The sequence below is a fragment of the Lygodium microphyllum genome, chromosome 21, assembly GCF_053477565.2.
Source record: "Lygodium microphyllum isolate KBCC chromosome 21, Lygodium_microphyllum_v1.1.10, whole genome shotgun sequence".
Classification (NCBI taxonomy): domain Eukaryota; kingdom Viridiplantae; phylum Streptophyta; class Polypodiopsida; order Schizaeales; family Lygodiaceae; genus Lygodium; species Lygodium microphyllum.
In genome coordinates, this window is record NC_141155.1 from 61635913 (window position 1) to 61780091 (window position 144179).

At 41.8% G+C, this 144179-nt stretch overlaps 2 protein-coding genes and 1 pseudogene across 2 annotated transcripts; 2 read left to right on the plus strand and 1 right to left on the minus strand.

Moving 5' to 3' along the window:
• Positions 1-53930: 53930 nt before the first annotated feature.
• Positions 53931-100948, plus strand: LOC148018064 (peptidyl-prolyl cis-trans isomerase ppi1-like). Its single transcript, XM_087661777.1, has 6 exons — positions 53931-54251; positions 97583-97627; positions 97714-97799; positions 97922-98059; positions 100233-100383; positions 100472-100948. Exons 1-6 carry the CDS (start codon positions 54096-54098, stop codon positions 100556-100558), a joined length of 663 nt encoding a protein of 220 aa, XP_087517903.1. The 5' UTR covers positions 53931-54095; the 3' UTR covers positions 100559-100948.
• On the plus strand, positions 54260-66804 carry LOC148018065 (uncharacterized). Its single transcript, XM_087661776.1, has 2 exons — positions 54260-57082; positions 63690-66804. The coding sequence occupies exon 2, from the start codon at positions 64596-64598 to the stop codon at positions 65472-65474; it is 879 nt and encodes a 292-aa protein (XP_087517902.1). The 5' UTR covers positions 54260-57082; positions 63690-64595; the 3' UTR covers positions 65475-66804.
• On the minus strand, positions 58349-60140 carry LOC148018066 (uncharacterized; annotated as a pseudogene).
• Positions 100949-144179: the final 43231 nt, after the last annotated feature.

A 144179-nucleotide genomic window follows, 5' to 3' on the forward strand; every position in this document is an offset into this window, starting at 1 on the left:
ATTGAAGCTTGCAAGATCATGAACACAAAGGCTTTGACAAACTATAACCAACTGCATAACAACTACTTGTGTCATAATGCCCATTGCTCTATCCTATGGCCATCCCAAAATCCATATTTTGTGCAAGCATGCAATTGCCAACTACACCAAATGGAAGAAATATCCTCAAGTGCATTTGAAAAAGCATTGCAATGGTCCATGAGTGAAAATACCTCATATGACAAAAGTGTCACATCACATCCACATAATAGTGCCTTGCATCTCTTATTTGTTCTTTAAGAACCAAAGAGGAAACCATGCATGAATCCACATGCCACATTCCAATGCTTTCACAAACAGTATTCTCCAATAGATGCCTCAATCACCCAGAATGACTACTTTACAAGACTTATGCCCATATCCATGACTGCTTCTTAAGACTTATGCCCATAGCCATCCCTAGAGATCCATATTGCTTTGCAATACTTACGATTATGGCCTTCCCAAGAGATCCACACTGGTGACACATCTTAAGCATAAGAGCATTCCATTCAAGGTAAAAAACATGCATTTAGTGCCTTGCACTTTGCATCCCAAAGAAATACACTAACTTATGACACAAATGACCTAAAGCAACATGTGCACTATTGTTGCCATAAATTTGTCTACGAGTGTAATCCAAATCACAGTTGTCCAAAAAGTATGATACTCAGTGCCATGGCAAGCATCCATTCACAATTGCATAACAACGCACATAGTGTCTAGAACACTAATCATGGAAAGTTCCAAAGTAGTTATATTGTCAACATACAATACCTAGGGTAAACATAAATTACACTAAGAACCATCGGATATCTAAGCGTATCTAACCAAGAGTGTAAGTGCTACCCCCTCTTGAGCATCAGGAAATGCTCCAGATATGTGCTCTACTAAGCCTAATGGAGCTACAATTAAGGTTGGCTCCAACTAAAATTCCTCAAGTCACCTTCTTCCACATCCACTTCACATCCAATGGTGCATAGCTTTTAAACTTCACGATACAATGATGGGAAACATTGACTTTAACCTTATTGTGATCTTTAGTATTTTCCCTAGGCATTAGGTTATTCATAAACTAGTGGCCACAAATATGAAGGCACATGACTTACCACTATTGCATTTGCATTAGCCACACCCATGCTTGGGTTGTTAGGACTAACCCCTAAACTTCTCATTCCATTATTACACTACGGGGCCTCCGACATGTCCATATAAGCCTTATTGCAACCTTGATTGCATGCCAATATTTCAATATGTATATTGAATTATTGGTTGTGGACTCCTACATGTCCTAGAGATAGCTAGAGCTAAATATGCTATCCATTCACTAAGACATGTTACCTCACAACACATGTTGCTAAATATGTTATCCCTTCATCAATCATTTCACCTTAAACACTACTCCAAGTGTACTTTTCCTACATGAGAACATATTATGCATGATTAAAATCTCACATTTTTCTATCTTCAAGCATATCATTTCTATGCCTAGGGACCTAGGCCGAGCGAGGTTACTATTGGCCTTGAAGGGCCTATTGCAAGTTGTTAGCACCCCGATGGAGGAAATACAAGAGGATATTTCGGAGTATGAGTAGCTCCTTGATAAGGAGTTGGAGGTGACTATCCATAGAACACAAGATACATTGAGGCTTGTATACCTAGATCAGGGATCTTCACGAGATCCACATGCAGGACTATGAGCACACAAGGTTTAATCTCAATTTATGTAAAGAATATACTATTTGTATGTATGTGTATAAAAGCATATCATTTCCTAAATCTTAACTTGTGGATCTAATAGGACTTATATTCTGGAGTCACACAACACGATATAGCAGGATCCTCCTTTATGCAATGTCACACACAACAGGACCTTCCTACACATTAGAACTTTATCTATAACTATAAATGTATAATGTTCTAAAAAATGTTTTTCTAATTATCTTTTTATTTATCCATGTGCATAGTGAGCCTCTCCAATAATGACAATAAACCTCAATGATTGCATCTATATCTATGACCCCAACACCCTCTTCATCGACTCCCCACACATTTGACACAACCTCACGAGGGACCTTTGCTAAGGTCTAGGCACCATTTCATAACTATATTGGCTCATATGGAGTCACATGTGACATCAATGCAGATGGAGTACATGTTGTACCGCCTCAAAGGCAAATGTATCTTGGTCGAAGGATCTAAATCAAAGTCTGAGGAAGGGGATGGCTCGACGAAGGAGTCCATATCCTACTTCTTCTTCTCCTTCTTCTTCCTTGAAGCTTCTAACTCTTTGCAATCTTTGCATGCTCAACAAGTATCAAGGACATATGTAGGAAACTTATAGGTGGTGATCACATTTGAGCTTGCAAAGCATTGGCCACTCCATCAAACTCTATAGGGACCATTTAGAGTGCATTCCCAACAAGATGACCCTCTAAAAGCATAGACTACATATGCGTTGAAGCTCATCCTATACCTATGTGACACAAAGTGAGAATCACTTATGGTGCTCTCTTTTGACTCGAACTATGGTCGTAGGAGCCTCGTGCAACATTTTAAGCTACACCAATATCACAAAAGATGTCCTACAAAAGGTGGCTGCCACAATAGGACTTCTTTAAAAGCACAGTGAAGAAGAGCAAAACAAGCACAAGCGTCATCTGAATCCCATGTGAGCATAGCTTATTCATGGTTGATCTTGTCAAAATCATCTCGAAGAGGAATAGGATGCTAAGGATGCTTAATAGCTTCAAAAACAACATATCGCAATTGCTTTTTCACAAACTATGCTTTTGTAATAGCACTCCATGTTAAATAGTTGGGGCCATGAAATTTTTCATCACTAGAAGTTCAAGGTGGAGCCATCTGGAGAGGATAGGAAGAGAAGATAGAGGAAAGAATAGAGCTAGAGAGAGAGTACACCCAAATCAATAGCACAGACTACACGACACATATTGTGCACAAGCTAATCACAAAAATACAATGTTGAAATCACCAAAATCTATAAGAAACCAGCCAAAAGATATTGCCTAGCACTGTAACAACAACAAATGCTAAAAATGCAGGTGTATTGACGCAAAGACATCAGTCACCAGCAATTCAATAGTCTCTAGGGGTAGCAGGAGGGTAACAAACTATAAACATAGATGCAAAAGGTCAAAACATAGATTGGCACTACATTTAATGTAGTAAACACAGATTGAGAAGGCAACAAATAACACAATTTCCAAAAAGAAGCAGTTGCCTAATCAAAAAATGAAGAGTAAGACCTAATATCAGTAGAAAAGTGCAACAAGACTATAGATCCTAAAATATGATACCATGTTAGAACTGGATGCAACAATGGAAGCATGAATGAATGCTAAACATAATAAAAAAGAGAGAAAGAACAAACACAGAAGAAGCATTGCATAGAAGAGAACTTAGAGATATGCTCAAGAAATGTAATCCATATACCTAATGAGTCACTAGAGCTACATGGGCATTGGAACTAGCTCCCTTTCTCCAACATAACCTCTAGGTGATGAATGACTGAGACTAAGGAGGAAGCCCAGAATATATAGGCAACATAAATGCCAGGTTGACCATCATCTAGGCCATAATGAGATATTCATCCACTCCCATATCAACTATGTATCATCCTTAAAGCTTACACCAATGATCAGTAGATCAAGTGTATAAAACAACCAACCAACATATGCAAAAGCCCTCAATAAAAGTCCATGATTGAAGCTTGCAAGATCATGAACACAAAGGCTTTGACAAACTATAACCAATTGTATAGTGATAGTTCATGTCATAATGCCCGTTGCTCTATCATGTGGCCATCCCAAAGCCATGATTTATGGAAATATATAGTTGCCAACAAGCTTATAAAAAATAACAAGAGCCACAGCTTGGTGCATGATTCCTAGAACTATTCCTGTGAGCACATCCTCTCCAAACCTATTTCAAAAGACAAAATCAAGTCTATGGGGGATTGAACCTTGACTAGCCATACACGACAAGCTAAACACAAGACTCCTTGCCCAACCCACCGATTATTAGTAAGGTTCAAAAAAGCTTGATGAGAAATTTTAAATCAAGGGAGTTCATGCTTACTACCAATGGATTCAAGTACTCATTCTTATCAATAGATCAAAATGCTCACTATCATTCCTACAATTCAGTAGAACCCTCCTAAAATCTAAAGTGGCAGTTCTCGTTCCAGGTGCATTCTTGATACAATACCTTGGACTTTAGGGTTCAATCAAGCTTGAAAAGAGATTTATGATCATTTTGATCTCTTCATTGTCCTTCAATTCTTCTTGAAGAACCTCAGTTTTTCAACTCTATGTCAACTTTGAGAGTGGATGGCAAATCAATCAATGGTTGAGACTCTACTAACTAATAAAGGCTTGATGTCCAACTCTAATGCAAGATCCTCCATCTCATCATCCATTGCTGTTGGGGGTAAAGGCGCCTCCGCCGTGCCGCCCCGTGTATTACTACACTGACAGTACCCGCCACTGCACACTGCAGGTGGCGGGCGCCCGTCACGTCACTTTATTCTTTATTCTTTTAGTGACAGTTTGAATAAAGGAAGGCCCGGTCACACATTGTGACTGTTGGAGTTCCCATTTCTTGTCTCTCTCTTTCTTGCTCTTGCTCTCCCGCCATAGCTCGCGTGCAAGCTTCGATCCTTCTCACCTTTCAACTGGTATCAGAGCTTGGCATTCTCTTGCTCGAGCTCGACTCGGTGCTTCCCGACCTTCGCATCGACTCGCTTCACGCATTGGATCTCCATCCCGGCAGCCATATCCGATCTCCCCGAGCTCCCGTCACTCCCCGGCTTCCCGAGGAGCTTCCCAGCCTATTGAGGCACCTTCAAGGCATTGATACTGAGGTATTTGATCATTCTTTCGGGGTTTTATTTCAGTCTACAGGTTGCAAACAGCAAGGGTAGCCATGGCTTCAAACCCTTGAAGCTTATTCCCCTCATATTGTGCCTTACACCTATCAAGGCTCAAAGAGGCTTGTCATAGGCCTTTGATAGGCCCTTCTTGAGCCCCCCATTACCCCCTTTTCAGCCCATGTGGAGCAGCAGCAAGTTCAGCACCAACAGGGCAGATTGCATCATTTTTTTCCAGGCTGTGAGCACTCATCTACTTCAGCTCCACACTTGGCCATTTCTTCTTGCTCTCTACCTTGATCAAGAGGGCTATAGACTTCATGTTTGATGTCATTCAAGCTTTGGGCATTGGTCTTGATCATTCGGGGCTGATTTCTTCAGATTTGGGACTGTCATAAACTGTCATAACAGGCTGAAAACAGGGCAGCACCATTGGCATTAGCATTTGTTGCTTATACTCCATTTCGGTTGTGCTATTTGATGCCCGTATGTGGTCTACATGATGCCTAGTGCCTTGGGAATGTATGCACATGATTATGCCATGATTTTGGCTTGAAATATTGGCTGATTTGGGACTGTTATACAGTGCTGGAAATAGGGCAGCCACACTTGGCATTGGCATTTGATGCTTATACTCTACTCCGGTTACCTTATTTGATGCCCGTATGCGGTCTACTTCCTACCCGGATGTATTGGGGATGTATGCATTTGGTTTGACCATGATTTTGGCTTGAATTTGGGGCTGAAATCTACTGTTTAGAACAGTAAATACATGCTGGAATAATAGTGGGCTGAAGGTACTTTACATGCTTTGGCACTTACCTACCGATACCGGATGTATGCTTTGAGCTTTGGCATGATGTCTCTGACATTTGGGGACGACTTGGAGCATATGTATGAGATTATGGGATACTTTTGAGCTTCGCATTAGCTCCGTCTTCACTGGCATTTGGACCAACTTGGCATGCTCGTGGATCGCCTATGCCTCATGTCTCTGCTTGACAATTAGGCTTTTGCATTACATGCTTTGGTTCGTGACATATGCTATTTGGTTCGTGTATGCCATACCGATATTTGGATCTTGGATTTGGATGTATTTGAGCATTCCCGGCTTACTTGATCACTAATCTTGGTTGCTATTTGGATGTCATTGAGTTGATCGAGAGCTTATTTGGGCTTATGTATTGCTTCATAGTTAATACGACCGGTGCTTCATGTATGTCATGCTCTCTTGGATGCGCTTGATGCATTGACAGGGTCACTTATCACTGGTGCTTTCTCTTGGTTGTTTGAGCTTCTGAGCTCGCTTTGTACGCCTTTTGTGCCAGTGGGAGCATTTTACATGCTTGCTTGACCTTTGACAGTTGCATGTTATTGGAGCACTTACATGTATTTGGAGCAGTTTATGTCTTGAGCAGCTACATACGCATTGAGACTTTGGGATCATACTCCGATCTTTATGGATATGCATTGATGTACTCTTGGTTCACAGGATGCTTATGAGCTGAGTCTCATATTTGGATCTTTCTCTTTGAGCAGACACCTATTTGTGTCAGGTTTTGGCAGTTACAGGAACACTTTGCCCAGAGTGTCTGGGGGTGTGCCTTTCACTGGCAGATGTTATTTTGACATGCTTCGGTGTTGAGCTCATGTTCTTTTCACTATCATTGGCCTTGCTTATATCCGTTTCATGCCGGCTTTGGACCTAGCATTGTTTGCTTGACATTGGATCCTATTTTGGGACAGTTTGCTCTCTAGACTGCATACCTGCAATTTATTACAGCAAGCAGTTATTGGTGGACTGAGGTGTACTTTTCATGCTGAAATATCCTAATTTGGTGTACCGCACCTAGTACTAAGTGGGTAGCAACTTTTGGCACACTTTGCTCGCCCTTTGGACCCCGTTTTGGTCATTTTTGGGCAGTTTCTGCAGTAAAACAGCAAGCAGTTTTGGACTGTTTGGGCATTTCCAGCCTGCATAATGGCATCATCTTCGCATGATAGTGCCATCTTTAACATTACAAAGTTGGATGGTACCAACTACTCTTACTGGAAGAGTCAAATATGGCAGGTTTTGGTGCAGAAATCTCAGATTAAGCCACTTCGGTTGAGTGGGGAGCAGCCTGAAACTATGGACAATGACGACTGGCTTGAACTTGATGAGCTATGCAAGTCCACGATTGTATTGTCTCTCACTGAACAGGTACATTATAATGTATTTGAGGAAGCACAGAGTGCATGGGATCTATGGAATAAGATCAAGAATCTTTATGATAAGAAAAGTCCGGCGAGTCAGATGTACTGGTTGAAGCAGCTTATGGATCTGCGCATGAAGGATAATGCGACTATGTCTGCTCACTTGAGCCAGTTCCATGCTATACTGAAGAACCTGACTTCGCAGGATATCACCTTTGGAGAGGAAGTACCTCCTCTTTTCTTGCTTGGGACTCTGAATGAGTCATGGGATGTTTTTCGTACTGCTCTTTGTGCCTCTAGTGCTACTCTAAAATTGGCAGATGTTGAGAGTGCTCTTCTTCAGGAAGAGGTGAATCGCAAAAACTTGGATGCCTCTCGTGGTAGTCATGCTTTGACAGTTAGAGGCAGGAATGACATGAATGATCGTGGTAATAACTGTGGTCGTGACTCACAGAAGGGTCGGCGGTCTAAATCTCGTGGCAAGTCGCGTAGTAAGTCGCGTGGGCGCAATGCAAATGTCACTTGTCATCATTGTGGGAAAAAGGGCCATATTAGACCACAGTGTCATGCGTTGCGCAATGAGAAGCACAAGGATAAGGGGAAAGATAAACTGCAGGAGAAGTCCTCTGATCGCAGCATAGTACCTGCGAAGTCCAGCGTCAAGATTGAGGAAATTAATGTCACGCAGACTGAGGAGTCCGATGGTGGTGATGAGTTTATACTTGCAGCTAGTTCTTCTAATGCTTCACACTTGACTGAGACATCTAGTATGTATGCACAGTCCAGGTTATTGGATTCAGGTGCGTCCTTCCATGTGACGCCTTACCGTGAGTGGTTCCACTCTTACCGCACTATATCTGGTTCAGTCAGACTTGGAGACGACAGGTCTCTTGACATTGTGGGCATGGGTGCTATTCAGTTGCAGTTTTCCACTGGCAGTTCATTTTTGCTTAGGGATGTACGTCATGTACCTGCGCTTACGCGCAGTCTTATGTCTGCAGGACAGCTGGATGATGCAGGATTTCATGTATGTTTTGGGGATTCTGCCTAGAAGATTACTCGTGGCAGACTTGTGCTTGCTAGAGGCGCCAAGGCTGGTGGCCTCTATCCTCTTGTTGTATCTGGGTCCTCAGTTGACCATGTTTTGGCAGTGGGTTCTATCCCACATGTATCACTTTGGCATGCTCGTTTAGGGCACATATCTTTGAAGGGAATGAAAATGTTATCTGGTTTGCAGTATCTTTCGCCTTTGGACTATGCACGTTTTGACTCGTGTGATCATTGTCTTTATGGTAAGCAGAATAGGTCTACGCATAAGAAATCGGGTAGGCCACGCATGAGTGAGCCCTTGGCATTGGTGCATTTCAATGTTTGTGGGCCTATGCCTTGCATGTCTATGGGTGGCGCGAAGTACTTTGTTACCTTCATTGATGATTTTTCTAGGAAAGTGTGGGCTTATCCCATAAAGCAAAAGTCCGATGTCTTGGCAGTCTTTCAGCGTTGGCTTGCTCTTGTTGAGAACCAGACTGGGTATAGGCTGAAATGCCTTAGGGCAGATAATGGGGGAGAATATGTCTCGCATGCTTTTGAGCAGTTTTGTGATGACAGGGGTATTAAGCGTCAGTTGACCGCCCCTTACACCCCACCCTAGAATGGTTTGGTTGAGCGTATGAACAGGACTATTCAGGAGCGTGTGCGCTCTATGCTTAGCCATGCATGCCTACCCCAGAGTTTTTGGGCTGAGGCAGTCAGTACGGTAGTGCATGTCATAAACCGATCACCTTCCAGTGGATTGGATTTCCAGGTTGCAGAGGAAGTTTGGGCTGGTAAGCCACCCTCTTATGCGCATCTCCGTGTCTTTGGATGTGAGGCATTCTGCCATGTGCCCAAGGACAAGAGGAGCAAATTGGATCCAAAGAGCATTAAATGCATATTCCTTGGCTATGGTGAGTCAGGAGAGATGGGCTATCGCTTATGGGATCCGCACGCGCGGAAAATAGTCCGCAGCCATGATGTCGTCTTCCATGAAGACAAGATGCACAGGCAGCCTGAGAAGGTGGTTGAGATCCGCAGAGTGATCTTTCAGGAGGAGCCTAGAGCTCCAGCACAGCTAGTAGTACAGCCTGCAGCAGTTCCTCCACAGGGCCAGGGTGTTGGACAGGCAGTTAGACAGGCAGTAGAGCCTGCGGTGAGACGATCTGCTAGAGATAGACGCCCACCTGACATATTTCAGCCCTCTATGCATTATGTTTTGGTTACAGATGCAGGAGAGCCTTTCACTTATGATGAGGCTATGCGTAGGGGTGACAGTCACTCCTGGGAGAGGGCTATGCAGTCTGAGATAGACTCCCTGCATAAGAATGAGACTTGGGATTTGGTTGCCTTGCCTAAGGGCAAGAAGGCTTTGCCATGCAAGTGGGTGTACAAGCTGAAAAGTACCCTTGGACACCCCAAGCCGGCATACAAGGCTAGATTGGTAGCAAAGGGTTTTAAGCAGGAACATGGTGTGGACTTTGATGAGGTCTTCTCTCCTGTGGTTAAGATGACCACCCTGCGCTTAGTCTTGGCTTTGGTTGCACAGCTTGACTTAGATCTATATCAGATGGATGTCAAGACGGCTTTTCTACATGGGGACTTGCATGATGAGATCTATATGGATCAGCCTAAGGGCTTTGCAGAACCTGGCAGGGAGCACCTAGTGTGTAAGTTGAAGAAGAGCTTGTATGGCTTGAAGCAGGCACCTAGGGAATGGTATCATAAGTTTGATGCCTTTATGCAGTCACAGGGCTACAGCAGGAGTGCTATGGATCCGTGTCTTTACACGAAGAAAGGCCATGATGGCAGTTTGCTTATCTTGGTACTCTATGTTGATGATATGCTGATAGCAGGGAAAGCTCATGATGGGCTAGATGCTCTTAAATCTCAGCTGAAGAAGAGCTTTGAGATGAAGGATTTGGGACAGGCCTCACATATACTTGGGATGCGCATTAAGCGCGATAGGCATCAGGGGCTTTTGTATCTCTCACAGCGGGAGTACATTCATAAACTCCTTGAGCGCTTCCGCATGCAGGACGTAAAGCCTATTGGCTGTCCATTACCTTCTTATGTGAAGGTATCACAGGCCGATTGTCTGCAGACAGATGAGCAGAGGGCCGAGATGGCCAAGATCCCTTATGCTTCAGCCGTGGGCAGTTTGATGTATGCCATGATAGCCACTCGTCCAGATATTGCGCATGCAGTTGGTGTTGTGGCACGCTATATGGCTACACCTGGCAGCAGGCATTGGGATGCCGTGAAGGGTATCATGAGGTACCTGAAGGGCACAACAGATATGTGTATTTGCTATGGCAGCCAGGATACAGGGGTCGTGGGGTACACTGACTCCAATTATGTAGGACATGCAGATAGTAGGAAGTCCACTTCTGGCTATGTATTCACCTATGCTGGAGGGGCTGTCTCTTGGATGTCCAGGGTTCAGAAGTGTACGGCTTTGTCTACCACTGAGGCCGAGTATGTTGCAGCCACTGAGGCTTGCAAGGAGGCCATATGGCTAGGCCATCTAGTTGCTGACCTTGGGATTGATGCTATACCTACACTGCATTCGGATTCTATGAGTGCCATTTAGTTGGCTAAGAATCCGGTCTTCCATGCGAAGACGAAACACATTGAGATGAGGTATCACTTCATACGTGGTGTCATGGAGGATAGGTCTGTTGACCTTGTCAAGATCTCCACTGACGAGAATCCTGCAGATCTACTCACGAAGAGCCTCAACTGAGCGCTTTGCCTTCCTCAGGAGGTTGATGGGCATTGGATGAGATGTCGCCTTTCCTCATCCCTTGTACCAATATACATTTGTACTGTCTTTTCTTTTCTCTCTCACTAGGGCAGATTCCCTTTAAGTGGGAGGTTGTTGGGGGTAAAGGCGCCTCCGCCGTGCCGCCCCGTGTATTACTACACTGACAGTACCCGCCACTGCACACTGCAGGTGGCGGGCGCCCGTCACGTCACTTTATTCTTTATTCTTTTAGTGACAGTTTGAATAAAGGAAGGCCCGATCACACATTGTGACTGTTGGAGTTTCCATTTCTTGTCTCTCTCTTTCTTGCTCTTGCTCTCCCGCCATAGCTCGCGTGCAAGCTTCGATCCTTCTCACCTTTCAATTGCATCATTGTCACTCTCCTCCTAGTTAGAGTAATCATCATGTCCTAATACTATGAGGGAATGGGATTGTGTGGAAGTTAGATCACCCTCAAGGTAATTGTCTTGGATTGACTCTTCTAATATCCTAGCTTGATTAGTGGTATCATATACTTTTTGTCATCAAGGATTGACAATCATAACTTGCCTCCATGGATCAAGATAATATGGGGGAGTGTAGAATAAAGCATGGTCATAATGTCCGGTAGAATTTATGGTTCTCATGTTTTTCATAATGGCTTTGAAGAATCAATTGACCAAAAACCACATGGCTCTTGTCTCATAGTGGCTCCAGTCCCCCCCCCCCCCCCTTTGTATTCAGCATGAAACCAATAATCAACCTTCAATACAATCTATCACATAAAAGATTCACAATATCTTCGAAGAAACATTTAAGCCATAAGTGTCAAACGTTTTTGTATATCTAAAAGTTCATATTAACTTCTTGCAAGCACGGTAGTACAATTCATAAATATTAACTAAGGTTTCCACATACCCAAGATCTTCATCAATAGGATTTGCGTCTCTTGCACTTACATGTGATTGCTTTCTAAAAGACGAAACAATGCAAGAATCTTGAGTATGACACCATTTATAAATTCTATCAACCCAAAGATATTTCCCATAGGCCCACATGTTGTTATACACACATTAATAAATATACATGAATACGAGAAATGTCATCTCTCTATCACAGCCAAATCCAATTAGTGATCATCTTAGAATAATGTAGTGTTGTGATAAGAAAAGTTTGGGTTACCTTGATGAAATTATTCCAATCATGTGTATTTGAGTTTAAAAGACTCATGTCATTCATAGTGAATACATTCTGTAATGAGGCATTGTATCTTATGAATGTGTGGATAGATCAATTTTGTGATTGATTGTATTAGTCTCCTTTGATATTCAACCCAAAACATCTAATGAGTGCTAAAAACACTTACAATCTCTATCTCATCCACCAGATGGATGAGTACATGGACTTGAATATCAAAAAAAAGTTTGACAGCTCCTTCTCTACCAAGCAAAGAAGCTCAATGCACTCCTTTTTCTTTTGCAATACTGACTACATATCAATCTCCTTAAACATGATCCATCTAGAAAAAAAGAAGTGAAAAGTGTGAAACATTGATTAAAAGCACATACATAAACATGTATGAGCAACATATATACCTTGTTAGCTTCACCAAATGATAAATAATGTCTTGAACACCACCACTCATTGAGCAACCATCAATAACAAGAGAAAGAACATGCTATGTCTACCAATCTAAAATCAAATTAGTAATCATCTTAGAATAATGTAGTGTTATGATAAGAAAAGTTCGGGTTACCTTGATGAAATTAAGCCAATCATATGCTTTTGAGTTTAAAAGACTCATGTCATTCATAGTAAATATGTCTATTAAAGATGCATGATATCATGCATCATCCAACTATCTACTAAAGAGTAGACTTTTGGTTAAATCCGATACATAAGTGTTGCTTGAAGCAAATTGCAGTTTAACATCGCCAATGCCAATAATATCCAATGCTAAGTTATTTCCTAGTCTCACAAAACCTATCATACTGCAATAGGAATGAAATCAATTTTTATGTGGGGTAATATGAAAAGAATCCTCTGAATCAAGCAACATTGATAAAAAGTGGAAGCCAACTAACTAGCATCAAGAAAAGAAGTTGTCCAAATGAACATGTGACTCAAGCTCCAAGGCATTTATCTCCTTAATAATTATATTGGACTTGCTAGGAACAATGCTATGATCATCAGATTTATCTTGGGAATTATTGTGAGAATATTGCTTGCTAGACTGAGACCTTTGTGAGTCTCTACCATAGTGTGGCATTATCGCTCTTACCATCATGTATGTCCCTAATAGTCAATGCATGAGAAGTATGGGCTATATCCACATTCTTTATGTTTATCTCCTCTATGAGTAAGATACCCTCAACATCCTAGAGTTTCAAACCATCCTTAGGTATATTAGCACACATGGTAGTACAGAAAGTGTTCGATGACTCAAGAAGTGTCACACACAAGAATAAGGGAGGAACATTATCCTTAAACACAATGCCCTACAAAGTCAACTAGCTGAAAATTGAATGAAACTCATCAAATGCATGGATACATTCCTTCATGTGAAGGTCCGTGGGTTGTTTCAACCAATACATCTATGAAGTAGAACTTCGCTTATCATAAAGATTATATATCTTCTCTCATAACTGCCAAGCATTATCCTCAAGTGCCACAACATTGAAATAAACCCATTTTGACAATGATGTTATAATAGTAGATTTACATAGCTCATCCAAGTATCCTTATCAATTCCTTCAGACTTTACACTCTTGGTTTTCAAAGGCCTAACCTGCTTCTTTTGAACTAGTATCTGCCATATCTATATCTTTTAATACATGAAGCTTGTGCCATCAAGCTGCTTTACAATATTAAATTGTAGAACTAGCCATAATGATAGTATACCAATGTAAAATTCTAGAGAATAGGCTATTGTAAATTATTACAAACCAGCCCCCAAAACTCAACCAAAATAAAGGCAAAATAGGAGGGAATAACAAAGTATGGAGATGTCCACTAACTACAAGCAACAGTCTACCAAAGTACAATGTCTGCTCAAGATAATGCTAAAAACTATAATTACAATAATGCTGAAATAAAGACAAATGTATATGTCAATCCAATTGTGGAAAAATAGCCAAGAAAGAAAGCTCCCACTACCATGGATATCCGATTAGCAACCAAGATATAAATAATAAAACTAGCACTAACTAAGCATAGGCTATCGGTACCAAAGACTCTCCTCACGAACCCAAATTGTCAGTAAGTCATACATCCCATAAGCATATTCATCACTAACAAACTATTGACAAAGGTAAATACCAAAAACCCAAAGCATACAAAATCAAATCATCTCACAAGCGGAGGTAATTGCATCCAATAGCATAAAACAGAGCATACACATAAATGAAGAGTCCCACTATCTCAAAGAACCAAGCTCTAGCAAGTAAGTACAAGTATCTTCCATGAATTTGGAATGCAAAGTAAGCAAGTAAATCTCAAGACACATACATCAAAGCATCTAGGAAGCCCAAGCATATCACAAATATATCCAAGAGCATAAGTGTCAAATGAAGCTTCAATACTTTTAAGTAAGCATAAAAGTTCAAAGCAATTGCCCACCCAACTACATCAAATGTAGCTCAAATCCAAGCTCCAAAGCATTTCACAACCATATCTGGTCTCATACATCAATGTTGGGGTAAAAGGCCCTTGGGTCTGCCCGTGTACAGTGACCGCCCATATTCTTTATTCATATATATATATATATATATATATATATATATATATATATATATATATATATATATATATATATATATGAAAGTGCAATAAGGCTGTCATAATATTGTTGATAGCACCTACATTGTGTATGCTCTTCTCTCTCACGTCTCCTACATCCCTTTCAATTGGTATCAGAGCACGTCCTTCGCGAGCGCTTCCCGGCCTTCCCCGGCATCTACACGATGTATGAGAGCTTGCTTCTCACTCAATTCTCAGCCATTCTTTGACATAAACAGCAGGGTTTCATGAAGAGGTAGCCATAGCTTCCATCATTGAAGCTTGTTCTCTTCACCTCTTGCCTGGACTTGTCCTAGGCTTGTGTAGGCCTATTGTAAGCCTTCATTGGGCTCTTGCTTATCCCCTACCCACCTTGATTTGGCCCCTCAAGTATAGCATCATGCTCATGTTTTATTTGCGCCTGTTTGCAAAAATGGCTCAAAAATCACTCTTTTTGTCATATCTCGGGCATTCGAAACCCGATTCAGGCAAGGTAAGAGTCTAAATTGGGATTTTAGCATGCTCCGGATGAGATGGTGATGTCAGATTTGCCAAATCATGATGAAAAAATATTCCTCCCGGCTACTTGGTATGATGTCAATATGTATTTGGACTATGCCACATGTCTTGTTTATGCTCTAGAATCCTTTTGAGCTGAGATTAGAGCTCGATATGGGTTTGACTGTCACTTCTTTGCAGCTGGCATTTCATCTATGACATGGTTTATGCCTAGGCTACCTAGTACCGTGTTATGATGTCTTGGTGAATGCTTTATGCTTTGGCTATGGATGGCAGTTGTTTGAGCTCGTCTCGACATTCATTTGAGTATTCCCTTGAGCAGTTGGTGGCTTTTCTAGCTACGACTTGGCTTTTTCCATTACGACCTTGGATGCTATATGGGATTTGATGCTCTGATTATGGATCTTGGCTATTACTTGGATGCACTTACAGATATTGAGCAGTGAACTGCTCCCTTGTTTTGGAAGTTGCCTATTGAGCTATGATTGCTCGTTTGCATTTGATATGCGGGATACTTACTGATCAGTGGACTTGAATAGTGCTTGGGATTTACAGTTATGGCCATCCTGCTTCTCTGTTGTATGGCATCTATGCTATTTGGGCTACTATTGCCCATGTATGTCAAGGAGCAGTTGATCTTTATGGCCACTTGTGTATGCACATGGCCTGCTCCTATGTATTTTACAGAGCCTCTTACCTGGATGCTTTTACACAAATATTTGGGCTTTTATTGGAGCTTGATTCTTGCAAGTTTATTTGTCGCCTGTAGTTCTTGGCTGGACATGTATGTCAATACATGGTATGAGACACTGCAAAGTTATGTATACTCCTATGTTTCGGGGATGCTTATGCATTTAGGGCTCTGAGACATGCTTATGCTTTTATGGCTACGAGCTATAGTGGTTGGATATGTCATGCTTTTGTCTGCTAGGCTTGTCCGTGTGGGAGCTTTTGCATCCGTGGTTGATGCCTTTGTCTTCTCCCCTTCTGGTTTGGATGAGTCCCCTTTGCAGTATGCTATGATGACTTCCAACTCTTCTAGTCATGCAAACAGTCCTCTTGATGAGCATGTTCTCTCTAATGAGAGTTCCCCTTATTCTTTGAGCTCCTTGGATGTATTGGACAGCCCTACTCATGCTATTACAGAGCAATTATCCTCTTCTACATGTTTTACAGGTTCTGTTTGCTTTCATTGTGGAAAGGCAGGGCATGTGAAGCGTAAATGCTTCGAGTGGATTAGAGAGCAAAAAAGATTGTGGCACACTAGACATGAGAGCAGAGTCAGTGATACAGTAGGTGAGATCATTGTTGATAGTGGTATGGTGCATGTAGTTACCCTTGATGATGCAGCTGAGCCTAGACTCATGGCATCATGTTACCCTACAGATTACTTGCTCAGTGATACAATCTATACCTTTAATTGGCTTTTAGACAGTATGGCATCTTGTCATGTTACTCCGCATAGAGCTTGGTTCTCTTCTTACAGGGAGGTTGACGGATGTATTTCTTTGGGCCTTGAGCAGGATTGTCACGTTATTGGTACAGGGGATATACACTTGGCTTTGCCAAATGGGTCTTCTCTTATGCTCCACGATGTCTTGCATATACCTACACTTAGTAAGAGCTTGTGATCTTTATCAGTCAGTTGCATGGTGCACGATATTATGTCTCTCTTGGGGATACTTCATGGAAAATCTGTCGTGGTTGCTTGGTATTGTCTAGAGGTGCTAGATATGGTAGTGATTATTTAGTGCATGTCTCTCATGTGGGAGATTCTATGGTTGAAGTTACGCAGATATCACACGCATTGTTATGGCATTGTCGCCTAGGCCATGTACAACACACTGAGATGGATGCTTTATGTGATATGGGCTTATTGCCTGCTCTTCCCCATACTACTTGCCCTCATTGTACTCATGGTCCGTGCAAAGCCTCTTTGGCTTATGGCAATTGTGTGAGGCATGCTCCTCTAGATCTAGTCCATCTTGCAGTATATGGATCTATGCCTTCCCAATCACTTGGTGGAGCGTCGTATTTTGTGACCTTCATGGATCATGCTACCCACCGTGTTTGGGCTTACTCTTTGGTAGGGATTGAGGATGTTGTTACTATGCTTGACAGGTTTATGGATTTTGCTAGTAGCAGGCCTAGATGTTTGCAGATGGATTATGAGAGTCATGCTATCTCTCCCAGCTTACGGATCTCTTGTCAACAATATGGAATTGATTTCTTATGCCCACGGTATTATGGGATTGCTCATGGCATGTGCTTGACTTTACAGGCAAATGTTGGTTCTATGTTTACCACAGCTAGGTTGTCTTATGGCGTTTGGGCTGAGGCCCTTATGACGGTAGTCTACTTGGTTAATCGGATGTCGTGTTTCTCTTTGGATGTTATTACTCTGCATGAGACATGGAGTGGCATGAGACCCTCCTATGATCACTTGAGGATGTTTAGTTGCTAGGCATCTATCAGTATGCCACATGAGCCTATGTCACACAAATGCATACTCCTTGCTTATGGAGATGGTGACTTTACGGCTTATAGGTTTTGGGATTTAGATGCCCAACAAGTTCTACGCAGTCGTCATGTTGTCTTTTATGAGACCCAGACACCTCTCAAGCCTCTTGATGTGCATTTAGTGCGCTTTATGGCTGATTCTACAGTCCTATGTCAGCCTTCTGCTTTACTGAGGCCACATACTATCTTGAGACCCCGTTTAACTTGTGTCCAGGATGCTGGCCCTCTTTCGATGATTGACCTTGGAGAGTCTGTATGCTCTTCACTAGCTTTTATGCGCTGCAATGATGCTATGAGCCACTCTGATGCTTTACAGCTATGCACTTACGAGTGGTGTTGCTTGCTTCATGGGAAGCAGTCATGGATTGCTCTAGTGTCTAGAGCTATGGGATCAGTTATCTCGTGGATGCCATGGACTCAGGGATGCTTGACTCTTCTTGTGAGGAGGTTCCCGCCACTTATTGCATAGCTCGCTTTCCGATTGGGCATTGGGTGAGATGTCATGATTCCTCACCCTGTCTCTTTTCTTTTCTTTTGTTTTTTCACTCCCTAGCCCATTGGCCTTTTAGTGGGAGGTTGTTGGGGTAAAAGGCCCTTGGGCCTGCCCGTGTACAGTGACCAACCATATTCTTTATTCATATATATATATATATATATATATATGAAAGTGTAATAAGGCTTTCATAACATTGTTGACAGCACCTACATTGTGTGTGCTCTTCTCTCCTGCGTCTCATGCATCCCTTTCAGTCAATGCGAGTCATCACCATAGACATGTAGCATACCCAAAATACCATGTAGGTACAATATGCATTCAAAGTATGTGAAGCTCACTATTATATGCTTGCTACCCAAAGTATTATGACTACAATAAACCTCTACAAAACTGAGCTAATCAAGCTCTAAGCAATCCAAGTATCATCCCAAAAGCATAACCATGTCATTTCAGCACCAAAATAGCATCCCCAAAGCATTAGACATGCATTATGGAATTTATTATTTATTATCCAAATCAGAATTGTTCTAATTTTTTTAAAATAGAGAACATACAATTGCACAAAATCAAGTATATGACATTTGTAGTTCTTGTTGTACTCTTTCTTTCTAGCTATAGAAGGCTTGAATCCGATACCGTATGCAAAAGTTATGGCCAAAATATGACAATGCTATCAAGCTACCATAGTCATCCATGACTTCTATAGGATGCTCTATATCCACTCAAAATGGATAGAATGGTTGCTCGTTAGCTCAATAAGGACTCAACAAGGCTCAGCAAAGCCCTTAAAAGCTCTTCAACAAGGAAAGAGCAAGCTGGAATAAGCCGAGAGAAGGGAATTCTCAATGCATACCTCAGCAAAGGAAGAAATAATGGTTGCCATGAAACCTTGAGTTGATAAAATGGCTGCTCTTCAACTCAATAAGCACTCAACAAGGCTCATCAAAGCCCTCAAAATCTCCTCAACAAGCAAAAGGCAAAAGCTAGAATAAGCCAAGAGAAGGAAAGACTCAATGCATACGTTAAGAGGAAGAAATAATGGTTGCCATGAAACCTTGAGCTGAGGCTTTGAATTCAGGCTAAAGCAATGGATGAAGAAGCTCCTTGAATGGTTGCCTTTGATACCAATTGAAAGGTAGAGCCCAAGTGGAAGCACACAAGTAGAAGCCAGAGTAAAGCAAGAGTTATGAAGATGGAGCAAGAGAGCAAGAGAGAGAGACAACATATGTGGGAACTACAATAGTCACAATGTGTGACCAACCTTCCCTTATTCAAATATCAATGAAAGAATAAAAATGAAGTCATAGTGATGGGTGTCCATGACCTGCAACATAAAGGTATGCGAGTATTGTCCGTTAAATGAATACATGGGTGGTTAGGTATAGGTGCCTTTATCCCCAACAAAGGTAACTCTCAAGTCTCTAAGTTAAATCTTTCCTCATGTATCCTGGTTCATGGCCATTTTCATACAAAAACATATATTGGGGCGTAATGATAATGTATCTTGGTTTTATACAAGTTTCCTATAACATTAGAACTGAGTTTCATTCAAGAAGGAAGAAAACTATCATGAGACTTTATATGTTTGTCAATTTGTCGAATGAATTCATAAAATTTTTTGCTTACAAAAATTCAAATGGATTTTTTGAGGTAGAGTTCTTTTGGAAATTTAAAATAGGTGTTTCTTAGGTTTCTTAAATGTCCAAGTATGAAATGAGTTTCCTAGCCTTATGAAACGCGTTTCGTGGCATCTATGGATTAGAAGTCTAAAATTTTGGAAATTTTCAAAAATTTCAAACATTAACAACCATTAAACTCTTGAACTATTGAGAAACAAATTCTTGCCCTTTAGTATTGGCTTCAAAATGTGGTCTAAACTATTTACGAAAATTGAAAATCTATTTATAGAGATGGACACCCAAAAAAATAAGACCACCATGAGAGAGAAAAACCATCTTAATTTCAATCCAAAGGTGGAGGTGCTCTTTTAGGCCTACGAAATCCATAGTTTACTAATAGTTCATCACCCACACCTAATGATCTAACTATATTTACAAGAATATATCTTGGAACATATCTACTCATGTATCCTAGTTCATGGCCATTTTTGCATTCCACAAATGTATAATTGTTTCTTGTGCTCCTTCCTTGACTACTATTAATTAGACTTGCTATGTTTCCTTATGTATATGCCCTACCATCTACATAAATCTCTAGTTCTTTGCATGAGTAATGCCTCTATCTGAAAGAGAGGCTTCATTGAGACACAAACCATGAGTGCATATGCTATGCATGTAGCACATCAACTAATGCCAAGGACCCCATCTATATATAGATCACAAAAGCACATTAGGATCACCTCTAAATGTGGTGGAACTTGGAGATCCCTTGCAATGAATAGGCCACATTTGCTATTTGGAATGCTAAAAGAAGCTATCATCTAACAAGCTCCCCAGAGGCTAAAAATCTCTCCATATCTAAAAAGCGATCATCCTTCCCATCCTCTGTAGTGTCTGTGAGATTATATGTATGTATTAGAGATCGTAGACGATTGAGCAATACAAAATCGCCATGAGTCTTGCTCTCAAGGCTAGGAAGCAAAGGCTATTTCAAGACATCTATTTGCAATTATTCGATTGCCAAACCATGTCGTGTGTGAGAATAATGAGCATCTTAACCATATGTAATATCCCTGTAGGGCATAGGAACCCCCCCTTTTTATTAAGGTTAATTCAATTTTTTTAACATTTCCCCTCTGTCATCATCGAACAGGTGGCGAGGGGAAAGAAGGAAAACGACACCAACAAGGAAGAGGGAGTGATGATGACGATGATGGGAGGGAAGAAGATGATGCCAAGGGGGGAAGGAGGATGATGATGACGCTGAGGAGGGAAGAAAGGAAGCCACCAATGATGACGTGGAGGGAGAAGAAGGAGATGACAATGACATGGAGGAGGAAGACAATGACACTAACGAAGCTGAAGTGGAAGAAGAAGTTGACGATGATGGTGATGGAGGGGGAGACCACGCAGCCAACCCCCGACTCCCCGCCACCATGCAATGCCATGTGATAAACTCATAAACAACATATAGGGCTTCAAGCATTGTTGTCTTCCTGTCCTCGCAATAGTAAGCATGTTTCCACCACAGCAAAGGTATGTTGTAGCTTGCACCCTTGATGGATGGCATGGTAAGTGATTTAGCCTAAGGAAATTCATTTTTTAAGCTTTAGACATTTTCCCAAGCTCTTGCTAATAACATGAATTGGTAACTCATATTTAATAAATTGGGATCTTGAGGATGTGCGTAGTTAGCACAAGCAACAATCGTGAGGATTAAAACTAAGATGCCTTAAGTTCCGTCTGATGACTACTACTATGTTTATCAGTCCTATTCGTGGATTAGGCTAGATACAAACAACAACCCCATGCCTCAAAGGCAAGTAGAGAGCTCAAGGATTGGGAAAACCCTAAAAGTAAATATCAATATTGTATACTTGTGGAATAAGGTTGGATTATTGATCAATGTAAGTGATCAATAGAATTTACATCTTGCATAGTTGTATGAGACCTTAACATATGTCTTATCGAAGTGTTAAGTAAAGTTTTGCATGGCATCACTCTTAGATCCCAAGGGGGAGAGCAAATATACGGATGGAAATGTTATCACGTCTACTCTTGCAATGTTTGGAAAAGAATACCATTGTTTTTGTTGGTTGATCAAACAATGTCCTACATATATTTTGTTGGATTGTGGTTTGGATGATTATTCCAAGTGCTTGTGATTGATGGAAAATGCATGGCAGGGTTTTGTGATTGTAAGTTACCATGGGAATAAAGGAATGTTTTTTTAAAGATGATATTAGGCCTAAATGCCTTATTTGTGCTTGATTTCTAACTGGTCTAATTAAGGAATGATATTTTGCATGGGTGGATCATCTCCAAGATTGCACCGCGGATCAACCTGAGAAGGGCACTCCTTGATTCATGGGCCGAAGGTCGAGTGGTGGAAAGGCCAACCACGGAAATGGTGTTTTACTCCTAGGCAGCTTGTGGGTCAGGTGGAGCTCTGGACACCCCTTGCCAAGTCCGGAATGGAGTTGAGGACTGTTGTGGCCCCAATGTCTGTGTCATTGGAAGATCCTATTCTAGATAGACGGAAATTGTGGTGCCATGTGATTTGGACCAATTATTTCTACAAGGCAAAAGGGATATATAATTTCTCTTGTATGGGTAGGAGACAAAGATTAACTGGAAGATAAGTTAAGGAACTTGTTTGAACATGTTTGTCAAAGGACTACTTGCTCTATAAATTAAGCAAACTAACCCTATTCCCTAAAAGGCTTAATTAAGGAAGTTGATTTTGAATGTCACACATAAACGTGGTAGGACCTAATTAAATAACTAAAGAATGCCTATCGAGGGAAGCGGGTGGGTGAAACCCCCCGATGGATCCAGGGTGGTCCTAAAGATCTGGGAGGCTTCTCACAAGGTTCTACCAACGTCCGCCGATCCTTAGGAATTATTAGGTTAGAACCCCGATTCATGTCGTTTTAGGCGACTGAAATGGAACTATGCCCTACAGGTAGAGAGGTTGAGCGATGCATCCCTCTCGTGTGCCATTCTCTTTGAACCAAAAGCGGCATGGGTCTGCTTCAGCTTGGGTATCTCTATGTAAAGTAGGATATCTAAGACATAATACTAGAATGTTTTCAAGATACCTTGACCACTAGGAACCCAGATTCAAGTCAATCCCAATGGGTTCGATCGCGAACGTTTCATTACGAGGCGGACTCAAGAAACCCTAGGCAACAAACCTCATAACATTCCATGGGAGTGCCGGGAGGCATCGTTTAGATTCGTCTCTACATGCATGGACAGTTGATAGGCGAGCACGTTACACCATAGATGACATCCTCATCATTAACTAGAGATGTGTATCTCTACATATGAAATGTTATTTGTATTATTGATATATCTAGCTATAAGAATCCAAAATAATAAAGATACAAATAAAGAACGCTAGCCATAGGCTGATTTTGATTTACATGTGTTGTGCATGAGCATAAACACACCAAGAAGACTCATGTGAGCAACACTAACATCACAATCTTCAACATAAGCCTTGTCTGACATGGAATCTATTCCTCCTTATAATAAGATGAACCTATAAGTGGCTCTTCTCAATATCTCATCATAGTAGTGTGACCTCGATTGTTGTAATATGGAGGCAATGGTAGTGTACGAGAGGAATCCAAATCTATACAAACAAAGAGGTTAAAATTCAATACACTTTTCTTAAGTTTACTTTTAAGATGCTTTTAACTCTCATCACATTGAGTCGAATTTGATTCTGACTATTAGTATAATCGAACGTACAAATGTGATTAATAAAAAACTAACATACTACATTGTTTCTTATTGTATGAATTTAAATTGCAAGTATATCATGGTCCCTGAAAATAAGAGACCTGTGGGATTCTATGAGGAGTCTTGGACCTTCTTTCGACAAGAGATGCAACTACGAGTGTCCTCTCCATAGTAGAGAGTATGTTTTTTCTAGCTACAATAAGTTACTTAGCAATCTAAATCTCGTATCAAATTACAATTATATGTATTCACATCTAATATAACTTTCATGCCATTTTGTTTTTTTTTTTACAAATTTAGGAGGTAGCACATTCTAGGGTGGCAAGCGGTCACACATGCCAATTGGGTCGCATGGGGAGACGTGGCTTGATAGCCACTTTTGTAACTATATGCTTACAAGTTCTCGTAGTATAGATATACTAGCTACATAATGGATAAGATGGCAAAAAATATACAACTTTGGATCTATTCTTATATAGAGCAAAGGCTATGCTCATGCCTCCACTCCAACAGAGATCGAGATAGCCACATATGAGGGATATAAAGCCCTGCAGTGAACAACACTAGACATTTCCACCAACATGCCCTTTGTGAGTATTGTTTATAATGCTTGGATATCTTTTCAAGTTAAATTGATATTTTAAGTACTTTTTAATCATTGACTAATCTAATTTCACTCTTATTAATGCAAGAGATTCACGACAAGAGAGATCTCAAGGTGGTCACTAGAGAGGAGTAAGGTAGGTGGATAGGAGCTCACACTGCATCCTCATAGTGACCACCTTATGATGATCACATAGGACACAACGTTGATGACAAAGATGACAATAGTGGTGACAACAACTAGCTTTCATCAACTTTTGTTGATATTATATACATACATCTTACTTTTAGATGATATATATCTTATTTTGTATATGTTGATATTGTATACATACATATTTATATTCACATATTCACTCTACTTTAGCTATTCTTATCTATTCATTTTTGTGAATTTATCACCCTTTTTTTTTATAGAACAAGAGCATTGTATAAGTGGTGGCTAAATGTTTAGGTATCACTTATAGGATACTTATTTAAAAATAGTTTATGCATTGCATAAGCAACACTTGTCATCACTTAAGCAATGCAATAAATGCTGCTTAAGTGATGCCTGAAATGTCGCTTATATGATGTGAGCATAGCAATGCCCACAATGTGTTTACTAGGTTTGTGAAAGAGAGCCAAAGACAAAGGGGGATTACTTATCTTGATGTATGATATATTATGATGTTTGAGGTAGATACCACTATTTTTTTCGAGAGGGTTTTGGTTCTATATGGTAGGTGATGCAGTTTGAGGACCAAGGGTGCTTGGGATTATTTCTCTTAGAGCTTCAGAGGCATAGAGCAGCTATTCTACAAGATAGGAGTCCCCCACAACCAACTCGACCCAAAAAGAGGGTACCACACAATCCAATACAAGATCGGCCACCATTATTGATAGACAACCAGCAAGGACACATCTCAGGGCAGCTTCATCTTTACTTGATATCTCCCTAAATAAAGCAATGGCGCTTAGTCAAGCGAGAGGCCCACGTCCACATGGGAGGACACCCAAACACCCTTACCATAGATAGATTACATCAGCCATCATTGAGCACCTTAAGAGATAGATGTCAAGGCATCTTAACCACATAGAACTACATCTCCACTTGAGAGAGATAATTGAATGACAAAAAAAGCATCTCTATCATTCCCATTTTCTTCCTTTCTTTCCTATTTCAATATTATTTTACGTGTGTACTATGGGCATATTCTTACATAGAATACTACCTAGTTTCTAGTCTTATAGGCATATCTATCTCATTGAGCACCATAAAAGATAGATGCTAAGGCATTGTATATGTATACATACATACATATATATATATATATATATATATATATATATATATATATATATATATATATATATGTATGTATGTATGTATGTATGTATGTATGTATGTATGTATGTATGTATGTATGTATGTATGTATGTATGTATGTGTATATGTATATGTATACACACACACATGTGTGTGTGTGCGTGTGTGCATGTGTGCGTGTGTGTGTGTAGCTAAATAATGCAAGCATTGAAACTGAACCAAAAGAAGAAAGCCTAGGGTTTACAAGCACAATGTGGATATACACATATGCACAATGGACACAATCTATTGACTCCCATAACTACTTAAGACCCTAAGGATCGTACCAAGTACAATGGAGAGAGTTGAAATAATGCAAGGAGCCTCAAACAATTTCTAAGCTATCATCAACTTCTTCCAATAACTGCTGACTTTGACATTTTGACCATGAACCCCAAAGCTATGGAACTCCAGGGGCAAGGAATTGACACTCTAAACCAATTGCTTAACATCAACAATGACACTAAGGAGCAGCTTGCAACATACAACCAAAAATGGATAGCATTTGAAGAATGATGTTGAATACAAGGTTTTGTGCTATATAAGCCAAATAATTGAACTTTGGATACTCTCTTATTTGAGGTTCAACCCACAAAGCACAATGGTTATCTCTCACCTAGTCTCTTGCATGTGTTATGAATATCAAGATCCACTCATAGTAAGCTTAGATGGCCTTCCTTCAAGCACGAAGGATGCTCCTGAAAAGCTCCAAAATCCATGAATATGTTCCTTTCATTCTCAACCCTTTGTAGCCTTGACATGCAAGGAAGAAGCATGAGTATAAACATGAGAGAGTACTCAAAAGGAAGAAGAGTCTTCACCTTCATGGTCCCACATCCTCACTCTCTCTCTTCCTCTCAACTCTCTGGAACTCTCACTCCTTGCCTCTTGCTCAATGAAAAGCAAGAAGGCAAGGACACAAAATTTGCACACATGTGAATAACCTTTTTCATGCACTTTTATCCTTTTTGTACAAAAAAATATGGGTCTTCCATCTTCATTCTATGAACATTTACCCCCCTCTTGGACAAGTGACAGCCCCATGGAAATCATAGCCAAAATGTCTATGTGTGTTTGAAAGATGTGCTAGGATGATCAATGAGGAGGCCTTGGTAAAGGAGGGACATTGGTTGGTGGTGAAAGATACGATAAAAGGGGTGGAGTTTGTAGGTTATGATGAAGGGCAAGATGGTGGTTATCATCAATGATGGATGAAGCTACATTAATGGTGGGCCACAGATGTTGATGGCTCTTCAAGAGTCCAATCTACCTATCAATATTGTTGTGGTCTCCCTAAGGGTTGTATCTACCTATCTAGTGTAGTGAATAGTACATATGTTGTACAACTAGGAAATAGGTAGAGTTCCAAGTATATTTAGAACATTATCCCACATTGAGGACCCAGCTGGGTGAGAAGTTAAGGTAATGTGCTAATTGCAAGGTGACAGGTCTAGCAATCTTGCTCAAATTATCCTACCCTTAATGTGCCTTGAGATTGTGATATGGACATGTGGGGTTTAGTCCCCCAACATTACTTGTGACTCTAGATAGAAAGGATGTGAGCACATGGTGAACCTATTATCCACCATACCTTCTAGTAGTTTTACATAATAAGTGGATAGTAAAACGACTCAGAGATGTAGTCAAACCATAGCCACTCAATTAATCCCTATATTTACATCAAAGAAGAATGGAGGGAATCTATGTTCATATGGCATGAAAGGCTACCATAGCAATAATATAAGAAGTCTAATATAATTACATGTAGTAATGAAGGAGGGGGTCTAGGTAATTGGCAAATTGTTGTACAAAGTGAGCAAAGGAAGGTATTAAATATAATTGTTGGAGTAGGTAGGATTTATTTACATGTGTAACTCTGATGTTTGGGATCCTAGGAAAGTTGTACCTACCTTGTTCACCTTCCATAAACTCTTTGCCATACTGTCAAGGGTATGGACAATGGAGCAATTTTGATTTGTCGCCTTCACTTGAATAAATGAAGTCCTCCCATGCCCTCTTATCATGTTAAAGGATGGGATACCTCCACCCTAGTTATTCTGGCTAGGATTCCCTCACCTTTTAGTCCAAATATCCACTTTTATTCCCTTGGCTCGACATGCTTGGTCACTAGGTCTAATTGGATGGCCCATTTTTCAAGTATGCTCTTGTCTACTTGAATGATTACCCACACTATCCATAAAGGGAGCGATTTCTTGGATTTCCTTTCTCCATTTATTTTGAAATTGAATAGCACCATCTCTTTGGATTCTTCTTTTTATTGGTATCTTTCCATCCTCTCTTCTAGATTATCCTCTTCTTCATGCTGCAGAAGCTCATGAAGGATAGATCGATTACTTTTTGTGTGACTAAGCTCTTGAATTTTGCATCATGACTTCAAACACCTATTTCTTTTGTGGCTCTTCGTCAATCAACTACTCTTTTGGTTCTCTAGAGTCAAATTCTAGTAGGTCTACTAGTGGTGTCATGACTATTGGTGGCTCTAAGGCAATAGGGATACTCGAGAGGGTGAGTCAGGTTGCATGATTACTTGCAATTTATGATCCTCATGCCCCTTCTATTGTAAGTGATGGATGAGATTCTACTTGGTTGGTTCTAAGATCATTAGATTAACCTTCTTGATTTGTTTCATGTCTTCTTCCAAAAGGCCTATACCCATTCCAAGTTGAGCCTTGAGCTCTTGTGGATCTTCTATCTATGGAATGCAAGATAATAGCATTGTCTTTCTGAATAGCTCTTGTTACTTGCAATAGGGATCCTCGAGAGGGTGAATCAGGTTGCATGATTTCTTGTAATTTATGGTCCTCATACCCCTTCTATTGTAAGTGATGGATGAGATTCTACTTGGTTGGTTCTAAGGTCATTAGATTAACCTTCCTGATTTGTTTCATGTCTTCCAAAAGGCCTATAACCATTCCAAGTTGAGCCTTGAGCTCTTGTGGATCTTCTATCTATGGAATGCATGATAATAGCATTGTCTTTCTGAATAGCTCTTACTACTTGTTCATGACAAACTTATAAGCATCCAACTAAACCTTGTGATAAAGTTCTTCAAACAATGTGGTTCCTAGGTCAATGGAAAGCTTCACAAGTGTCATTTCATGTTATTGTTATGTTTCTCCTTCCATCGATTCAATTTCCTAAGTCAAGCTAGTAGCTATTGTTTTTTGTAGGCCTACATAGGCAGTTTTTCAATGTTCTTCACCCTACATGTGCTTTTGGTTTTGCCTTTCTTGTGATGCTAATTTTTCCTTCTCTTGGAAGAGTTGGAGCCTAAGTTCTATCAGTTGAGAGTTTATTTCAAACACTTTCTTGCATAGCTTATCCACTTTCATTTCCCTAGCCTTTAATGCGACCTCCTTTTTGTCGAGTTCCACAACCCTCTCTTGAAGAGTGGATTCAAATTCCTTTTCTTGCAATTACTTTTGAAATTCTTGTACTTATTTTTCCAATTATATAATAAATTTCTTGTAATATCTTTTAGCAATTTCTTCCAATTTATATTTTGAAACTCTTGTACCTATTTTTCTAATTATATGATAAATTTCTTATAACATCCTTCAGCAATTTCTCCCAATTTATCCTAAATCTCCTATTTCTCCTTAAGGTCTTCTACTCTGTCTTCCCTAACTTTGTCACATTTTTGCTCCAAGCCTTCAAATCCACCTACTCTACCTTGTTCTTTAGGATGTTCATGCAAACTTTTGGTGGATTCAACTGGATGTTATTTTTCCTATGGTTTTACCTTGGCTAGCTCTCATATTTGTGCTTGCATTTGCTCCATATGTTTCTTTAAGTTGTGAAGAGAGCAATGCCATATGGTTGAAATTCTTTGATTGCTTTTTCCTTCCCTTTTTTGAAGTTACTTTCCCCTCTCTATACTATGATCTTACCCACTTGCTTACACATTGGCTCCTCAATAGATTCACCTATGGTTGCTTGATACTCCTTTCATTCTTTCCCATAAGGTTTTCCCTCCTATCAAACTTATCCTTGGACTACTTAAGGGCTTTTTCAAGTAAACATTCTTTTGTTATCTTCTCTATGTCTTCTACAGTGCTTTGAGTGCTCTTCTAACTCTTTCTCCTTTTGTCTTCCTTTAGGTGGTGGATGTGGCACCATATTGGACCCCTTGATGATCCCAATGTGGATGGCTATTAATTGAGAAAGAGCATTTCCCTAATTGATTATGTTATTTTTCACTTCAATCTGGTTGAGTTGGGTGTTTATTTCTCGATAGAAGACTTCTGAGCTTTGGAGAGAGACTCGATGATGCAATCTAATAATAGATAATTAAGATCTTACATTTTCATATTTCTTATTTAGGATATCTTTCATAGGCCACCTAGGTACTCTAGATTTACCTGTGGAGAGCTTGTTGTAAGTGAGCAAGTGGTGAATCACTTGTGTCGTGACTTGCAACTCTTCTTTATTACACACTTGCCAGTAGTACCCCATCACTCTCAGCAAAACAAGATCCTTCCATCGTTGGGGCATTTGTACCAATTCCTTGGTTCCATATTTTCTTGACTTTGCCTTCATGTCCAAAGTCTTCTCCACTGCCTATAGGTTGAGTTCAATCATGGTTTCATGGCTCTTGCAATGTTTCCCTTTTTGGGAGTGTCTAAACTTGAATAGGACATGAGTGGCTAGTAGGCATATTTCAATCAAGCACCCAAGCTCTTCTAAGTGATGTTGCCATGCTTTAGCACCTCCCCCACCATTCTTGGATAGCAATGTGCAGACTAGGAGGATTAAGAACTCAATGGACATAATGGCATATGTGCCATAAGTGAGTCAAAATGGGGTTTGTCTCATGTGGTAGTCTTGTAAGATATCCAATAGGCCCATAGTGTTGCCACGAGCTTTTGGTCCCAGTTTGAATGTGATGCTAATATAATTTTTGAGAAGATAGCGACAAGAACTTTGTTCTTGCCTTCTATTTGCCCATTCGCCTAGGGATAGCAAGGACTATACTTCATGTGGATGACCAAGCACATAGATAATGAATGCTCAATCACTTCAAAAGGAAGTATATCCCTTGGTCATTGATGATTTCAATGGGGCAACCAAAATGTGAGAACTTTCTTCTATAGAAATCGTAGAGTGATTCATGCATCGTTTTTATGGGTTGCCCTAGCCTTTGTCCCTTTAGTCATGTAATCCATAGCTATGATCATGTATCAAGCCTATGAGTATTGTGTGGCCAGGCTAATGGGTCCCATGAGGTCTTCATCCCACTTTTGAGATGGTTGGCACAAATCACTAGTGTGAGTTCCATCTTATCCTTTCAGAAGGGTAACTTTGGTCGTTAGCACATATCGCAATGCTCAGCAAATTTGGCCACATCCTTAAAGAGAGTGGGCCATTGCAATTGAAATTGAAGTAGTTTCCTTACTATGGTATTCACATCGAACTGTCCCCCAGTAGTATCACTGTTTGCCTCTTGTTAGCAACCCCAAATGAGGGGATAATCATGTGTGAACATAGATTAGATATATAATCAAGGTGGATTAAAGTGCACCCAAAAAGACATGGTGACAAAATGAGATTACACACTCAAGAATTGATATTCCACTTTTCACAATGCTATAATATTAAGGCTACTTTAATAGATAGCCTTTTGCCCTTTCACTCATACAAGTAGCCATCTTAGGTGGCATCCTTATCTTGACTTTTCATAGTCAATACTCATCCACTCACCTTACATCTTTAGGGTGCTATCTCAACGCACACATACACATACACCAAAATTTACATTCTTAACATCCCCACTTAAGTGAGGTGTTTTCTTGACATTTTTAGTTGCCCAATGTAGCAAGGAGAGGACAAGAAGCAAGTTTTTTTAGCGGGTTTTTTTTTTTTTTTTGCAATCCCTCTATTCTTATTCCACACAGTTTACTTATTACAGCCTTAAATGTATATTATAGAACTAAAGACATAGCTTTAAATATTATTGCTCATACAAACTCTAATCCACTTGGACTAAGTAATTCATCAATGGTTTGCCTAGTCTTTAAAATCAAAAATATATTATAGATACTTTGAATGTAAGGAATTTCAATTGGAAGGGTATTATGATTCAATGGAGAAGAGAGGGAGGAGAGAGAGAGAAAAATAACATTTGGATTAGAGAGAGATAGGAGATAAAAACAATTATTGATGAGAGACAAGAAAGAGGTGTCTTTATAAAAATCATTGATAAGAGAGAAGAGAAAGAAATGTGGAAAGTACTTTGGATAGAGAGGTACCTTTTTCAAATTAATGTAGGAGAGGCCCAAGAGTAGTATTGTAGTATTATAAGAGAGAGTGCTAGAAAATTTTGAAGTTTCTTTGGCTTCAAAATTTTCTAGCACTCTCTCTTATAATACTACCTTAGACCCCCTCCTATATTAATAGCTTTGGACCTTTATCAAAACACACACACACATACATGTTCTCTATGTGTGTATGTGTGTGGCTTTAAAAATTTCTTTTAACCTTCTCTTACATTTGGGTTTTTCCTACACATTAATAGCTTTGGATCTTTATCAACACACACACACACACATATAAATACAATTAGACTAAAAATTCACATTTTGATTATAATTTCAATAGTATAAAACTTATTTAAATCTTTGATAAGTCTTTACTTTTCCACATACACAATGCAAAAGACAATAGCCATTATATGTTATGTTAATTATTAGTTTTCTATGTTAGGAGAAAAAAAGTTCTAAAAGAGAGAACTACTTTTTGTTCATAAGGTCTAAGCATTTCAAAAAGTCTCAATCTACTATGTCTCATATTAAAACATATCATAAATATACACATAATTTGATCTTCCTAACTAGTAATTATTTTTATATCTTCTCTCTCATCAAATATTATTTTGAAACTTCCCTCTTATCTTCTCTCTTCATCAAAAAATTATTAAGATATATATCTCTCTCTTTTTTCTTTCTCTATTGACTCTACTGAGTCCTGATGACGAGAGAGAGAGAGAGAGAGTTGCAAGAGATACATAGAATGAGAAATGAAGATAAGGGCCATGCATAAATACATACATATACACACATAAAGAGAGAGATGCATACATACATGAACTACTTAATTTATTATTTAGTTATTCATTTAACTACTAACTATTTTTAATTAATTACTAAATAAAAATATAAAGAGAGGGGAGACAAAGATGAATGAGATAAGGAGAAAGTGAGATAAACGAGAGAGAGAGAGAGAGAGAGAGAGAGAGAGATTATATGACTTGCTTTAAACTTTTTTTTTTTGTCAAGAAGGGGGTTGCTAGCAACTCATCAAGAAAAGGGTTTCTTGCAGCCCCTTCTCGAGATGAATTTTTTTTTCACAATTCTCCTCCATCGTTTCTTTGAGGGGACTTGTGAAAAAAAAACCGTCAAAAAGGGGGTTGCTGGCAATCCCTTCTCAGTGAAATTTTTTTTCACAAGTCCTCACTAAACATGGATAAGCCCCCTTAGAGAGATGGAGGCATTTTGTCAAATTTTTTTGCAAAGAAGGGTTTGCTAGCAACCTGGCAACCCTTGTTTGTGACAAAAAAAATCACCTCTCTTTAAAGAGATAATGGAGGGAAGTTGTGATTCAAAGCTCTCTCTCTCTCTCTCTCTCTCTCTCTCTCTCTCTCTCTCTCTCTCTCTCTCTCTCTCTCTCTCTCTCTCTCTCTCTCTCTCTCTCTCTCTCTCTCTCTCTCTCTCTCGCTCGCTGAGAAGGGGTTGCCGAAAACCCCTGTTCGGCAAAAAACATTCATGTCCCTTAGAGAGATGATCATAAAGTCACACAATCTCTCTCTCTCTCTCTTTCTCTTTCTCTCTCTCTCTCTCTCTCTCTCTCTCTCTCGCCAAGAAGACAACCCCTGTTCGACAAAAAAAATTCATGTCCCCTTAGAGAGATGATTATAAAGTCACATGATCTCTCTCTCTCTCTCTCTCTCTCTCTCTCTCTCTCTCTCTCTCTCTCTCTCTCTCTCTCTCTCTCTCTCTCTCTCTCTCACACACACACACACACACACACACACACACACACACACACAATGAGGAAACTACTACAATATTCAAGTGAACAAAGATTTGTTCTTCTAGTTCACATAGGAGATGAAGAGAATTTCAAACCGGATGATGATATTAAGTCTCAAAATTTATGTAAGTTAGCAACATGAAGACTTTTGTATAGGCATAACTTGGTATCTTCTATAGAAGTATATTTGCAATGGTATCTTATCAATATGCTCTCTATATGTAATAGAACTATGAATGATAGATTCATGTGTGGGTGTGGGATCTTTCACTCAACCACCAAGACCCACGGATCGCTTATTGCTTCAAGCGTTTCAAGCGAGCTCTAATGGCTATCTCTTACCTAGCCGACGCGCTGTCGATCCTACGAGTGTAGTGAGCTTACCTTGATGCTTGATCGAGTACCCTCCTCTCCCTTGCACTCCGGTAGCTCCACGATTCTTGATGCTAGCTCAAGCATCCTCAAGCCTCCTCCATCTCCAAGCTCCATCCTCCATAGCCACGCGCGCAAGAGAAGAAAAGAGAAGAGAAGAGAAGAAGAGACGAGGAGATAGTGAAGAGCTTCACCCTCTTGATCCCTCACTCTCACACACACTCACTCCCTCACACTCTCACACTCCCTCTCTCAAGAGCACACACAAGCAAGAAGGAGAGAAGAAGAGAGGAAGAAGAAGACTCTTTTTGCCACACACCAAAGAATGAGCTTCTCATTCACTTTTCAACTTTATAAAGAAAGCCCTAAATCCTTCTTGGGCGGTCATCCCCTTTTCCCTCTTTTACATGGCCGACCGTAGCCTAGGCCCTTTTTCCCATTTCCCACCATTCTAATTTATCATATTCCTAGCTAATGCGTATACTTTGCACAGGAGCGAGCCTGGCACTCTTTTATAAAGATTCGGGGGCGCTTCCGCATTTTAATTCTTTTGTTGCCTCGGGCCGACACCGAAGCTTTCTGAGGGTCGTGCCCGAACATTTGAATTTTTCAGGGACTGGCTACCAGTCAAGGCGCCTTTTTCTGCTTTTATCCTGTGCCTTTTTTGCTATTTCTATTTTTTTCCATTTTTCGCTCCTCTGTGCTATGGGAACACGGTAACATTATCCCCCTCCTAGCCAAGTGTGGAGGGTGGCATCAAAATCTACCCCTACCCTTCGAGGGTATGCCATGTAGGTAGGGTCGTTCCGCTCGAATGGCAGGGTATTACAAAACGCCATCTAGGCGAGCATGCTTATGTTGCATACTCGCCTCCTCCACAGGGGTTGGCTCTTGTAGTTTTGTACAATGTGGGGGATTTCAAAAACCTTATCTTGCAAGTAGTCGCCTGCTTCTATGCCCCAAGAGGTTGGGGTCTTTTCACGCTCTTCTAGCCATTTTTTTTCCAACCGGCCACCGACTGCGATTACCTCGTCCATCACTTTGAGCGGCAGGACCCTCCGGAATCAAGCGGGAAGATCATCAGGGCACGGAGGGAGAGGTGCAGACGATAGCACTGCTGGCTTGGCTCTCAGTTTTTGTCTGGCTTCCTCCACCAGCTTTTTGCGTCTTTCTTTAGAGATGGCTTTTCTTTCCGCAGCTGGGTCCCCTTGTGGCGGCTCTTGGGCCTGCGGCAAGGGGGGTTGTGGGACTACTCTTCCCTGAATCGATTCACATCGATTTCCAGCTCTGCTTCTTCCCCCTGTCGTTCTGCATGTACTGCTTCTTCCTCGAATCCGAGGGCATCTATCTCCTGGAGGGTTAGGCCGGCCAGCATTAGATATTTTCGTTGTTCATCCAAACTCAGCCTAACCTCCGCAGGTAATGGTGGCATCTGCAGTCCAGCGTGTAGGGCTCTTCTTGCCATGCCGAGCTTTCTTTGCATTGCCTCCAGTGGCTCTCCTTGCATTGCGTGCGTGGCGTCCAGGATGGTGTCAAAGGAAGGCCTTCTGTTGAGTGCTGAAGGCCACTTGGACTGCCTCCGCCTTACTCTCCGCGATGATTTTCTCCTTTTCTGTCAGAGCAAGGCGCCGCGCCAGTGTCTTCACCCTCTTTTCGTTGTGCGCAGCCCACTCCTCTGCCCTTTTGTTCATTACTTCCAAGCCCTCTCCCTGTCTTAAGGTTAGCATCATGAGTTTCTGCTCATAATCTTCTAGTTCCCTGACTAGCCTCTCTTGTTCTCCTCTTTCAGAAGTCAGCTGATCTATCAGGCACTTGAGTTCCTCCAGCTGCTCCTCCATGCTTCGTTTTCTTTCTTCGTCCCTAGCATTCAGCTCCACCATGAGTGCATCAATCTAAGCAGATTTTGCAGCAAGCTCCTGGTACTGCACTATTAGGAGCTTGTGCTCTCTTTGCATGTTTACTAACTCTTGAGTCTCGTTTTTTAGCAGCTGCCTCCAGTGTTCCTCCCTATCATCCCTAGCCTTCAGTTCTTGTCTAAGATCTGCAATCTCCCACTGCTACAAGGCTATCATTCTTGTCTTATCCAGCTGGAAGGCGGCCACTGATTCCTTCTCGGCTACCAACTCAGCCACGGCTATCTTGCATTCCTCCTTCGCTTTCTCCAATTGGGAGAGCAGCTCAGTAACGTATTCATCGTAATTAGCCGATGGCGTCATCGTTGTGTGAATGGGCGAGGTTGAGGCTTCGACTTTTTGCCTTTTGGGCTCTTGCCTGGACTCCGCATCCGTGGCTAGCCTCTTCTGTCCTGTGGCCGTAGTCTCTGTGCTCTGCCCCTGGCCCATCTCCTTGTTGATGAAATCCTGCATCCACGCCACGAAGTTTGACACATTTGCACTAGTCGGGATGCTGGGGGTGATGGTGGTGAGTTCCGCGGAAGGCACCAGGAGGATAGGGATGAGATGGAGTGGGGCCTTGCCCTTGCCTTCAGGGACTGGAGGTGGCACAAACTTTGGCACCTATGTGCTAGACCCTGGCTCCTCTTCTCTGCACGGGCTCAGGTTCCTTAGTTCATCTGCTCGGCACTGTTGTTCAATGGACCGGCAGGTGGCCTCCGCCAGGTCCTCTTCCTCCTTTCTTCGTAGCTCCTCCTCTTCCTCATCCGCTTCTCTTCCTTTCCTCCTCCCTTTTTTTCTGCTCCTCCTTCTTTTTCCCTTTCTGTTCTTTTTCCCTCCTTTTCTCCTCTTCTGCTTCTTGTTTTGACGCCTCCTTTGCTTTCTGTAACTCCTCTTTTTCCCTCTCCTCCTCCTCCTGTCTCTTTGTTCTCTCTCTCTCCTTTTCTTATTTCAAGGATTCCTTCTTTGCCCTTTCCAAGTCTTCCCTTTCCTTCTTCCTGCCTTCATCATTCTTCTTCTTCCTCTGCATCGCCTTCTTCTTCATTGTCTTGATTGTCTTTTTGCTAGTCTGTCCCTCCCCTTCTTCTTCAATTTCCGTTCTGTTGGTGGACCTGTCTTTGTCCTGGCGAGGAGGCAACCTCTCCGGTGTTTCTCCTTCTCCCTCCTCCGCCTCCTGTGCTTCCTTTACTGCCTCCTGGATGAGTGCAGTCAAGACTCCTCCGTACCCGATGAAGGAGGCCTTGGATGAGGCTTTCTTCCTTTCTGTAACTTTAGAAGCTGGAGATTCTCCTCCTATTGGTGCACTTCCTAGGGCTAGCGCTTTGGCCGCTTGATCAATCATTTTCCACACGTACCCATTCCAATCTACTTCGTCTAGGGTGTGGGCTGCTACATTCTCCAGCACTGGCACGCTAATTCGATGCATTAAGGAATTGTAACGCTGGTTGGAGAAGAGCACGTGCACTAACTTGGCCTGCAACCTGGCTTCTGTGTCAAGGATGTCCTGGATGCTTATGCCTTCATTCGTGAGCACCTCTTCCTTCTTTATTTTCAGCAAGGAATGAACATCCCTTTTTTGTCTCCTTTCTGTCCTTGGTACCAATCCCAAAGCCTTCTCCACCAAGGCTGGATCCAACCAAACTTGCACCTGCTTTGCATCCTCTCCTCAGCCCACTGTTACAATGCCACCTTCTTGGTCCGGGTTGTATGTTCTGAGGAATTCTACGCATTTTAGGTGATCGGGCTCTTGCGAGAATTTTTCAATATACTTTGTAAGGTTGCATTGTTCCACTACCCCCCTGGCTGCTTCCTCCTTGGCCACCACGACTTCGATGTTGTGGATGATTCGGAACTTGAGCTGGCCAAAGGCGCGGTTCTCTAGATGGATGCGATACTGCTCCCTTTCCTCGTCTATGAATGGGAGTCGATGGGCACGGTCTTGCTGCGACATTTTCTGTTCCTGCCATAATTCGTAACTTTCGTTAGCATTTTCCACATATCACTTTGCTATTTACGTGAGAATAAAAACTCTTGAATGAATTTCTTAAGAAGCCATTTTTTCATACTATATGCTTATGCTTTTCACTACCTTTACTTTACTGTACCCCCTTTTTATTCGTTTCCTACCTGATTCCTTTCACCTTCACCACATACCCACATACCCCCTCCCCTTCCAGCTTAGAAAATAATCCTTCCTAGGATTGGGGGTTAAAAGGTGAGGGGATTTGGGCCTGTTGGGGTAGGAGTTACGTGTGAAGAAGCCACGTGTAGAATTTTGGATTGTATTCCAGTTGAGCATGACAATCAAGAGCAAACAGTTGGATGGAAACTTGGGAGATGTAGGTCAAGACATCATGAAAGAGATCTCCAGTATTAAGGCAGATGGCAACATGTAATTCCTCTTCCGTGAGGAATTGGTCAATGTAGGGATGAGCGAGCACATGGTCGTCTAAATCTGGTTGCGGGTGATGGCAAAAACCCTAAACGAGATAGGTGCCACATAAGTAGGGTCATATTCGATGGTTTTAACTGCCATGCATTGCTTAGCATTGGTCATTATGTCATTATCCGGCAACTTTTTTTCTCCCATTGGATTCTCAGAGCAAACCACTGCTGCAAGAACGTGGAAGGCGAGCTAACCATCTGCATGAGCTCTTGCAACTCGTGCTTAGGAACAGAACGAGGGGGCTTACGATATGAAGTGATTAGTCTTCTGAGGGCAGCTTGCTCCTTTGAGATTTTGTCGTTTGCTATCAGTTCAGCAGCAATTTTGGGGAATTTAGTGGTCATAAGTTCGTATTCTTCCCAAGTGCATGGTAATGCACGAACATCCGAAGCAAGTGTTTTGCCAAGAAGACCTAGGTCTAGCCTCTCATAACTTCTAGCAAATGTAGTGAAAGTTTTGTCCAACATCTTGATACAGGTTACTAAGTCATCCCCAGAAGTCACGGCGAGGTCTCCATAGGAAGGTTTAAGACCTGCTGGTGGGAATGGTGCAAATGGACTGGATAGTGGTGACTCCATAATTGGTGTCATAGGTGTGGTTTTGCACTCCGAAGCACTTTGAGGTGCTGTAGGAAGCTCTGGGGGCATGGGAGTTGTGCTGGGTTCTGAGTGAGCAGTCATGGGGGTTTTTAAGTTCTCTGGATTAGGTAAGTCTAAGGCTTGTGGCGTTTGCTTTGGTCGATAGACGAGCTGGGGCTTACTAGCCATAGCGGGCAATGGTTTGCTGACTATGCCCTGGGCACCTTGTGTGCAAGCCTCCCTCACTGGGGCAAGATTGCTTGTAGATGAGCTTTTTAACTTGCCATTTTTAGGCACCCAAATCCAGGGGTTGCCCTCGTAGTATCCTTGTGCTCACAAGAGATCTTTGGGGATCCATCGCGGCGTGGTTGTGTGTCTACGTCGATAGCGTCTAGACTGCCTCTTAGGCCGTGATGGCTGATTATTTTCGTGTTTAGAATCACATTTGGGTGGTCTACCCGGATGTGGTCTTTACCATTTTGGCACCCATATAAGCTTGCACTCCTTGGCCTTGTGAGCACTCTTGGTGGGTTTGGGCCTAGGGTCGAGAGCCTGGCATGAGGCCTTAGTTTTCTTTTGTTTAGACTCGGGCTGAAGCATGGTCGTAGGGGTTTCTACCGGTGGCTTCGTAATATTGGAGGAGTCAGGATAGCCCTTGCTGAAAGTCGTCACTATACGCACATTGCCTATAGCAAGATGAATGCGGTCTAGGTTGTAATCCACATTACAATTCGTTTGCTTCTTGAAAGTACGACCTAATAATGACATATTACCGGCTCCTTTAGTGTCAAGCAACACATGGAAGAAAGCTAGTAAACTTTCAGACTCGATAGAAACGACTACCTTGCACTTTCCTAAGAGTGAATAAGCATTACCCCCAAACGGGGTGAGTTTGGCATTAGTGGGCTATAGTTTCGGTTGACCAATGCATGTCCAATGGTCATGCGTCAAGATGTTGTAGTCGGCACCTTCATCAATCAAGGCATCGAAAGAATACGTCGCTCCGGCTGGACTGTGATTCGTAGATACGCCAGTGCCACTGCTTCTTCGTCCTGATCTGTAAGGTCGGTTATAGTAGCCATGCAGACGTTTATTGGGGGTTCTAGCATGGGTGGCTCATGTAATGGATGGGAAGGAGGATAGTACTTCTTTATGCGGCTGCCCTTAAAAAAGCCTATTCCTTCGCCTTCAAGTGTCTCTAACTCAACATTCCCTGTTCTACCAATCATGCATACTCTGAAAGGCCCTAGCCCCCGAAACTTCATCTTCTGTTTATGTCCTTTTACAGAGTATAGCAGAACAAGGTCCCCTTGTTCAAAGTCGCGTTGTTTGACATGCTTGTCAAACCACATCTTTCGTCGAGCCTTCTTACAAATCAGAGAGTGAGTGGCAAGGAGTCGAGTCTCCGTTAGGCGCTCTAACTCCACTAAGCGATTGGTCCAAGCCTCTCTTCCCTCCCAACGCTCTTGGACTGCTATCCTTAAGCTAGGGATGAAGAATTCTAAGGGTAAAATGGCTTCAGTTTCGTATGTCAACCTAAAAGGCATCTGTCCTACAACCATTTTATAAGCTGTGCGATAGGCCCACAAGGCCACCACTAGCTTGTTGTCCCAGTCACTTCTTGAAGTAGACACTACCTTTGTAAGCACATTGACTAAGATTTTATTTGTGGATTCGGCTTGGCCATTAGCCTAAGGGTAATAGGGAGAGGACTTCCGATGAATTATTAGGAAGGTAGAGAGCAGGTGGGAAATCACCTCATTAACGAAGTGCGTGCCTTGGTCGCTTACAAGTTCGATTGGACAGCCAAGCCGTGAAATGACCTGCTCCCACAAGAACTTTGCAGCGGTCCTAGCAACATTCTTCCTCGTGGCTCGTGCCTCTGCCCACTTCATTAGATAATCAGATGCAACTATGATGTAGTGATCTTGGGAATATTGTGCCACATGACTGATAGGTCCAATAAAATCGATGCCCCATTTTTCAAAGGGTTGTCAAGCTATGACAAGGGTCAATTCCATCTTGTCTTTCCGCACAGGCACTTTGGTCCTTTGGCACTCATCGTAGTGCTTTACGAAATTAGCTGCATCGCGGAAAAGGGTGGGCCACCATAGTTGGAATTGTAGCACCTTTCGGGCTGTTGTGTCCCCCTAAAGTGTCCTCCAGCGATTCCGCCATGTGCTTCTTTCAATGCATCGCGCATCTCGTGCTCACATACGCATCTACACAATAAACCATCTTGTCCCAACGTGTAGAGTTGGCAGGCTATCAGTTGGTATGGCTGAATTTTCAGGATAACCCTTCTCAGCCTAGCCTTCTCAATGGGCCTCTCAAGTAGTCTGTTTTCTAGCACTTGCACTATGTCATCAGCCCAATACGGCGTCAAATCAGCTTTAAACAATTCTCTCTCTCTAGACAGGTTAAAGAGATGAGCATCCGGTAAATCGTCAGGTATGCCTTGTCCAACAGCTTCTCCTGTGGGTATGTGGGATAGGTGGTCAGCCATGTAATGATCCTTTCCTTTGCGTACAACTATAGATAAGTCAAACTCCAGTAGAAGGAGCAACCATCTAGCTATGCGTCCCGTAGTGTAAGGCTTGTTCACAAGATATAGCAAGCCTTGATGGTCCACAAAGAAGACAAAGGGAGTGGCCAACAGGTAATGCCGAAATTTCTTTACCGCAAATACCATGGCCAACCCCTCTCTTTCTGTCGTGGAATAGTTCATCTCGGTCTCTGTGAGCTGCCTGCTGGCAAAACTCACCGGGTAATCTAAGTTATGTTCACCAGGCTGGCATAGCACGGCTCCAATAGCGAACTTAGAGGCATCTATGTGTACATGAAACGTTATATTCCAGTTTGGGGCTCGTAAGATTGGTGCAGTAGTAAGAGCCTTTTTCAACTCCTCATATGCGCGCTGACATTCCTCAGTCCACTCGAACACTATCAACAGCTTGTACAATGGTCTAGCAATGAGTGCGTAATTTAGTACAAAGCGTCGATAATATCCAGTGTGTCCTAAGAAGCATTGAACTCCCTTGTAGTTATCGGGTGGTGGTAAGTCAACAATGACTCTGACTTTAGAAAAGTCAGTGGCAATGCCGTTCCTTGACACTACGTGCCCTAAAATGCATCCGTGTTTCACCTAGAACTGGCACTTTAAGGGGTTCAACGAAAGGTGGTACAACCTACACCTTTCAAAGACAGCTCTCAAATTCTCTAAGTGTTCGGCCCAACTAGAGTGTAAGCACAAGTCGTCTACGAACACTTCTAGTTCGCGCCTAAGCATGTCCTTAAAGATAGTGCACATTAGGCGTTGAAAAGTCGCAGGTGCATTCGTCAGCCCAAAAGGCATGACAATGTAGGCGAATACACCCATTCCGTGGCAAAGGCAGTCTTGTGCCTGTCGCCATCGGGGTGCACTTACACTTGATTATAGCCCGAGAAACCATCCAGAAAATTGTAGGCTTCTTTACCTACTACCCTCTCAAGCATGTGCTCAGTATAAGGTAAAGGATAGTTATCCCTCTTTGTAGCGGCATTCACTTTCTTGTAGTTCACGCACACTCGGATTTTTCAATTTTTCTTCATGACAATCACGATAGGTGATACCCAGTCCGTGTGCTCGATCTCGTATATGAATCCTACCCTCATGAGTTTATCAAGCTCCTCTTTTACTGCATGGGCGTGTTTGGGATTCATGGGGTAAGGTCGTTGTTTCGTTGGTACTACATCAGGGACCATTGGGATATTATGAGTCGCAACCCTAGGGTCGACTCCCTTAAGGTCCAGGCAAATACGTCAATGTACTCTTGCAAGAGTGCAACAAGTTTGGTCTCCTCATCCTCCGTCAAGTCATCTGCAATGAATACAGGTCTTGGCTTTTCACCTTCCCCAACCAAGTTAACTTCCTTGAATTTGGCGGGTCCCTCGATCGGTTCACTAGTTTGGCCTTGTCTTTTCGCACCTAGCAGATCACCACTCTGTTACCCTTTTTAAATTTTGTAAACCGTTTGGGTAGATCCCGCGGTTTCTTTTGCCTTTCTGCTTCTGAGTCCTTTGCTTGCTTCCTGGCCTCCTCCTTTAGCCTCTTGCGCCTTAGGTGGATTGGCAAGTCTCCCTTGGTGCATTTGACTTTAGAAGGTTGTGGTATCTCAGGATCACTCTCAGTGCTGACTTCTGACTCTGAGTTAAACTCGCATCCCTCACTTGAGGAAGGTGTTTCCCCAAGGGGTCGTAGTTCAGTAGGTGCATCCGTCTTGAGCATTGGGATTACCCATGGTCGTGCCACTCCGGCTTGCTCGTAATCCACAGCTCCTATGTGTTCTAGCCAAGATCTGTCACACTCCATTCGCATGACTCCTTTTTCGTTTTGACTGGTTCTTCCTCTCCTAGGCCTCGAATCTGCCCTGATTTGTTCTATCGCTTTTCCTTCCGTGTCGTACTCTATTGTATATATCTCTTCTTCATTCTCCTCTCCCGTCGAGTGACAGTCCTCATACTCCTCATCATTAGAGTCCTGTCCTTCTGACTACTCATCATCACCTAAGCTTTCCTCTCCAATCTCCTTGTCATCAGTAACTAAAGCCCAGTTATATAACAAATTCAGGTCGTGGACCTTGGTCCATTTCCATTCTGGCTTAGCTAATAGATCACGTAGAGGTTTTAAGTTAGCAGCCAAGTTGCCTTTTAGTTTATTGGTCAAATACTCTACAAGTTCCTAAAGCTCTAGTTTGTTGCTGGGGATATGGAACGAGACTGGTTTGCCTGGGTTGAGTGAGCTTCCTGCCATCATGCAGAGTGGCACAATTGGCTCCTCAATTGGCATGGTTGCGGCTTTAGCAGCCTGCCGATATAGTTCTTCCTCATCCGAGAATGGTAGGTCAATGTTTGCCAAAACGTGCATCCAATCCCTCTCATCCTCAAGGCAAGGAATATATTTAGTGAGTAATCCATAGGGTTTCGTCGTTTGAGTATCGCCTTTCAGCACAGCTGAAATGGCATCCAGGTCAACAAGGGTCGTCTTCCAAGTGTCCATCTCTACCCTCACTGCACTAGTTCTGTTCCCTAGGAAAATCAAACCATTGCCCTAGTCCTCAATGACACGTGCATTCCTCATCCAAGGTCGGCCTAATAGTATGTCATAATCCACTCCCTTCATGACAATGAAGTTTACGGAAAATTGCACACCGGCAATCTTTACTGGCCAGTTCTTTAAGACCCCGAATGGTCTTACCTTCATTCCATTTGCTAAAGTGACGTTAAACCTGGCAGTCTCTACAGGAGTGTTTCCCCATGCCTCTAAGACTGCATTGGCTTAGTAGACTAACACCTGCGCCTGTGTCTACAATTCCTTTTCGCGTCATATCTCCTAAGGCTAGGACGGGCAAAACTACATGCATTTCAGTGCCTTCCCAAAAATCATTGATGTGCAAAGACTTAGGAGTTAAGTGCAGAGTTAGACTTGGGATCTGTGTAACCCCATCATGATCTTGCGGATCAGCACCCGCAAGTCCTGTGTGTCCCTCCATCAAGTCTTTTAACTCCTATCATAAGGAATGATTCTGCCTAAGCAGGTCTTCCAAGCTTAGAGTTATTGGAGTAGACAACAAGGTTGTGAGGAGGCTACTGGGCTCTTGTCTTCCCCTGAGGCTAGCATTTCTAGGCCATGCGTTCTGTCTGCCCTGGCAAGTTTCCCCTTGGCCTTGGTGAGTTGCCCCCAGTGGTGTAGGTATGCTTGCAGCTTGTGGTTTTGAAGGTGAGACTGGTGTGCTCACGTTGGAGAAATCGTCAATAGGATCTTCTAATATGGGTTCAACATCCTTAAGGTGCTTTTGGGCATCCTTGACCCACTCCTTGACCTTAGCTATATCCTCGAGCTGTCGTTTGGGGTGGGGATATTCCCCTACCTTGGCACTCCCTAGCTCGGCTGTCTTAAGAGCTGAGGTCTCCGCCTCTACGTCTGTGACCTTCTTTCACGTTACTAACGTAGTCGCTTCCTCGGTTTTAAGAATCTTTGCATCGGTTCTCTTTTTCCATCTCCTCCGGCTTTTCTTTCCTATTGAGGTTGCGTCAAGGTTACTTGGCCTTGGCAAGGAGATGCCTGCCTATTTTGTTTGAGCTCGTGTCATAGCATGTAGTGGGATGGGCATATCCTCACTACCAAAGGTTTCCACTCCAAAGAGCCCCAAAGGCACCGATGGCATGTTGGCAGAGCTGGTTGATGGATTCCGCCTAGGACAGTCAAGAAACAGATATGTGATTCCACACTCTGTGCATCGAAGATCCTCTTTGTCCTTGTTAGCTTGTTCTCGTTCTGGGCAGCGTGATGAAATGTGGCCTGGGTGGCCGCAAGTCCAGCATGTGACTGGATCCTGGTTGGGCCCTCCAAAAGTTGCCTCTTCCTCTTCCTAAAGCCATCACTGGCACCGGCCGATAGTCCATCAGGACTGGGTTGCCCTCCTCGTCATAGGATATGTACGGGTTGACATATGTTTCTTCCTCATTAGGCTCCTCCACAAAGTGAACAAGAGCATCGCTAGATGGGTGGGTTACAAAAGGCCCCGGTCGTTTGGGTATACCAGTTGGGTTCATCTCCAGCCTAGGCACGGCAGGTCTTGAGTCAGTCGGTGCTGAAAGAGCTAACTGGACTCCCCTCCCAAAGAAATTGGGTGGCCTATTACCTAAGTATGGAGGGTTGTACTGCTGTGTATATGGGAATCTCCTTGGCATTCTGCAATGCACTGCATAATGCCCAAATCTACCGCAATTTGAGCACGGCCGAGATCTAGGATCTTGGCACTCAACTGGGAGGTGATTGCCACCGCAGTATATACATTGTACATGCGATCTCACAGGCTTCCTCACGAGCTCTTGCAACTGTGCAATCTCCATTCTCATCTCTGCCATCCCCTGGTCGTGGTCTACACTCTTTCCCTTATCCTGCACACTAGCAGTTGCTTTTTCCCCCGAAGTAGTTGATCTCTCAGGGTCCCTCTGGCTTGGACTTTCTCGATTTTGGTAGTCCTCATGCTGCGTTCCTTGAGTTGATCATCTACGTGTATTGCCTCCTCGAAAACTCTAGCTAGCACGTCTCGTTGCAAGGTGGAGTTACTGGCCAAAGCCTTGTAGAGCTCCTCACTCCGAATCCCGTTCATGAACACTATAGACACTGCCCTCTCTGTAGGTCGCTCATTGGCAAGGATTCTCTTGTAGAGGCTACACACCTGAGTGACGTAATCCCTAACGTCCTCCTTCTCCCTTTGACTGATATTCATCAACCTAACGATGAGGTTATCCGAATACCCTGCCTCCGAAAACCTCTTGATGAAGAGGCCCTTAAGGCGAACAAAGTTCGTACGTTCTGTGTCATCTAGACTAGAATACCAGGTCCTCCCCTTATCGCCTAAGCACAGGTCGAAAGCGAGCTCACTGCATAAGGTCAGTAAGACCATTTGCCTCACATACTTGCTCGAACAACTCCATGAAGTTGTACGGGTCACTGCTAGGTTTGTATCTAGCTAGTTGTTTTGCTACAATGGGGATTCTAGCCTGCCCTTTAGCCCCTTGCGTGACTTCCAATCCCGATAGTAGCATGGTGGCTAGGGCAGTAGTGCTCTGTTCAACGGACGTATTGTCCAAGAGTCGCTTTGCTACCAATTCGCTCAATGTCATGTCAGCCTCTGTTGCCCTTTCCCTCTCTACATTCGGTCCAGATTTGGCCGCTCCAGCTAGGTCTAGCCTCGTACATATCTACGTCTTGCTGTAGCCTTCTAGCCCTTTGCTCATGGTTGGAGGTTCCTTCTCAAAGTTACAGAGGATGATAGTTTGTGAAAGTGGCCAGAGATTAGAGGTCGAGTGTTACAGATGTGGAGAAAAGGGAGATATCTCACCAAATTGATATGCGATTGTCGGAAAAAACTTTTCTACCCGCAGAAGGCATAGAGGAGGAAGAAGTTGCAGAGGCCGTAGAAGTAGAATATCCGTTATTGTGTTCGATAGAATGACGATAGTACCATTTGGGCTGGCTAATGGGTTACATCATATGCAAAATACCCATAAGAAATGGATTAAGAAGAATAAGCCTTCCTTCATCACTAGTTCTTGTCACCCAAAGTTACCCTTCTCAAGCGAGGATGATGATGGTGCACCTTGCAAACAACCACGAGTTCGGCAGCTCTCGGGCCTGATAGGCTTATAGGTTCATTTTCCGGTCGTTCTTGGGTCCCTCAACTGCCTACTGCTAGCTGCTAAGCGACTGTGTACTACAATTTCTCTTATCACATGTGCCAGAATCAAGTTTTGAGTGCCCGAAGGGTTTCAATAAGTTGCGCTATTGCGTATTTGTCGAGTCGGGTCAAATTTCTAACAGATTTGACAAAAAGTTGCACTCTGACCAACTGGTCCAAATTGCAGGGTCCGAATATATCACTCGGACGGGCCGAGGCACGGGGTCGAGGGCCGAATTTCCGGATTTGACTCGGACGATTTTTATTCAGACGGGCCGAATGGCAGGTTCGGACAGGGTAATTCGGACGGGGTGAACAGCGCTTGGCCGAGGGCCGAATCCCAGGTGTGGCCGAATTTTCGAATTTGAGACTCGGATGGGTCGCTTGAACGGCCGGATGTGCCACGTAGCAAAGAGCTTTGACTCAGACGACCGAGTGGGTTGACTCGGACAGTTGCCTCGGACGGTCCGAGGGCCGACTAGGGTTTGGCCAAGTGGGCCGAGGGCTGATTCTGGGACTCGGCCTAGGAGAGGCCACTCGGACGGGCCGAACGCGGCGCACATAACCCGCGCGAATGCGATTTCGATCATTTCACCCAATGTAGGCTGGTACCATGGTCATGCACTTCCAGATCCTATCTAGGGAAGTAGAGGGAGAGGTTTGTATACCTGAACGGATCGGTAAGTGCGTCGGTGATGCGATCGAATCACACGGGCTGGGGCTCTCTCTCTCTCTCTCTCTCTCTCTCTCTCTCTCTCTCTCTCTCTCTCTCTCACTGAAATGGCACAAATGAGCTCTCTTTTGGCCTCCTAGATCTTATATGCCTTCCCAAATGTGGCGTTGACGCCCCCAATCACTCTCTTGTCGATCTTAGGCCTCATTAGTGAGCATTTTGCGCATTTTGCACGATTTTTTTCCTGTTTTACCCTGTTTTGAAACAGTAAACCCTACCCTTTTCCGGTTCGATTTCCTAACTCTAACCTACGCTAAATGCAACGAAGATCGAAGGCAAAAAATTGAAATAGATCCTCCATGCTTTCCAATCATCAAACAACCAAAATATCCCAAAATACTTACTTGTTTTGAAGATTAAAAACACCCAATTTCCTACCTATCTCAAGCTCTGTTTCGAGGATGAGTACCCTACTTTGATGCTCGATATGAGGCGCGCAAGTGCTCAAGCTTGAATCCGTTGGTCTCGGCAACATAACCAAAATGTGGGAGCTTTCACTCAACCGCCAAGACCCACGAACCGCTTATTACTTCAAGCGTTCCAAGCCAGCTCTAATGGCTATCTCTCACCTAGCCGACGCGCTGTCGATCCTACGAGTGTAGTGAGCTTACCTTGATGCTTGATCGAGTACCCTCCTCTCCCTTGCACTCCGGTAGCTCCACGATTCTTGATGCTAGCTCAAGCATCCTCAAGCCTCCTCCATCTCCAAGCTCCATCCTCCATAGCCACGTGCGCAAGAGAAGAAAAGAGAAGAGAAGAGAAGAAGAGAAGAGGAGATGGTGAAGAGCTTCACCCTCTTGATCCCTCACGCTCACACACACTCACTCCCTCACACTCTCACACTCCCTCTCTCAAGAGCACACACAAGCAAGAAGGAGAGAAGAAGAGAGGAAGAAGAAGACTCTTTTTGCCACACACCAAAGAATGAGCTTCTCATTCACTTTTCAACTTTATAAAGAAAGCTCTAAATCCTTCTTGGGCGGTCATCCCCTTTTCCCTCTTTTACATGGCCGGCCGTAGCCTAGGCCCTTTTTCCCATTTCCCACCATTCTAATTTATCATATTCCTAGCTAATGCGTACACTTTGCACAGAGCAAGCCTGGCACTCTTTTACAAAGATTCGGGGGTGCTTCCACATTTTAATTCTTTTGTTGCCTCGGGCCGACACCGAAGCTTTCTGAGGGTCGTGCCCGAACATTTGAATTTTTCAGGGACTGGCTATCGGTCAAGGCGCCTTTTTCTGCTTTTATCCTGCGCCTTTTTTGCTATTTCCATTTTTTTCCATTTTTCGCTCCTCTGTGCTGTGGGAACACAGTAACAGTGGGCAATTGGAGAAGGAGATGCTATAAACTTTGTTAGGAAAATACACAGATTAGGTGCACTTGAAGGAGGAGTAGCTCATATATAAGGATCATCAGATTGAGCAACAATGGAATGAGAAGGTGTACCAGAGATATTCTATCTTCCTTGACTACCTAAAGGTGAACTTCCCTCCAACAAGAATGCATTACACAAAAAATATTCAAAGAAAAAAAGGTGCAAGAGACATAAGGATCCAGATTCCTGGTAAGTAATTCCACATGTATTCTTTAGAATGTGTCACACTTTTATGTCTTCTTCTAAAGAGAATATAGTTGATTGTAGGAAAGTGATGCCTCTAGTGCATTTATTCTCGTAACTCATTCTTAAGTAAGGAGTCAAGGTGAAGCCACAATTTCTAAAATGTTTTGATGATATTGATTGGCCATGCTTTAGCCCTACAATGATACTATTTGTGGATGATAGCACAAAGAAGATGCAATGTAACCCACCTAACTCCTTTACATATCCATGTACATTTCAAGAAAATCCCATGGATACTATCCTCTTCAAACACATGATTTCCTATTTGATTGAGAAAAATCCCTTCAATACTATCTTCTTGGAATACATGCTTCCATATTTAACTGAGCTAGCAGGTTTTCATGGGGGAGTCTACGAGTTTGTTAAATAATACCCATTTCACCCTCTAGCAATGGATAGCTGGATTGATATTTAATGTTTAAAATAAACATGTTAATTTGCTTTGCGTATAGTAGTTCACTAACTTGCAAATGCATTTGTGGATTTAGTATTTTTTTAATAGTAAGTTCATACAATACAATGTGAAATATATCAATATATTAAAATATTTGATTGTTGAAGTTTGGAGTTTAAAATGAAGAATTCTTGAAATTAATAATAGCTTCAAGTAATAAAGCAACATGGAGCTACATTTTATGGAGATTGTGAAGCAATTGCTTGCAAGGTTCTATTGTAAATGAATGCATAACTTCAATCCATATGTAATCTTAATCAAAAGAGAAAGAGAGAACAATGTACAAGTATAAGTGGATGTGTATGTAGTTTGCTTGTGCATGCATAATTAAAATACTAACAAATCAATATGTAATTATAAAATATGTGTAAAGAAGGGAGAGAGGGGGGATGTGAATGTATATGGAGTGTGATATCTCATATGTGTACATAATTGAACCATTAACATTGTGATAATATTATCAAAGATAAGCAAATAAGCTTAATCTAGTGATGTAAATAAGTTAAGGAGAGAGAACTCCTAATACAACACTAGAGAGAGAGAGAGAGAGGGTGTTATTGAGGGGGAGAAAGAGAGGGAGATGCATGTTGTGGGTCTCCAAGATGAGAGAGAGAGAGAGAGAGGAGAATCAATTGTGGTTCTTATGAGGAGGAGGAGTAAGATGTGGTAGTGTAGTGGCGGTGCTAGTGGTGATAATGTTATCGAGGGGAGTGAGATGTCGGCAATTTGTCCCCAACATATGAGGAGAGAGAGAGAGGAGAATTGATTGTGGTTTTGATGAGGAGGGGGAGAGTATGATGTTGTGGTGATGGTAGTAGTGCTAGTGGTGGTGTTGGTGGTAAGGGTGGTGGAGGTGGTGGTGGCAATGGGGGAGCAACATTGGTGCTTGATATATGCCCAAAAGAAAAGAGGACCAAGTGGACTATGTGGAATAAAACTCAAGGTTGTCAAAAAAAGCTTGCCCAAAAGCTTGCTTCTTGCATGCACTCTATGTAGGGATAGCATTGCACAACCACAATCACTACCTCTCCACACTCCCTCTTAATGAAATATTGGACAACTAGTATATGACTAGACATCTAGTTGCCATATGCATGCTTTCATGTGCGTATACCCTGATCCTTTGAGTACCACTTGCTTAGATGAATCCACCCCATTCTTTTTGAACAATTACAAATGTTAGGGAAAGGTATAACAAACCCACTCATGTATCTCACATGTGCATGACCTCTCACATAATGCAGTTGCATCCTTTTAAGACCTCAAACTTAGGCAAAAGATCCCACACAAATCAATTTTTGTGTGACCTTGTTTCAAACAAACTCTTTTCAAGATACACATGCATATTCATTTATCCATTTTGGGCCTTTAGGTGGGCTCAAGTAGAATACCTTTGTACAACATAGATATAAAATCCACATGGGTCAACACTTTTCCTTTATATCTAAAGAGACTTTATACAAAAGTAAAACTCAAATTTCCCCTTTTAAAACATCTAGATAAGGGAATGGCACGTGTGTCTCCTATCCTTTTTCTTCTTCTTCTTCTTCTAGATTTTGGACCACTACAATAGAGTTACTCCCATGGCAATGGATGAGAGAGTGATGTGGTGACATCATTCAAGTCTTGCACATAATTGAGCAAGGCTTACTCCCTCCTAGTGGTAGAAGTCTATATTGGGAATTAGGGGCTATTGTGAGGGGCTCCTTCATTGTGCTCTCCACTTCTATGAAAATTACACACACACACACACACACACACACACATGCACACACACGCACATGCACACACACATGCACACGCACACGCACACACACACACACTCTCTCTCTCTCTCTCTCTCTCTCTTTGTGCTCTCTTAGCCAATGGCGTACCTCGCCGTTAGTTGTTGTAGTATTATCACACCACTTACATTTTCTCTATAAGACACCTCTATTAGTAGTATGCCTTCTAGCATTACATCTATTTGTAGCACATCTTTTAGCATTACACCTTGAGCATGCCACTTGCAAGATACCTTCCAATAGTAGCTCACTTTCCCACATTCATGGCCGATATCTCAATTTGATTGCATATGTCTTTCTCGCTAATTGTCTCATTTGAACTGGCATCAGACTGCAAACCCTTCATTTCAACTTTTTTGCTCTTCTTTAATATTTCCTTCTCAAAGGCTTGTACAATCTTCTAAATATGTGCCATAGGCCTACCTTGCTTTTCATTCAAGAAAGGTTACTTGCATAGTATCCCACTTTCCATTCTACTAGCACTTGTGATAGTCCCTGCCCACAATGACAACTATACTTAGTGGTTGTGGCCTACAACATCCCATAACTTGCCTAAATGCAACATCTTTTCCTTCAACTATGCTACACCATTGTTGCCAAAGCTCTCTTCACTGAGTTCCTATTTGCATTTTTCATATTCTCTAATGTGGTAGTTCGTGCTTCTTTACACTAAATTCTCCTAAATGGCCTTCACAAGCTTGCATATAGGAGCTCCAAACTTGCATGCTCTTTTAGCATGTAGATGCCCTTTCAAGGGTGCTCTTCACAAGCTTCTCTCCTTAAGAAGCCTCAAAGGTACCAATTGTGATGTATGTGCTGCCCCCCCTTGCCGAGCTAGGGGAAAGGACGTTTGGTAGTTACTCAGATGTCTATCTTGAGAAGCGTCGTCTAGACCCTTTAGGATTGACAAACTTTTGGTGGTCATGCGGCTTCAAGTCTATCTTGTAGTAGAACATCGGGCCATGACCCACTAAGATCAACTAGAGGCACTAATGACCTAAGAGTCTCTACCAGATTTCTAGCACCTTGTAATCTATCATAACTAAGAACAGACAAATCACTGCACTTGCTTAAAGAGAGTGAGAGATGAGGGGAGTTCGAGCTCGAGCCCTTTGCCCATAAGGCATAATAATCTCAACTTTGGTCCCCTTAAACAATGCATAGTTAGGTTTTAAGACACGGATCCTAGACAATCAATGTTCGTCTTTATCCTTATTTTGAATCTTTTATAAAGTACTCGACTAATTGGGTCCACCCATCCATTGGACAATGTCAACATGATGACCATCCATATACTTTTCATGCACACACTCGGTGTGCTTGATTATGTAATTACGTTTTACCACATTATTAAATATATAAAACCAACTTTCTAAAATTTTTCTTTAAATAGTGTTCATTGAACACCTTTAACCACATATACAAAAACAGTGAAACTATCTTTTCAACATAGTGAATATATTTATATTTTCAAGAGTCCGCTCTCTTATTTAGAGTAGTAACCAACCCATACTTTCTAGGCTCTCAATGCTCATCGCATCATACTCATTTTTCCGTCCTATATCCACTCTTCCTCTCAGGGTCTCTCCAGTGCACTAGCCCTATGTATTCTGGTCGTTAAGGTTTCTTTCCCTATCTTAGGACCATTTCAAGAATTACTATTAGAGCTCCCTTGGTCCTCAACTGCCATAAGGGATGAGCCTTGCTTGAATGTTTGACCTCTCATCTAGGTGGCAGTCTACACTTTAGATGGATATAAACTAGTTGGGTGTAAGCTATGATGGCAAGATCTTGGGGAGACTACATGCTGGCCACGTGCAACCTCTTGTGGCGAATTCACGCAAACCATAATGCTTCCTCTTGTAGCGAATCTGCACTATATCATCACATAGACCATACTGCTACCTCTTGTGGTGAATCTACACTATATTATTGCATATTGTGGCGAATACTATAGACCAAGCCAACTCATGTTTGCTTGTGAGAGAGAGACTTTTTCTTAATGGGGTGGAGTCATGTAACAGTTAGTGTGTTGGAGTTAGCAAGAATTTGACCTTTTGGCATGTGCAGAGAGAGAGAGAGAGTGAGAGCCTCCTCATCAATAGTCTTCTTGCGTTGGTTGCTTTGGAGATTGTCAAAGCAAACTTGCAAATAATATGTAATGTAGTAAGTAATAGTAAAGATTTGTTTGTTATTTATCATCTGTGTGTTGATTATTATTTCGCCGGTCTCCACATTGACCCCACTACCGGGGTAATATCGAGCAACTCTCGCTCGCGTGCTCGCTCGTTCTCTCTCTCTCTCGCTCGTCTCTGAAGTCTCTACATTTGACATATTCACTCACGCCTCTCACTCGCACGTGCTCACACACCCGCGCGCGCGCACACACACACACACACTCTCTCTCTCTCTCTCCACAGGATGGGTCGGATCAAGCCTCAGGCCCTTCTCATGAAGAGCAAGCAGAAGAAAGCTCCCGCTGGCTTTAGCAAAACCTTTCTTTTTGCGGGTGCGTCCCTCGTCGTCTTCCTCGTCCTCTTGCTCGTCGCGCGCCACTCACACAGGTCCAAGCTCTCGGTGATTCCTCAAAGCTCAGCTTTTTCCTTTTTATTTTTCAGGTCATTTATTCATTTGCTGCAGTTTGCTTTTCGGTTTACATGATGCCGGGAGATGTGGATTTGCTTCTGCATACGCTTCAGCCTTCCTCAGTTTCCATCGCATGCAAACTGCAATGGTCCATTTATACTGACGGCCCAGGGTGTGTGCCACCATTTTGTTAAACTGCTGCAGATCACAGAATTGACCCTTCTTTCTTAGTTGCATCAAATACGTAAACCAGGCCCTTTAATGCCAGGCCATGAGGAATGTCTTATCGCAGTCCAGAAAGGAAGAGAGATCCAGGCTATTGGAATCTCTCCTTTTGTTCTTTTTGGCAGCGCTTCAACTGCTGGCCTTCTGTGGACTGCCTTCATAGTAGTTTATATCTCCACAGCAAAGGGCTCTAAGAAACATTTCTGATCCAAGTAGTTGTAGACAAATCTTAGTAACTAAAGAAGTGGGACTTGAGAAGACACGATTGCCTCCACTCAAACCCTGAGAGAGAACTGGGATGAAGGAAGTTCTGGAATGTATATCCCAAAGCGAATCATTGTAAGTCGAGACAGAATTTGTATGTGGTACCCCCTCAAGATCTCCACTACATAGCAAGAGGACTGATCTCTCTGTGATGGGGATCAATAATCTGGTACAATGATCAATGTAGTAGGCACATTGTGCAAGGTAAATATTGAAACTCGAACTCTCATGTCTTTGAATGACTGAGTTTGAGGGTGTGTCATACTCTGTATAGATCTGGAAACGATGTAGATAGCCTCTGAATGTGTATGGCAGCAATAAATACAGATTTGGAGAGTTTGCATCAGGCTGAATGCGACTGAGTCAGGTTTGAGGAAGAGTGGGCAGTAGATGGAAGATGAAACTAATGATATAGATGGTTGCTGTAACTACAAAAAGTAGCCTCCGGCCACCTAAATTGGGATTGGTGATTGCTCGGATGATGATGTCAACAATTTGCTTGGTCCGTATAGCAATTGATGTCACCTTTGTCAAGAAGTGATTGAGCAACTAGAGAGATAGTAGGGTTTGCAGGGAGATTGCTAAAGAAGCCTTTAAGTCTGCAAACGCAGGGATAGTGAGGTGTCGCTTGGAGCACGGAGATTGCTGTCAAAGGGGAGCCTTTGAATCTGTGACTGGTGCCACGTGGAGCAAGGAGACTGCCCTTGAAGGGTGAGGAGCCTATGAATTTGCAAAGCAAGCCTGATGATGGATGGCTGATGAAGGTTACCTTCTAGACAGCCCAAACGTAGATGTTGGAGGCCACCTAGGATTGGTGCACTATTGCTTGAAGAAAGGGATACTAGAAATTGCCAAACACAAGGATGAATAGGTGGAAGCGCTAGTTGGAAGTGAGACGCTTGATGAAGGAAAGCAGCCACGATGCAAAATGCGAATCTCCAATTGTCTCTAATAATGACGCCTTTTGATGGATGAAGATGCAAAATGTAAGAGGATCCCCAGGGCAGCCAAATGCAAGGAGTAATGATGCTTAAAGGGTGGAGATTGATGTGAGGCAGGTGGACGTTGGTGCCAACAGGGGGTGTGTTGTGCTAAGAAATGCACTTAGCCACTTAAACAACCCCAAAACATGCTTATTTTAGGCTTATTTTAGCCAAAACCCTAAAACGGGGAGTAGATCAAGAAAGTTAAGTGGGAGAGGACCTAGAACCCTACTTTTCTATAAATTGATAGCCAGTCCTCCACTCTTTCACAATCTCGTTTTTGTAGGTTTCAGGTGTTACCAGCTTGCTGCCCACACCCCGGTCACGAAGGACATCTCAGCCCTTGCTGTATATCACTGTTCCCTATAGTCTGGCGTCTGTTTCCAGCCCTCCATACGCTAATTGCTATTGTTTCTGCCTGCCGACTAACTGCCGTTCATTTGCACAATTGTACAGCTTGCCATGCCAGTAAATTGTTGGGTTAGCAGGCTCTAGCTGCCGCCTTGACAGTTTTCTCTCTCCTGTCTGCAGTCGCTGTAGCCTTTCTCTCTCTTGCAGGCTGTCTTGTCTGCGTTTTCAATCTCTCTCTTTTGCAGGTTGTTATGTTTGCGTTTTCAGTCTTTCTCATTTCTGCAGGCTTTGTTTTTAGTCTTTCTCTCTCCTGTAGGCTGTCCTGCCTACGTTTTCAGTCTTTTTCTCCTGTAAGCTCCGGTTTTAGTCTTTCTCTCTCCTACATGCCGTCCTATCTACGTTTTTATTCTCTCTCTTGCAGGCTCCGTTTTTAGTCTTTCTCTCTCCTCATTGTTGTCTGTATCAGATCCAGCTTCTCACTGTTGCGTTTGCTGGTATTCAACATCCGGAGGTTGCCTTGCTGCGATTCGGGATTCGTTCGGAGTACGATACACTCTCCAACTCATTACCCCTGCCCTGATCCTTGAGATACAGGAGTTCGAGGTTCAGTACTCATTCACTGCATAGTGTGTTTGTTGCATGAGCATCGTATTATTAGTAGTCATTATTTCATTTATTATTGTGTTCATTGTCTTTGAGTTACTCTAACCCTAACCCTAACTGTGTTCTTTTTATTAGTCTATGCTTTGTCGTACGGTTTCTGTTTATGTTTTTGTGTTAGGGTATTTTTCTTTACAGGGTGAGCACCAAACATAAGGTTTAGGGCTCTAGGAAGTTGTTGCAATGATGGAGGAGAAGTGCTAGTTGAGGAGGAGAGAGACTGCCACCAAGATGTAGCTCGGATGATGTTGGAGGTCGGCGCCTAGTAACAGGAGATGGTGCTGGAAGGAGAAGTGAGAGAGATGAAAAGAAGTGCGTGGTGAAGAATGAATGGGAGGTGTTGAATATATATGCACGAATAGTCTCGAGTCTTGCCCATTGAAGTCTCTCGACTGGTACTTTAACTCTCTTGGAAGGCCCTAGAAAGCCTTTTTGGGGCTGGAGATAGAAACCAAAAATGGGAATGAAGAAGCGAAATTGTATGGAATGATGTTGTTTCTAAAAACCCTCTCTTAGGCCTAAAAAGGAGCACAAAAGAGAAGTGAGACGAAGAGAAGAAAATCCACCTTGTAATCTAAGAATGCCACTTGAAAGGAGAGCTATGAAGATAGTTAGGAGATCGGTTGAATAGTAGAACTTGAAACATAACCTCGAGTGAGAAGGCACTAGCTTCGTGACACCATGTTGGAAGGAATACGAAGGCCTAGTTAAAAAGTTGCCCTTGAAAATCAAAGGGTTTTGATTGAAGATGGATGCTCTAGATGTTGGGTATCAGTGGTGGTAAAATTGCTCGAAAGAGAGCCAAACCTCGGAAGTAAAAGATGGTGGGTGAAGAACTTTCAAAGTATGAGGGTCCCCCTTTGAAATTAGAGGAGTAGGAGCCTCCTCTAATGCCAAAGAGAAAGGAGAGACTCCTTGCGAGAGCGAAGGAAAAGAATTCCCTTCTGAATCTCCTTTGGAGAGAGAGGAATTCCAACTCATGGATCACAGACTCTGAGGTGTTGGATGAAGAAGAAAGTATCGTTGGTCGTACCGAAGAAGCTATTTGGGGCGCAGGAGTAGAAGTTGAAGAGTTGTCGAAAGGTGTCTTCTCGAACCTAAGTAAAGGAGGGTGGGATAGGAGACTCAGGGTGAGCCAAGCAATGTGTCAATGGATATGCCATGGTATTGGAGTGGCAACTTATAATAGGGAGGGTGGGAGGGAGAAGAAGGATATCTCTTAGTGGCGCAGCAGAAGTAGAGTAATAATGAGATATTGATGCCGAACTCGCAATTTGTCTTTGCCTTTTTCCATGTAGAGGATCTTCGCAAACCACTGAGTGCCTTTGGCTCTAATATCATGTCAAGAAATGATCGAGCAACTAAAGAGACTGTAGGATATGCAAGGAGAAACATGGTGTTTATGGCAAACATTGAGAAGAGAAGAGAAACTTAGATGAACAAGATAATGAATCAAATAATGGAGTGAATTTGATACAAGGGTGCGGTAGCACGAAGGATGCTATGGAGCAGGGAGATTGCCGAAGAAGCCTCTAAGTTAGCAAACGCAGGGATGATGAGGTGTTGCTTGGAGTAGGGAGACTGTTGTTCAAGAGGAGCCTCTTGAATTTGCAATTTAGGATGAAGAATGGTGCTGCTTGGAGTAGGGAGATTGTCGTTGAAGGGTTAGTAGCCTTTGAATCTGCAAATGCAAGCTTGATGATGGATGAAGTTGATGAAGCAGCCTCAGCCTCATCCTCAGACTCTGGCTCCGACTCTGCCTGTGATGCACGACTACGTGTGGCCCTTACTCTAACCCTCCTCTATACACGAGTCTCATGCACCGGTGCCGATAGCTTCTATAGAGCATGGAGTAGATATCCTGCTTCTCCTGTGGTATCTGCGGAATGTCACGCATCTTCTCTATATCAATCTTGTCAACATTCACATGTAAAGGTGAACGAGACAAAGATATATCATATGAGAGGAGATTCAATATGTTCAATGTTTAAACTTCATACATATCACAATTTACAATCCAACTTCCAAGCAAATTAGCAATGTCAAGTGTCAAGGACTCAAGGTTAAAAAGTTAATCATACATAATACTAATCATTACCAATTTACCTGTGAAGGCTCAGGGGACAGAGCGGTCCTCTCAAGAAGCTGGAGACTATAATGGCAAAACACTAAATGCTCCAATTGGACAGTTGTGAGCTTGTTTCTGTTTTTGGTGTGGAAGAGGGCCCATGTGCTTCAGTTCCTTTCAGCAGACCCTGAATCACAATCTTGCGAGAGGATCCGAATGACAATGCGTTTCTATTCAAATTTAAAAGATTGAGGTTAAGTAATTAGCAATTGCTAATATGCATGCTGCAAAATTAACATTTAAGTGGGCAATAGATTACAGAACTTGTTATCTAGGTTGCACAATGCATTAGATAATCAAGATTCAAAATATAAAAGTCACCAGTCACATATCAAAGTAGGAGCATAATTGCCGTATTTCTCCCACCAAGAGACAGGCTGAAGCTGTGTCTCTCGAAGCCTAGCTGTGGATCGGCCAAAATGAAGAGAATGATTGCGGAATGCCAGTAAATCATCCTCTACTCTTCTCATCATATCTATATCATCCCCTGTGAGGCGCCTCATGTACTCCATGAAGCCCTCTAACTTCTCGCTACACCAAAGGGGATGCAAGATATGTGCGATAGCATGGATTGGTTTATGGAACCAATCCCATCGTGCATTCCACACTGCATGAATCTCATCAACCCTATAGATAAAATATGTTAAAAACTTAGATGTTAGAATAATGATCAATCATCAAGGAGTCGTTAATACCAAATAATTACACGTGTAAAAGTTTAACAAAAACTTACTTGTCTTGGGGCAAAAAGCTGATGCGAAGCAAGGCCTCGTCAATTTTATCCATATACTCATATAGAAGCCCCAAAGTACTCCCCTACATATCAGTGATGCACAATATAGTGTAAATAGGAGTGAGACTTTTCACCAATGCCTCTGCCTCAACCCACCAACTCTCATTTAAAATATGCGTCTAAAAGCAAGAGCCTTTGAAGACTCTCTCTTACTCCATGTGAGCCATTCCTGGCATGCAATGGTCCATATCAAATTTGGACGAACCCGTATCAACCTCTCCAATACAATAAACATATAGGCAAATCAAGTGGTGGAGGGCTTCAATAGCTCAAGTGTACTATTAGCTCGAAACATGCTTGTGATGGATGGCCTCTTTTTCACAAATCTTACCATGCTTATTACCGTCTTGAAAATGTCATCCACCCAAGATATTTGCCCAATATCTTCAATAAGCAAGTCAAGGCAATGGAATGCACATGGAGTCCATACTATGTTAGGAAACTCCTCCTCAAGCATACGTTCCATAGACACACAATTGTTTCCACTATGTGTCACCACCTGCACCACATTTTGGACTCCTATGTCCATGATGACCTGTCGCATGTGCTCCCGAATGAAAGCTCCTGTGATGGTAAGACCTGAGATAGAGGCATCGATGGCCTTAATGAACATTGTGTCTTTACATGAAGACACAAAAACATTGTAAATTTTCCTTCAGCGCATATCTGACCATCCATCGCATAATATTGTGTATCCATATTTCATCTATGTTTCCTCCAAGGGCTCCAATTGAGCCTCTATGGATGCTTTCTCCTTTTGAAGCTCCCATGTGCGTAATGCATTTGCGGATGGACCTTCCCACTCACACCCTATGCAGCTTATTGTTCTAATTGTCTTCTTCCATTGATGTGTAGTGGCCACATTGAAAGAGATAGCACACCAAATAAATAAGCGTGAGTTTCCTAGTTGCCTCTACAATTGCTTGCCTTTGAAGTCCTGCATGGACACTTGCACCAAGCAAGGAGCCCTTTTGCCCACCACCACTAGAAGATGGCAACGGGGTCCTTTTTACACTTGGACCCGACACCAAGCAAGGAGCCCTTTTGCCCACCACCACTAGAAGATGGCAACGGGGTCCTTTTTACACTTGGACCCGATACGGATATGGATGCACTTCTTTTTGATGGGCCACTGGCACCTTCAATTTGGCTAGCGCCACTAGGCCCACTAGCCTCTTTTTGCCCCACTTGTGCTTCATTAGCCCCATGTGGTGTTGATTCATCCTCTTCTAGCTCAATATCCATACGCTTTCGGCGCCAAAGATGGAGACTTACTGTTACTTTTGCCGGCACATTTGCGCAAGGCCCAATGTCTTTGTTGGGAACACAAGCCAAGTGGTCTTTCACGCGCGTTACACTCCCTGATTTCTCCAATCCACAATAGTTGCACCGCCACTTCTTTGATCCGCTGGAGTCCTCGTATTCCTTGATTGGAGTGACATGCCTCCAATATGGGTCCGGCGCCATGATATGATTAGCCCTTAGGAGTCAGGACCTAGATAATGGATTAAAGGAGGAGGAGAAGAAGAAAGAAGAAGAAGGAGAAGAAAAAGAAAAAGGAGGAGGAGGCGGCGGCGGCGGCGGCGGGAGGTGGCTGCTGCAGGTCCGAGGTGGAGGAGGGCCAAGGCGAGACTCAAGAGCTGCGTGAGCGAGATGAAGTGGGGAAGGAGAATCACGGTGCCGGATAACCACGCGAAATGGGGCCGGGCCGCAGGATCTCGAAACGGCGTGCTCCCATTTCCGTCCTGGTCTGAAACGGCCGGTCCGTTTCGGACTTGCCGAAACGCCGTTTTGGGGTACATAGGAGTCGGCTGCCCAAGGGTACACCAAGTCCTAGAAAGGGGGATGGAATCAACAATGGACTTTGTGTGTGTGCTAATTTTTTTTTTTCTAGAAAGGGCTTTTGGTACAATTTATACAAAAGATTGATTATTAAGTGATGGTTTCAAATCAGGTTTCGTCCCATTGAGTGACAATGTTTCAAAGTATGGGAAAATAAGGATGGATAGCTCCACTACCTTCATAAAACAAGAAAAACAATCCCACATACTACTAGGGTAAGTGCCTAGGGATTCCTAAGGGTGTGTGTGTGTGCCAATTATATGGAGAATATGTGGAGAGAAAGGCAAGATGGGTAAGCAAGTAAGACAAGCAAAGCCAACATGCAAGCATAGGGAAAAATTGCCTTTGGAGACTGCCATGTGTGATGCCATGATTATGGTGGATCTGGAGTCGATCGCTTCAAGGGTATTCGAAAAGGGATAAATGTGCACAGATGCATGTTTACATGAACAGAATGTCAATGCATGGGGTACTGTAAAGGAAGATGCAAGTATTTATGCTCATGTAGAATGCGATGCAACGATGCCACTTGGATAGTGTTCTCGCAAGGGAATTGTTTGCTCGTCGAAGCGTCCTTTTACAATCATGTTATCTTGACAATGCAGATGAAGTTACAAGTGTCCATAATATACAATACAAAATAAGTAAATGTTAGAAAGTGAAAAACTATAGGCATTATCATTGTCACTATCAAGAGAAGGAAACCACTCCCTCTCAGATTGGAAGGAGAAATAAGAGGGAAACACCCTCTTCCCGTCAATCAAAAGAAGTAGATGAGGGTGTACCCAAGCCAATACATGGTAGAAGGTACTGGAGAATTAGCAAGTTGACTCCTTGGTCAAAATATTTGCAAAGTTGTCATTGGACGACACAAATTCTAGGCGAATGGTGCTTAGCTCAACTTGCCCTTTGGTGAAGGGATAGTGAACTGCTATGTGCCATGTCCGAGGGTGATGACAGGATTATCCGTAAGGGCAGTGGCACTTTGGTTGTCACAACAGACAATTGTAGGTAGTGCAGCCAACAAGTTTCTTAGATAGACGGCCTCCGTAGTACCATCAAAGAGAGCTTGATACTTTGCCTTGGCTGTGGAAAATGCTTTCTCTTGCTTATAGCTGGCCCAAGAGATGGATATTGTACCCAAGGTGTATAGGTAGCCGCTATGGGACGGTCAGGTGTCAAGATCTCTCGCCCAATCAAAATCAGTATATCTCTGCAAGCATAAACGATGACCATAAGTTAGTTCATAATTTTATAGGTACACCTTAAATATCTTAATACACGAAGACAAGCAATCCAATGAGACATTCTTGGTGCATTAAAGTACTGACTAAGCAAACTATTTGAGAATGCAAGATTTGGTCTAGTAGAATCAACCAGAGTAATTTCCCTACAACTGAACGATAGGTATGAGCATCAAAAGGTTGACCCGAGGTATCCTTGTGCAGATGGACAGTGCGATCGAGAGATGTGGCCATGGGCCATGTCTGATCAGTGCAATATTGTTCCATCAGCTAAAGGGTGCACTTCTATTGCGACATAACGATACTTTCCTCAGACCTAACAATCTCTATCCCCAAGAAATAAGACAATAATTCTAAGTGGGTCATGTTAAATGTAGTGCAAAGCTATGCCTTAATTTCTGCTAGAGCTGTAGAATCTGAGCCAATGAGTAATATATCATCAATATACAATAGGATATAGCTGATCCTTGCGCTAGTGGGGTGTATATATAGATTTGGATCATAGGGGGTAGAATAGTATCCATGAGTCTGTAAGAACTTGTTTATTCTTTGGTACCAAGACCTTAGCGCTTGCTTTAGCCCATAAAGAGTTTTTTGCAAGCAAAATACATGTCAATCTAGGCAGCGGAAGAAAAGTAGGGAGGTTGCTCCACATAGACTTTCTCCTTCAAATAACCGCTCAGAAAGGCACTTTTGACATCTATTTGATAAATCGGCCAATCGTGGTGAGCGAGGAGAGCACCCAACAGACAAAACGATGTTAATCGAGAGGTAGGTGTAAATGTTTCTTCATAGTCAATGCCGTGCTTTTGCTTGAAACCTTGCACTACAAGGTGAGCCTTGTATTTGTCTTAAGTACAATCAACATTTATCTTGGTCCTAAAAATCCACTTCGTTCGATGATTGGCTTGTGACGAGGATTATCCACCAATGTCTAAGTTCCATTTCGATCAATACTATCCAGTTTCTTTTCCATGGCCTCATGCCTTAGGAGGGTCCTAGTGAGCCCCTTGCCAACTGTCCGGCTTAAAATGTGCAATGTAATCAGCTGTAAACAACAATGCATATGAAGTGTGAGGGCCAAGCCGAGCATACCTTCTAGGGTCCTCTGAAGTGGAATCTGATGGAAGGATCCCAACGAAGTAACGGGTCTTGTAGAGGAGGCTTGGGAGTTGAAGTATTTGCAGGAAGGTCAGGAGTTGGCAGTAGACTCGGCTTGGTAGCATAGAGACAGGGAACGCCCGTTCCAGCGTATAGGAATGGATTAACGCGTTCCGGGAGGTACGAGCCCAGGAAACGCTGGCGAAATGTTTCCTCCTGTTCCCTGCCCCGTTCTTGCCCGTTCCTTGGCTGTTCCCGCCCGTTCCCTGGCCGGTCCCTGTTTGGAACGGCCATTCCAGCCAATGTAATTTTTTAATTTAAAAAAAAAGGGTCGCCTGCCTGCGTCTCGACGTTCCGCCTGTCGCCCGCTCCCGCTAGTCGCCCGCCTGTCGCCTACCGCTCCACGCGCCCACCTGCTCCTACCCGCTCCCGCTCCCGCTCCGCCTGCTCTTGCTCCTCCGCCTGCTCCTGCTCCTCCGCCTGCTCCCGCTTCACTCACCTGCAGGCTGCTCCACCTGCCACACCTACCTCGCCAAGGCCGTGGGTGTGCCTACTTTTGGCCACCTGACTCTCCCACCTGCCTCTGAGTCTCCTGCCTACGTCGCGTGCGGCACACGGTACACTTTGGTTGAAATTTTTGCAATTTCATTGAACTTTGACGCATGGATGTTGAAATATTGGCTGCAAATTTCTGTAATTACTAATTTCATTGAAGTTTACTGATTATTTGTCACTTCTATATAGATGGCAGCATTGACATCTATGGGATCTTCATCATCCTCAGCAGGTACTTCGTCAACAACTGGACGAAGTCGAAGCACTACTTGGTCATGGTGGGATGAGGTAGATGCAGGGGCGCCATTGAGAGGTGGAGGGGCTCGCCCTTGGAAATGCAAACTTTGCCCTTATGCTCGCACTAGTGGGGCTGATAAAGTGAGAGCCCATCTTCTACATGAGGAGGGGAAAGAGGTGCGTTTTTGCACCAATGTATCAATTGAGAAAAGGCAGGAGTTACTTGACCGCATAGCCACTTCTATGGGGAATTCACATGCCAGGAGGATGCTAAATATAGCAGTGGATCCAACAACATGGACTCCAAGGCCAGCAGGGCATGGTGCTTCATGCAGAAGACCACCAGGATTAGTGGCTACGCAGCCTTCTCGTGGGCCATCAATGGTAACAGGTCGTGGTGTTAAACAGAGTTCATTGCACACTTCATGGGAACCAAAGAAAAAAGAGGAAACAGAAGCAGCAGTGGCACACTTTTTTTACCATGACCATATTGCATTCAAATCAGCTAGGTCACCTTATTTTTTAAATATGGTGACAAAGATTGCAGAGTATGGACCCACATATAAGCCCCCTTCATCAGAAACTATCAGGACCACATTGCTTCAAAAGGAGAAAGTAGCCATAGAGATTGCAACAGCAAATATTCGCAATCAATGGGCAAGAAATGGAGTGACATTGATAGCAGATGGATGGAGTGACACACGCCATAGGTCCATACATGGTGTTGTTGCATATTCTCGTGGAGATGTATACTTCATTGGTAGTCATGATGCTTCAGAGACTGGAAAGAGTGCAGAGGTATTGGCATCCGAGTGGTGCGAGGCAGTGTAGGCTGTTGGGGCAGAAAATGTAGTGCAGTTTGTGGCAGATGGTGAACCTACAAACAGGGCAGCAGGAAACATTTTAATGGCAATGTATCCACATATCACCTTTAGTCCATGCATGGCGCATTGCTTGAATAACTTGTTGAAGGATATTAGGGACTTGCCATGGATTGCATCTCTTGTTGCGAAAGGCAACAAGATTATCACATTTATATATAATCATTAGTACTTGCATGCTGAGTTTCGCAAGAGAAGTGACAAAGAACTTCTTAAATACTCGGATACACGATTTGCATATAACTTTCTTATGCTTGGTCGATTGCACTATTGCAAAGGTGCAATTCGGGAGCTATTTGCTAGTGATGAGTATGAAAATTGGATTGGGGCTGCCACTGCTACTGTTGTGTTATGTAATGCATATGTTTCTGATAGAGATTTTTGGGATGAGGTTAATCGCACCAACCAAATGGTTGATCCTATTATGCACATGTTGAGGCTTGCAGATGGCATGGATCCATGCATTGGGAATATCTATGAAGGTATGGATCGCATGATTGAGAGGTTGGAGAGTTTGGAACCAAATGTAGATAGGTATGAGCAGATCAAGGAGTTATGCATCAGCAGATGGAATGAGTATGACTCTCCTATTCATGCTGCAGCATATGTGCTTGATCCTGAGTTTCAATGAAAGATGCAAGAAAGAGACCTTGAGGTGGTCAAGGCTTGGAACACATTGCTTGCAAGGCTTTATCCCAGTCGTGAAATGCAACGCAAAATTAAAAATCAGCTCTCTGTATATCGGCAAACATTAGGGATGTTTGGTACAGAGGATGCACTAGAGGACAGGACAAATATTGGGGCTGCTTTATGGTGGGAGGACTACGGGGCAGAAGCTCCAGAGTTGCAGAGTGTGGCTATTCGTATTCTTAGCCAAACAATTAGTTCTTCTTGTTTAGAGCAACTATGGAGCTCATTCAATCACATTCACTCAAAGAAGAGAAATCGTCTTGGTACAATGAAGACGAATGACCTAGTTTATGTGAGCTCCAATCTTCGCTTGCTAGCTCGTACATCAGTTGCAAAGGCTGATTCTTTTATATGTTGGGAAAAAGATGACGATGATGATGATGGTGATGATGATGGGCAGGATGTTGTTCAGTAGGATGAGCATTCAGGCACAGCGGAGCCATCTTCCATGAATCAGAGCACTTAGTAGCTAGCCTTTTGGAACTTTAGAGTATTGACTTGGAAATTGGAGCTCTTGTAACTTGGATCTTTACTATTTAAGCTTTAAAGTTTAGTGCATATTTTGTGTTTTTGCAATGCACACTTGTTGCCAGTTGGACTTATGCAACATTGTTGATTAGAATGTTGAATTATGAATGCGACAATCCATTGCTGGTTACAATGTTTTGAATCTTTATTATTGTTGAAACTTGATTATTATGTCTCTAGAGTCTAATTTCATGAATTATGGTTGATATAATCTCTCTCTCTAGATTCTAAGACAAGTGTTGACTCTCTCTCTCTCTCTCTCTCTCTCTCTCTCTCTATATATATATATATATATATATATATATATATATATATACCGTTCCCTCCGTTCCCGTTCCCTCACTTTGGACGTTCCCCCCGTTCCAGGGGTTCCCGTTCCCCGTTCTTGGTAACTATGCTTGGTAGGCATGACCTCAAATGATGTGAGCAAAGGTGAGGGCGAAGAGTCCAGTGTAGAGGATTGCACTATACCCCTCTCTTCAAAGACAACATCCCTCCTAACAATCACCCTGTTCGTTCGATGATCGAACAAACAATAGGCTTTCGCTTTGAAAGAATAGGCCACAAAAATCAAGAGATTGGCTTGAGGGCTGAGCTTTTCTATCTTGTCATCAAGAGTGTGTGTATATGTATAACTACTGAAAACTCTAAAGTGAGAAATAACAGACCAAGGTTCAAAAAATGCCTCGTATGGAGTCTTTTTAGAGACCACCGCAATTGGGCATCGGTTGAGGATGTACAGTGAAGTGTTAACAACCTTGACTCAAAGGCGCTCAGGGAGCTTTGCTACTGAAACCAGCCTTTCTTCTTGGAATGGGTGGTGATAACCTGATTTAAGAGCTAATTACAGCAATAAATAAATGCACATAAAATGAAATACACACTTTACCATAACATTCTTGGACAGTAGACACCCTGTTGGCCCCAAAATTGGCACCCCTTCCGGTATTTCTTTAGCTTTCATTCAATTGGAAGGAGTACAACTCGAGATTCTTCAATCTCCTCTTGCTAATCAATTGCTCTTGCTGTCATAAATGACCAGCAAGCCGTTTGGGCCATTTGCCCCTTGATTCACCCAGGACTTCTTCTCCAATTTGACCCTTGGCTGATCAAATGTTCCCCCAAATCAATTTGGAATGGGCTGGCTCCTGAAATCCATTGATAAACTTCAATTATCAGCTGCTGATTTCAGTCCCTTGAGCCTTCAATCTTTGGCACGGATCCCAAGGTGGCTGCTAAATCCTAATTTCTGTTGTAAATTAGGGTTTACTGCAGAAATTACAGATCAGCCCACCAAAAATGGCTGAGATCTCCTCCGAATGACTGAGAATTGCTGAGAATGGCTGAACATAGGCTGAAGGAGATGAGAGAATGCTATAGAGAGAGAAAATTCTGAGATTTGTCGCGAAGACTTGATCAAAATCAGCAGCTGCCCTGCTGTACCAGCCCCAAACGGATGCACCAACAACAATAGGAGCATCAGAGACTGTGATCTTTAGGAGAAAGTGCATCAGCAGCAATTGCTAGCTTCCCAAGGTCAAGAATATGCAATCTCCATCACCAAAATGGTCTCCAATGGCTGGGAAATGGCCCCAAAAGCTGGCAGCAACAGTCCAACACCTCTTTCCAATAGCTTCAAAAGGAAAAAAACGAGATTTTCCTCTCCCTTTAGCCCTATTTAGCCTTTTCCCCACTTGCATGGGAAAGTTTTGCCAAGTGGCAGCTTTCTTAATCCATTTTCAGCAATTTTCAGCCATTTAATTAATTTTCAGAATTAATTAATTCTGAAATTTAATTCAGCCCTTAATTCATGCCCAAAAAATTGACCTTGCCCATTCAAAAATTAATTGGCTAGGCCATTTGCAACCCAAAGTGGTCCCATGCATTAATTGACCCTTGTACAAGCATTAATCCGTTAATTAATGCCTAGTCCCTAGTATCACCACTGACACTTAATGGCCAATTAATTGTCCTAGGGGCAAACTGACACCAAAATTCGCCTAGAATCTAACAAGTGTAACTTGTTACAACTTTTGCCTTTGACACCCATCTTTTTCACAGGGTCCTTCAGCCTTCAAATGTGAAAAAGTAGCTTGCATCCCATATGTGCAACACATGAGTATCTTTTAATTGCACATTTAATTAATCAAATGTCAATTAAACATAAGCAAAGCATCAAATTTTCACGTTCTCGTGACACCTACGAAGAGCCTAGAGCGTGCCATATTCAGGATTGTTTGGTTCCTATACTCTACTACCCCATTCTATGCGGGGTGTTGGTAGAGGTGAGCTGGCGTGCAATGCCTTGCTCGTGTAGAAACTTAGAAAACTTGTGGGAGGTAAACTCGCCACCAGAATTACTTCTCATAGTATCCACACGACGACTAGTTTGGTTATGAACCAATAACACCCTAGTACAATGTCACCAACAGTGACTGAACCCTCAGAAGGGCATAGATCCTACAACAAATCACCGTGGGGAGTCATATGACTAGAAGCTCCACTATCAACTAGCCAAGGCCTCTTAGAAGATGAGACAACCACTGAAGAAGGCTCTTCCAAGTCAACAATATGAAGGAACACTGACTCATGGGTAACTGCTAGAGTAGAGGTAGAAGGCTCGGATGTTTTAGCTCCATCCTTCACTCTTGGATGAAGGTGAGGGTACTTTTTTCAACATTTCTCCTTTGGATGTGTCTCCTTCACACAGTATGGGCATTTAGGCTTCTCCGAGTCGAAGTCAGAACGTGAAGAACTCTCCTGTCTTTTAGCCTGTGACTTCCCTTTGTTTTGTGTCTCCCCTCTGAACTTGCAACAAAAGCTTTGGTGGAGGTGGATCCACTAGCTACCTCTTTGGTGCGCTCGTCATGCTCCAAAACAAGCAAGGCAAGCTTCTCCCATAGAAGCTTCTCATGGGTCCTTGATGTAAGAAGGCTAGTGTAGAAGACATCAAACCAGGGAGATGGCAGTTGAGTCAAAAGAATCATGGCCATATCCTCTGAAGAGACTATCTTGCCAAGGGATGCAAGCTCATCCCTCATGTCCTCCAACCTGTTGATATGATTGTTTATGAAAGAAGAATCATCAACAATGAGCATCGGCAATTTGTTCTCGAGAGTAATCCAATGGGCAAATGTCTTCTGATGGTATAAAGAAGCAAGCTTTGTCCACACTTCCGTTGCTTTCCGCAACCTGCACACATGCAATAGGACAAAATCCTGTAAGCTCATAAAGAGGAAAGATCGAGCTCTTGAGCTGAGCGGATCCCATATGACCGCATGATCCATCGATGATCCAATGGTGGGATCCTCCACTAGACGGGGAATAGGGTGGGTAACAAACTCCCAAAGATTGAAGGTATGAAGGATACACTCCACCTTACATGACCAAAGCGAGTAGTTGGAACCGTCAAGCCGGTCTTCTTTGGGCAAAGAAGGGAGTACAGACACTTGTATAGAGGGTGCTATGGAAGGCATATGAAGGCTAGCAAAACGAGCCTTTTGTGAAACATGGAGAGAACGGGGAATAGAGGGATCTTGTACAAATGGGCTAGGTGACCTCCGGTCGTCGCATGAACTAGCACAAAAGTCTCTCTGTAGAGACCTCATCCTCTGAGTCAACAAAGAATTGGTGATAAGACATCTTTGTATATATTTGCAAAACACCCACAAAAATTTGCGTTTGATGTGACAACAGTGATGAAACAGGAGGACGTTAGCTACAATTGGTGTAGATGCTCTATCGGATACTGTCGCCTGATGTAGCAACCTTGCGTTTGTAGAGGGAAATGACTGTGATGTTGATGATTGGTCCACAGAAGATGATGACTTGAGCAGAGGAGTAAACGCCAAGGAAAAGGGACAGTCGCCTTGATGTAGATACCGACAGAGCCCCAAATGGTGACGACTGCCACCTTGATGTTGCTGCCAAGCATCAAAATGAGGTCGCCAAGCTGTGGATGAATTAGCCTTGCGTCAAAGAGGGTCGCCTCTGCATAGGAAGGGTGTGGATGCAAAAAACGCAGGCGATTTGGGTTGCGTTTTGGGCAGCTTTGGTGGTCTCCGCGAGAAGTCAGCTCTATGTCACTCTTAGGCAATGATACCATGCTCTAATACCATGTGAGAGTGCGCAACGGAAGAAGGAACTCCAACAGAGAGGAAGAGAGAGACAATCTGCAAGAGAAGAAGAAAAGAAACCTGCACTGAACAAGGAACAAATGTTGAATACATGATTGATCATTCCCTGCACGCAGCCCACAGCATCAGTGAGGGCACCAGATTAGGCTGATGATGACGGCAGCACTGAAGACGGAGGAAGTTGATGGAGTCGGAGTGTGCACCTACTAAGGAAGGAGGGAAGATGATAATCTAAGTGATTGCCAAGTGGGAAATGGCTATAAATAGCCAAAAAGCCCAAAAATTGGCCGACTTGAAATTTGAGGCTAAAAATATGTCCGATCAGCATTTAATGCTAGTAAAAATACCAAAAATGCTCAAAAAAATCCCAAAAAGGGTGGACAATTTTGGTAGTTGAGCAAGCTGAAGAATGCAGAAATTGCCTCGAGAAATGCACATAAAATCCCAACTAGAGGAGAAAATGCATTGAAATGCAATAAATTGAGTGCTCTAGAATGAGCTACCTCCTCCGTCAAAACAAGTGATAGACAAGTCAGAGCTCCTAAAGTCCTCATCTGACTCAGATTGAGCCTCACATGCAGGAGATGACAAGGCATGCCAAACATGACTGCTAACAATGGTATACTTGCTATGGATATGAGTTTTGAGAGCTTGATGACCTTTAGAGGTGTTATATGGTAGATGCATTGTCTCCAATGGAGATCCATCTCCTCATGCATGGGAGGGATGTATTTTGGGCAAGATGCACAGATTTGCCTTTAGAAAGGATGGTGTAGTGTGTGCTGTTTGGAAATTGTAGCTTACTCACTTTGATGTTTGTGATCCCATGAGGACACGTGCACTCGGAGGTCATCTTTACTTTGTTACATTTATTGATGATTACTCTCGGTATACATGGGTGTATAGATTAAAAGTAAAATTTGATGTATTTATGCATTTTAAACATCTTTTTGCAAAGCTTGAAGTTGAAACTGGCTTGAAAGTGTAGACACTTCGCACGGATAGAGGGGGAGAGTACCTGCTTTGTACTTTTGAGACATATTTGCTCGATCATGGCACTACGCATCAAGCCACTGTTAGAATCGTGCACCCACTAAGGCACTAAGGACGATCACCCCGTTTGAAGCTTGGCATTGCGAGAAAACCAAGGTTGACTACTTTTGGTGTTTGGTTGTATAGCCTATGCACATGCTTCGAAAGAGCTTTGTGAAAGCTTGTGACAAGGTTGTAAAATGCATATTTATTGGCTATAGTTCAGAAAGCAAGGGCTGTCGCTTGCATGACCCACGAACAACGAAAGTTTTTGTCAGTAGGGATGTCATATTTGTTGAAAATGCTACATTTTCACATGATGAGTTTCAAATGCTAGCCACCCATGTCATTGGTGATGCCTTTGAGGGTCTCTTGCCACTTTCTTTGGAGTCAGTGCTTGGTTTAAATGGCCGGACAGACATAATATAGCAAGTTGTTGCTGCACTATATGTGCCTGAACAGCAAGGTATTAAGGATGGTTTGCCACATGCAGTGGAAGATGCAGTATAGCATGAAAGAGCTACTGTAAATGCACCAAAAAAAGACCTAAGATGGCTATTACAAACTCTCCAGGAGAGTAAAATGTATGCTCCTTTGGCTCAATGCACTAGAAGGGTTGCTAGACATGCAGCACATGATGCAGGGGGAGTCCATTTGGTTGATTTTACGGAAGTAGATGATTGTGATGAGCATGTATTTATGAGCTCACCGTTGGATGATGATGAGCTACTTCCTTGGGCAAAGCTTAGCAAGATGTACATTGGATGTCGGCCATGGAGGATGAGTTAAGACTCTATTGCTACTAACTCCACATGGGATCTTGTGGATTTAACACTTGGCAAGAAGGCTATTGGCACAAAATGGGTTTTTAAACTCAAACGCAAGGTTGATGGTATTGTTGACAGGTACAAAGCACGGTTAGTAGCAAACAGCTATGCATAGAGAAAGAGCATAGATTATGAAGAAACTTTTGCTCCTGCATCTCGTGTGAGAATGGTGAGATGTGTAATTGCTAATGGCTGCAAATTATGGCTGGAAGGTACATCAATTGGACATTAAGACAACACTCTTAAATGGGGATTTGCATGAGGATGTTTGTGTCACAACCTTTAGGGTTTGTTGTTAACGGGAAAGAGCATATGGTATGCAAGCTAAACAAAGCTCTTTATGGTCTCAAACAGGCTCCTCATGCACGGTACTGTAAAATTGATGCATGTTTGGCCAGCAAAGGGTTCAAAAACAGTGCAATTGCTCCCACTCTATACATTAAGAATGGAGGGAGGGGGGACTTATTGATTATCATTCTTTACGTAGATGACATGCTGCTCACTAGACCTTTAGAAGCAAAAATTGCAGATTTCAAGGCTGAATTGAAACATGCATTTGTTATGTCAGATATGGGTTGTCTACACTATTATTTGGGATTCACTTCACCCAAAATCAGCATAGTATCATCATGTCAGAGTCACAGTATGTGGATAACCTGTTACATGGGTTTAATATACAAGATTACAAACCTATGTGCACTCCTATGGAGCTAGGCTTAAAGCTGTTTATGCATAATGGTGAAGAGATGTTGCAATTTACAGCTAGGTTGTTGGTTGTCTTATTTATTTTTGCAACACACACCGTGATATTCAGTATGCAGTATCTTAGGGAGTAGGTATATGCATAGCCCGTGGACTATACATTGGAAAGCTGTCAAGCAGATCTTTAGATACTTGCAAGGTACTCAATCACATATATTATTATTTCCTGGGGGGAGACTTGCAATTAAGGCTTATATTGATTCAGATTGGGTTGGTGATTCAAACACTATGTAGTCTACTAGTGGACATTGTTTCTTTTTGGGTTGTTCATGCATTTCATGGCTAAGCAAGAAAGAGTCTACAGTGGCTACCTCATCTTGTGAGGCTGAGTATAGGGCAACCTTCATAGCAATAGTGGAATGTATATAGTTGCGTAGATTGTTGGCTGATCTACATTTACCATTGGAGGGTCTTACATCTATTCTTTTTGACAGTCAGAGTGCTATTGCAGTGGCACAAAATCTTGTGTTTCATGCTCACACGAAATATATCGAGGTGCATTACCATTTTGTCAAATATTTGTCCCATTAATTTATTTACATATTGTTAAAAAATGCTCCCTTTAGTGTCACTCAATTGGCCTTTTGCTATCATTCTTTAGCAAACCTTTCATTCGTAATAACTAGATCCATTTGATAGAATATCAAAGCCACAAAAAAAAAAAATTTGAGTCAAGTGAGCTCTATGCAATTTAACTATTAACAAAAAATATATAATTCACTCGTATAAATTTATCCAATGGGGTACAATTGAATGTCAACTTAATGGCCCCTTTACCTTTTTATATACTATATGTTCCAAGAAATTGCTATATGATTATGTCGTAAACTTGGATAATGGATCGTGAGGCTTTTTGCAAGTCCTTAAACTTGCTACCCTTTGGTGATTGATCATTCTTGTAATTTACCACGGGGTGTTAGAATTAGCCAATTCTATGGGCAGTGCCTAATGTTTTAGTCTTTAGTTTGTTTTTAGTTCCTAGTGTGAACACAACTTATAAGTTGTGTCATCACTCTTAGAGTTAGAGTTAGAGTCAGTTAACTCTAGTTGAGTTAGAGCGAGGTCTATCTTAGACCTTTCTTGTACCTTTCATTCTCATTCTTTTAGTTCAGCAAGTATACTCTATTCTTTTGCTTTAGCACACTCTCATTGTCTCTCCTTCATAGTTGTCTGTCTCTTTTTTTTCTCCTCCATAGCTAGTTGTCATTTTCCAACAAGAAGCGATGGAACTTTGAATCATTGGTAGTTGGCTCGGAAAGAAAGTGTATCATGTAGTAAAGGCCATTAGGCTGTGCCTTGTCTCAAGCAATCACTAAATTAGTATGAGAGTCTAGGACCTCGATTGTGGTCGTGGCGAAGAAAGTTGCTTACCCCAATCGGCAAAGCTATTGAATGGGCAACAAGTTTACCCCAAGTTGGGAGACATGATAGATATCATCTAGCGAAGCGAGATTTGGACCGAGGTCAATGGGGAAATTGATGTGACCCTTGGCTTGAATCTTGATTGAGGAGTTGTTTCCTATGTGGACACTCCTGGCTATAGGGGCTGGGGAAATGAAAATGTTCACTTTAGGGGTCATATGATAGGTAGCTTCACTATCCACAAGCCAAATAGGTGCTGACGTGCTTGGTTGTGATGAGTAGGCCATTGTAGGCACCTCATCAGGAGGCAACTCGTAGATGTGAACAAGACTCGCATCTGATGTCTCTAAGGAGTGCAGGGGCCCGATTTTTGGATTTTGGCTGTGCCTCTTGTCTTAGATCGACACTCCTTGTCATAATGGCTAGCCTTTTGATAATGTTGACAAAACCTATTCTTTTTAGATACATTTTGCCATCTAGGTTTAAGTGTAGATTGAGTGTTTTCTTGGGATTCACTAGCCCTATTTTGATTTTGATTTGAGTTTTGTTTGTCCTTGTCCTATTGCTCCCTTTGAGAGATGCAACTAGAGCCCCTCTAACTAGGATGTGTTATGAAATTGATTGAACAACCTTGTATAGTGCAATAGTTGACACCCAAATTCATAAAATATGGGTATTTGAGGTTGTGAAATCACTTATTGCACAAAATGGAAATATTTTATCGGCAGCTTGTTAAGGAACATGGTAACCTAATCATTAGAGGACCTAGGAGGCCGAGTGGTTGAAAACTTTGCGAGGAGATACTGATACTCAGCTAGCTTGACTTTCAAGTTATCCTTGTCTGTGATTTTGAAATTTTGGAACTCAAGATCCAAATTGATGTGATGGGTGCTATCTCAAGCCGCATAGCGGTCAGTCAAGTGTCCACAACGCTCAGATGCTGAGTCGAAATGCTGAAGTTGAGAGTGAAACTCAAGCAATAAGCCTTGCATAAGCTTGATAATAGCGGAGACGTTACGAGTCTTTCATGAGTGAACGACTTTGTATGGAACAAGTGTGGGATCAGGTTACTCACAAACCAAAGTTTGTTTTGAGGAGTCCCTTCTTGACAAGCATCACGCGATCCAATAGAATATACAAAATCAGTTGGCATAGAATTTGAAATAATAGGATTCGTACCTGGCATTGGAGAAAAAAGGTACTGTGGATGTGATGTGTAATTTGAGCCAGGTTCCACTTGTGGATGGCTGGTCCGTAGTGGAGATTCCGAAGGTCTTGCAGGATCAGTAGTTTTGTGCACTGAATCTAAAGGAGAAAACTCAGGCTTACCTTCAACCTCTTGTTGAGGCCTATGAATAAGGATGAGATTATCCACAGTGGCAGAAATTTGATATGGTTCGTGGACTCCAAGGTAGTCCGATGGTTCTCTGCTCATGCCAGATCGAGCAATAGCAAGCTAAGAGGTCCACTCTTGATCGTTTCTATCCATGTTTGGTTATGGAGATTGGAGTGGTATTGTGAATGTATTTGAAGTCATTTGACCCTTTTGTGTTTTACTTTTGTGAATGAGCTTTCCAATCGAAGGCCAAGGTTTCTTAGAGAATACCTAGCTTTGATACCATGTGAAGAAATGCTCTAAATGCAAAAAAGCGCAAAACCAATCGTATGACAAAGCAAAGATTGATAAACACAGAACACAGTTAGGATAACTCAGAGATAGTGAACACAATGCATAATGAATATACAGTAGTCATGCAACAAACACACTATGCAATGAATACTGAATCTCGAATTTTTGTATCTTTGGGATCAAGGCATAGGTTATGAGCTATAGAGTATGTCATATTCAGAACGGATCTTGAATCACAGCAAAGGCAGTCTCTGAGTGTTGAACACGAGCAAATGCAACCAAGGAAGGTTGAATTGGATGCAGACGGTATTGCATGAGAGAAAAAGTCTAAACAAATAGGTACTTGAGGAGAGAGAAAAACTGGCCGATAGCTATTAGGTGCAAATGCATCTTATGGAGGGGAGAGAAGATCAAGGCGGTAGCTAGAAATTGTAAATGCAGCCTGTGAAGGAGAGGGAAGATCGTGGCAAAAACGAGATTGAGAGAGAGTGGTGGGTTGCATGCTTATTTATAGAAAGTTTGGGGCACCCAAATTAGGGTTTTGGCATGTGGGACATAGTAACTCTCTAGGATCACGTTTCTTTTTAAAATAAGAAGGCTTCTTCATTAATTAAGCATGTTTTGGGGATGTTTAAGTCAAGCTAATGCATGAAAGGTGTCGAACAATCACTGTCTCTTGAAGGAGCGGATTCTTGAGGGGATGATATCCAATAATCATTGTCTCTTAGGGAAGCGGATTGCAGAACCGTGGATTGTCGAGGTGGCATTTTTGAAACCCTAGAAGAAGTAGAAGAAACCTCCGTACCGCATTGCGGCGATCGCGAGGAGGCCATGGTACCAGTTGATCCTCATGTGGCTCGAAAGGGCTTAGTGCATATTGGATGCGTCTTGTTGACTTGAGTATAAAAATCCAAAAGCTAGTGCAGAATAAACTTTGTGGCCCAAAAGGGAGAGGTAGTACAATGAGTGCCTAGGGATAGACGTATGTACTTTGGCAGGCTAGGGAGTAAAGGTCCATAGCGGCAAGCATTGGTGGGGGTGCCGATGATGCCGGAAATGGAGCACGTGGTGATTTGTCTATCTGCCTATGGGGAAGTCATAGCATCAAAGTGTCAACTTGTAAAAGGGTGGGTGGGTCGGTGGGAGAGGAAGCGAGTGCTATCTCTATCTTCTAGTGATGTAGCAGAAAGGAAGATCGGTAGATGATGCCGAATCTGCAACTTGTCTTTGCCTTCTTTGATGAGCAGGGTCTTTAGCTCTCTAAGCTCTTGCGCTTTGATACCATGTCAAAAATAACATGTATGCTCTGGTACCATGTCAAAAATAACATGTATGCTCTAATACCATGTCAAAATAAGCGACAATGCAGAGAGAGAGAAGGGTTTGAGGGGAATAACACGTGTATGGCAAACATTGAGAGAGAGAGGAGAAACTTAGAAACTCAAGAAGAACATGATGAGGATGTACTAAATCATGCTATGAGAAGAAAAACCGATATAGTGGAGTTGAAGCTCAAAAGATAACTACACTGTCTTGTCTGAATCAAGCAGTAGTACATGTGGGAAATTTACACAATGAAGGGAGTGAAATGTTATCCTCTGGGTAGTGGGCTATCGAAGTAATCATTGGAAGGTGAAAGATAGCTGTTGAGGGAGTGGATCGTAGTCCTTTGATGTTGTTGGAGATGTGAAAGATGATCACGAACTGTCAAGGGAGGGAACCATAATCCTTTGATGGTGGGGAGTGACCCGGGCAGCAAAACACAAATCCCGGAGTGTCGAAGTTGTAAAACGCAGGGAGAGCAGGCCAGATGCTGATGCGAGGTGGATAATGATGATGATAGATGATGGAGGATGAGCCGCTAGGATGTTGATGCCAAGTTGGAGATGATGACGCCAGACAAGGAAAATACCTCCAAATTGAAAAACGCAGGTGAAGGTGGAGCCTGAAGGAGAAGGGTGCTGATGCCAAGTAGATGATGGTGATGCTTGGTGGAAGATGCTTCAAACGCAAGGCCTAATGCTGGAATAGGGTGCTTGAAGCAAAAGAGGAAGGGTGAAGGCAGCCACGAGCCACGAACTACAATGTTCTCGTGAAGGGGTGTGAGGGTAGTGGAAGGGTTTGGGGAGAGAAGGGAAGTGGTGGTGGCTGAAGAAGGTGGTGAAGAATGACTGAAGAGAGAGTGAAGAATGAATGAAGTGACTGCGTATTTATAGGCATAAGCTGAGGGTGGTGCACCACTATGTGGGTGTCCACTGAGAAAGTGGCCAAAATGTGGACACCAGCCCTTTTTGGGGCTGTCAGTTCGAAACCCTAAATGAAGTGTGTGAATTGAAGAAGTGGTTTCTCAACACTACTTACATACTAGCTATAATTTCACGTAAATTTTGCCTAACAATATGAATGAAGTGGAGATAGATTAACATTTTCAATCAGTAAATAAGTCACCTTCAATTGTATGCCTTCTATTTTAGCTGTTGCTTATATCTAAAAGTCTAATGTTAGTTTACGAAAGTTGATATATGATTTAATCAAATATTGAAAATGAAGGCATCAATTTAGCTGCTGTTGCATGCATGTAAGGACCACTTATGATTTTTAAAGCTCAAATAGATGAACAAACACTTCTTTGATAATGTGTGAGGAGTGAGAGAAGTAAGCATGGTTTTGATGGTAGCTTGAGAGCAGCAAAAGCCTTTTAGTCACCTTGATAACTATAAGATTGTAAATAAGCTAATTCCCACACGAAGCCATTAAACTGAAAAGACAAGAAATAATATATAATGCCAAGAAACTATAGCTAAGGTGGCTAGGCATGAAATGATATTACCAATGTTGGCTGAGAATCAAATGATGAGTGGCTGCAGCATGGTATACACCCCAAGCTATGGTGGCCAGGAGTATTCACCCTCTTAGATGGTAGGAGGTTGAGACCTCAAATATGAAATACTGTGAAATGGCAAAAAGATACTTCACATGTTACATCTCCATCTTTTATACTTAACCCTAGCCTAGCCTAGACTAAGGCATTTATGCTTTATTACAAGCCATCCTGGCCTAAAAGAGCTTTGTCCTCAAAGCTGGAATTGGGACAATTTACAAGGAAAGATTACAAGGATAGCTTTGTAAGTAATGGATCCATGCTGAAATGAAACTCCAAGTTGAAGAAGATCTTTTATGTCAATGAAGTACAAGTATGAAATCTGAGTATATCATTGAAAACTGTCCAAAATAGGCTGCTACACAAGAATGGCCAGAACTTGAAGAAGAAATGTCCAATCACTATGTATGAGCTATAGCAATGTAGAGGACAATCCCTAGTATCCAGCCATGCCATAAAAATCCAATTTTGATGACCGTAGAGCAATTATTTTTATGACAGAATTTTAATACAGCAAGCTGTCCTGTTTAGATATTACTTTGTTTCTTGCAAAAGCCATGGAAAAGAATCAAGTTATGATGATGGTTTCCAAGTAGGCTCTTCCATGGGCAAACATCACCATTTAATAAGGTATTCCAACCTTGAACGGTTCCTCAAAACCTTTTCTCATTCTCCAATAATCTTTTTAGGCTCATAAATGATGAGACCATCTTCATCTATGGGAGATAACTCCTCTAAAACCTTTATGGCTCGACCCACATATTTCTTATGTTGGGAAACATGGAAGGTAGAATGAATCCTTGTTAAAGAAGGCAAATCAAGCTTGTATGCAAGCTCACCAACTCGTTTGAGGATTTGATAATGCCCATAGTAATGATGAGCCAACTTATTATGACCGCCTTTGAGAGAAACATACCTAGATTTAGGCACTTTGAGAAATACCCAATCTCCTTTTTCAAACTCCAAAGGCCTCCTCTTTTCATCAGCATAAGCCTTCATAACATCTTGTGCCTTTCTAATGTTTTCTTTGCATTGATGTAAAAGAGCTTCCATTTTCTCAACTTTAGTCTTGGCTTGTGGATTCACATTTTCATGGAAGAGAGCTGAAGGTATTTGCACTTTATATCTATAAAGCGCTTCAAATGGCAACATGCGAATGCTCATATGATGAGTGTTATTATAACAAAATTCAGCAAGATGTAGCCAATGATCCCACGAAGCTTCAGTGTCATGGCAAAAATGTCGAAGATAGAATTCCAACCATTTATTGACACGCTTTGTCTGGCCGGTTTGGGGATGATATGCCGTGCTAGGAGTCAAAATTGTTCCCATAGAAGTGAACAAACTCCTCCAAAAACTTCCCATGAACTTAGTATCACGATCGAATACGATATTCAATGGCATACCATGAAGCTTAAATATACATTTCATAAATTGTTTAGTCACTTACTTTGCTGTAAATTGAGCCTTGGTAGAGATGAAATGAGTTGATTTAGTCAACCGGTCTACCACCATATAAATGCTATTCCACCCATGCTTTGTTGTAGGTAATCCCACAATAAAATCCATCATAATATCAGTCCTTCTTGCCTTGAGGAATAGGGAGTGGCTGAAGTAAACTGCCGGGTAGAAGAGAGGAGTCATTATTTTGTTGACACGGAAGACATTGCATAACATAATCCTTGATATTCCTCCAAATGCCCTCCCAATAGAAACTTTTATGGATATTATCAAATATTTTGAATAATCCATGGTGTCTCGCTAAAGGTGAAGAGCGTATCTCATGCAAGATATGGTCTTTGAAAGAAGATTGTGGTGTCAAGAAGACTCTACTATGATACCATAAAAGATCATTGTGCCATTTAAAATTGGGATACTCTTCTTCTTTGCCTTGCTGAATTTCCTTCATAATCTTTGATGCTTGCTCATCAAGCAAATAATCTTCTTGAATGTTATGGATCCCAATCCTTATGCATGGTTGAAATGGTAGAGATAGAACATGCTCACATTCTTGATAAGGCATCCGCTACCACATTGTCAAGTCATATCCTTGAAGAGCAGCTAACCATCTTCGTTGCTTGGGAAACAAATTTGGCTGTAAAAGAAAGTATTTCAGCACACGATGATCACTTTTGATCTTGAAATGACTGCCATAGATATAATGATGCCACTTTTTGATAGCATGTAATATTGCTAATATCTCTTGCTCATAAATATGTAATTGATGATCCTTGTCATCAAGCTTTCGGCTCTCATAAGCTATGACTCCATGGTCTTGACATAAAACAACCTCAATTTCTCTTCCACTAGCATCTGCACATATGATAAACTCCTTAGAAAAATTTGGACATATAAGGATAGGTACTGAAATTAAGGGAGATTTCAGTTTATTGAAACTTTGATCGGCGATGGAGTCCCAAAAGAAAGCCTCCTTTGTGAGTCTATCCATCAATGGAGCTGCCACATGAGCATAATTTTTAATGAACCTCCTATAGAAGGATGATAACCCAAGGAATCCTCTCTAGGAGGTTGCATTTGTAGGAGTAGGCCATTCTTTAACACATTTTATCTTATTGGGGTTCACTCTAATGCCTTTCTCTTCCACAACATGACCTAAGTATTCAACTTCATCTTCTATGAAAGAACACTTCGATATCTTGGTAAAGAGTGTGTGTCTTTGTAATGTGTTAAAGACCTCTCTTATATACTTCAAATGCTCATCCTTGGATTTGCTATAGATTAGGATATCATCAAAGAAAACAAGGACTATTTTGAATAAGAAGGGCTGCAATATTTTATTCATGAGGGCTTGAAAAGTAGCGGGTGCATTGGAAAGTCCAAATGGCATAACCAATAAGTGATATAACCCTCTTTCAGTCCTAAAAGCAGTTTTGAACTCATCTTCTTTTTTCATTTGAATTTGATGGTAACCCGATTGAAGTTCTATTTTGGTGAAGACCTTTGCATCTTTAAGCTCATCCAAAAGATCATCAATTCGGGAAATAGGATACCTATTCTTGACCGTTGACTTGTTTAAATCCTGATAATCAATACACATGCAAAATGATCCATCCTTTTTCTTGACTAAGAGCATGGGAGAGGCAATCGGTGATTGACTTTGCTGAATTAAACCCGTTTGCAACAATTCTTTGACTTGTTGCTTCACTTCTTCCCTTTCAAACTTGGATAAGCGATAGGGAGATTTGTTGATGGGCTTTGTGTTAGGCAACAAATCAATAGGATGGTCAACCTCTCGCTTTGGAGGTAAAGAGGATGGTAGCTGAAATAAATCCTTGTATTTCTCCAAGAGCTCTTTCAATCTTGGATCTCTTTTCTTTGAAGAAAAAGATGGTTGATTTGATGGTTTCATTTTATCTACTTTTGCAAGCAAAAGAGTGAAGATGTATGACTTGGCATTGATTTCTTTTCGCAATTTCTTCATGGAAATGAGTTTAATTTGCTTGTGGTCTATGCCTTTCAATTCTATGTGTTGTCCTTGCCAGTTAAATCCCATTTGTATTTGCTCCAAGCCTAAAGTTAATTTGACAAGTATCTTTAGCCAATTATATCTAATAACGATGTCAATAGGTCCCATATTCAAAGTGATCAAGTCTACTTGTATTGTGCAAGAGGCTGATAGCTCAAACTGTGTTCTTTTATCAGTATATGCTTTGTCGTACGGTTTCTGTTTATGTTTCTGTGTTAGAGTATTTCTTTACAAGAGGCACTTTTTCAAGCGCTGAAAATGCTCCTAAACTGTCCCAAAACAATTCCAACTGCAACTTCCTTCCTCACAATAAGCTTAGAGAAATGCATGCAAAAGGATTATGCTTCAAATGTGGGGAGAAGTGGTCACAAGTTCATAGGCTGAAGTGTAAAGCTAAGAACTCAAAAATCAACATGGTGATCACTCAAGATGTGGGAGTTGAAGAAGAAGAAGATCAAGAGGGAAATTTACATGTTGATACATATCCAATGGTTGAGGAGATGTATGAAGAAGAGCATGTCACCAATGAAGAATTCTATCATCCCATGAATGGATTTCCATTTGATCCAGGTGATACTCATGATTCTCATGCTTCCTTGTGTACCATCTCACATAATGTATGGACCGGTTGCAAAGGGAAAAATACACTTAGATTCAAAGGTTTCATTAATGGCAAGGTTGCACATATTTTAGTGGATACGGGTAGCACTCATAGCTTCTTCAACACCAAATCTTTGAACGGGCTGAAGTTGCTACCCATTGATATGGATTCTTTCTTGCGGATACAAGTTGCCAATGGTGCATATGAGTCTAGTAAAGAAGTGTGTCCATTACTCAGAGACAATGAACACAATGAATGAATGAAGTGATATGATCATTGAATATACGATGCTCATGCAGCAAACACACTATGCAGTGAATGAATACTGTATCTCGAACTCCTGTATCTCAAGGATCAGGGCAGGGGTAATGAGCTGGAGAGAGTGTCGTACTCCGAACAGATCCTGTCACAAGACTGTGACAACTAGTACATTTTTGTTGATTTCTTTATTACATATTTTATTTGGTTTTTCTTTTTGGAAGAATCCCTCTTGAAATCTAAACGCCTGAGTTGTATGGCCAGTATGTGAAACAGACAGGAATGTCTAGTGAGTCAAGACTGGACAGTTAAGGTCCAGTATAAGTCTGGAAGAGACTGATGGCACTGTAGATTGACAAGCTTGGAAGAGACTTGTGAAAGTGTATATGGACAAGTGTGTTGAAGAACTAGCCTGGAAGAGACTAGTTCAAAGTGAAGATGGACAAATCTGCAAGAGATTAGTCCATGTGGGGTCATCAGTGGAAATTCACTTTCAGTTGAGCTACATTACATATTTGGATGTAGCCATAGTCTGCAAAGATGGTCAGAAGACTAGTGGGGATGCAATGGAAGCAACTCCTAAAATTTAGGGAGTTACAATTTTTGAACCTCAGAATCTGTTCGCGTCATTATCTTCGTTTTTGTATGAGGATTAATCCTCTGGTCTGTGCCGAGGTCAAATTTTGAACCGAGGATGAAGAATTTTAGACCGAAAGGTTTAAATAGGAAAATTGTTACATGTATGCCATGTGTCACAATTTGGGCATAAATTCCCAAAAGAGAGAGAGAGGGCAGCACAAAAACGAGTTTCAATGCATGGGGGGCTCATTTTGTGAAAGGGAGATAGATTGTTGCAGATGGAGAGCTCTTGAGTGCTGGTCTACCTTGTCTATGATGCACAGAGGCTTGAGCTTGCTTCCTACTCTCTCTCTCTCTCTCTCCTTGACAGTATGGTTATGTTGCAGAATCAAGGGCCTTTCTTCTGATTCAGGTACAGCTGTGTGGAATATGCTGATTTTGCATGAGGCAAGAGCCTCCTTTCTCCAGGAACAGGAGCAGTTGTATGCTGTCCCAGCAGGGACAGGTGAGGGTGGTAACCTCACCAAGTAAGTGTCTGAAACAGCACTAAACCAGAATTGATTCTGGACTGTTCAGAGGGTATTTCAGAACCCAATTGATGTCAAAGTCAAGGGACACTTGGCCCAGATGATGCAAGACAGTGCAGGGAACAGTATGAACTGAAAACAGGTTTCAGAACAGGTCTGAACCAGTAATTACAGTGGGCTGAACAGTACAGGGAACAGTATGAGTTGTAAACAGGTGTCAGAACAGGTCTGAACCAGTAAATATAGCAGGCTGAAATGGTCAATTCTGCTTCAGACTTGGGCAGAGTTTCCCCTCTTGGTCAACTTGATTTGGGTCAGTAATTGTATTGTTATGCTATCAAATTTCACCCAGAATAGGTGAAAGACAGCCCATTGTACTTTCTCTTTTTAAAAATAAAGAAATACCGCAAGGGGTGCCTAACTTAGGGGCCAACAGGGTGTATGTGTTGCAACAGGAGCATTCTAGCTTCGTGTATGTCTTCTTGATTCTGTGTCTTTAAGTTCAGGTAAAGTGGGCGACTGTTAAATTGGGTGAAAGTATTTATTTATTTTGGTTGTACACTATTGCCCTTCCGAGTGAACAGGCCGTTTGCATGGTTCCATCGCCGGGATCGAATCACTTTTTCCCTAAAGAGTGAGCCAGGGTTTGTTTGGGTGTAAGACACAGAATTGTGCATTATGGCTGATAGAAAGGAAGACACCAGAGAGGAAGCGTCTTCATCACAGGAGATCCCTGTTGTTCATGAGGTGGGAGAGTCTTCTAGACCTCCACAGTTTGTTACTCCTCGTGTTATGGTTGAGCCATAAGTTCTTACGGCTTCTTCTATGGATGAAGACATTTTCAAGACTCAGTTAGTTGCTGCTGTGAGTATGTTTACTCAAGTGATGCAGAATCCAAGGTTTTTGGCATTTTTGCAGCCCTCCCTTCCTTTACAGCAAGTGGGGCATGCAAAGATTTCGGATCCAGTAGAGGTCCAGGATAAGGGTAAGCATGCTGCAGATTCAGTGGAAACACCAAGGCAGCTTGCGGAGTAAATGGAGACTCCAAGTTCGGTTTCGATTGTCCAGGAACAGGTGGCGGAAACGCTAGTTACACAGGCATTGCCAGTTCAGCTTGCCACTTTACAGCAGCCAAATGTTGGCCTAAATGGACAAGGAAACAGTTTTCAGGCTTTACCACAGGTTTTCCCACCGACCTCTGTACATCCTGGGTACTTTGGAGGTGGATCTGTATTTCAGAGTATGGTTGGTTATGCACCTGGAAACCGGATTTATGTACCAGGAACAGTGTTTGGGGGTACACAGGGTTTTATGCGAAACCCCATGTATGGTAATATAGGCATGCAGCCTAGATTTCAGGGAGTTCAGGGCAGTTTTGGCATGCCACAGGGCACTTTTGGTATGGCTGGTTATCAAAATCAGCAAGCAAGTATTGTGTCTACAAGCCCTGTAGTCAGTGGTCCGGCAACTCCTATGCCACCTGTTAGTGTTCCTATGTTATAGGCATATCCTACGGACCCTTTGATGGCTCATGAGAAGCCAAAGCCATACAAGGAAGGTGGTGCAGCCGTACAGTTTGACATCTTTCGAGGATTTGAAGATAGGACTAAGGCTCTCTCCTTCTTACAACAGTTTGATGCCGCATTTGCAGGAGGAAACTTTACAGAGCCTTCTAAGGTCCAGAAAGCTGCCACTTTTCTCAAGGACAATGCTAGTCAGTGGTGGAGTACACTGTTGATGCAAGGACAGGCTCCTGCCACTTGGACTTACTTTAAGCAAGTATTTGCTTCTGCTTGGTTGACCAATGAATTTGAGATTGATGTTATGTCAGCTTGGCACAATTTGGATGCATCTAAATGCAAGGATCTGGAAGATTATAACAAGAAGTTTTGGAAGGCTTTGCTTCCAGTCACTTCTTACAGGGTTGTGCCATTGACTGAGCAGATAGAGAAATATTGCTGTGGGCTGCCCAAGGAACTCCCGAATTATTGTACAAAGACAAAGGTCACCACTTTGACTCAGTTAATTGAGAATGCCACTACAGGAAACGCATTATTGTTGGGATAGCCAAGTGGATTTGGGGGCAGCATTAAACATGACAAATCTGAAAAATTTTCAGCAAAGTAGCCATTTGGTAAACAGGTTTATCAGAATTCTCAAAGCACAGGTAAACCTTGGCAGTTCAAGAAGAAACCAGCCAAGTCCTTTGGACAGCAGTCAAAGGACCAGAAGAAACCTTTTGTGCGCAAGTCTCTTGAAGAGAGAAAGGCTTTAATTGCTGAGAGGAAGTGCTTTATCTGTGAGCAGATTGGTCATATTGCGTCTAACTGTCCGGACAAGAATAAGAGATTAGCTGATGATGATAAAGAGGACAGGAAAGGAAAGAAGCCCAAACCTTCAGTAGGTTTAGTGCCAGATATGCTGGGAGACAAGCCACACTTGGATGCTAATGAGCTCTGCAGAGCTTGGGGTAAAGTTAGGGATCAAGATGTACTCATTTTCTTTGATCCTGGAGCTAAGGCAAACTTTATCTCACCAGAGTTGGCTTCTACTTTGGGCATCAGAGCAGATGAGATGGGCTACACAGCAGAGGCAGGGTTGGCATGTCCTGGCCACTCAGAGTCTATGACACCCATTCTTGGAAAGCTGCGTCTTCATATACAGTCTTATGTTGATGTAGAAGAATTTTATATCATGCCACTTGAAGGCTGTGATGTCTTGTTGGGAATGCCATGGATGTTCAGAAAGCATGGTGTATTGGATGCCTTTAACAAGACACTAACTTTGGAACATAGGGGAAAGACTCATGTGCTTGATGTGAAGCATAAAGGAGAGTCTGTACTTGTTGTATCGGCTTTTGCCATTACATCTGTAATAAAGAATCATCTTTCTGTGTAATTGATTTTTGCACGTGATGTCAAGGATAATGATGAGTCAAAATTTTCTATGTTAGATAGAGACAGGTCTGCTTTCTTGTCTCAGTTCAGTGATTGTTTTTCTGACTCATTACCATCACAGTTGCCACCAGAGAGGTCTGAGGATCATGCAATAGATTTGGTGCCAGGCAGTAGCCCACCAAATAGACCTCCGTATAGGGTTAGTGCAGCACAACAGAAAGAGATATTGAGCCAGGTGAATGGGCTGTTGGAAAAAGGGCTGATTCAGCCAAGTTCATCTCCTTTTTGCTCACCAGTGCTCTTAGTGTAGAAGAAGGATGGCTCTTGGCGCATGTGCATAGATTATCGTGCGTTGAACAAGAGTACCATCAAGAACAGGTTTCCCATTCTAAGAATTGACGACATCCTTGACCGTTTGGAAGGAGCGTCAATTTTCAGCAGGATAGATTTGAAGAGTGGATACCATTAGATCAGGATTAAGCAAGAGGATGTGCATAAGACTGCATTTAGGACCACGTTTGGTTTCTATGAGTTCTTGGTAATGCCATTTGGACTTACTAATGCTCTTGCTACGTTTAATCGAATGATGGACATGATTTTTCGTCCATACAGGCAGTTTGTTGGTACATTCTTTGATGATATGATTGTCTTTTCAAAGAATGAACAGGAGCATAGAGAACACTTGAAAGTAGTCTTTGATGAGCTTTGCAGTAATAGGTTGCTTATCAATGGCAAGAAGAGTGAGTTCTTCTTGGAAAAAATCCAGTTTTTGGGGCACATAGTGTCAAAGGACGGTGTCCGAATGGATCCTGCTAAGGTTGAAGCAATTAGAATATGGCCAAATTTGAAGACTGTCCATGATGTTAGAAGCTTCTTGGGTTTGTGTTCTTACTACAGAAGGTTCATTCGCAATTTTGCAGAGATTGCTTCACCTTTACATGCTTTACAAAAGAAAGGAGTCTCTTTCTAGTGGACGCAGAAAGAGATTTCAGCTTTTAATCTTCTTAAAGAAAAGATGACTTCTAGTCCAGTGATCATTCTGCCAGATCTTAGGAAGTCATTTGTTGTCCAGTGTGATGCCTGTGGCAATAGCATTGGTGCAGTGTTAATGCAAGATGGCCGGGTAGTGGCATATGAAAGCAGAATCTTGCGGCCAGAAAAGACTATGCAGGTCTATGAGAAAGAATTGCTGGCTGTGATTCATGCGCTTTCTTGCTGGAAATACTACCTACTTGGGGCAGATTTTGTTGTTCAGACAGATCATCAGACATTGCGTTATTTCTTAACTCAGACTAAGCTGTCAGAAAAGCGTATGCGTTTGGCAAACTTTTTGTCAATGTTCCATTTTCAGATTGTGCATGTGGAAGGCAAAAAGAATGTTGTGGTTGATGCTTTGTCAAGGAAGCCACAAATTTCAGCTGTGTCAATTCCTTATCATCATGAGCTTGATGATATGAAGGAACAGTATGTTGATGATGAAGATTTTGCAAGGATCTTTGATCAGCTTGTTAATGGACAACAACATGAGCATTATCTTCTCAAGGATGGTTTCATGTTGATGCATGGTAGACTATGTGTGACTATGCCATTGAGACGGAAAGTTATGACAGAGAGTCACTCTCCACCGTATGCAGGGCATCGTGGTATTGATGCAACAGTCAAAGCAGTAGAGACATTCTTTTATTGGCCTACTTTGAGAAGAGACGTGCATGCTTTTGTGCGGCAGTGTTTGATTTGCCAGAAGGTCAAGTTTGACAGGCAAAAAGCACTAGGGCTTTTACAGCCATTGCCTATTCCAGATAAACCATGGGAAAGCATAGCTATGGATTTTATCTTTGATCTTCCAAGGACACAGACAGGAAATGATGGGATATGGACTATTATTTGCAGGTTTAGCAAACAGGCTCATTTCATTCCTGTCAAGAAGAAGATAAAACCAGACCAGATGGCACGTTTGTTTATGTGCAATGTCTTCAAGTATCATGGTATGCCACAGTCTATTGTCAGTGACCGTGATCCACGGATGACAAGTCTATTCTGGAGAGGCATATTTGAGAACATGGGCACAACGCTTAAGTTCTCATCGTCATTTCATCCACAGACTGATGGACAGTCAGAAGAGGCAAATTTTACTGTCTTGGATCTGCTTAAGTGCTATGTGTCAGAGCACAAGTCAAAGTGGGAGAAGTATTTGCCTTTGGTCGAGTATGCATACAATAATACTATGCATTCGTCAACAGGCAAAGCCCCTTTTGAAATTGTTGAAGGTGGTAAAAAGGTTCCTCCCATTTTGCATACAAAGGATAAGATCTTTCACGCAGATCAGTATGTGCAGAGTATGGGTGAAATGTATCAGAAAGTTAAGCATGCCCTTGAAAGGACTCAGGCAAAGCAAAAGAAAGCTGCTGATCATCACCGTCGTGAATTGATATTTTCACTTGGTGATTGGGTATTGTTGCGGTTTAAAAAGGCACGCTTAAAGAAGCGGAAAGGCAAGGAAAGTCTTTTCACTAAGCTTAGTATGTGATACTATGGGCCTTTTCAAGTAACAGAGAAAATTAGTGATGTCAGCTATAGGCTGAAATTGCCTGAAAATTGGAAGATTCATAATGCTTTCCATGTAAGTCTTCTTAGACCCTATGTGGGTGATGTGCCAGAAGATATGCCAGCTGAGGAACAGCCCGAAGTTGAGGAACTTGATAAAATTCTTGTTCCAGAACAGGTATTGGCACACAAGGAAAGGAAAGTGAAAGGCAAAGTTGCTAGAAGGTATTTGGTTAAGTTCAAGAACTATCCAGCTATAGATGCTAAGTGGATGGACGAAGGTGAACTTGCAGAGTCACCTAATGTGTTGGAACTTTACCTTGAAGCATTTTGCTTGCAACCTACCTTGACCCCTTGTATCTCTAAGCTGAAATAGATTGTCAAAGTGACAATTGCTCAAGAAAGAAATTATGTATAGAAACATATTTTGTACAGGTTAACACTTATTGTGTCCATATGGTTTTCTTAGTGCTAAAGAAGTAAGTATTGCTTGCAAGAATACAGTTTTTACTTCTATTGAATTGAATACATGTTGTAACAATGGTTACTCGATCAGGCATGTATTCTGTGAACTGACTCAGTGGGGATATCATTTTGATGTACCGGCCACTAGATCTCTAGTCAGGATGATGTGGAGTCATCAAATGAGAATCTGCCACTATGGGGATATCATTGTGGTGTACCGGCCACTATATCTGGAAACAGTGATGTGGAGTCACATTATGATAGTTTGCCATGTTTCACAGTTAGAACATACATGTGTTAACAGTGTGTTCAGTACACAATGTTGACTGATAGCATGTATGTGCTGTACATGTGCTGCCAAGTGTAAGTTCACTGGGTTAGCTGGAAGCATGTATGACATTCATGCAAACGAGGACGTTTGCGATTTCGAGAGGGGGGTATGTCACAAGAATGTGACAACTAGTACCTTTTTGTTGATTTCTTTATTACATATTTTATTTGGTTTTTCTTTTTGAAAGAATCCCTCTTGAAATCTAAACGCCTGAGTTGCATGGCCAGTATGTGAAACAGACAGGAATGTCTAGTGAGTCAAGACTGGACAGTTAAGGTCCAGTATAAGTCTGGAAGAGACTGATGGCACTGTAGATTGATAAGCTTGGAAGAGACTTGTGAAAGTGTATATGGACAAGTGTGTTGAAAAACTAGCTTGGAAGAGACTAGTTCAAAGTGAAGATGGACAAATCTGCAAGAGATTAGTCCATGTGGGGTCATCAGTGGAAATTCACTTTCAGTTGAGCTACATTACAGATTTGGATGTAGCCATAGGCTGCAAAGATGGTCAGAAGACTAGTGGGGATGCAATGGAAGCAACTCCTAAAATTTAGGGAGTTACTATTTTTGAACCTCAGAATCTGTTCGCGTCATTATCTTCGTTTTTGTACGAGGATTAATCCTCTGGTTTGTGCCGAGGTCAAATTTTGAACCGAGGATGGAGAATTTTAGACCGAAAGGTTTAAACAGGAAAATTGTTACATGTATGCCATGTGTCACAATTTGGGCATAAATTCCCAAAAGAGAGAGAGAGGGCAGCACAAAAACGAGTTTCAATGCATGGGGGGCTCATTTTGTGAAAGGGAGATGGATTGCTGCAGATGGAGAGCTCTTGAGAGCTGGTCTACCTTGTCTATGATGCACAGAGGCTTGAGCTTGCTTCCTACTCTCTCTCTCTCTCTCCCTGACAGTATGGTTATGCTGCAGAATCAAGGGCCTTTCTTCTGATTCAAGTATAACTGTGTGGAATATGCTGATTTTGCATGAGGCAAGAGCCTCCTTTCTCCAGGAACAGGAGCAGTTGTATGCTGTCCCAGCAGGGACAGGTGAGGGTGGTAATCTCACCAAGTGTCTGAAACAGCACTAAGCCAGAACTGATTCTGGACTGTTCAGAGGGTATTTCAGAGCCCAATTGATGTCAAAGTCAAGGGGCACTTGGCCCAGATGATGCAGGACAGTGCAGGGAACAGTATGAACTGAAAACAGGTTTCAGAACAGGTCTGAACCAGTAATTACAGTGGGCTGAACAGTACAGGGAACGGTATGAGTTGTAAACAGGTGTTAGAACAGGTCTGAACCAGTAAATACAGCAGGCTGAAATGATCAATTCTGCACTCCAACCAGAAGATTCAGACTTGGGCAGAGTTTCCCCTCCTGGTCAACTTGATTTGGGTCAGTAATTGTATTGTTATGCTGTCAAATTTCACCCAGAATAGGTGAAAGACAGCCCATTGTACTTTCTCTTTTTAAAAATAAAGAAATACCGCAAGGGGCACCTAACTTAGGGGCCAACAGGTGTATGTGTTGCAACAGGAGCATTCTAGCTTCCTGTATGTCTTCTTGATTCTGTGTCTTTAAGTTCAGGTAAAGTGGGCGACTGCTAAATTGGGTGAAAGCATTTATTTATTTTGGTTATACACTACCGCCCTTCCCAGTGAACAGGCCGGTTGCAGATCCCGAATCGCAGCAAGGCAGCCTTTGGATATTGAATACCAGCAAACGCAGCAGTGAGAAGTTGGATTTGATGCAGATAGCAGTGAGGAGAGAGAAAGACAAAACGCAGGCAGGATAGCTTGCAGGAGAGAGAAAGACTAAAAACGCAGGCAGCAAGACTGTGATGACATGGCAAGCTGTACGGTAGTAGGTCTTCACAGGAACAATAGTCGCTTGACTGGAATCAGCTTCAAACTGCGTGAAGAGGGCTGGAAATCAGGCGCCAACTGATAGAGATAGCAATGGACAGCTTCGGCTGAGATGTCCTCTGTGAATGGGGTATGGGCAGCAAATTGAAACACTTGAAATTTGCAAAAACGAGATTGAATAAGAGTGGAGAGCTAGCTGTCTATTTATAGAAAATTAGGGTTCTAGATCCTCTCCCACTTAACTCTCTCGATCCGCTCCCCATTTTAGGGTTTTGGTTAAAATAAGCCTAATATAAGCATGTTTTGGATTGTTTAAGTGGCTAAGTGCATTTCTTAGCACAACACCTCTTGTCTCAACCACATTTTTGAAAGTTTGCCCCTGTTTCTGTGCATAATTTCCACCTTGTTTAGAGGCATAAACAGTGGGAAATGTCGGCACTTTGCTGTTATAACTGTTATAATCCCTGTTTTCTTGCTTAAAAGAGTCTTTTGATTGGCTGAAAACTTGCCTATATTTTGTAGGTTGATTGGAAATATTATTGTCCATACTCATTTGCTGGAAATTTCTTGCATCTCTCTTGTACTTCAAGGAGTATCTTTCAGCCAATTGTATGACCTCATGTAATGTTTTTGGTTATTGAGCTCCTACCTCCGATGATAGGGTAGGGCCAAGACCAAAATATATTTATTCAGCTTAGCAAAATCTGAAATGCTTTCAACATACATGGAAAGATTCAAGTAGGTGTTGGAATAGTCTCTAATGGACATTCCTCTTTAAGCACATGCATACCATCTTCTTTGGAGCCTTTCTTTTTCCCAAGGAGAAACAAATACATTAATCATTGCTTGCTTGAACTTCTCCCAAGTGTCAAAGTTTGGGAAGCTTATTATACGGGGATATACCAGATTTCAAAAGATATGAACTTGGGTTGGATACTTTGGGTGGAACAATGTCAAAGAGTGTCCCCCTGTATGTTGTCCGGGTATTGTCTCAGTATATCTAGTATCAGAAAATCAGCAATAACTTGAGTTCCCGATATCGAATCGCCAACTTTTTAATTCAAATCGAAGCTTAGGATCCCCTCTTCAAATGGAGCTATCAAGTTCTCAATTTGGATCAGGATAGAATGTTCTGTAATTGAATCTTCAGGTCTGAACAAGAATTTCTTGCACCTTGTCCACCACCTGTAAGTACCTTGTTTGACCCTGTAGGAATACCCTGAGTAGAAGAAATCCTTGTAAACCATTGTAACAATTAGAAGAGGGTTTTGGGGCACCTGTAGGGCTCAAGGATAACCTGTAGATTGGTACAAACTTGTTGTTCGACCTGTAAAAACTCTGACCAACACCTGTAGGTATCCTAAAAATAGGAGACGCCCTGCACCTCTTCCAATCTTGTTTCAATGGAATCTTCAACCACCTATCGTACCCTGAATAGGGTTGATCACTGCTGTACTATTGCCAAAATCTGATAATGGGGAATGTACCTGTATCTAAATTTGAAAATTGAATAGGCTCAGAGACGAGGGGTGTGCAAAGTTCCACCTTAAGCCGGGTTGTGCACCCCTTTAGGTCTTAATTGGGAACATGACAAGTACATTCTGATGGCTAATCAAACAAGGATGCTATGTATTGACTGAAAAAGCCTTTAAATTTTTCAATGAAATGCAAGTGGGTATTGGGAAATGTTTGAATTGAAAGGGCTATGAATAGGGCATTACCTTTTTGCAGTGACTCACTGCTTTTACAATATTCTCACTTACCATTTTCATCATTATTTCAATCCTATAGCATCAATGTTTAATTATCTAATAAAAATCCAAGTTAAGTAGGCAATGAGTAGCATTTATGCAATCAAATCAGCATCAACTTTTGAATGAGTAAGAAAGAAATTCATCAAGCAATCATAATCAGTCCTAGGTTGAATTCTACATGCCTTTCAATGGGAATTAAGAGGTTCTATTACATTCAATCTCTCTTATGAACAATGGGACTGGTTCAACAATTGGATGAAAAGAGAGATTAAGCTGAAAGCAATAGAATTATCTCTTTAATGTTGATGAAGAGTAGTAGATGAATCCAACCAATCAACATTCAGCATAAACCACCATCAATGGACTAAGATTGAAGATCATAAGACCAGCTTCAAGAAAGCTTTGTCCAATATGATTGCTCCCATGTAATCTTCAGCTCCCGATCAATAAGATTGCTCCGATGCAATTAAGAGAAGCCAATGATTTGATAGAAGTCTACAATAGCTTGTTGGAGAAGATCATTTGAGCTTTGAAGAGTGTAAATTGCTGTTAGAATCAAGGATTCCATGAATTTTCAGACATTTTCATGTTCAAGAGGCTGAAAATGCTTTCAATCTTGAAGAAATTCTTCAATGTAAGCCCAATCTTTAAGAAATACTTTCAATTAGACCTTCCCGGGGTTATAAACAACAAAAGCCCCATGAATTGAAGCCTCAATGAAGCAAAATTTGATGAAGATTGATGGTTGCCCTATTTTTCCCTAATTTTTTTGAGATGAGGAAAATGCTTCAATCTTGCTTGGAAGCTCCAATGTTTGCCCAATGTCGGTTGTAGATGCTTGCTTTTTACTTCTTGAAGCTAAAAGAGACCAAGATTGACTCAAAACTTCAAGAAAATGTTGAGATCTTCATGTTGTCCACTTTCAGCCATAGCTAGGGTTGTAAAGGAAGCTTCAAGGCTGAAGGAAGGTGAAATATCAAGTAAGAGATGACTAATAACTCAGGTTAGGGCTGTATTTGATCATGAAAGAGAGGGCATAGCTTCAGGATGAGGGAGTGAGCTAATCAAGAGGATCAATAGCATGTTGAAAACTGGCGCAAACTCTCCAAGAGCTTCGCCTGCATTACATGATGATAATCTTGATGAAGATTCATCGAATAGGTAGTCCATATGTTGCCCAAGGTGTCAAGAATCATCTCCAGTAGGTGGCTCGAAGAGAAATGATCATGGCAAAGAGAAACGAGTAGAGATCTCCATAGCAGTTTTCAGCAAGAAGCTTGGAAAGAGGAAAGAGAAGCTTGCTTCAAAAAATAACCACGGTTTAACCTCTCTAAATCCTGTTTAGGCTTTAGTTAAGTCCATGATTATTTCAAAATGCCCTAAAATTGACCACGAACCACCAAAATGACCATGAATCCACCATTATTTCTTCATACATTCTTCAAGACCATCAAATTTAGTCACAGCTTATTGCAGAGATCTTACCTAGTCACGGTTTTAACTGAATCGAATCCTATGACTACTCTTGTCCTCCAGTTACTCTGTGCCTAAATTGTATCCAAATTCACCATGTAAATGACCTTCCCATTGGATAAAAAATGTGCGCTGATACCAATGTAAAGAAGCTAAGGAAGTCATTAAATTGAAAATACAAGAAATAGACATATAATGCCAAGAAACCATAGCCAAGGTGGTTAGGCATGAAGTGATATTACCAATGTTGGCTGAGAATCAAATGATGAGTGGTTGTAGCAGGTATGCACCCCAAGCTATGGTGGCCAAGAGTATTCACCCTCTTAGAAGGTGGGAGGTTGAGACCTCAAACATGTAATGTTGTGAAATGGCAAAAAGATACTTCACATGTTACATCTCCACCTTTTATACTTAATCCTAGCCTACCCTAGACTAAGGCATTTATGCTTTATTACAAAGATACATTGCAAGGACTCCATGGTGTATTGATGATTATGGGTCTTGTTTTTTTCAAGACAGTGTATAACATAAGGACTATGGAGAGCTCAATGACATGCTTGATTAGCATGAATTTTAGTGTGCTTTTCAAGTCAACTGCTGGAATGAGCAAATGAATGGAAAATGTTTGAGGTATCATAAGCAATGTAATTCAGAATGTATTAGGCTGAGAATCTCACAATTGAGCGGCTAAAGACCTCATTAGCAAATGCTATATGCAAGTGGGGTTGTTTTAGGGATTGTGCTATGAGCTTTACTTTCACTTGACATGTTTTGTGGGGTGTTAAGTTGGATAATTATCATTTAGGTATGTTGGACTAGGACGGGAGGGTCAGTGAATGAAGATTAAAGCTCATCATTCAATCAAAATTTAGTTAGTGAGTGATAGATCAGTGGAATGATATTCTGTGGGGTTTATGGGAGAAGTGGTTTTTCAAAGACATGTTTGATTAGCATGATTAGTATGCTTTTCAAATCAACTGCTGCAATGAGCAAACAAATGGAAAAAGTTTGAGGTATCATAAGCAGTGTACTTCAGAATGCATTAGGCTGAGAATCTCACAATTGAGTGGCAAAAGACCTTATCAGCAATCGTCATATGCAAGTGAAGTTGTTTTAGGGATTGTGCTATGAGCTTTACTTTCACTTGACATGCTTGTTTTGTGGGCTGCTAAGTTGGATAATTATCATTTAGTTATGTTGGACTAAGACGGGAGGGTCAATGAATGAAGATTAAAACCCATCATTCAATCAAAATTTAGTTAGTGAGTGATAGATCAGTGGAATGGTATTCTGTGGGGTTTATAAATTATGGGAGAAGCGGTTTTTTGGAGAGTAAGAGACCTGAGTGATGTTCATCGGTTTGAGTAGTAAATACATTTCCATATTGGATTGGTTTCTCCTTTGGTTCACTTAAGGTCTTGGTTTCTATGCAGGAAGCAAATATACATCTGTCAAGGGATGGGGATTATCAATATGCTGTAAGAGCACTCTTATTCTCATTACATATCAGCAGTACGTGTTTAATAATGTGCAAGGAAACATCATAAGTTCTTTTGTATTGCAGATTCTTAATACGACACATGGGCTTATTTACTTGAAACTATTTAGTGACATTACTCCAAAAACAGTTGAAAATTTTGTTACACACAGGTGAAGTAGGCTTGCCATTTTCCCAAAAGCACTCAAGAGTAGTTTGTTTGTGCATTGAGACACTTTTATTATGCAACATTTTCAAGTATCTGCATCCATTTGACATTTATATTGCATTCCAGCAAGTCAGGGTATTATGATGGAGTGCGGTTTCATCGTGTAATCAAAAGGTTTATGGTACAAGGTGGTGATCCTATGGGAGATGGGACTGGTGGAGAGTCAATTTGGGGTGGGACTTTTGCAGATGAATTTGACTCCAGGTATGTAAGGCTCCGAAGATACACCGTCCAAGACAAGCATGTCACCTGTGTAATTCCTTCTGCTTACATACAAGAAAGTATGTCTGTTGAGTTTTAGATTGCATGCTTCTTATGTGAAGTATTGTGAGGAATTGAGAAAACTGTGTCATTTTCCTAAATGCTTTAGTTGGGAAATGCACATCCTAGGTAATAAAGTCTCAATAAGGACTGAAAATCTGAAGTCTGTTATTCAGTTGTATTATGGAAAACTGAGGAGTGTGTATCTAATTGGAAAAACTATAACCTAGGACAAACCACCTTAGTCATTTGAAGTGTACACAGGATAAACCACCTTAGTTCTTTGAAGTGTAAATATGAAAAACCATTGACACGTCTTAAAGATTTAGTTTAGAGAAAAGAACTGGTTGCATTTAGTTTAGATAGGAAGGCAAAAGTTATACCTTCTAGATTGTCACTCTACAAGGTAATGGGAGTATACAAATGCAAGGCGATAGAGCAGGGGAGGAGGAAATAACTATCGTAGGGGATGGTTCTCCAATACATAGCATTGTCAGACTCGACCAGGAATGGGCATGTTGTTTGGGCAGCCAAAGTTTTGGCAGGAACAGAGGCTGGTGATGAACGTGCGGCATGCGCTGAGATGTCAAGGTGGGTCTGTTTACCAGTGCGACAATGGAACCGGGGTGGTGCGCCTCAGAATGAGGGCGGTGATGCGCAGGAGCAGAGTGGCAGTGCATGTGCAGGGTGGCTGTGGTGTGTGTAGGAACAGGGCAGAAGCAGCATGCAGGGGGGGGCAGGGCGGTGAATGTGCATGGCAGCAGTGGCATGCGCAGGAACAGAGTATGCATGCAGGGCAGTGGCGGTTGTGCAGGGCAGTGGTGGTGCAGACAGAGCAGGGGCAGCACACACAGATGTAGAGGTGGCATGTGCAGATGTAGGGGTGGCGACAGGGGTGTGACAACCCCTGCACAAGGGCTGCCATTAGGGTCATTGCAGAAACCCTTACCCTAACTGTGTAGGCTGTAGTCTGGAGGCTGAGCACAAGGCTCAATGACATTGGTGGTGGGGGCTGAAGAGCTTAAAGGTGGGGGCAATGGCGGTCAGCTTTGATAGCAGAGTTGGATCTATTGGACCAGCCAAAGCGCAGCCACATGAGCACACACTCACACTCATAGTGAACAGAGAACAACAAGAAGAGAGAGTGTTGGAATGTCGTATCCACTATGTGAGGATGAATGAATGAAAGTACAATCCCTAAGCTACTATGGTACCACACCCAAGGTGGGTGCTCATATGGGGATAAAACCCTTCTCCAACTAGGTCAAAACTGCTCATGGATAAGGGAGCATTCACACGAGAGCAACCGAGGAACACGATAAGTGTAATAGAAACATCCCCTAAGGATCCAACCTGCACATGAGACATGACACAAGCTATACCCATAGCAAAGAAATAAAGGAAATGGTTGTTAGACTTGCCTCCCAACCATAGAGACAAACATGCTCACAAGTGAGCTTGGGAAGTTGCAGCAAATCGAGTCATGACCATGTCCCAAGAGTTGGTGTACCATACCACCAGCCCACACCATCCCAAGTGTGTAGACATGTTGGCCAATGGGCTAAGAGTCCAAGAGTGGTTATCACACAATAATTTATATGATAGGGCCTGGAGTCCTTTAAATAGGACTCGGTTGTCCTAACCTTAAAGTGCCCCTAGTGGGAATGAACTAGGTTACTTTTATGACTGTTGAGACCAATGCTATTAGCACCCATCTAGATGTCCAAGGATGTAACAAATTTGGAAGGCACTGGAGACACTTCAAGAGATCTAGAAGTCACTTTGGAAGAATGAATGATGAAAGACTATTGTTAGTGCAGTAGTAGTTCTCTTGAATGCTTTGAAAGGAAGAGATCCAGTGGTGAAAAGAAGTAAATACTTATTCTCAGAGTGTGGAACTTTATTCAGTGCTTAGTGGGATAAAAAAAGTAGAGGTTTATTGTAGTCGTGCTCTCTAGAAGAGGCACATGCATGTATGGCCATAGTTTCTATGTATATCCTACATTATAGGCCTTACAAAAATACCCTGTTTTTGGTACAAGCTTTTTGTATATTCCTAAAGGAATGCATGCTAATGTAAAGATGATGCATTGATTTATATTAATTCTTTATGCAGGTTGAAGCATGAGCCATTCACGCTATCAATGGCCAACCGTGGACCCAACACAAATGGTGCTCAGTTTTTTATTACTACTGTATCTACACCTCATTTGGATAACAAGCATACTGTTTTTGGTCGGGTAGTCAAAGGCCATGATGTTGTTAAGGTGATTAGATTTGAGGCACTTCATGATTCTCTTGCATTTAAGCCATAACTTTTGGTACTAAGGTGCTGCCCTGTTTTTATTTGTGAAGGAAATTGAGAATGTGGAAACAGATGCATTCCACAAACCAAAGTCTCCAGTTACTATCTGGAATATATCTATTGTTGACGAGCTCTGATCTCAAGTTGAACATACCTATAACTAATCTTGAGCATTAAAAGTATGCTAGGTTAGAAGTATGGCCAATTTTTGAAGTTCATGGCAAGGGACTCAGTTGGACATTGCTCTCCTTGGGCGGCAATGGTATTGACATTACTTTCTCTTGGGCCGCAACATTACACACATTCAGTGTTATTGTAGCTGTTGGTTAAGTTCAGTGTTCCTGGCTTCATCCGACTCATGCTTACAGTGTTGGAAGTCTTTCCACAAGCAGAAATAGAGGATTCTGATGTAGACAGTTCAGATTATTTAGTTCTAGATGGAGCTGTGGAAAGGGTAAGCATACTGTAGATAGACAGATGTGGTTGAATACTTCATTTTGTCTTGTTTATTAAAGACGTTTTTCTAAGATTCATCTGGTCAACGTCTCAGTTTTCTTTTCTAAATCGTTCTTTGAGATCAGTAGACAAGGTTGGTATGCTTTTAAGTTGGGTTTTTCTGTATGATTATCACTCTGTAATTTAGAAATGCACCATGGTGGCTAGAAGGTGCCCTTACCTATGTATTACTGGCTTTTGATTAATCTATTGTAGTTATTTGGTGCTCCTTGATTTTGTAAACAAGGCTGAGAGAAGTTTTACTGCCTGTGAAAGTGAATTTCTGATGGCATGGGACGGCTAGGTGATGTCTTTGCAGAGACGTGAATAGCATTGTTCACCTTGATTTCTGTATGTTGCATGCATCTTTTGCTGGCTGGTCTGGACAGACATCTACATGGTATGTCATATAGCATTTGAATACAACTTATCAGTGAGCTAGTGATGGTTGCGAGAGCTTGTGATGTCAAGGAAAAGGTTGAGCGTTTGGTTCTGGTTTTGGGTTGGGATGGGTTGGTCTTCAACCCTTGGACCACTATGCCATGCGATTGGCATCATTCAAGTGTGGCATGTTGCCATATCCTCTTGCAAGGCCCTGTGTACCAATACCAAACATGTAGCAAATGTTAACATATCATGAATGGTTATTTTGGTATGTACTATATTCTTACAGATCTGTAATTTCAATTGCACTGCATGCCTAGAATATTAACCTTGACACGATGGGCCCCTTACACTTCTGTTTAGTTCAAGCTTGAGATATCTTCTTAATGGAGATTGATGTGCACAGCCAATATTTCCTACGCTAATGGCTTAAACTATTTCATTACCTGCTTTGAAGTAACCATGTTTGTTGGCAATAAGATTGCATGTCATGTTGTTGCTTTCAAGAGGCTTAGATGAGATAATATTTCATCATTCTAGTGTTCTTTTTGATCTCATAGCCACTTGATGAAGCACTTTTGAATGTGGTAGAAATGTGAGTAATTGATCAAGCCAGTTGGGTGCACTTATAAATAGCCAAATATGATGGACACTCACCAACCAAATATAAATAGCCAAATATGATGGGTTTGCTATAAATAGCTAAATACGTTGGAAGTTGGGCCAGAACAACCAATTGGGTATAGCTATAAATAGCTAAATATGTTGGAAATCGATTAAACAATAATAAAACATGCCAAAAATGTTGGTCCGCTTGCACAATGTTAGCGTGGTATCACAAAATGTTGGTGATTGCATAGTAAATGTTGATGTGGCAAATCATAGCCATTTGGGGTTGATCGCATCCATCTGGAATAGCATAGATGCCACATTACTCCTAAACCAATTAAAAGAAGAAATATAAACTCTAGAATGAGCTATCTCCTTTGGCAAAGCACGTGATAGTCATGTCAGAGATCTTAATATCCCTATTTAACTCAAATGAAGTCTCATAGGTGGGAGATCACAGTGCATGACAAGCATGATTGCTAACACCTCTTCTCAAATCTTGGGTTTGGCGAAAGGCCAAAGAAGATATAGATCCGAGGGTGATAGGAAGAGTGTCAATGTTGATGAAGTTTGTTGATGTAGACTATTGATGAAGAAGCTCCTTACGATCTTGGGCATCCCCTTTTGAAATACTAGGGACCAAGGAATCTATAGTTGCATCACCAAGATCATCCCCTTTAGAAAGGGATGGGAGGTATGTTAAGACTTCAAGCTCTTTCACCTTTGGTTAGTGTGTACTCGACACTTAGTTGTTGTCCAATTGTTTCCATATGTGGACATTGAATAAGTTGGTGACTCTAGGTTTAATCACAGTTAGTGTAGATGGTTAGTTAGACCTAAGTGTTGTATTCACTTCAGTTATGTGTGATTATGGAATAACGAGAAATGAGAGGAGATAGCACACTGTTACTCTATGTTGCCTTAATCCTTCTTTGCCTTACAACATGGTAGCAGAGCCATCTTGGATGGGCCCTTTGTAGCTCAACAAAGTGAAGAAGACTTGAAGATTGTAGAGACATGATCTTTGTGAAGAGGAGTTTGCTTCCATTGTTCATGTTGAGTAAGTGTTAGGTCATTTGTGTTTATCTTTGCTATTGGAGTGTGTCTAAGTCTTGTTAATCATCATTGTGATGGAGATCTGTTGAAACACACTAGGTTGCTAGTGTGATTGCGTCTGTTGATGCAAGAGATTCCCTTGGCTGCAAATCAAGGTAACAAGCATTGGTTGAGCTATTAAATGCTTGCAAACATACCTTGGAAGGTTATTGAAGACCCTAGAGCTCTAATACTTGCTTGGGAGCTCAACTATGGACTGCGAGACAAAGGTACAGATCTAAAATTAAGTGCAGGCCTATTATAAACAAGGAATGGGCAGGACACACTTGATCTTGGATAGAAACTAGAGCTATCTAACATGCTGTATAGACCTCATTAAAGCATAAATACATCTTGGAAGACATGCATTATTTTTCATGCCTTTGAGTTGCAAATTTTTGAAGAGAATACACAGATCTGAGAGTTTAGGATAGGCTGAAAATTTGTCATAAATTGTTGGCAGCAAGCATTGGTTTATGTTGAAGCACTCCATGACTTTGGTTGGCTCTTGTGAGATGTATAACTTGGCATATGTTTGGTAAGTGTCTTGTGGACTGAGAAGGGGATTGAATGCTAATGTTTGGAGCTGAAAACAAATGCATTGAAATGGCTTTGGCCGTTTATGAATAGTAAATGCATTGTATGACACTAGCTCTTGAAGACATGGTCTCTTTGGATGATGAAATGGTCATGTATTGATTTTCAGTTGTGGTGGCATATGTATATGACACTTTGAGGAGTTTTTGGGCATGTTATAAACAGGGAATAGGCAGCATACACTTGAGATTGGATGGAAACTGGAGCTATTTGACATGCCGTATAGACCTCATTAAAGCATACATACATCCTGGAAGACATGCATTATTTTTCATGCCTGTGAGTTGCAATTTCTTGAAGAAAATACACAGATCTGAGAGTTCATGATAGGCTAAAAATTTGTCATGAATTATTGGCAGCAAGAATTGGTTTGTGTTGAAGCACTCCATGACTTTGGTTGGCTCTTGTGAGATGTAGGACTTGGCATATGTTTGGTAAATATCTTGTGGACTGAGAAGGGGATTGAATGCTAATGTTTGGAGTTGAAAACAAATGCATTGACATGGCTTTGGCTGTTTATGAACAGTAAATGCATTGTATGACACTAGCTCTTGAAGACATCTCTTTGGATGACGAAATGATCATGTATTGATTTTCAGTTGTGGTGGTATATGTATATGACACTTTGAGGAGTTTTTGGGCTGAGATACACCTTGTTTTGATTATGTTTGAGTAGGCTGTAACCTGCAGGAAGGTTATTTGACTCTTGTACTTAAATGTACATGAGTTACTTTGTGCCCAGATTGACATGTATGGACTCCCATATACAGAGGTAACTATCTGAAGTGCTGCAGGGGTGTTTTAAGGCATATATACTCGCGTTTTGGTTGGAAAAGTGTTGTTGGTCACTAAAAATTTCTACTCCATAAATTGCTTGTCTGTCTATTCTCAGTTAGCTTGAATGCATACTAAATATGTAGTGAATGCAGTTCAAGTAAACGGGTTGTAATGCCTAGGTGGTTTGTCACTTGACAAGGATGCATGTGATAGGTATTTTGGCTTGAAATATCACTGATCTAAGCAGAGATTGCTACTGAAAATTTTCATTGCATTGGAAGGCTGAAACTGATCAGTTAAAAAGCCTTGGTTTGCAGGTAGTCAGGCAATGTTTGCAATATGGAAAATGCAGATAGAACTGACAACATAATCTAGATAGCGGAGGAAAAGCTTGACAGCAATAACTATGCCATATGGAAGTTTCGGAGATCTAGGCCTAAAGGTAGAGGCTCTTGGCAACCACAAAGGACCTTTGACAATCCTAACAAGGATAAGGATTGTCACTACTATGGTAAATACGATCACATTGCGAAGGACTGCTGGAAGAAGCAGGGTAATCAAAAGGGCAAGCATCATGAACATTATGCATCGTCCAGTCAGATAGAAGGTGCGTCGGGGGATAGTCTGTTTGCCATGACATGTGTGAAAGATAGGGCTATTGAGAAGTCTAATGAGGATGCAGTTTGGTATATTGATTCGGGGGTGTCGAATCATATAATGCCTCATGGTGATTGGTTTACTAACATGGTGCCTGACAAGAATGGCTATGTATGCACAGGAGATGACACACAACATAGAATTGAGCATAAAGGCAAAGTACCTTTAGTGATTCATCATGGCAGAAAGAAGAATATGCATGATGTATTGCATGTCCCATATATTACTAAAAATTTGATGTCTGTGGGTTAGATGATTGAGTATAATCTATAGGTTTGGTTTAATAAGTATGGATGCTTCATTGAAGAGTTTGGTAATGGCTGCAAATTGATTGCTTGTGGTCATAGACAAGGCATGATATTCACTTTGGATGCCACTTTACCACAACTGAAATCAGTCCATGTTTGCTCATGGCTTAGGCACAGTTAGAGACTTATAAATATGGCATAAGAGAGTGGAGCATGTTAATCTTCAATGGCTGCAAATGATGCAAAAAAAACTTCTTGTTACAGGTCTACCCAAGTTTGCATACACTAATATTGGTCATACGTAGGTAGCTTACATGCATCTATACTCCACAACAGAATGGAGTAGCTGAACGGAAGAACAGGGTATTGATGGAAGCCGCTTGTGCAATGATGAATGAGAATAATATGCCGCTCTATTATTGGGTTGAGGCTACTATGACAACCATGTATATCTTGAACATGACTTCCACTGCATGCATTCATGATGTGACACCCTTTTAGAGGTTGTATGGTTACAAACTTGATGTTAGTCATATGAAAGTATTTGGGTGTATTGCTTATGTGCATATTCTTGATGAGAAGTGAAGGAAGCTGGATCTGAAAGCACATAAGTGTGTATTTATTGATTATGCGCAAGAAAAGAAGGCATATAAATGTTATGATCCCTCTACACGAGAGACACTTGTGAGCAAGGATGTTATATTTGATGAGATGGCTACTTGGTATGCATCACCTACAATAGTACCGTTTGATATGCCTTTTGCACATGTTTCTACAATTGATTTATTGCAGAGTACTGCATTGACATGTCCTAGTCTGACATATGTATCTTCCTCTATATCTCTATGGATATGGAGATTGCGTAGTTTTGGCTCACCATCCACTGACACTATGTTAGTGAGGGGGAGATATGATGTGATGGACAACAAAGGGAAAGAAAAAGTATTTGAGGATCCATCTGGTATGATGACACCTGGCATGATGACTTCACGCTATGACTCAATTGGCAGTCTAGACAGTGAACTTGGTATTCCGATTGTGTATACGCTTGGTATTGGGCAGAGCATGTACATTTCGCCTCATGAGAGGGGAATTGAGTAGTGCACCACAGCGCAAACACTCGCAAAGGGTTAGGTATCCTATGGACAGATTGACTTACAGTGGTTACTCTACGAAGCATTATGCTTATATGACAAAGGTTATGGAAGTTAAGCAACTTGCCACTCATATTAAAGTAGTGATGGATAAGAATTGGTGCACAGCTATGGATGAGAAAATAAAAGCCTTGGCTAAAAATAGTACTTGGAATCTTGTTCCACTGCTAAATGGAAAAAAGACCATTGGCTGCAAATGGGTCTATAAGGTTAAATGCAACTCGGATGGCAGTGTAGAGAGGTAAAAAGCCAGACTTTCAGTCCTGTTGCCAAGATGGCAACCATACGAACAATGATTGCATTAGTTACTGCTAAAGGCTAGAAATTGCAGCAGATGGATGTCAAGAATGTTTTTCTCAATGGTGACTTGGAAGAGGATGTTTATATGGATTGGCCCGAAGAATATGTATATCATGAATTTCAGCATTATGTATGCAAGCTGAAAAAAACATTGTATGGGCTAAAGTAGGCTCCGAGAGCTTTGGCATTCAAGGATCATTCATTACTTGTAGAGTTTGGGACTCACAATTGGCAGGGCTGATCATAGTTTGTTTACGAAAAAGACAGACATAGGCTTGGTAGTGTTGGTTATTTATGTGGATGATTTGATAATCACAGACGATGATGACTTAGGGATATAGAATGTATGAGAATGTTGAAATCTGAATTTGATATGAAGGACTTAGGTGAGCTGAAGTACTTCTTGGATATAGAGGTAATCAAGGCTGAAAATGATTACCTCTATATTTGAATTTGATATGAAGGACTTAGGTGAGTTGAAGTACTTCTTGGATATAGAACACTATGCCATGGAAATGTTGAAGAAATATGGCATGATTGAATGTAAACCGCTTTGAAGGGGAGCTACAGAGCTCTATCCCGAGACCTACGGACCACTTATTTATCAAGCATTTCAAGCCGAGCGGCCATGGCTACCTCTCACATAGCCGACGCGCAATGCCTACCTTACGGGTGTAGTGAGCTTACCTTGATGCTCGATCGAGTTCCCTCCTCTCTCTTGCACTCTGATAGTTCCACGATCCTTGTGGCTAGCTCAAGCAACCTCAAGCCCCTCTCCATCAAGCTCCATCCTCCATAGCCGCGCGAGAGAAGAAAAGAGAAGAGAAGAGAAGAAGAGAAGATGAAGAGAGAAGATGGGGAGCTTCTTCTCCACGATCCCTCACTCTCACACACTTACTCCCTCACTCCCTCACACTCCCTCAATCCCTCACTCAAGCACAAGTAAGAAGGCAAGAAACAAGAGAAGAAGTAGAAGAAGCTGTGGCCACACACAAGAATGAGCTTCTCATTCACTTTTGAACTTTATATACATGCCCTACTTTTTGGGCGGTCATCCCCACTTTTTACATGGCCGGCCATTAGCCTAGGCCCTCTTTTCCTATTTTCCACCGTTTTAACTTATCCCATTCCCAACTAATGCATACAATTTGCACAGGAGTGATCCCGGCACTCTTTTACAAGGATTCGAGAGCGCTTTCACATTTAATGGTGCGCTTTTACTCTTTTCTTTTCTCGAGGTGACATTGAGGCCTTCTAGAGAGGTCGTCATTCAAAATTTTCAGGGTCTGACCTCCATTCGGGGTGCCTTTTCCTTCCTTTGTTCTATGTTCTTTCGGTTATCTTCTTCTTCCATTTTCCTGATCCTCTGCTCCACTTTTCGATCCTCTGTGCTTAAGCTCAACAGTGGAGAGGCCGGCACGGCGCATGTAGTGAAATGGCTGCTCCTTTGTGATTCCTGTGCCTGTTGGAAGCTTCCATTCTTGAAGGCCATACCTTAGCGCTCGGGTAGTCAGTTCTAGCTTCCTTCTTACCTTCTCCATTGAATCATCGCCCTCCGCTTGGGTGGCATGTAGTACTGTGCTGAGAAAGGCTTGTCTTTGTGCATTGGCGCATACATCGGCAGCTTCTGCCCTGGATTCGACAAGTACTCTCTCGCACTCAGCCACCACCAAGCGTTCCATTAATTGCCTAACCCTTTCAAAATTGTTCTTTTCCTACTCGTTGGCTCTCTCATCCATCTTCTTTCTTCCCTCTTCCAGCTCACTTGCCAAGGTGGTTACCACCTGCTATTGTTCATTTTTTAAGAACCGGAGTTGGTTCCTCTCCCTAGATTTCTGAGCCAGCTGTTCTTCAGCAATTTCTTTTGCTTGATTTGCAATGTTGAATCTCTGTTTCTGCTTCAACAATTAGTTCTGACTTTTCTTGCACCAGCTGCTCGTGGCTTTGGATCTCTGCAAGGTGCAATCTTCTTTGTGTGAAGGCCATGGCCATGAGGGCCTCTGTGTCTCCCTTGGCAATCTCCAATGTGCCTTGCAGTCGTTGTGCCTCTTGTTGTAGCCTTTGTGCTTCTACAGCGGGGATTGCCGGCCTTTCCTGTGCTAGGAACTCTATCTCTCTCTCCAGCCTGTCTTGTTTCTCAAGTCCATACCATAGCTGAAAAGCTATGGTATCCGCTTGCCGCTCGCTTGGCTCGCCTTCTTGAGCTGTTATCTGTCCGTACCTTTCTAGTTTGGTAGTTCTCTGTTCCAAGTCAGCATACTGCTACACTAGTAACTTTAAGCTCCGCTGCTCTGCCACCAGGTTTTGCTCTTCGTCTTCCAGCCTTTGTCTTAGGCGGCTCTCATTGTCCTGGCTTCCTTCGTTTTTGCTTCTAGTTGATCTTGTAGCACTTTCATCTCCCTTTTTCGGTTGGCTCCTTACTTTGAAACTTCTAGCCTCAAGGCTGCCGAAGTTTCCTTTTCCTTCTCTAGCTCCACTAGGGCCACCTTCTTTTCTTCTTTTGCCTTGTCCAACTGTGCTAGGAGCTCAACCACATAAGCATCGTAGTCCGTACCAAGTGGCATGGGAGTAGGGGCTGTAGTGGTTGACGCCTCTAGCTTTTGCCATTTTGGATATTTCCTGGACTCAGCATCTGCGGCGCAGCATGTCTTTTCGCTCCGGTTTCCGGTACAGTCTCAGCCACTTTACTGACAAGCATCTGCATCATGCTCATCAGTTGGACAATGTCTAGAGAGGGCGTGGGTTGCGGGGCGGTTGTGGTGTCGGTTCGCACCGACACGAAGGAGGAAGGTAGGGGGTGCAGCAGGGACTTGCCCTTGCCTACAACCATTGGGGCCACTTCCACACCGCCACTTGCTTCAGTCTCATGGTGGGGACTCAAAGGGTCGATCTCTCCTCCCCCATGGGTTTCTTCAACAGATCTACGAGTGGCCTCTGCCAACTCAGCCAGTTCTTTCATCCTTAGCTCATCGGCTTCCTCCTCCGCCCTTCTTTGCCTCTCTTCTTTTGCCCTCTTTGATTCTTCTCTAACTCTTTCGAGTTCTTCCTCTTCCTTCTTCCTTCGTTCCTCTTCCACCATCCTTGACTCTCTTTGAGCCCTCTTCACCTCGGCTCGCTCTTCTTTGCTCAGCCTTTCTTCCTTCTTCTTTTGGCTCTTGTCAGTCTTCTTTTGCTTCCGTGGTTTGGCCGCTTGAGTGGGTGGTATTTTCAGCTCCCCTTTGTTGCTTACCGTCTTTTCACTCGAGCCTTCTTCCTTGCGGTGAGGTGAGCTTCGGTGCACAGCTTGCTCTTCATCTACGCCGGTATCCTTGATAGCCTTGTCGATGATTGCCGTCAGGACACCTCCGTATCTGATTGTAGAGGCTTTTGTGGCAGGCTTTTTTCTTGCAGATCGTGTAGTAGAGGCCGGAGATTCCCCACCAATTGGTGCTGCGACTGGAGCCAGGAGCGTGGCTGAACTCTTGATAGTTTTTTGGACAAAGCTGTTCCAATCCACCTCCTCTGGAACTCCTATCGCGATGCTTTCCAGCAATGGCACCCCGATTCTGTTCATTAGTGCGTTGTATCTATGGCTCGAGAAAAGGGCGTGGACCATTTTAGCTTGCATCCTTATCGCAGGGTCTGGAATGTCAGCCAAACTGATTCCATCCACCATGTGCACATCCTCTTTTTTGACTCCCATCATGGCATACACATCTCTTTTTGGGCGCCTCTCCTTCTTGGATACAAGCACCAGGGCTTTCTCGACAATATCTGCATTAAGGGGCACTTGCACCCTTCTTTCCTGGTCACTAGTCCTTACTGTGACCGTGCCACAGCTCCTCCCTTCATCAAAGCTCCTTAAGAAGTCATCGCACATGTTGTAGTCTACAGTCTGTCCGACCTTTTCCATGTACTTTTGGAGGTTGCATTTGTCCACCAACTCCCTCATGGCCGGCTCTTCCAGGATGGCTTCATCTAAATTCATGGTATGCTTGAACGTGAACTGGCTAAATCCACGCGTCTCGACGCTGATTCCATACTTTGTCATCTCCGCTTCAGTGAATGGGAGTTTACTTTGTCCTGCCATGGTAGGTGCCTGTCATCACACCAAGCCAACCGGACGCTCATCTCTTTGGCCTGTCTAGCGAAAGAGACTTGTTTAGGGCTGATTTGATGCCATATTGGGCCGATGATGTAGTTCAAGTGCTAGAGAACGGTCTGTCTGAGAGACCTATTGAGAAAGCCAAGCTAAGGAGACTTATCTTAAAAATCCAGCTATACCAACTGATTGTCGGCCAACTCTATAGGTTAGGACAAGACAGTTTGTTGCGTAGATGTGTGTGTGAGCACAAGATGCACAATGTATTGAGAGAAGCACATGGCAGGATAGCTGGAGGACACTTTAGTGGGGATACAACCGCCTGTAGGTGCTACAATCCCAACTATGGTGGCCCACCCTATTCCGTGATGTTGCTAAGTTTGTCAAATACTGTGATGAGTGCTAGAGGACTAAGGTGCCCATGCGCAAGGATAAGATGGAGTTGACCCCCGTAATAGCACGACAACCCTTCGAAAAATGGGGCATTGACTTCATTGGACCTATCAGTCCTGCAACACAGTACTCCCAGGCACGCTACATCATTGTGGCAACTGATTACCTGACGAAGTGGGTAGAGACAAGAGCCACTAGGAAGAACAATGCTAGAACCACTGTGAAGTTCTTGTGGGAGCAGGTCTTTTCACGTTTTGGTTGTCCAATTGAACTAGTAAGTGATCAGGACACGCACTTCATCAATGAAGTGATATCTCACCTGCTCTCGACCTTCCTAATCATTCATAGAAGGTCCTCGCCCTACTATCCTCAAGCAAATGGCCAAGCAAAATCCACGAATAAAATTTTATTCAACATGCTTACTAAAATAGTATCCACATCACGAAGTGACTGGGATAATAAATTGATGGTGGCCTTGTGGGCCTATCGTACAGCTTATAAGGCGGCTATAGGGCAGACGCCCTTTAGGCTGACTTATGGAACGGAGGCCATTCTACCCTTAGAGTTCTTTGTCCCTAGCTTAAGGATAGTAGCTCAGGAGCATTGGGAGGAAAGAGAGGCTTGGACCAACCGCTTAGTGGAGTTAGAGCGTCTCACGGAGACTCAACTCTTAGCCACCCATGCTCTGATTTGTGAAAAGGCAAGACGAAAGATGTGGTTTGACAAGCATATCAAATAGCACAACTTTGATCAAGGGGACCTCATTCTACTATACTCTGTGAAGGGTCACAAACAGAAAATGAAATTTCGAGGACTAGGACTTCCAACAAGAGAAGTAACCATCTCGCTATGCGACCTATAGCGCACGGCTTGTTCACAAGATAAAGCAAGGCTTGATGGTCAATGAAAAAGACGAAGGGTGTGGCCAATAGATAATGCCTAAATTTCTTTACAGCAAACACCATGGCTAACCCTTCCCTTTTTGTAGTGGAATAGTTCATCTCCGTTTCGGTGAGCTGCCTGCTAGCAAAATTCACAGGGTAATCTAGGTTATGTTCACCAGGCTGGCATAGAACAGCTCCAATAGCAAACTTAGAGGCATCTATGTGTACATGGAATGTTATGCTCCAGTCTGGGGCTCGTAAGATTGGTGCATTGGTGAGAGCCTTCTTCAACTCTTCATATGCACACTGGCATTCCTCAGTCCACTCGAATACGATCAACAGCTTATACAATGGCCTAGCAATCAGTGCATAATTTAGTACAAAGCGTTGATAGTATCCCGTATGGCCTAAGAAACATTGAACGCCCTTGTAGTTAATGGGTGGTGGTAGGTTGACAATGACCTTGACTTTTGAGAAGTCGGTGGCAATGCCATTCCTTGACACTACATGCCCTAGGATACATCCATGCTTTACCCAGAACTGGCACTTTAAGGGGTTCAACGAGAGGTTGTATAACCGACACCTTTCAAAGACAGCTCTCAACTTTTCCAAGTGTTCGGCCCAACTAGAGTGTATGCATAAGTCGTCTAGGAACACCTCTAACTCGCGTCTAAGCATATCCTTGAAGATGGTGCACATTAATTGTTGGAAGGTTGCAGGCGCATTCATTAGCCTAAAGGGCATAACGATGTAGGCAAATACACCCCACTCCGTGGCGAAGGCAGTCTTGTGCCTGTCGTCAGGGTGCACTTGCACTTGATTATAGCGAGAGAAGCCATCCAGGAAGCTGTAGGCTTCTTTGCCTACCACCTTTTCCAGTATGTGCTCGGTATACGATAAGGGGTAGTTGTCCCTCTTCGTAGCGGCATTAACTTTCTTGTAATTCATGCACACTCAAATTTTACCATTCTTTTTCATAACGATCACTATGGGTGATACCCAATCAGTGTGCTCAATCTCATATATAAATCCCGCCTTCATGAGCTTATCGATTTCCTTCTTCACTGCATGGGCGTGCTTGGGATTCATAGGGTAAGGTCGTTGCTTTGTTGATACCGCATCTGGAACCATTGGGATATTATGGGTCACAACCCTAGGGTCGACTCCTTTAAGTTCCTCCAAGGACCAGGCAAACACATCGACATACTCTCGCAGGAGAGCAACAAGTTTAGCCTCCTCATCCTTGAGCAATGAACATAGGTCGAGGCTTCTCGCCTTCCCCTGCCAAGTTGACTTCCTTGACCTTGGTGGGTCCCTCAATTGGCTCACTGGTTTGCCCTTGCCTCTTTGCTCCTAGCAGAATCACCACTCTATCACCCTTCTTAAACTTTGTGAAGCGTTTGGGGAGATCCTACGGCTTCTTTTGCCTCTCTACTTCTGAGTCCTTAGTTCGCTTCCTGGCCTCCTCCTTTAGCTGTCTGCGCCTTAGGTGGACTGGCAAGTCCCCCTTGGTGCTTAGAGGGTTAGGGTATTTTGGGATCACTCTCCGTACTGACTTCAGACTCCGAGTTAAACTCACATCCCTCGCTTGAGGAAGGAGTTTAGCCAGGCAGTCGTAATTGAGTAGGTGTATTCGTCTTAAGCACTGGAACTACCAATGGTTGCGCCACCCCTGCCTGCTCGTAATCCATGGCTCCTATGTGCTCCAACCAAGATCTATCGCACTCCATCCGCATGACTTCTCTTTCATTCCAGCCTGCCCTTTCCCTTCTAGGCCTAGAGTCTGCCTTGATCTGTTTGATCGCTCTCCCTTCAGTGTTATATTCTATTGTGTCTAGCTCTTCTTCACTCTCGTCTTCAATAGAGTGGCAGTTCTCGTACTCCTCATTATCAGAGTCTTGCCCCTCTGACTGCTCGTCATCCCCCGGGTTTTCCTCTCCAATCTCCTTTTCGTCAGTGGCTAAGGCCCAATTGTATAACAGGTCAAGGTCGTGAATTGTGGTCCATTTCCACTCAGGCTTAGCCAAAATATCACTTAGGGGTTTTAGATTGGCAGCCATGTTGCCCTTCAGTTTATCGGTCATGTACTCTATGATTCCCTGAAGCTTGAGCTTATTGGTGGGGATATGGAACGGGACCGGTTTCCCTAGGTTATGTGAACTTCCTGCCATCATGCAGAGTGGCACAATGGGCTCCCTTGCTGGCATGCTTGGGGATTTAGCAGCTTGCCTATATAGCTCTTCTTCATCTGAGAACGGTAGGTCAACGGTTGCCAAGACATGCATCCAATCCCACTCGTCCTCAGGGCAAGGGATGTACTTCGTCATGACCCATAGGGTTTGCTTGCATGTGCATCACCTTTTAGCATGGTTGAGATAGCATCAAGGTCGGCTGGGGTAGTCTTCCAAGTATCCATCTCAACCCTTACCGCTTCTGTTCTATTACCCAAGAAGATGAGATTGTTACCCCAATCTTCAATAACTCGCGCATTCCTCATCCAAGGTTGGCCTAGCAGTATGTCATAGTCTACTCCCTTCATGACAATGAAGTTCACGGAAAACTGCACCCCTGTGACCTTCACTGGCCAGCTCTTTAGGACCCCAAATGCTCTAACCTTCATTCCGTTGGCCAATGTGACATTGAACCTAGCCGTTTCCACGGGTGGGTTTCCCCAGGCTTGTAGAACTGCGTGGCTCAAGACACTGATACCAGCGCCTGTGTCTACGATTCTTTTTTGTGTTACATCCCCCAAGGCTAAGATAGGTAAGACTGCATGCATCTCAGTGCCTTCCCAGAAAGCATTGACGTGCAGTGACCTTGGAACTAAGTGTAGCGGCAATATGCTCCTCTTTTCCCTCCACCCAATACTTTAATTCTTGCCATAAGGAAAGGTGTTGCCGAAGTAGATTTCCTAGGTTCACGGTTACTGGAGTGGTTACTAAAGTGGTGAGGAGGTTGCTGGGTGGTTGCCTTCCTCCTTGGTCATCATTCTTTGGCCATATGTCTTGGTTATCTTGCTGACATGCTTCTTCTTGGTCTTGCCTTTGTGGCATCTCACATGGTGTGGGTACATTCCTCGATCGAGGTCGCAATGGTGAAACGGGTGTACTCACACTAGAGAGGTCTTCCATTCGGTCTTCCAGTATGGGCTCTACGTCTTTAAGGTGTTCTTGGGCGTCATTGACCCACTCCTTGACTTTGGCTATAGCCTCGAGTTGCCGTTTGGGATGGGGGTATTCCCTTACCTTGGCACTCCCTAGTTCTACTGTCTTAGGAGCTGAGGTCTGTGCCTCTGCATCAGTGACCCTCTTTCCTGTCACTAGCGTTGTAGCTTCCTCGGTCTTAAGGGTAATCTTTGCATCCATTCTCTTTCTCCTTCTCCTCCGGCTTTTCTTTCCCAACAAGGATGCATCCAGGTTACTTGGCCCAGGCAATGAGATGCTTGTTTGTTTTGTCTGTGCTTGTGTCATGACATGTAGTGGGATGGGCGTATCCTCACTGCCAAAGGTCTCCACACCGAACAACCCCAAGGGTACTGAGGGCACGTTGGCAGAACTAGTTGATGGATTCCGTCTAGGATAGTCAGGAAATAGGTGTGTGATTCCACACTCGGTGCATCGAAGGTCAGCTTTGTCCTTGTTTTCCTGTTCCCTTTCCGGGCAGTGTGATGAAATATGGCTTGGATGACCGCAAGTCCAGCATGAGATTGGATCTTGGCTTGGTTGTCCAAAGCCCATGCCTCTTCCTCTACCTAGTGCCATTACCGGTACTAGTCGATAGTCCATCAGGATTGTATTTCCTTCCTCATCATAGGATATGTACGGGTTCACATAGGTCTCCTCTTCACTAGGTTCTTCCACATAGTGAACAGGAGCGTCACTCGGTGGATGGGTTACATATGGCCCTGGTGGTCTGGGTATGCCTGTTGGGTTCATCTCTAGCCTAGGAATGGCCGGGGTCTTGCATCATTTGGCACTGGAAGCGCCAATTGGGCTCCCCTGCCCAAGAGGTTAGGTGGCCTGTTGCCTAAGTATGGAGGGTTGTATTGCTGCGCATATGGGAATCTCCTTGGCAATCTGCAATGTAATGCATCATGACCGAACCTACTGTAGTTCGAGCTGGCCTAGATCTAGGATCTTGGCACTCGGCATTCTTACCTTAACCAACTCCTGGCCTTGGTCAACACCCTTTCCCTTATCCCGTATGCTAGAGTTCTCTCTCTCTCCTAAAGCTGTTGTCCGCTCTGGAGCTCTCTGGCTTGTACTTTCCCGATTGGTGTTCCTCATGCTTCGCTCTCTAAGCTGATCGTCCACCCTTATTGCCTCTTCAAAAACTCTAGCTAACATGTCTCGATGTAGAGTGGAGTTGCTAGCCAAAGCCTTGTAGAGCTCCTTGATTCGAATTCCATTTATAGACACGGTAGACACAGCCTTCTCATTAGGTTGCTCATTGGCAGGGATCCTCTTGAAGAGGCTACGCACATGAGTGACATAGTCCCTTACGTCTTTCTTTTTCCTCTGACTAACATTCATTAGTCGGACGATGAGATTGTCAGAGCACCTTGCCTCAAAGAATCTCTTGATAAAGAGGTATTTAAGACAGGCAAAGTTCGTGCGCTCAGCTGCATCTAGACTAGTGTACCAAATTCTCCCCTTATTACCTAAACACAGCCCGAAAGCTTGAGAGTGTTGTGCAAGGTCCATGAGACCGTTTGCTTCGCAAACTTGTTCAAATTGCTCCATAAAGCTATATGGGTCATTGCTAGGTTCATACTTGTCTAGCTGCTTTGCTATAATAGGGATCCTAGATTGCCCCTTTGCCCCTTGTGTGACCCCTAATCCCGAGAGCAATGCTATGGCTAAGGCTGTTGCGCTCTGCTCTGCAGATGTATTGTCCATGAGCTGCTTGGCTACAAGTTCACTCAATGATAAGTCAGCCTCTGCTGCTCGCTCTCTCTCTGCATTTGGTCCTGCTTTAGCAGCACCAGCCAAGGCTAGCACATGGGCCTCGTACATGTCTACATCTTGTTGGAGTTTTCTAGCCTTTTGCTCGTGGTTATAGGCAATTATGCTCTCTAGCGCCTTTCTTTCCTCTTCTAGGTTTGCTACCACTTCCTCTACTGGTCTGCCCTGAACTACCATCCTAGTAAATAAGTTGTACTCATTGACTAACTCCTGCACTAAGACTGGGAATTCTCCCAAGTCCAGTCGGTTCTCTCCTTGTCCGCCTCATGATCCTGACATTGCTCCCACTTCCAGCTCCACAAGGTCGTTGATCAATTTGAGTAGCTGCGGTAGCGTCCGATCCTCTATGTTGTCGCCTTCTGGATCTTCGTGTCCTATTGATGGGGTTCTCAGGTAGCCAATTATGTTTTGGGATCTTCTCCAAATAGTGAGCTCCTTGATGTTATGTCTTTTGATGAGTTTCTTGTTATTGAAAGCAGTTGTCAATCTTATTCACAAGTTGTGCTTCGTGCTTTCTAGTGCTCAGTGCGAAAACAGGCTTCTCCTTTTCTTGTAGTGCAACTTTGGTGATGAAATCAAAAGTGAGGTGCGGATGCAAAAAATGCTCAATGCAAACTCCACTCTCCCCTCACGTTCGTAACCTGATATGGCTCTAAGCGTGGGTTCTGGCTGATCTAAGGTCTTACTGAAAGTCCATGCTACATTCTCTATTCTGCTTCAGGGTTGGTTGGTTGGTCATCAAAAGTCAAGTCAAATTCTAAATTTGATCTGCTCAGGGTCTGGACCTCCATCCAGGGGGCCTTTTAATCGATCGACAGTTCAACAATATCTCCGCTACTTTCTCACTCTCTCACTCTCTCTCCCTGGCTCTCAAGCTCATTCTCTTCTCAGAAGGCAGAATATTAAATGTGGTGTTTCCTGGTTCCCTGGGCCTCTTATTGCCCCATCCCAACCTGCTGTAACCTCAGAAATTAATCCCTCATACTCTTCCAGCCAGAAATCTGAATCTGTGCCTCTATTTCCCTGTTTCCAGCAGCAGTAGAACCCTTCTGTTTTCCTTCTTTTTCCTATCCTAATCTTAACCTAATGCAACCAAAATCAAAACCAGAGATGAAGATGGATGGTCCTACTCTAATATTCAACAACAAATCAAAATACTTACTTGCTCCAAGGATCAAAACCTCCTAAATCTCCTAACTATCTTGAGCACCGGTTCAGGATGCAAACCTTACTTCTATGCTCGATTTGATGCACGCGACGCTTAAGGCTCGATTCCGTCGGTCCCGACAACGGAACCAAAATAGAGGGGAGCTACGGAGCTCTACCCCGAGACCTACGGACCGCTTATTGATCAAGCGTTTCAAGCCGAGCGGCCATGGCTACCTCTCACATAGCCAACGCGCAATGTCTACCTTACGAGTATAGTGAGCTTACCTTGATGCTCGATCGAGTTCCCTCCTCTCTCTTGCACTCCGGTAGTTCCATGATCCTTGTGGCTAGCTCAAGCAACCTCAAGCCCTCTCCATCAAGCTCCATCCTCCATAGCCGCGTGAGAGAAGAGAAGATGAAGAGAGAAGATGGCGAGCTTATTCTCCACGATCCCTCACTCTCACACACTCACTCCCTCACTCCCTCACACTCCCTCAATCCCTCACTCAAGCACAAGCAAGAAGGCAAGAAACAAGAGAAGAAGAAGAAGAAGCTTTGGCCACACACAAGAATGAGCTTCTCATTCACTTTTGAACTTTATATACATGCCCTACTTTTTGGGCGGTCATCCCCACTTTTTACATGGCTGACCATTAGCCTAGGCCCTCTTTTCCTATTTCCCACCGTTCTAACTTATTCCATTCCCAACTAATGCATACAATTTGCATAGGAGTGAGCCTGGCACTCTTTTACAAGGATTCGGGAGCGCTTTCACATTTAATGGTGCGCTTTTACTCCTTTCTTTTCTCAAGGAGGCATTGAGGCCTTCTTGAGAGGTCGTCATTCAAAATTTTCAGGGTCTCACCTCCATCCGGGGTGCCTTTTCCTTCCTTTTTCATGTACCCTTTCGGTTATCTCCTTCTTCCATTTTCCCGCTCCTTTGCTCCACTTTCCGATCCTCTGTGCTGCGGTAAACACACTTGATACACCTCTTGATCAAAATGTCAAGTTGGACATTAGCACTGGAGTTGAAATTGATGATGTGACTATGTACAGGCGGATGGTTGGAAGCTTGATCTACTTAACCATCACCAGGTCTGATTTGAGTTATGCTATTGGGCTCATAAGTCAGTTTATGCAGAAGCTTAGAAAGCCTCACTTGGATGGTGTTAGACGGATTATGAGATATGTAGAGTCCACTGTAGATTATGGGCTGTTCTATGAGAAATATAAGGCCCCGAAACTGGTTGGATACATGGATGCAGTGTAATCTTCCCATTACTTAGTTTATTTTAATGTGCATATACATTTCAAAGAAAATTGATTTATGAAACTGACTCTCATTATGAAGATAATTATTACTATTAATAAAGTATTGTATGCCAGTTCATGGGAGAAAGACTTGAGAGACTCTCCCAAGACTAGCTTATTAAAACTATGTTTGTAGTATAGAACAACAAAAATAACCAGCCTAGTGGATAGTCACTTGATAGTTAATTGCACTTCAGTGACGACACTACCGAGATGGGTGACCTCCCAGTAAGATTTTCCTACAATCTAGTGGAAGCTTCTCGCACGTAGCCTACAACACCAATGAAGCCTTTGTAGCCTGGTACCAAGTATGCCAAGGCCAAGATGCCAAGGTCTATGCCTTGGTCACCGCCTTAGTCGTAAGCCTTTGAGTGAAGGTTGCCTGATGATGTGCCATGCACTGCTCGCCCATATATTAGAAAATTTTTATCTCGCGCTGCAAAAATGGAGGTCCCTCTTTAACGTCATCAATGATGTCATCAAAAGTGCTGAAAGAAAGCATTCTCTCTTTGTCATCAATGATGTCATAAAAAAATGCTAAAAAAGCAAGCGTCCTCTCTTTTACCCCCCTCCCTTGCAAAACTATAAATTGAGGGCTTGGGGATGAACAGAGAGAGAGAAAAGAGTAATCTTGACAAGGATGAGACACTGATTGAGAAGGACGAGACTCTATTCCACGAGATGAAGAGACATCATTCCATTCAACCCAAGCAAGGGGATACACTGAAGGTCTCTTATCCTCTTCTACTCTAATCTGAGAAGAGAAGACAATGAGAACTTTATCCTATTCCATCAATCCAATTAGAAGTCATACCTCTACTCTCATCCCTATTCTGTCTACTAGAGAGGGAGAGAGATCATACCTATTCTCTTGCTCTTGCTTTGTACTAGAGAAAGAGCTATCCTTGTTCTTACCCTTGCTTGCCAAGGTGAGAGAGAGAGAAGTATTGCTCTCCACGAAGCAAGAAGAACCATCCGCGAGGCCTACATCATCGAATCCCGCAATAACCATCATCATCATCATTGTGAGTCTTACACCTTTGCTAGCTTGTATTACTGCCGTGTTCTTCTTCTTCTATGAATCATATTTCAATTGACATGACCCCAAAGAAAAAGAATTCAAAAGCAGAAATCGTGAATGACCCTACCAACGTGGAAGCAATAGTTGGAGTTGCGAGCACGGGAGTCACTAACGGAGTCACAGGCGCGAATAACAACCCTTTACCAATCGTGATGCCACATGTTTTTCTAAAAACATTTCTATTCAAATTCAATAGGAATAAGATAAGTTTCTTAAGAAATATTGCAATCTTAGAGCATTCACTTAGTAAATTATTAGAACATCTTATAGGCTAGAATCTGTTAGGGGAACTATGAAAACCTAGAACTCAAGAGAAATCATGAGGGATTTTAATGTTAACCCCATAGAAAAGAAGACTAGTGAATTCAAGATGAATTTACTAAGAATAAAACTTTGAAGAAACTAGCAAGAGGACATGAGTAAGTAGTTGAGTCTACTATGTGTATACTTTGTTTGGTGCATTAATAATCTATCTGAATTTGTTCTTGTGAGATTTAAAGATCCCCATTAAAAAGGTTAATGTAAGCTACCACAATCATGGGATAATTTAAAAAAAAGTTAATTTGTTGTGTATATTAAAGCATGTTGTGAATTCACTAAGAGGACATTCTTGAAATTCATTGCCAGTGGAACATTCTATAGCCTTTGAAAGAAAGAGTTGCTTACTTGCAAGAAGAGGGGTTGTTGGGGGATTTTTGAATCCCAACAATCTAGAAGTCATTGATTGCTCGTGCTATATTTGATTATATGTCACAATCCTACCTAGAACTTTGCTAGAATATAAGGCACTTTGAAGCTTTTTTGATAAGTAAGTCCTAAATTCACTTAAGTAAAAAAAAAATTCTAGCCTTAATATGTCCAAGAACCCACAAAAGCCTTTAAGAAGTGAGCTCAAAGTATAACAAAAGCTAAGGCTATTAGAGGGAATATGGGTAATCCCTTTAGAAATTATGAGTCTAAGATCAAAGTTTAGGACAAGATTGATATTAGTGATACCAACATATTGTGATACCCCTAAAGTAGAATTGAGAATTTTATTCACACAACAAGTACAAGAAATTCATAAGCGGTGAGACTAGTTAGCAAGTAGAAAGAAGTACTCCTTAAAACATTTCTTTCATTTGACTAGGTCAAAAGGCCTATTATAGTATGTAATATGGAAAAACTTTTCACTAGACTTTGTTGTTAAAATGTTTTTTCTCCCACGATCATGATAATAGACAATCTACAAGATCATTCAAACAATCGTTTAGCAATGGAACTGACATCTTCATTAGCACACCTTTCCTTTTCATATTATGAGAGATATTATAACTATTAATACTAGAGGCTTGCCTTGAAATAGAGAAAATTCAACTACCAAAATTTTTGGGCTTGTAATGCCCTTAAGGGCATCTACTACCACAAGATGAGCTTTACGTGCTATGCCAAGATATATTACTGCTAATGGGTTTGAAGCTTTTATTGTTGCTAAGAAACATCTCAATGTGCATAATAGATTATTTGTAAACTCCTCATGTAACCTGGCACTACAACCTTTGTACACTTTATGAAGCCCCTATTATAGCCTCTAGATGTCCACCATGTTTTTGGCACCCACACTTAGCTTTTATTTGCTACAGCCTCTGGATGATTACCATGTTTGTGGTGTGCCTACACTTTACAAATGGTTGCTCACTAAAGGCTCTACACACTTTGTGCTTCTCTTGTTGTGATTGAGGAGGGGTGTTGAGAATTAGGCAATCACATCCAATGTAACATCTTTGTGTGAAGCAATAGGCAAGGGAAATGCAAGCAATGTAGGAGAAGAGACTGAATCTCATAAGCACAATGGTGGAAAGTGCTACCTACCCAAAAGACTATATAGCATTGTACTTACCAATCATTTGAATGCAATATATCATTGTACTTTGTCCTTTTACACTCAGTATCATTGTCCATACACACTAGATTATGTTTATGAGTCCAAGTGTCCATCTTGGAACCTAATTCACTTGTGTGACAATCATTGTCTCTAAGTCTATGTCATCATGAGATTAGTCTTTATGTTTCAAGATCCATGCATTTCATTAGTGGAGATATTCCTTTATTACATATATATACAACTTTATGTTTCACCCTCCATAGCCATGCTCTAGATCCATGCATTTCAATAGTGGAGATATTCCTTTATTACATATATATACAACTTTATGTAAATAATATACATGACATATACCCATGCCCCTAAGGTTGTGCTCTATCTTTGGTAGGTCTCTGCAAACCAGACCCATACACATCAATGGCTACTTGATATGGTCATTATCTATATATTTTTGACTCATATACCTACTTCTTGTATACTCTTTGATATCCTCCTACCCCACTACTATATATAAAAAGGATTCAAAGCTCTTGGTTTACCAATCAATTTTACCTATATTCACCCTTATGTTTCCATTCAGACATTGTGGATTGGTTATATTTGAAGCTTGAATAGCCCCTACCAAGGAGACACCACAATCTGTTACAACATACTACCATCAACCTATTCAAAGGATGGACTTAGCTAATGTAAACCCATATATGTGTAGAAGAGAATGACAATCAGGAGTGAATATTAACATTTGTGATACAAATCTCTTTATTAATTATGTGGGTTTGGACAGTTCAAAGCTACCTATTTGCTTCTCTACCCATATGTTAGTGTGCTCTGTCTGAGTTTTTCCTTTGTACTTTATTGAATATTATTGTCTAATATAAAACAATGGTCACAATAAAATAAGAATTAATAGCCACAAATGAAGGCATTAAGAACATAAGTCAAAACTATAATGCACCACCAAAAAGACATATGAATAACAACTTTCTTATTCTTCACAAAAAAAAAGAAGACAAGCACAATGAACACATACTAGAGCTTACAAATTAAGAACACATCATTATACAAAGTAGAGATAAATGATCGCCATCATGCTCTAAAACTATAGGAATACCAAATATTCCAAAGCTAATAGGATGACTACACAAAACTCTAACTCTAAAGAAAAACATGCTCATTGAAATATGCATAAAGAATGTTAACATATTTTATGGATTGGTAAATGGAGTAGATGACATTTTCAAAAAATACATCACCAACAAGAATGAGATAATATGGATTGAATTTAATAAACCAAAAATAGGAGTGCATACTAGATATGAACAACAACAACAACAACTTGAAAACAAAAACATATGGACCCCATTAAAAGGAGTAACAAAAGAATTCTAAGTCGGAAAGATTAACAAAAAAAATAGTCTATGGAATTCAATTTCTATACAAGTAGCTATAGCATGTACAATACATCGGACATAAGGATTAACACTATCAACAATAGCATTTGATTTATCAGATATTAATACACATGGCTTAGTCTACACATCTCTTTCTAGAGTATCTTAGAGCATCGTTGAAGCTCTTGGTTCTACTAAAGTGTAAGTTGATGATGAGAATATATTGGTTGCATGTTTGGATGGTTTAGGTGAGGAGTACAAGCACTTTTTAACCTACATGAACACAAGAGATACCATCCTTGATTTTGCATATCTAATAGCTATGTTGATATTAGAAAAAAAAACTAGGACTTGCTACATCCTCATTGCAAAGTAAGAATCATTTGTGCTTTGCCCTAACACAAGTAGAGATAGAGGTAATAGTGGTAGAGGTGGTGGTCACTACATGCAAACATGCACATTCTAAGGCCATTTTAAGAAAAACACATACATGTAGTCCCTCAATAATTAAAGAAAAATATATTAGAAAAATATATAACATAGAAATTCACAAATAAAATTTTATGTAGATTAGAATCCACAAATAGTTTATATTAGACATTGAACATAGATAATTTACTCCAAATTATAAATTGTAAAATGTTACCACAATCAAACATTCTATATTTCTTCAAAACATATTCAAACATATATTTATCTATTTCTTGCTTTAACTATCTAAACTTTTAAGATAGGCATGGAATAGCTCTTTAGTATTGTAATACCACAGAACTACAAGAAAAACAAACATTACCAAAATTATTGAATATCTACAAAGAAAAATACAAACATACACAAACAAAATCATAAATATCACTTTTATTTACAAACCTCCAATAACAATCTTAATATGTAGTTGTATTTGTAGGTGGCTTTAATATTAATTATAATAATATATCACATAAAAAAGAGGTAAAATATATTTATAGCAATATCAAAGTCTCAATCTAGGATAGGTGGAGAGACTCGCAGTAAGTCTCATGGTCATAAGTCCAATCTTACTTGTCATTATTATGGGAAAGCAGGTCATATTCGGCCATAGTGCTATAAAATGCATGAAACAAGTGTAACAAAAAGAGAAAGGGTAAAGTGCAAGACAAGAATGATGATCACATAATTGTGCCTAGCAAGTCTAGTGTCAAGATTAAAGAGATGAATCTGGCACAATCAAATGTATATAATGATCTCATATTGGCAACCTCTCTTGCTTGGAGGCTTCATAGCTGACTTATGCTTTGTCATGATATACTCAGTGTTGGTTGATAGATTCAAGGGCTTCCTTTCATGTGACCCCCTATAGAGAGTGGTTTTACTCCTATTGCAATATGACTAGATCGGTTTATTAGGCTAGCATTGGAGATAGTTGGTATTAGTAATGTCTTGCTTTAGGCAGGATGTTTACTCTTCATAATGTACATCATGTACAGGCTCTCACAAAGAGTCTTATCTCTACTGACACCTTGGATGATATAGGTTAAGTTGTCTCTTTTGGTGATTCCTCATGGAAGATTACTCGTGGAAATGTTGTTATTACACATGGTGCTAAGTCTAGTACCCTCTATCCCTTGCTTATATCTGGGTCAATTGACCATGTTTTGGCTATTGTTGTAGTTCCACATGTATCTCTTTGGCATCATCACCTTGGGCACATGTCTTTGAAAGAAATAAATGATCACAAGAATCAAAATGATCATTGATTATATGGCTAGCAGACATGTAGTACATATGGGAAGTCTAGTATGAGATGCATGGATGAGCCTTTGGCTCTTCTTCATTCGGATGTATGTGATCCCATGCCCTGTTAGTCGGCTAGGTGGTGCAAAGTACTTTGTCACCTCCATTGATGATTACTCATATAGTATCTAGGATTACTCTATTAAGTAAACATTAGATATCTTGTCTACCTTTTGGCATTGTCTTGCTCTTGTTGAGAACCAATCTAGGTATATGTTGAAATGCCTACAGTTCAATAATGGAGGTGAGCATGCCTCAAAATATTTTGAGCAATTTTGTGATGAGTGGGGTACTAAGCATTAGTTGACCGCCCCTTATATCCCCCCCTAGAATGGTATTATCAAATGCATGAATAGGACGATTCAAGATCCATTCCACAATATGCTTGAATAGGACAATTCAAGATCGATTTCGCAGTATGCTTAGCCAAGAAAGCTTATGCCGTCACTTTTGGACTGAGGCAGTTGCTACTATCGTACACTTGATTAATAGGTCCCCTTGCACTATTATTAATTGCCAAGTTGCAGAGGAGGTATAGACTAGAAAAACTCCATCATATACTCATTTGTGCATCTTTAATTGTGAGGCATTCTATTATGTTCCCAAGAAGAAGCATAATAAGCTAGATTCTAATTCCATGAAAAGCATCTTTCTTGGTTATGGGAATGTAGGTGAGATGGGGTATCGCCTATGGGATCTGTAGGTTTGTTGGGTTATCTGCAGCCAACCATGATGTAGTTTTCCATAAGGAAAAGATAAGCAATCTAAGCAGGTATTTGAGGTATAGAGGGAGATATTTCAGGCGGAGCCGCTTGCTCCCATACAACCAACTAGAGAAGATGTCAATGTAAGCGATTTACACCCTCCATGGATTATGTTATGTTGATTGATGCATGTGAGTCTCTCTCTTATGATGAGGCTATGCACAAAGATGATACTCACTCATGGTACATGGCTATGCAATCATAGTTTGACTCTTTAAAAACCAACCATACATGGGATTTGTTTCCTTTGTCCAATGGCAAGAAGGCATTGCAATGCAAGTGGGTATACAAGTTGAAAATTATCCTTGGATGCCCCAAGCCCGCTTATATGGCTAGATTGGTAGTTAAGTGTTTCAAGTGAGAACACGGTATTGATTTTAATGAAGTCTTTTCTCATGTGGTCAAGATGATGACCCTACGCATAGTCCTAGCATTGGTTGCTCAGCTAGATCACAACCTTTATCAGATGGATATAAGACTTCTTTTCTACATAGAGACTTGCATGATAAGATTTATATACAGTATATTAAGGGCTTAGAGAAACAAGGTGGGAAACACCTAGTGTGCAAGTTGAGCAAGAGCCTTTATGGCCTTAAGCAGGCACCTATTGAATGGTACCAAAGTTTGATGCTTTTATGCATTCACAAGGATATAGTCGTAGTGTTATGGATCTGTGTTTATATAGGAAGAAGGCTCATGATGGAAATCTTATAATTTTGGTACTCTCTATGTAGATGATATTCTTATTACTAAAAGCACTCATGATAAGCTGGATGCCTTTAAAGCTTAGCCCAAGAAGAGCTTTGAGATGAAGGACACGGGACAACAAGCCTCACATATTCTTAGGATGTGCATCACACACGATCAATCTAAGGGGCTTCTTTATCTGTCACATAAGGAGTATATCTAGAATGTTCTTGAGCAATTTCATATGTAGGATGGCAAGCCTATTGGCTATCCTCTTCCTTCTCTTGTGAAGGGTAGTTATGCCAATTGTTCACAATCTAATGAGCTGAATGTTGAGATGGACAAGATCTCTTATACATATGTAGTGGACAGTATGATGTATGCCATGATAGCCACTCTGTAGCCAAAGGCTACACTAGCAAACAACATTAGGATACCATGAAGGGTATCATGAGGTATCTAAAGGGGCATGTTAGCTATGTGCATATATTATGGTGACCAAGTCATGGGGTACACTAACTTTAATTATGCACGACATATAGACAATAGGAAGTCCACCTTTGGCTATGTATTTAATTTTTTTGGGGGTACTAATTTCTTGGATGTCTAGGGTATAGAAATGCATGGCCTTCTCAAATACCAAGGCTGACTATGTTGTATCCACTGAGGCTTATAAGGAGGCTCTCTAGTTAGACCATCTGGTGTGACTGATGTGGTCCCTACATTGCATTTGGATTCTATGAATGCTATCTAGTTAACCAAGAATCCAATCATCTCTTAGGAAGTTGATGGGCATTGGATGGGATGGCGTCTTCCCTCATCCTATTGTACTTATGTACATTTTGGCGAGCCTAAGGAACAGTGGGCTCATATTAGTGACTGGAGGTTTTATACAAAATTGATGCAACCTCTATTCCATCATGGTATGCATCTATTACACATTATCTATCAACTGGAAACCCGATGTAACTCTTTCTAAGTCAAAGAAGAGGAAGATTAAGCAACAAGAACTTCAATTTTCAATAATAACAGGCGTCTTATATAGAAAAGATGTGGATGAGATTTATCATCATTGTGTGGTGCTTGATGAGGTACCCTTTATTCTAGAAGAATGTCATGATTTAGCATGTGGAGATCATTTTGCTAGATAGCTCATCTCCAGAAAAGCATTACATGCTAGCTATTGGTGGTTGATGGTTTTCCAAGTTTATTTTACATATGTTAAGCATTGTGATATTTGTCACAGACACGATGGTAGGAAAACTCATAAGCGGCCACCACTGAATCCTATTCTTGTGACTTTGACCTTTGAGAAGTGGGGCATCGATTTTGTTGGACTTGCACATCCTTTTTCTACTACATAGAAGTGTTATATCATTGTGGCGATGGAATACTTCACAAAATGTGTCTGAAGCTCGAGCTATGATGAAGGACAATGCCAAGGAGACAGCTAGTTTCATTATGGAACAAACTGTTTGCTATTTCGGTTCACCTAAAGAATTGGTATCTGACCATGGGACACACTTTTTGAATAAAGTTATAGAATCCTTAACTGAAGCCCTAAAAATTAAACATAATAAAACCATCTCATATAATCCCCAAGTGAATGGATAAGTAGAAAGTACCAATAGGCTGATTGTAGGGATTTTATCCAAAAGTGTATCTAAGGGTAAGTGCGACTAGGACAAGAAACTTCATGTAGCTATTTGGGCTTGTAATATAATGTTCAAGAGAGCAACATGCCACACCCCATATAAGTTGGTATATGGGGAAGTGTCTCTTGCCCTTGAAAATTGAATTACCTGTTGAGATATCGAGCTCCACTCGTGATACGCCAGGGTGACCGTTGTGTATTTATGTCACCGACTTGTCAGTTGCAGATACGGTTGGTACACCGCCCATGAATAATAGCTACATGATAGCTATCCTTATCTACTCTAGTTCGTGGCTCAGTTAGTATGCCACCTTAGTTAGTTGAGTTTGGTTTTGAGACCCGTATAGGGTTCTTCTATTTCTTTGTAAAAGAGTTCTTTTGGCTTACACAACTAAGAAGAGGAAAATTGTTTTCAGCCTCCACCCTTGTGTGTATTCCCCCATTGTGCAAGCAAGAAAGCTACAAGTGAGACTCCTTCCTTCTCTCCCACAATCTTGACATGGTATCAGAGCCTTGTTCGTGGTAAGGAGCTCAAGAAAGCAAGCCAAGCTCGCGGTGGTCTGGTAAGAGGAGCAGTGTTGCTTTCATTTTCTGTTTTGGGAGCAGATCTCTGCAGGTAGCATAGCCGGAAATTGCAGGAGTGCATTGTCTCAGGTTGAGACGCCCTTCGCGGTGAAGCAAAAGGGCAGTATATGCTGCGGGAAAGGCCTTTAGCCCTTGGCGACCTTGTTTTTTTGATTTGAGGCCATTTCGGGGCCTGTTTTGGAGGCAGAAGTTTTCTGCACGCACTCAGGAAAAGGCCCAGTTTTATGCTGTGCAACCACTGTTCTACAGGTCAGTGAAAAGTTTCTGTAGAAATTGCATCGTATGCTTGTGCACAGAGACATTGGGAGTTACAGAATCATCCTTGGTTCCTGTTTATGCAAAATCGTCACTAGGAAGTGACTGTGTGGTCAAATACCACTTTCGCCAGTTTTGCAGATTTGCCCTTGTGAGGGTGAAGCTGAGTTTTTGCAGTGACAGAATTTTTCGCAGTGTTCTATAATGGCGTCTGATTCTCTCTCACAGATTGTCACTGAAAAGCTTCACAAGAACAACTTCCAAGCATGGAAGTTTAGAATGACGAATTTCCTTATGGGAAAAGGATATTGGGAATTTGTTGCAGGAAATGAAGAAGAACCAGTTCTTCCTGATGTTCCCAATCAACAGCAAATGCAGGCATTCAAAGCATGGCATGAGAGAGCCAGGAAAGTTATGTACTGGCAGTCTATCAGCATTTCAGACTCTATGATTGTGCATATTCAGGATGCAAGTACGCCAAAGGAGGCATGGGATACTCTATCAAAGATGTATAGCACAAATACGCAAGCCAGGAAAATGCAGCTCAAGCAAGAGTTGCACAATGTGCAAAGAGAAAATATGAGCATCAATGACTACCACATGAAGGTGAAGAAGATTGCAGATGCACTTGCTTCCATTGGGTCACCAGTGGAAGATGATTTAGTTTCTGTGACCTTGAATGGTCTAGGAAAGGATTATGCATAGTTTCGGACATCCATTTCAGTTCGTGAAAGATTTCCTGATTTTGAGGAGTTGATTGCTCTTCTAATTTCTGAGGAGCAGAGAAATGGTGGTGCATCTTCTTCAGGAGGAACTTCAAAAGAAACTGTCTTCTACTCAAATGCTGGAAGAGGTAGAGGCAGAGGTAGAGGAGGCCGATTTGGAGGCCGTGGTAGAAATCAGAATATGCAGCAAACTCAAGAAAACCAGTCCTATGGAGGAGGACGTGGTAACTCTAGAGGCAGGGGGAGCCAAAGAGGTCGTGGTGGATGGCAAAGAGGCCAAAATGCAAACAGTAATGTTGAATGCTACTATTGTGGTAAAATGGGTCATATGGCTAAAGACTGCTATAAAAAGCAGAATGACATCATGAATGGAAAACTGCAACAAGGAAATTATGCATCTTCTAGTAGACAGGGTAATGACAGAAATGAGCATTTGTTTATGGTGCAGCACATGAACAATTCTGTGACAAGTGCAGAAGAAAGCAACGATGTGTGGTATGTTGACTTAGGTGCATCAAACCACATGACAGGTCATGCAGAATGGATGGAGGATGCAAGGAAAATGGAAAAACCAGGATTTGTGGAGACTGGTGATGATACTGCACATCCGATTGTGCAGATTGGAAAAATTCCTTTGTCTATGCAGGATGGGAAAAAGAAATACATGTCCAATGTATTTCATGTCCCGAATATCACCAAGAATCTGGTTTCTGTTGGTCAAATGGTTGAACAGGGCTTGCAGGTCAGATTTAATCCTCATGGATGCTTTGTTGAGGATATGAAAAATAAAGGTCGCTTGATAGCAAAAGGAAAGAAGAAGGGCAGAATGTTTACGTTGGATGCAGACATGTCTGAATTGAGTGCAGCAATGTTTGCACATGGGACCGGTGTAGTTGCAGATATTGATATCTGGCATAAACGCATTGGTCATGTTAATGTACAGCGACTTAAATCAATGCAGGCCCAAAATATTGTTGCAGGATTGCCAAAATTCAAGGTTGCAGAAATGCATAAGGTATGTGAAGCCTGTCAGTTTGGGAAACAGGCAAGGAAACCATTTCCTAGACATGTTCAAGAGAGTAAGAAGCCATTGGAATTAATCCACTCTGATGTGTGGACTACTAAAGCTGCATCTCTTGGAGGCTGTCATTATTTTGTCAGTTTTATTGATGACTATAGCAGAAAAGTTTGGGTGTATTTTATGAAAAAGAAAAGTGAAGTTTTTGGGCATTTCAAAACTCTTAAAGCTATGGTTGAAAAAGAAACAGGCCTGCAAGTAAAATGCCTAAGGTCAGATGGAGGGGGAGAGTACCTCTCAAATGAGTTTGCAAAGTTCTTGCAGGAGCATGGTATAAAGCAGCAATATTCATGTAGTTATACCCCACAACAAAATGGAATTGCAGAAAGGAAAAGCAGGCATATTGGAGAGGTATCTCGTGCCATGCTCAATGAAAAAGACTTGCCAGATTTTTATTGGGCTGAAGCAGTTGCTACAGCAGTCTACATAATGAACAGGACTCCCACTGCAGCAATACATGGAATGACTCCAGAGGAGAGGTATACTGGTAGGAAACCAGATATTTCTCATTTGAAAATTTTTTGTTGCATTGCCTATGTACATGTGCCAGATGAGTTGAGATCCAAGTTGGATCCAAAAGCTGAGAAGTGCATCTTTATTGGTTACTCTCTGCAGCAAAAAGGGTATAGATGCTATAACCCTTCTACTCGTAAGTTTACAGTGAGCAGAGATGTTGTTTTTTATGAGATGAGTAGCTGGTATAAACCAGTAAATGTGATTGATGATGTAGATGCACAAAATGGTAATGCTGCACAGAATTCACAGCAGCAATCACAAAATATTAGTGGACCTGGAGCGTCCTCTAGCAGTGGTTCACATTCTTCGCCATGGACAGGCAGATTGAGATCAGGAGAATCTTCTCAAAGCAATGCAGATAGTGGTATGCAGGTATCACGAAAAGGAAAAGAGAAGGTTGATCAGCCCATGTTTGATGTGAATGCAGGTCACTCTTATGTGGATGGTGAATCCAATGGCTCAGAACAGAGCATTGATGATGAGTTGGGTATTCCTTCTATTGTTACACCTGGAGTAAGGAAGACCAGGGATGTTTTGAGAGCACCTGGGAGTGAACCCACTTTGCGCAGGTCTACCAGAGTTAGGTATCCTGTGGATAGGCTGAAATATGATGGATTTACAGCCATTCACTATGCATATATGGTCAAGGTGATACAGGAACCAGAACCCACTTCTTTTGAGCAAGCCATGGGAAAAGAAAAATGGGAGAAAGCCATGGATGAAGAAATGGATGCCTTGGAAGCGAATGCTACATGGGAATTGGTACCTTTGCCTAAAGGTAAGAATGCAATTGGCTGTAAGTGGGTTTATAAGGTGAAGCACAATGCTGATGGTTCTGTGAACAGATACAAGGCAAGATTAGTAGTCAAGGGGTATGCACAAACATATGGCATTGACTATGAAGAAACATTCAGTCCGGTTGCAAGGATGGCAACCGTAAGAGCAGTCATTGCTATGGCTGCATCAAAGGGATGGTCTTTACATCAGATGGATGTAAAGAATGTCTTCTTGCATGGTGATTTGCAAGAAGAGGTCTATATGGAGCAGCCACCAGGTTATGTGCATGCTGTTCATCCTGAGTTTGTTTGCAGGTTGAAGAAAGCATTGTATGGCTTGAAGCAAGCACCTAGAGCATGGTCTGACAAGATAGGACAGTATCTTGTCACTATTGGCTTTCAGATTTCCAAGGCAGATTTCTCACTTTATGTGAGAAAAACAGAGAAATATATTATGCTACTTGTCATTTATGTTGATGATTTGATTATGACAGGTGACAGTGATGAAGATATCCTTCATGTGAAAATGCTATTGAAGCAGAAGTTTGAGATGAAGGATTTGGGAGAGCTGCGTTATTTCTTGGGCATTGAGGTGATTAGATCACCAAGTGGGATACAGCTCTTGCAGAGGCAGTATGGATTGGACATGCTGTCCAAATATGGGATGACAGGCTGTAAGCCTATTTCAGTTCCTTTGGAGCAGAATGTGAAGCTGAGCACAGATGCGGGTGAGCTTCTGGAAGACCCTACTATGTACAGACGCATAGTAGGAAGTTTGATTTATATGACTATTACCAGGCCAGATTTGAGCTATGCTGTTGGATTGGTAAGTCAGTTTATGCAAGCTCCAAGGAAACCGCATTTGGATGCGGCTAGACGCATACTGAGGTATGTGAAGTCCACATTGCAGTATGGACTATTTTATGAGACTGGGGTTCAGATACAGCTGCATGGATACACTGATGCTGATTGGGCTGGTAGTATTTCTGATAGACAATCTACCAGTGGATATGTGTTCTCTTTTGGGAGTGCTGCAGTCACTTGGAGCAGCAAGAAACAGCCTACAGTTGCCTTGTCGAGCACAGAGGCTGAGTACAGGGGTGCAGCAATGGCTGCATGTGAGGTAGCTTGGTTGCATAAGCTACTTTATGATATGCATCAGTCTACAGATGGGCCAGTTGTCATTTATTGTGACAACATGAGTAGTATACACTTGGCAAATAACCCAGTCTATCATGCTAGAACAAAGCACATTGAGGTGCATTATCACTATGTGCGGGAGAGGGTTTTACTAGGTCTTATTGATCTAGTTTATGTCAGCACAGAGGATCAGGTAGCTGACATATTTACGAAGGCATTGGGCGCAGAGAAGCTGCGCAAGTTCAGAGACCTGCTTGGTGTGCAGGAATTGGGATTGAGCTCGAGGGGGAGTGTTGAGATATCGAGCTCCACTCGTGATACGCCAGGGTGACCGTTGTGTATTTATGTCACCGACTTGTCAGTTGCAGATATGGTTGGTACACCACCCATGAATAATAGCTACATGATAGCTATCCTTATCTACTCTAGTTCGTGGCTCAGTTAGTATGCCACCTTAGTTAGTTGAGTTTGGTTTTGAGACCCGTATAGGGTTCTTCTATTTCTTTGTAAAAGAGTTCTTTTGGCTTACACAACTAAGAAGAGGAAAACTGTTTTCAGCCTCCACCCTTGTGTGTATTCCCCCATTGTGCAAGCAAGAAAGCTACAAGTGAGACTCCTTCCTTCTCTCCCACAATCTTGACATTACCCACTCTAAGGTTTATGTTGAACCATTCTTTGGAAAAGGAGAAAGCATTGGAAGAAAGGTTGACCTCCTTGGCATATCTTGATGAGATTCGATTGCAAGCTTTGTCACATCAAGAGGTAGAGAAAAAGAGGATGAAAGAACTTCATGATCTTCATGCTAAAGGATATAAATTTGTGAAGTGCCAGTTGGTTCTATATTATGATGCTCGAGTTATTTCGTGGTAAGTTAGAACCCGAATGAGATGGCCCTTATAAGATCATTCATATAGGAAAGAATAGGTCTACATCCCTTTTAGTAGATTTGCAGGGGATAGAGTTTAAAACTAAAGTAAACTTTAATAAGATGAAGCTCTATTATGTGTAGGGGATAACATCGGACTTGGTGCCTTTAAAGGCCTTCTAGGATTTAACTTAAACTTGTAGTAGGTACCAAGGCAATCCGAAGGGCAGAATCATTCCTTATCTTGAACATCCATATTTAGAGCAACATTACTGCCAAGATCAAGTGATCTAGTGGAGCAAGGGTTATCAGATTATTGAGTGGCAAGATGGATCTTTTATGTGGGATATTAAGATCTAATGCCACCATTGTCATAGGATTCTTATTGGCATCCCTATTGAGTTTAATGAGAAAGGAGAGATTGTACATGTCATACATAATCTCTCTCAACTTGACTTTGACTATCATAAGTACACGCAGACTGACCGATATGGCGTGGGCTATCAATGAAGCATGGATCTATACTTTGTATTTTGATGGAGTTTAATGAGAAAGGAGAGATTGTACATGTCATACATAATCTCTCTTAACTTGACTTTGACTATCATAAGTACACGCAGATTGACTGATATGGTGTGGCCTATCAATGAGGCATGGATCTATACTTTGTATTTTGATGGAGCTTCACGAGGGCCTACTAAGCATGTGAGTGTCAGTATGGTTATTAAAGACCCCCGACGTAGAGTTATGAAAATGGGAGTTTATTTAGGCACTAGTTTCATTAATAACATGGCAAAATACAAGGCCTTAATTATGAGGTTGAATATAGGATGGGGTGGTAGTATACACCATTTATTAGGGAAAGGAAACTCACAATTAGTGATCAATCAATTGAATGGGACTTATAGTATGAGGGATCCCATTCTACAAATGTATCATTGAGCAGCTTTGGATTTGCTGCAGATGTTTGAGATAGTGACTTGCTAGTTGGTTTCTCGTGGATGGAACCACTTTGTAGATTTGTTGGCAGATTTGCCTTTGTTGAGGATGTGTTTCTCGATTGTGGTCCTGAGGGGTTATTAGAAATTTCCAATCTTATTAGCCCATGACTACTATGGGGACTACTTGTTAACATGTCTTGTTATGGTTGGCCGCCAATAGTTAGTATGGGTGATGAGTCAAGTAGCGATTGACCGTCTTCCTATTTTTTCATGGACGCATAGGATCATTAAACAATATATTTGTGGGACACTCCTTGCTATTTATATAGGAGGTTAGCTAATAATTTGATACATTTAGTGTAGGGCCTAAGTGGCCCAATCCTTGGTCTAGTGGTGTCTTTTGGTATGATTTATGTTGAGACCAAAGGTTTGTTTTCAATAGTAAGATGTTGTATGGTGTGCTTTATAGTTTTGATTTTGTAAGACCAAGAGGGCCATTTATTTATTTGGTGTAGGTGTGGTTAATGTTTTCTTGTCTTAGTGCTATGCTAAATAGATTCAATGAAGTGCATGGAGCGAGCCTCTTGCTACACAGAAGCTTCTTGTGGCCAAGTCCGGGTGATGTCCTTCCTTTATGAATTATTTCCCTTTGTGATGTATATGTATATGTGTATGTGGAAAATTTTCTTCTTTGGGGGGACCAGCAGGTCAAGACATGAAGTTCTTAAGGTTAGGTTTTGTATATTCTAGGAAGGTCTAAGATATTGTATGCCTCCTACAAAGGCATTGTTAGGCATTTAAAGATTTGTTTGGGAGTAGTCCTGAGTGACTCTATCTTTCTCTCCTACTAGGCAATTGTTTCTAAGAGCTTCTGCCTGGTAAGTTCCTAGGGAAAAGTCATGATGCCTTGTCTTCCTACTAGGGGTGACATTTAATCGAAAAAATAAATAAGGATGATTGGAGAAAAAATAAAAGTGAGTGGAAAAAGGAAAGGATTTAATGTCGGCTTGTGAGCGGTTGGCAAGTTCTTGGGTACTAAGCCAAGACCCTGAGGTCGATGCCCTATTCTCCTTGGGTCACAATACGCTCGGCTCCCTCCTTTTTACATGCTCGAGTATCTAGACCTAAAGTATAACAAAGTGATAAATCAAAAGTATCTAAAAATAAAAGACCAAGTTATAGGAGTCCTCGCTTAGTAGGAGTTCCTAGTCCAGTTGTCCTTAGTTAGGTAGGCAGGTCAGACCACCACTTAGGACAACTCCTTTGATAGTTTTTTTAATCCAATCTATGTTGGAGCAGTTGGTCAGCGACTAGCTCTGGATCTTGGCAGGTTATACTTAGCCTATTCATTATGGATCTTCATGCCTTGATGTTGTTAAGGGGTAGGGTGTGAGATGTGCTTGTGTTTTATTGTGCATTCTCTTTGTAGTAGCTTGATGCTCTTTATGGTTTATGTGTATGCAAATTATTTCATGGATTCGATGGGCTGAGTTGTCCTATCCCATGATCGCCAATGAGAGCGGATTTTTGGAGTTGACTTAGAGCTTAAAAATGGCCTGGGAGGCATGAAAGAGCAAATTTTCATGAAAAATAAACTGAGTGTAGATCAAGGAGTTGAAGTTTTCCTAGATGCATTTCAATGTTGGGAATCCAACGCAAGTCTCCATTCATCAATCGAAGGTCATTTGACCTCCCATTTATAATGGTCGCAAGATGTGGTGTTGTGAAGCAACTATTGAATTCAGAAGCCAAAAATTGTGGGATGAAGGCCAACTTCATATTTTTTAATGCCACAAAGCTAGCCATCCAATCAGATCAGAATTCGGAGGTTGTTTACTCCTCCAACGAGGCCGAAACCACTTTTTTGAGAATGCTTAAGAATTGAACCAATTAATTTAAAATTCAATGTTTAAGCCTTAATGGCTTCAAATAATCAAGAAATTCAGTGTGAAGCAGGGGGCACAATTTCGAAGTCAATGTTTAAGCCTTAATGGCTTCAAATATACATGTTGGGTACTCTAATTTGACCATATGCACTTGATATATGATGCAAGGAATGGAATTCTCAATTTTCAATATCTCTCTCTCCTCTCTACACCTTGTTCCCATGGCTATTCTATGTGAGAGATGGGGTGAGCTTAGACGAAAGATTTTGGATGTGTGATGACGCTAAAGTGTTTTGCAGCATAGATCAAAGGTTGAGGATGCATCAGCAGAGCCATAGAAGAGCATATGACTTTTCAACTTTGAAATGAGTTTGGATTCGTATGAAATTAATCATGTAAATTATAAAAAATGATTTAAAATGATTTCCATTGCTTGAAAACTCATAATTATCGATTGATTCATGCTTTTCATATAATAAAAATGAAAATTGAGAAAAGTTGCAATGCGAGAATTGCAGGATTTTTGAAAAATTGAGGGTTTTATGAGTTTTCATGGTTTTTATGGGGTTCACGTGGGGTTATATGGAATATAATGTTGTACCTTGGTTCATATAAGCTCTACATATCTAAAAATAGGAAAAAATAATAAATAATAAGGTGAATCAAGAAATATAGAAAAAAGAGAAAAAATAGATTTAATGCATGAAAAATTTACAAAAATTTAGGAATATGACTGTGAATGTATAGTGGGGCTAGGGCATGAGATTTAGCCTCATCTTATCTCCATGATTTATGTTATGATGTGTATTTATCACTTTCCATATAAGAAAAGCACATAAAATTACTCTTTACACCTACCATCGAATGCAAAACCTTAAAACAGTAGGCTAGAAGGGCTGTGGAGAGTTAAAGATCATGTGGAATATTGAGTTTATGCATATCTTGATATATAGGATCTAGATCTAATTATTCTAAGTCTAAAAGATTGAAAGAGATAGTAGTACAAATTACTTCAATACTATTGTAGCAACAACGCACTGCTTTAGAGTGAAATCATAAAAGGAATTGTTTGTGCACTTCCACATTGATTGATTTATGAGTCTATTTGTTTGTGCACTTTATGTCATTCACTTTCCATCCGCAAGTTATCTCCTAGGTACATAGCACTTATTTTTTGAACAGTTGACCCATGTTGAGTGTGAGGTTTTCCTAAGCTATAGGTCTAGTATTATTGTTTCTTGGGGGACATATGTGGTGATTGAATTATCTCCTGGAACATTTCATTAAAAGAGAGTACTATGTTGCGTATGTGCTTTATGTTGAAACAATGCATCTTGAGGCAATTCCTAGGGTGTAGAAAGCTCCATTTGTTTGTGCTATGAGGTGTTAGACACCATTATGTTTGGGTACTCCAATTGCTTGGAGTCGAGAAGGGCAACATGTTGCACTACAATCTAGAGATTTAATCTACAAACGCTTTGTGTCATTAAATTAGTTCATAGTGTCTATATGATCTTGGCCGCAAGGCCATGAGGTTGTTTAGGTGAGGTTAGGAGGCCCAGCTAGAGCCCTAGAGCCAATGTCGGGCCCTAATAGTAGTCCGGAAGCTTATAGTCTTGAAGATGGTTCCATGATACAAACAATACAATCCAATATTATCACTCCTTCACATCCACCAAGAAGTATGGACCAATGATGAGAGGTCTCTCGCTTGTATATAGACCAAATTTAGGGCTACAATTTTCCCCTTCTCTACAATGGCATCCCATTTGTGTTTCATGTGTTCACCACTTTTTCATTTTCAAGTCTCCACATATATGAATTAGGGTTTGTGTCATTTTCTAGGCATCCTACAGACTTTCTAGACTCTAGTGGTCATTGCTTGAAGCATGCTTCTACCCTAATCTAATTAGACCTAGCCTATGCTATTATGATTACAATTTCATGTGCATAACCCAAACAACAATTTGCAAGTGTAACATACAACTATGGGTGATAATGCAACAAGTGTTAACAATGTCATCATTACCACTACCATAGAGGGGCTAGATGGAGGATGGAGTGATCATGACATGCATTACCCTTGCATACTCTCCCATGTGATCTTTCCCTCCCTTGTACCATATATATACCCAACCAAGGTTTCCCATCCACCATCCAGGTCACCTTCTCTACCTTCCCTTGCTCTATAAGATTGGATCCCATCTCCACATGCATCCCCTTGGCCCTTACAACCTTGTACACATCAAATGCATCCAACCTCCTCTTGATGGAATTAGGTAGGCCATGGATGCACATTTGAACTTATGAGAGTGCACAATGGAAGAGAATCATAAGCATAGAGAAAAATGAGAGAATAAGATAAAGTAGAAATATAAGAATTATATGCAATGAACAAATAAGAAGATTTAAATATAATGAGGAATTGAAAAATCTCTACGCATAGTCCAAGGCATCAGTGAGGTCACTGGATCATGCTAAATAATGATGATAGCACCATGAACCATGACAAGGATAGTGGACAGTGAGGGTGAAGAAGATAGTGATACCGAAGACAAGGATGGTGGACAGTGAGGGTGAAGAAGATAGTGATACCGATGACAAGGATGGTGGACAGTGAGGGTGAAGAAGATAGTGATACCGATGGAGGCAAAGAGTATGCAACCTGCTATCGATGCTCGAGAAGGAGAAGATTGTAGCCACTTGATAGAGCATTTGTGAGGTAGAAAAGTGAGCAATTGACTAGCCAACTAGGTACAATGATAAATAGCCAAATATGCTGAAACCTTGCCAGCCAGCTAGGTACAACTATAAATAGCAAAATATGCTAAAACATTGCCGACTAGTAATAAATAGCCAAAGATTATATGTATGCTATAAATAGCCAAATATAACACATATGCTATTTAAAGCCAAATATATTGGAAGCTAGCCACAAGAGTGAGTAATTGACCAACCAACTAGTACAACTATTAAATATCCAAATATGCTAGAAACTGGCTAAACAATAATAAGATATGCCAAAAATGTTGGTGTGGCATCACAAAATGTTGGTGACTGCTAGTGTGGCAACACCAAATGTTGGTGACTACATAATAGATGTTGATGTGGCAAATCAACAGCCCTCTAGGGCTAATCATAGCTATCTATGATAGCATAGGTGCAACACAAACACTCCTAAACTAATTGAAAGAAGTAATGCAAACTCTAGATTGAGCTTCCTTCTCCATCAAAGCACATGATAGACATATTAGAGGTCGTAATATCCCCATCTAACTCATACTAAGGCTTGCATGTGGGAGATCATAGTGCATGACAAACATGACTACTAACATCCCCTCTCAAATCCTAGATGTGGCCGAAGGCTAAAGAAGATGTGGATTCGAGGGTGATAGGAAGAGTGGCAATGTCGATGAATTCTATCAATGTAGACCGCTGATGAGTAAGCTCCTCATCATATGATCTTGGGAATCCCCCTCTAGAACACTAGGGACTAGGGAATCTACAACTACATCACCAAGATCTCCCTCCTCTGAAAGGGATGGGAGATATGAGGGAACCAACATAGGAGATAATGGGCACTGGAAAGAAACCTATGGGATATATGGTGCATAAGCAAGAATGGGTACAATAAGATAAATCTACCTCAGGGGATGCATCATGAAGAAGGGGAATGGAGTCTGTAGAGCCCTTGTACTAACCTATCACTAATAGCTCTTGAAATAGAATCCTCAATAAAGACCACTTGCTTAATGAAGTGAACATGGGTCCCAAGTCTAGTAAGGCCATAAATTAAGAGGAGGGAAAAGCACAAGTTTGAAACATGTAGGATTTTCAAAATGGAGCACAATGGATAGTCTAGAAATAAGGGCAAAGTGCCAACACCACTAATAGGCACCGCAAAAATTGTCACTAATATTGATTAAACCCTTAGATGGACAAATATTTTTTAGCATATCTCCTCATGGAGTCATATGACTTAAACTATCAATGAGCCAAGGGCTCTCCAAAGATGAGTCAACCACTAAAGAAGGCTTCTCCAACACATGGATATGAAGGAACACAAATTCAAGGTAATAGCTAGTGTAGAGGTAGAGGAAGGCTTAGAAGAAGTAGCTCTACCCATCACTCTTGAACAAAGGTAAGGATACTTCTTCCAAAAATTATTCTCAGGATGTGTCCCTTTCCCATGGTGTGGGCATCAAGGCTTTTCTAAACTTGTGTCAAAAGCCTAAAGAATACTCATGTGTCTCCTTGTTGAGCTTGGCCTTTGTCTCCTCCTTCTTCTTTCCCTTTCTTGTATGTGCAATAAGCTCTCCTACACTTATCATGCTCTAGGACAAGGGAGGTAAGGTCCTCCCATAGAAGAGTCTCTCAATTCCTTGATGTAAGAAGGCTCGTGAGAAGACATCATATTTGGGAGATTGTTGTTGATTTAATTATGTTAGTGGATACGTGGTTGTCATATACTCAATGAAATCCTTACATTCCAAACATATTTATATATTTTTTTAGAGCCACAACATTAAGATCACAAGTGTTGGTGGACTACCTAGATAATTTCATGTGCAAAAGCTTAAAGAGTAGTAAGGATGTCCTAAAGATAATGGAACATTCAACAATTTTTTGTCAAGAAGTGAACTGGAGAGAGAGAAAGAGGAGAGAGAAGATTGCAAAACCGAGAGAAGAAGAGTCTCTCAATTGCTTGATGTAAGAAGTCTGGTGAGAAGACATCATATTTGGGAGATGATAGTTGATTTAATTATGTTAGTGGATACGTGGTTGTCATATACTCTATGAAATCCTTACATTCCAAACATACTGATATTTTTTTTAGAGCCACAACATTAAGATTACAAGTTTTAGTGGACTACCTAGATAATTTCATGTGTAAGAGCTTAAAGAATAGTAAGGATGTCCTAAAGATAATGGAACATTCAACAATTTTTTGTCAAGAAGTGAACTGGAGAGAGAGAAAGAGGAGAGAGAAGATTGCAGAAGGGAGAGAAGGAGTGCAAAACAGAGAAAGAGAGTGACAAGGAGATAGAAAGACTAGAATAGGAGAGAGAAAGACAAGAAAGAAGAAGAGAGATGGTTGGAAGCCATGAAAGGACAAGAGAAGCTAGAGAGAGATGAAGGACAAAGATGTATTATTGTGTAAAAACTGCCTGCATGTACATGTGGCATTTTCCCTTTTATATGCCCCTAATTCAATTATTTACATTTTTGGAGACTTTGATGGTATTTTGGTATGTCCAAAAGAATAGGATATAGATAATATTGGGTTTAAAGGTAGTGGAGGTGTAATGATTCCATGTTACAATAATCCAATGAGATGATCCTACTGAGAGAAAAAACCTCATCTTTCATTTCCTCCAACCTATTGATGTATCCTCCAATAGAACTCGTCATACTCTTTCACCCAAAATGGTCCTTGAAATAGTCTATGTGCATTTTGTTCTTAGCCAAATCCTCCTTTGATTGGTAGTAACTCTTGGGGTCGTGAGGCTTGATATTGTGCTCCATCCTTGGTCCACGTTGCATTGGCATAGCCATACATACACTTGATCTTAAATAGCCACCACACCTAGTCAAACTCTTATGTGTGCTTTCACATGAGCAATGACAAATTATTGTCCTTGAAGGATTTCAGCAAAGAGAGTCAATAGCCTACTTCTTGATCATATCCAGTATCTAGAATTGATATGACTCTTCTTCCTCATTGTATTTTTTGTCATTAAAGTTCCTCTCAAGGGCCTACTCCATCATCATAGGCGACATGTGGAATTGATCTAACTCTTGTTTCTCATAATGTGAAACTTCATTTAAGGTTCATGTCAACACCAACTCTCATCTTGTATGGATGCTTGCAACCCATGGAAACTCCTTCTTCAATGGCCTCAATGTCGTAGTCCCTACAAATGGAGAAGGTGTACTTGTAGGGAAAGACCTCATCCTCACTCTTGTCTCACATGAACTTGATGTCACACATCAATGGCACACTAGGAAGGATCGTAGGAGTAGGCCATGGTGCCCTCTTGATTGTCTTCATGCCCAAGGTTTATGCTTTGGAAGCTGCCACTAAAGATTGTATTGAAGATGAGCATATCAAGTCCCTCCCTTCGATTGACTCAAGCTCATGTGTAGTCATTGATCTTTCCTTCCCTAAAAAACATCCTCCCTTCAACGACCCAAACCCTCCATGCTATTCATTGATCCTCCCTTGAGGCCAAAAAAAACATTGTCATTTAGAGTATGATGGTAAAGTTAAAAGAGTATAAAAAATATGTGTTGATGAGATTAACATGGTTGGATATTGTGCATATGAATTTTGGATAAACATGGAGGTTGCATGATGCAAGGTGGTGTCGTTGCAACTTTAAATTAAGCTTGGTTAATATATACTTGTCAATGTCTTTTGTCTATAATTTCTACAATTTAATTAACAAGGGAGAGTGTTCACATATTTGACAATGCATTCACTAAACATCATTTTGTGTGTGCACGTGCACATGCACGCAATGCATAGCTCTAAATAGTTATTTTTTTGTACACACACACATGCATGTGAGAGCACATAATAACGGTTAGATGTACTCATTTATTATAGTATCACTCTTGGAAATACTATTTAGTGTTACCTTAGTGTATAAAGGGTAATAATATAGTGCTGCTCTTT

Coding starts and splice junctions, on each gene's coding strand:
- LOC148018064 (XM_087661777.1), top strand. CDS start 54,096: ATGGGTCGGATCAAGCCTCAGGCCCTTCTCATGAAGAGCAAGCAGAAG. Junction 54,252..97,582: donor CACACAGGTCCAAGCTCTCG/GTGATTCCTCAA, acceptor GTTTCTATGCAG/GAAGCAAATATACATCTGTC. Junction 100,384..100,471: donor AAGGCCATGATGTTGTTAAG/GTGATTAGATTT, acceptor TTATTTGTGAAG/GAAATTGAGAATGTGGAAAC.
- LOC148018065 (XM_087661776.1), top strand. CDS start 64,596: ATGGCAGCATTGACATCTATGGGATCTTCATCATCCTCAGCAGGTACT.